This window comes from Sinohyriopsis cumingii, chromosome 16, assembly GCF_028554795.1.
Source record: "Sinohyriopsis cumingii isolate HCF-2022 chromosome 16, ASM2855479v2, whole genome shotgun sequence".
NCBI classification, from domain to species: domain Eukaryota; kingdom Metazoa; phylum Mollusca; class Bivalvia; order Unionida; family Unionidae; genus Sinohyriopsis; species Sinohyriopsis cumingii.
Window position 1 is genome coordinate 89,857,732 of NC_142976.1, and position 144,179 is coordinate 90,001,910.

Sequence of the window (144,179 nt, forward strand, 5' to 3'; positions counted from 1 at the left end):
AATGCGTCCCGCAGTTCTGCAAGATGTTGAGGTTGACAATACCAGCCTCATGCCCCGAGCAATCAGGCAGGCACACTAGTTCATCTTGCATTGTATCTAATTTGAGTTGGGTTGTTTGTTTTTCAGACACCAAATCATCTACGCCTCTGCATAGTATGTTACATGGATATGGATTTACAGTCTAAATGTTGGCCTGATATTAACTCAAAATGTAGATCAGGCTTTGGCAAATAAGCAGGTTTATTCTCTTTGAAATAACAAAATGTGTTTGATAACCTGAATAAAATATATTCCAAGATCGTGTCTACCCAAATGAGCTCAAATGACCTCTCAATGAGTATTGCACCAACTCGGGTATGACCAGACTTTGTACGTTTGTATCACTAATGTCAATTGTTTTGGGCAGTATCTTCTGAGAATTTTTCGCAGAGCTTGCGCTGTCTGTCTTCTGTATCACTGTACATCATTTCATTGAAAGTTAACGTATGTGGATGCAATTGCTATATTAACACCAATGTATTCTGATTTTCTCACGGTCATTGGCACTGTGTATACTTTCTATATTACTAGGTTCGATCACTGGCAACTCGATCAACACCAGCAACATAAACTTTTTTTGTACAATATTATGTAATGGCATTCCAAGTTTTTTGTTGTCTTTTACTAAGTCTGCGTGAATTTGATTCCAACATAATTCCTAACTCGATTAATTTATCAGTATGTTTTGAACATGTATTTGAAAAGTCATATAAAATCTTTTTGGCCTTTATGACAAATCTGTATTATGCATTAAAACAAAACAGTGATTAAAACCTTCCTGTAGCACGCTCCACTAATCTGAGAGATTAATCCCAGAATTGGCATTTCGTATAATTAATAAATATTATAATCTCCTAAATTTATCAAATAAAACCTGCGTAAAATCACATTACAAAAATAAACCAATTCTCGCTTATAGAAGGCCCAAGAATTTGCAAGAGTTTCTAATTAGAACTAAACAGACATAAAATAAAAAAGCCAATTTTCATCATCCAAATGTTACAGACACCGGTGCTCTCAATGTGCAAACATACGAGAAAGTACTTCTTTCAGTAGCGCCAATACAAAAGATGTATTTTCTCTACGTGATAACACTAACTGCATATCAACTGATGTGATTTATTTGATAACCTGTAAAAAATGTAGCATACAATATGCTGGACAAACACTTCAACATGTTTCTAAGAGAATGAATAATCATCGCTTTCATATACAAATTTATAGAGATCCTCAGTTTTCCTTCAATATTTCAACACACTTTAACACCAATAATCACTCTCTACTCGATATTTCCTTCATGCCAATAGATAGTGTGCATGGTAACATGAATAGTCATAAAAGAAACTTATTTGATTCATAAGTTAGATACTTTGTATCCTAAGGGCCTAATGCCAATGCACTACATAATATTGTATAATTAATTTATTTTTCAATTGATACATTGTGTATCCTTTATAACAATATAATTATATGTATGACTGTTTGTCTCTATTTTATTTTATTATAGAATTGTTTCAGAGATTTTTTTTAAACCATGTAACGGAAATGGTCGAGACCTGTTCCGATAGTAATTAAATTTAGCGTAAAGAGTGATCACATGATCTAAAACATGGTGGATGTAGTCTGCGCTTAAAGTGAGGTTTTAATAGGGAGATACAGAAGTCATTAGCGTAGTGAGACATACTCATCGACGCACGTGCATAACGCAGAAAATTAAAAATAGTATGTATTAAGTTTTAAGAGAGACCATGCAAGTGCATTTAAGTTATACATGCATCGAAAAATTGCCTGGCTACGCCCACGTGCTGGCAATCCGAGACTCCACTCACCCTGCCACCTCATGTTTGATTTTTGGACATTTATAAATGTCCAATATATGAATCATGGGGTGGGAAGCGTCAGAGGAAACTCGGATTAACATGCTGGGTGCGTCGTTTTACTCAGCTACATTCAGCTTAGTACTAATATTAGTATCCCTACTTCGCGGACTACATCGAGTCTACCACATCATAGCTATAATATAGGTATACGCAGATAATACCCAAAATTTCAAATGCACAATTTAGAATATTAAATGTATATTTATTGGCCGAGGCTTTCGCACGTGCGCCTTAACTGGGAAAGATACTAGTCCTACATGTAACGCATAGCACATGTTGATTTTGTTTAGGTGCCAGATGCTCAAAACATAAATATAAATGTGAGCGTCAGGTCTTACATGTAGGACTAGGAAAGATACTAAACACTGTTGCCATATATATATATATATATATATATATATATATATATATATATATATATATATATAATTTAAACACCTCTATAATGGATGCAACATACCTTATATTAATTTTTGCAACTGATGTGAAAGGTCGCGGGTTCAAACCCTGGCCGCATCATGCCAAAGACATAAAAATGGTACTAGCAGCTGCCTCACTTGGCGTTCAGCATTAAGAGGTATTTATTAGTACTGGTCAGCCTGGTCTAATTGTTTGTGCACCATATTATAATTATTATGATCCAAACTGCAACAAACACTGGTCGCAGTGTGTATACGAACTTCATATGTTCTGTTGTTTTCCAAAAATGTGCATAATGACAGTAATGCATAATGGTGCAATACTTGTTAGCAAATGCCAGTTGTATAAATCATCTCTCTAAAATGTAGTACACTACCCCCTTATGAAATTGCCACCATAAAAGAATTTCCTGTTTATTTTGTTTTTGTAGTTCATGTGTACTGATGGGCATGTGTTATGATTAGATGAGTTTCCATCATTCTAAATATTTTGTACTTGTCCCAATGCATATTTGACTGGTCAATGTGCAGATATTCTTTTCTATTGTGGGCACACAGCAACTAGACACTTCCAAATTTATATTGTGTTATTGGTGTATTTAACAAAAAAAATATTTTGTGAAATATTATTAATATATATTATAATTGTTACTTTCAGTGTCTTACTGATCCTGTGGCAGACATGTTCATCAACTACTTTAATAGTCATGATTTTTAAAGTATATCAAGTATCAAGTATATGATTTAAGTTGAGAGTTATGATAGTACCAGAGTATGTACATTGCTCAAAGAAATTATTATTAGACACAGGCCCATCTAAACTTGCAAGCCCTGACCTAAATTCCACAAGCCCTGGCTCCAATTTCCACATGCCCAAAATTTCTCCTATTTTAATATTGTCACACAACATTTCAGTTGCTACAGTTTGAATATAAATTCAAAAGGGTTCAAAGGGGTTTGAAGGCAATGCAAGTGTCATTAAGTGTTCATCACTACACTCACTAGGGACTTGATGGTCCTGGTGTTCAAACTTCTCTGCTGGATTTTCTGAGTGAATCCTGTTCAGAACAGTTGATGTATGTCAATGTGTTGTTTGTATAAAGAATTTATACCCCGCCCTCATGTTTTTGCTGTGCTTTATTTTTCCTGGCATGCTTCACTAAGTAAAAGTCCTTCAACCAAGAGTTCTGAAAATGACTTGCACTTGAACACTATTCCGGCAACTGAAATGATAATGCTTTGCATCCTGTATATGCATTAAAATCTGACTTCAAAGAGACAATGCCTTTGTTCACAAACTTGTCAAAAATATAATACATATGGTTTAAAAATTCTCATTTAAGGCAATGATATCTAATAACTTTTGTTCTTGTACACGCATCTAGCATGTCTTTGATTTACCTCTAATGGGTTGTTCCCCTTCCTGATCCTACCTATGCAATTAGCACAATGGTCTAGACCACTGCAGCCTTCAAACATATCCCATTGAAGTGAAAACTTATTATCCCCAGCTTATGCATGTATGTATGCAGAGAAAATCTGTTCTCTATTTCTTTGCCCAGTGTGTGTGTATGTGTATATATATATATATATATATGCAGAGGGCTGCATATTTTGCAACACAAAACTTAAAGTCAGCAGTTAAACTTGAGGGGATTTTTTAAAAACTTTACAGCAAAATGAATAAGGAAAATGGTAGAGGCACTACATAAAATTGAAGAACCCATCATTTTAATTTTTGTTTAATTTACCACTTGGCCTAATACATTTGATTACTAGAGATATTTTAAGAACAAAAAAGCAGTATACAGGCTCAATTATTCGATAAATAATTAATTCTGATAATGAAAACAAATTCTACATTTAGATATTATCCATCGCTATAGCTGTTCTCAGAAAAACTCCATACATGCAGTCATCTATCATAGTATGTATGTAGTTTCACATTACCACACTTGGTGTACATGTATTTATTTTTCTTCAGAATATCGTCAGTTTTATCATGATGAGAGACACGCATCTGCAAAAATCTGCTTTTCCAGGAAATGACAAAGCAGCATCAGAGTTTGCTCATCTCGCAGTTCTTGAGGATAAACTAAATGCACATGACAAAGATCCAAGTATTTCACCAGCAGTAACAACAAAGGTATATTGTGTAATATATGAGGTATAGAGAGACAGAGAGGTATCCTGAAATCACTCTATTACTGGATATATCTGGTGGACCACATTTTACTCTGTCCAACAATACACTGGTCATATGATGTTTCAAATATCATTATATCCAATTGTCTTTGGTTTGTTTGTCCATTAACATGTCAAATAAACACCTTAATGAAATAAAATTCAAATATCATTGAGTTTGGTTTGCAAATTGTTTCTTTTAAAGACAATTAAAGTTTTACCAAGTAAATTTGATTCAAAAGTGACAGATTCTTTGTCAAACAGTCAATATTGTTTTTGCCAACTTGGCTTGTTTTGGTCATTTTTATGTTTTCTGAGCTGTTGAAACACTCCACAGTCTCTGAGCACAAGTCATCTTCTCGACTTATAAAAAAAAAATTCAGTTGAATAATTGCTCCATGATCTGTACTAATTTAGTTTCCACACAACACATTTTGTAACTATATTGTGTTATGGCATGTCAGCAGATCACACCTTTAGAGCAAAATATGTGAGACCTAGGTCCAGATTAAGGAAAAGATACCAACAACAACTAATGTCTTTCATGAACCAAAACTTATTTATGGACCTGATTAAATAAAACTTTACTATTTTTAAAACTGAATTATTAACTGACAATAAACAGACTTAAAAATATATAACACCTAACATGAGCATTTCTGGTGAAATTAGAGGGTAGAGTGCACTAAACTACTGATGCCAGGTGTACTTTTATGTTATAACTTTTTGAAAGAAAAAATAATTTTTATAAATACTTATGCTGAGAGGAAAGTTGTGAATTATGGAAGGACAATGATAATACTAAAACAGCAAATCCAGAAGCAAAGATGAAACATTTTGGGTAAAACTAGGTATATCGATCTTTTTAGGTCACAACTTCTTATGTTATATCCTCTCTGAATGTTTTTATATTAAAATTTAGAAATATATGGCAACTATATTAATTTTTTTGGAAAAAATCCCACAGTTGAAGCTCAACATTAAAGCAAATGGCCATATTTATCAGTAGTATGACATATTGCAAAAATACCTGTATTCATAGTGTATCATAATTTTAACAACACAAACAACACAAATTAATGCTGACTAATATCACACGTAGGACAATTTTTAAGAAAGTATTCACACAAGTAAATGTGGTCTCTACTGCTTCTGCCTCTAGCAGTTCCGCAGCAAATATGCTTAGCTGTACAATTCATCTTTTATATGCGCAATTAATGCTAACCTTAATGCATGCAACTTGTGCATCACAACAGAACTTGTATTGTGCACCTAGAGCAACTTCCACTTACAAAACCAGTTGCAGTATATTATCTATACTGCATAAATAAAGCAAGGTATACGAACAGTTTATCTATACAAATATGTATTCATCTGCCAGCTACACTGTTTTCCAAAGGATATTCTCTTACTATGTCATGGATAAAATCACAGTAATCCTGCACTGTTTTATTTATTTATACTGGTACATTCCCCACCCACTTTTTCTGGAATAATAGGCTATTAATTTATCCAGGCATTCATTTTATGCCTTAAAATTAGGAATGTACAACTGAGATGAAATTCATTGCCTTTTCCTGTATGATTGGACCTGAAATAGGAAGTGATATTACTTGCCAAATGAGACAATGAGCTGACCCAAAATGTGGTGCTGCATCCATTGTTCTCGTTCTCTGTAATACATTCAGATTTTCATTTTAGAATGTCAGAGACTTGATTTCTGACATGGAAAGCTATCCCAAGTTCTTGTTGGGAAGGTTTAGGAACTGCTTCCCACTGCCTTTGTCTTTAAGAGATAATTTAACATGTCACTGCTAGGATGGTGGTTTAGACATGATTTTCAGTCGTTGTTGTTGTAGGGTTTAACGCCATTTTTCAGCACACGATAGGCTATACATGGCAGTCAGTACTAATGGTGGAGGAAGAACCTGGGAAAACCCGGAAAGAACCACTGACCCATGAGAAGCTACTCGCAAGCTTTCTCACATACCCACATTGGCTGAATCTGAGACTCGAACCCGCACAGACAGAGGTGAGATGGCAATGATCCGTAACAGAGAGCGCTTAAAACCACTCGGCCACTTGGGGCCGCATGATTTTCAGTAATTATGCAAACTACAATTTTATTTACTGACCTAATTGCAAATTTCTTTAATATGTTACAAGTGTACAAGAGTTCTTTGCTCAAAATAAATGTTAATTTTGAACGACTGGCTTTGAACAACTTTTTTTGATCCCTGTAAAATGAAAGCAATTGAATTTTTAATAGCAGATCTGTATTTGCTTTGTTTAATACATGTATTGTGAAAGTTTAAATTCATAAAAAAATATATTTTGCAATAAATAAAATAACCTGTATGAAGTACTTTCATCTAACAGATCATTTATGCTCAAATACGTAACCCTTAGCAGTTATGTGACTCCCAGTTTACATTTAATTTGCAAGAATGTTTACACTCATTTCTCTGGTATCTTGAATTTGGACTTTTCCTGTTTTTAGAGGCTCTTGCAAAAAGAAATTTCATAAAAATCCATTCCAAACCAAAATGGTTGGTTTATAGAGAATTCTGGGTTTGAAATGGTCCAGTTTTTAGAACTATCATTATATTTTCTTTTAACTTGGCTTAACCTCTGTAATCGTATATTTTGCTGCCAGTGCTCATCAGAGGTGCAAAACTGACATAAAATGCCCAAATTTTCAGCTTAACAACATCATGGAGGTGGCTGCAGGTGACTTTCTACATGGTGGTTTAAACATGATTTTTGGTAAATACACAAATACAAATTTATTAACTGACCTAATTGCAACTTTCCTTACTTTAATACTGCACAAGTGTACAAGAATTCTTTGCTCAAATGAAATTTTAAAATTTTTGAATAATTTTGATTGATTGGCTTTGACCAGCTTATTTTGATCCCTGTAAAATGAAAACAAATTATTTAATAGGACATCCCTAATTGCTTGTTTAATGTATTGTGGAGGTTTAAATTCATAAATAAAGAATTGGTTTTGAAATAAATAAATTAATCCTGTATTCAGTGGTTTCATTTAACAGATCATGTATACTGAAATACTAAACCATTACAGTCATATTAACATGACACATTGTACATCACTTGTCAGTTGTTGGATTAACATGTTGACATTTCCGATGTGTAGCATGTGATTTTTACAAGTAACAAGAAAATACATCCAGTTTTCAGAGGTAGGTTCACTTGGGTAATGCATGGTAATATTTTTAGGGTCCTGCATAATACAGTAGTAACAGTATTGCTGTGCGCCTCTGCAATATTGTGTTTCACCTCCAGTTGTGGTTGGTCATCGAAGGTGAAAAACTGACACAAGATACTCAAATTTTAAACTTGCACGCAGGTGGCTAACTTTGCATATGTTGTAATCTGGGGACAATCCACTGCATTGGGTGTCTTTTTTAACCCTGTTAGTATATCGGAAAATGTTGTAGAAATAAATTTGATGTGCACAGTTGAGCTCTTATCTTTGACGCTCAGTAAATACCATATATACTCACTTATAAGACACATCCAGCTGCTAACTGCACAGATGTGATATCACATAATGCTCCAGTAGATCTGGGTCTGTGCAGTTTGTTAGAAGTAATTAATAGAACAAACAAAATAGACCCTGGTTGGCAGGAGAATTATGGTAATGTAGATTAGGATCATTGTTGTTTGACTAGACTGATATGTGCGTATAGATAGTAAACAGGTTTATCACAAAGTGTTGTGATGTGATTTGGAATTTTCATGTAGCTTTAGCAATTTTTCAGCCATATCGCTACGATGTCTGCAATGTGGCAGTTTATAGTGATGTCTAGCACTGGGGCATCATGCTGCAGACATGTAGCATGATGTCCCACCCAGTCACATTATCCTGACACCAGGCTGAACAGTCCTAACACTAACCTCTTAATGCTGAGTGCCAAGTGAGGCAGCTGTTAGTACCATTTTTATAAGTCTTTGATATGACTCAGCCGGGGATCGAACCCATGACCTCCTGCATCCAAGGCGGACACTCTAACCACTAGGCCACCAGAGCAGTTTATCACATAGTAGGTATAGTTTTCCTATAGAATGTGCAGTTTCATATTTTTGATATTACCACACATTAAAATATCACTTTATGTGATTCTGATTGGTCCAAATAAGTCCATGAAATTATTGTGCAATATCCTCTTTACTGATTGGCTGGGATCATGAGAAAACATTTTTAAACCCGCCTTCTGGAATGTTTTGTTTTGAATGAACATTTTTAGTGGTCATTTTTTAACTCAACTTGTGAAAGGAAATTGAGGAAAATTTATCTCGGTTATCTGAATATGGATATGTTACACCCACAGGAGTTTGTTATGTCATGTATAACAATATCATCATAAGAAAAATGGTGTTAAACTACAAGACAAGAACAACAATAAGAAGTAGAACTAAGGGTATTGCTTACTTGATAGCAGGTGGGGGGAAGGGGACAGTATATCTGTAACATAGATATAGAATCCACCTTATATACAAGTGTGGTTTAAATGTTAACTTACAGAAGTAAATAAACTGCTTCTGTTCACAGATGAAATTGGACATAAATGGGTCTTCTAACTGACAGACCTTTATCCAACCACAGCATCTTTACGCAGTATATATGGAATGCAAATCAGACTCAGTCTGTTGTTCCAAATCAAATACTGTCACAAATGCATTGCAGCAAATGTGGGAATTTCTGCATCCAGTAATCCTATTTCACATGAAAATTGCAACAATGTAATGTTTAGTTCTAAAAGTGACATTCTGGGGTAAACCTGTACTTTAGGCCTACCGTGTACTGTATCAGTGTGGCATCACATTGCATTGATCATTCTGTTTTGAAAAATGATTTTGTTGCTTTAAAATGTTCTGTTTATTCAGATGGAAGCTTTTTCTTTGATTTATAGTTTGTAAAAAGAGTACAACCTACTTTTACTAGTTCAACTTTGGGACTATATTTTATGCACAACAAATGAAAGGTGCACCGTCTGGCAGAATGAACAAAATTATTTGTTCTTCTTTCTATCTAAATAATTATGTGATTAAAGGAATCTCAAATGGGTAATGATATAATATTAAATATATGAAACTCATTGAATAATGTCCAGCTTTTGCAAGCCAAGGCTCGTAAAAGCTGTATATTATTCAACTTGTTTCATAAATTCAGTATTAAATCATTACCTGTTTGAGATCCTCTATATATTATGCTGAATCGTGTGTTTACTAGCTAGGTATCTGAGGTAAAAAGTTCTGTGGTACATGACTGGGATCTTGGGCCAATATGTTTTATCTTGCTATCTATTTATGTGTTTCAGGTTTATATCAAAAGATGGTATGTTCTGGCTGCCTTTTCCTTGTTTGCATCCATACAAGCTGGAGTGTGGAACACATGGGGGCCAATAGCAAGTGCTAGTGAGGATGCATTTGGCTGGACAGATTCAACTATTGCTCTCCTTACTAACTGGGGAGCTATAGCATATATAATATTTGCTTTTCCTCTCTCATGGTTAATTGTTGTTAAAGGTGAGCCAAGCAAGTTGTTACCTTGAGTTTGTAGGTCCTGTTTTCTCTGGTGGTGCATCATCATGAAGCTTCTTAATCGAATTTACATTAAAAACTTCTCACATGATGGAGGTTGAGACATGAAACAAGAATGTAAATTTTTGCTGCCGGCGGACACTGGCAGGGCATGCATTCTGGTCAAGGTATCAAATAGAAAATGATTTAGTGAAACCTGTGCATTTAAACACCGTAGTTGAAAGTGAAAAGAGCACATGGCTTTTCCTGGATGGGACACCTGTCCATCAAATAGCCCACAGCCAATGTTGGTACCCATTCACTGCTGGGTGGACTAGAGCAGCTGAGATTAACTTTCTAGCTTTTGATGCTTGTGTCTGCCATTTGTGCTGTATCAGGATTTTGGAATAATCTTCTTGCTGTCCTCATTACATTAAAACAGGATTTTGGAATAATCTTCTTGCTGTCCTCATTACATTAAATCAGGATTTTGGAATAATCTTCTTGCTGTCCTCATTACATTAAATCAGGATTTTGGAATAATCTTCTTGCTGTCCTCATTACATTAAATCAGGATTTTGGAATAATCTTCTTGCTGTCCTCGTTACATTAAATCAAGATTTTGGAATAATCTTCTTGCTGTCCTCATTACATTAAATCAGGATTTTGGAATAATCTTGCTGTCCTCGTTACATTAAATCAGGATTTCGGAATAATCTTCTTGCTGTCCTCATTACATTAAATCAGGATTTTGGAATAATCTTCTTGCTGTCCTCGTTACATTAAATCAGGATTTCGGAATAATCTTCTTGCTGTCCTCGTTACATTAAATCATAAATCCTAATACCTTAATCACAATATACTCAGATTTTCTGCAAATTTAGTAAAACTCGTGTGCCAGTAAACATACACACACACACACATTCATTGTTTGGCTTTAATACATGATGATGACATACTCTAGTTTGAATATCCCATAATAGTTATCTCTCTCACTTATAAGATATCACTTTTATGAGCAGTGTTAAAAAGAGGGTATAATGTATTAATTGAAAATTATTAGCAAATTTAGTTGACTGGTTTATTTACAAGGATGTAGTACCGATGAATATGTGTGGTTTGTAACTAATTGTTACAGGTATTAGATGGGCATGTGTATCCATGAGTTTTCTGGTTGCCTTAGGAACAGGTTTACGCTGCATCACTGATAATCCAACAACAGCAACATGGTAAGCTAATGTTTTTCATATTTGCTCGCTTAGTGATTATAGTAAATTTTAGTTTTAGATCTGTTTCTTGGGCACTGTTACATGTACCTTCATTAAACTTACTGAGTGTTAATGAATGTTTCATCAAAAAAAGAATAGGTCAACACAACTCTGTTTTCCTGCATCTAGTGCCTCTGTTAAAATGTCAGACCATACAGCAGTTGAGGTACAAAATTCCTTCAGAATTCTTCATGTACATGTACAAAAGTGAAGAAATGAGTGAAAATGTTTCTTCTCATGCACATAAGATTGATGTCCTAATCTTTGTATATTTGTTTCCAAGGTTAATACATATTGGGCAGTTCCTGAATGCAGTTGGAGGCCCTGTTGCCATGGGAGGTGCACCAGTTGTGTCAGCTGAATGGTTTCCACCCCACCAGAGAACCACAGCAACAGCAATAGGAATCACATTAAATAACCTTGGGGTAGCAGTACCTTTTTTATTAGGTAAATGGGTAAAGAATTCATTGTTGTTTATTGACTTTAACATTAAAGGATTTCAGACCTGTGATCCTGATTTGTTATATAGTCAATGAAATCTGTCATAAATTGCCACTCTTGTGAAATGAGAAAAGTGACCTTGTAAGACAGGTACTTGCTTACTAGGGTTTTATTGTAACGATAATATTCTGTAAGAGATCTTGAAAAAACTGCTGTTGAGGATACATAGATACATGCACCTTATAATAGAGCTGACCTTGATAGCATACTTGACTGTATTCTATTGGTTCAGTCAAACATAATCAATTTAGGCAGTAAACTCCACTTTAAATTGTTCAAAATGTTTCCATCTTTATGACATCATATGGCCCCAGTGACACTTCAGTGGAGCCAGTAAAATGGAAAAATGCAAAGGGAAAGCATTTCAGATCTTCAAAACCTCCAAGACAAAAGTGTTAACCTTTTTAATACACAAAGAATTTGTTACGATGTCCTGGTAGCAATAGCATGATGTCCCAATAGCAATAGCATGATGTCCCATTAGCAATAGCATGATGTCCCATTAGCAATAGCTTGATGCCCAATAGCAATAGCATGATTTCCCATTAACAATAGCATGATGTCCCAATAGCAATAACATGATGTCCCAATAGCAATAGCACAATGGTCCAATAACAATAGCACAATGTCCCATTAGCAATAGCATGATGTCCCAATAACAATATCATAATGTCCCAATAGCAAAAGCATGATGTCCCATTAGCAATAGCATGATGTCCCAATAGCAATATCATGATGGTCCAATAGCAATAGCATGATGGTCCAATAGCAGTAGCTTGATGTCCCAATAGCAAGAACAGTATTTTATTAGTAAATATAGATTTACTGCTAAAAATATTCATGTTTTATAAAAAGGTGTTTCTTTATCTGATGGTGGAATGTTGAATTTTACTGTTTTTCTGTCTAAAGTGTAAAGTGTAAAGATTGAAAAGTTTGCCTCATTATTTTTATTTCATTCATTAGAATGTGATTTACTGGGCAAATAAATAAAATATATATTGCTTTTTCCCCGTTGTATTGAGGGTGTACAGTAATGCAGGTTACACTCCACTGTTGTTCTGCCTTAATTCTTTTTACAGAGAAAATGTCATAACTTATTTCCACCTGGTTGTAGATACACCCATCTGCATCTTTCTTTCAGGTCCATATTTAGTACCAGAGAGGAAGATAATGAATTCCACATATTTTATTGACAGGTAATTTGTCATACACATTACATCAGTAGTTTTTACATACTCACCATAAAAAGTAGCTTCTTGTTTATGATGTTGTCTGTCCATCCAGCCATCTGTCAATCCACTTGTTAACAAGTTGGTTTCTGCTCAGTAACTTTGGTTATCAACATCATCAGTCTTTGTGGATAGCTTGCACCTGAGGTAATGTAGAACCCAACCAATTTTGGACTCAAAAGGTCAAAGATAAATGTAACTCTGAGTGGAAGAATACAAATGGTTTTTGCACAATAACTGGAGTTTTCCATCATCAGTGGTTACCAAGCTGTGTGGATAGCTTGCACTTGTGGCAAGGAAGTACCCAATTGATTCTGGAGTAAGAAGGTCAGCATTCAAGGTAGCTCTAACTGGAAGAAGAAAAATGGTTTTTGCACAAAACTGGAGTTTTCCATCATCAGTGGGTGTGAAAAGCTTGCACTAGTGGTAAGGAAGAACACAATTGATTCTAAAGTCAAAAGGTCAAAGATCAAAGTCACTATAACCAAAAGAATAAAAAGACTGCTTATTATTAGTTATTACAGGACATACCTCACTTGGAGTAGAAAAAAGTAGGCTATTCATTTAAGGATCTAAAGGTCAAGGTCAAGGTCACAGACTCAAAGAAAAAAAATGGTCGTCTAATATTAACATTAGCTTTACATTACAGAGCTGGCCCAAACTTTGTAAATGTCTTATACTCAGGGTAAAGAAAATCATATCAGTTTTAGGGTTAAAATGATGAAGGCCAAGGTCATCCTAACAGAAAGAAAAAGAATGGCATTTGCACCTAAATTCTAGTTTTCTGTATAGAGAACTATTAAAAATGGGGCAGGTGTATAATCTACTTTTCACTATACTCTTATTTAATTGACAACATCATTATGAACAACAACAACAGTTAGTAGAAAAAGCGAAATTGTAGAGTATATTAGGTCTTGTATCATTTTGTTTTGTTCTTGTTATTATTTAGTTATTCTTGTCAGCAGGTATATGCTTAATATATAACAAGACATACCTATTATACTGTAATGACTTTATGTCTTTTAATATGTAACAGATAGAAAGCAAAGCCAACAATTTATGTAAAATCACGAAGCAATTTATTTCCCCACAATACAAAAACAATTAAAAAGACAATAATGTGAATTAAATTCCAAATAATCTTAAATGTCCTATCACAAGTCCCAAATATTGTTCCAAATAAATTCCAGTAGTATTAAATGTCCTGATATAACACAGGGATGCAATCCAGAATGTCTTCAAATGAGTTCACAAAAGTCCAAAGTATACTGTATCATGTGTAACAGATGGGACACCCAATCCAAGAAGACCTTGGTGGGTTTGTGGCATCATTAATTGTTTCCTTGTTTGAAACACAAAGTTCCAATTCATAAAATTTATTCTTTTAACATACGTTATTAAGCATTGATTGCTTGAATGACTCAGATAGTCATAATTTAAACCATTTAACAAAGAAAGTCACTGGCCATCACCACTATGACACACGTGAATCACAACAGTATCTATTGCTTAGGCCGTCTATTGAACAAGTATTGCCACAGAATGTAATAACTACTGCATGCGCTTACAATGAGATAAATGCACTGTTGTAGATTTTTCTGTACAGATAGTACCCAGAAATACAAAAAATGTCTTTAATCCTGGACTATAAAGACCTAGATATACATGAACTCAGTGACCTGGACATCTTCCTTTAGCATTATGAGATAATTGTCATATAATTACATAAAAATGGGGGTCCCCAAGGAGGTGGAGGCTAAGTAGTCTGAAAGCACTTGCCGTTTCTGATCACTGCCATCTCAAATGTCTGTGTGGGTTTGAGCCTGAGGCCCAGCCATTGTGGGTATGTGAGAAAGCTTGCCAGTAGCTTCCTTTGTGTCAGTGGTTCTTATTGGGGGTTTCATCAGCAACCATTAGCAGCAATTGAACCTGTCTCTATGGATTAAGTAGTACAGTCATGGAAAGTTCCAGCTGCAAAGAGCTCTTCGAGATTACTAACAAGCTAATGTCAAGGAACAAATGTACACCACTTCCAACTACCTTCTCTCTAGTGGACCTTATGGACCTGTTTGCAAATTTCTTCCGTGACAAAGTACAAACCATTAGAGATAAGCTTGACAACACAATTTCAGTTGACTCCTCATCACCATACAGTTGGGATACAGAATTTGAGTGGCAACCATTAGCAGCATTTGAACCCATCTCTGTGGATTTAGTATGTATAATCTTGATTCACACAATCAGTACGAAACCTAGGTGCTACTCTGGACAGTACTCTCACATTGCACCAACATGTCATGAACATATGCAAGGCTGCATATCTTTAGCTGAGACGCATCAGCTCCATTTGCAAATATCTTAAAGTTGATGCCACTAAAACAATTGTGTGTTTATTAGCACTTTCAAGACTGGAGTATTGTAACTCAATTCTGTCTGGTTCATCTCAATATCTACCCCAGAAACTACAAAAAGTTCAAAATGCAGCAGCTGGGGTCATCCTTAGAGTATCATGATCAGAGCACACCTCCCCTTGCTCTGTACCCTACACTGGCTATCCATTCAGTCCAGAATCAAACAAAAAAATTGTTCTCTGTGCTGTGTTTCATTGATGGACTCTAGTCCAACATACCTATCCAACCTCACCCGTGTGTACACACCAGCAAGATACTTATGCTTCTCTTCTGACAATCGTATACTCATTATTCCCACTATGAAAACGAAGTCATATGGACAGCATTCTTTTGCATACCAGGGCCCAGCAAGGTGGAACGAATTGCCCACTGAACTTAGACACAAAGACATTGATCTCATTCAAGAGTGCTCTTAAAACTCACCTATTTCGACTGCAAGAACAAATTTAAAGACCTAATAATGTTTCCCACCTTAATTATTTTCAGATTGGTTTGTGTTTTCTAATTTTTGGTGTTTGTTTTTTGTAATCATATCATTATATATGGTTTTTTATGTTATAGATGTTGTCTAATGTTGCAAAGCACTTAGAGCTTCAAAAGATTAGGTGCTATACAAAGTCCTCATTATTATTATTATTATTATTATTATTATCAGGGGCAGATAAATAATATTACAAAACCCAAAACAACAACAACATCTACATGGTAGATCTTTATAATTAACATATAATTACAATATCCAAATGGCAGACCATTATAATTGTCATAATTTGTTCCTTGTGGTAGACCTTTATAATAGTCATATAATTGCATCCACTTTTGGTAGACATTTATAATTGTCATATAATTACATCCACATGGTAAACCTTTATAATTGCCATATAATTACATTCACATGGTAGAACTTTATCATAAGTATATAATTACATCCACATGGTAGACCTTTATAATAAGCATATAATTACATTATCACCTTTATAATAAGCATATAATTACATCCACATGGTAGACCTTTATAATAAGCATATAATTATATCCATGTGGTAGACCTTTATAATTGTCACATAATTACATCCACATGGTAGACCTTTATAATAAGCATACAATTACATTCACATGGTAGACCTTTATAATTGTCATTTAATTACATTCACATGGTAGACCTTTACAATTGTCATATAATTACATCCACATGGTAGACCTTTATAATAAGCATATAATTACATCCACATGGTAGACCATTATAATTGTCACTGAATTACATTCACATGGTAGACCTTTAGAATTGTCAAATAATTACATTCACATGGTATACCTTTATAATTGTCATATAATTACATCCACATGGTAAACCTTTATAATTGTCATATAATTACTTTCACATGGTAGACCTTTATAATTGTCATATAATTACATCCACATGGTAGACCTTTATAATCATCACATAATTACAATATCCAAATGGCAGACCTTTATAATTGTCATAATTTGTTCCATGTGGTGGACCTTTATAATAGTCACATAATTACATCCACTTTTGGTAGACATTTATAATTGTCATATAATTACATCCTCATGGTAAACCTTTATAATTGTCATATAATTACATTCACATGGTAGACCTTTGTAATTGTCATATAATTACATCCACATAGTAAACCTTTATAATTGTCATATAATTACTTTCACATGGTAGACCTTTATAATTGTCATATAATTACATTCACATGGTATACCTTTATAATAAGCATATAATTACATCCACATGGTAGACCTTTATAATAAGCATATAATTACATCCACATGGTAGACCTTTATAATAAGCATATAATTACATCCACATGGTAGACCTTTATAATAAGCATATAATTACATCCACATGGTAGACCATTATAATTGTCACTGAATTACATTCACATGGTAGACATTTATAATTGTCAAATAATTACGTTCACATGGTATACCTTTATGATAAGCATATAATTACATCCACATGGTAGATCTCTATAATAAGCATATAATTACATCCACATGGTAGACCATTATAATTGTCGCTGAATTACATTCACATGGTAGACCTTTATAATTGTCAAATAATTACATTCACATGGTATATCTTTATAATAAGCATATAAAATGACGTCAGAATAAAAAAGGAATTGCTTGCTTGTCCTTTTTAAAGGAATTTTAAACCCTGTACACACAATATCAAGTTTAATAAGAAGAAGCACAAGAAGTTGTAAAGTGAATCATGTTGTACTAGTAAACCTACTAGTAACAATACTACATGGTTAATTCCCAAACATATGCATTAACAATACCCTATTTCCCACCACTGATTTTGTGATCTCCAAAGCCTGATGTAGTAACAACACTACATAGCTCTCCACCATACCCATGTAGTAACAATACCCTATGTCTAGGCACTGATTTTGTGATCTCCAAAGCCTGATGTAACAACAATACTACATAGCTCTCCACCAAACCCATGTAGTAACAATACCCTACTTCTAGGCACTGTTTTTGTGATCTCCAAAGCCTGATGTAGTAACAACACTACATAGCTCTCCACCATACCCATGTAGTAACAATACCCTATTTCTATTGCACTGGTTTTGCGATTTCCAAACCTGATGTAGTAACAATACTACACAGCCATCCACCAAACCCATGTAGTAACAATACCCTATTTCTAGGCACTGATTTTGTGATCTCCAAAGCCTGATGTAGTAACAACACTACATAGCTCTCCACCATACCCATGTAGTAACAATACCCTATTTCTATTGCACTGGTTTTGCGATTTCCAAACCTGATGTAGTAACAATACTACACAGCCATCCACCAAACCCATGTAGTAACAGTACCCTATTTCTAGGCACTGATTTTGTGATCTCTAAAACCTGACGTAGCAACAATACAAGATAGCTCTCTGCCAGACCCATGTAGTAACAATACCCTATTTCTAGGCACTGATTTGTTTTATTCAAAATCTGATGTAGTAACAATACTACATAGCCTTCCACCAAACCCATGTAGTAACAATACCCTATTTCTAGGGAACTGGTTTTGTGATTTCCAAGCCTGATGTAGTAACAATACTACATAGCCTTCCACCAAACCTATGTAGTAACAGTACCCTATTTCTAGGCACTGATTTTGTGATCCCAAAGCCTGATGTAGTAACAACACTACATAGCTCTCCACCAAACCCATCTAGTAATATTACCCTATTTACATGTGACATTGTAAAGCAGAGTCTGTGATCTCCAAAATATGATGTAGTAACATGCTACATTGTCAGTCACCAAATTTGTGTAGTAAGATTACTTTATTTCTAGGTCACATTGTAAAACTGAGATAATACTACATTGTTCATTTAGTTGTATTACCCTTTTTCCATTTAACAGTGTAACACTAACTTATTTGATTTGCAAAACCTGGTGTAGTAAAAATACTACATCGTTAATTCCAAAGCACAAATAGCAACATTACCCTATTTGCATGGTAACAGTATACCATTCATTTGGTTGTTTAAAATATCTGATGTAAGATTACTAGATCTATGCCTCACACTGCCTCCAGAATATAAAAAAATTATGTGTTCTTATTCCTATATGACTTGAACTTTGTGTTTAATATTAGTTGTAAATGCTTATTATATTATTATATTACTCTACTGATTATCAAATGTACTACCCTCCCAAGTGGAGACTGCCCATGGTAGTAATAATAGAATCCATCATATGCCTATGTGTAAATTATGAAAATTCCATCCTTGGCTCAGAATTTAAAGTGGTACACAAGGTTGTGTTGAGTGTTTGATGCAAATCTGTAATCCCAAGGGGAAAATTTCTATCAGTGATCAAAGCACAACGATTATTATTTTCTGACACATTTTAATCAAAATGGGAGTCCATGTCAAAAAGGCATACTGTTAATATTGCAGCAACTTTGAAACTTTCATTACCTAATGATAGAGCTTAAAAAGTTAGATTTACACTGAACTATTCAGTGGAAACTTTCAGTGATGTTCCTTTTAGCTTTCAAAGAACACAAACACAGTAGTTAAATGATACACATATGAAGAAGTCACAAAAATAAGTCCACTTTTATTGATAAGATTAATCAAGATGGACAAAAATAATGACATAGTTCTCATTCAACTTTGAGATACAATTGATTTACCCTTCAGAAAAGATACAATAAGAATGTATATTTTATGAACAAAACAACAATTACAACAGCAGCTTTTTCAGCTTGAAATGCTTGTTTTGACTACTGGGAAAATATGTTCAGGTGATGATGCAAATGAAGACATATTTGATATTTTGTGTGCTCCCAGTAAATGTTGTTGTTGTAGGGTTTAACGCCATTTTTCAGCCCACGAGAGGATATACATGGCGGCCAGTATTAATGGTGGAGGAAGAACCCGGAAAATCCCCGGAAACAACCACTGACCCTCAAAAAGCTACTGGCAAGCTTTCTCACATACCCACATTGGCCGCCCAGTAAATGTGTATATGAATGTGATAATATCATTATATTGCCAAACATACCATATACCTAATTAAATTTAAGGTGATTCCTGAATACATTTACATATCATTTGAAATTTGCTTATACCAAGAGGTGCTAATGTTAAATGTGACTAGTTATAGATTTTATTTTGAAATAATATCTGGATACAAAGAAAGATGTCACCCCTACATCAAGTTTGTCATCCTGAAGATCATGCTAAGCCTTCTTTCCATGATCAATGCATAGATAGATACCTGACAAGTGTGTCACTTTAAATTGAATAATGAACATTTGTTCCAGATAATAAGGGCTGTTCCATTAAAACATATGTGGGACAAAGGGAAGGCACTTTTAAAGTGGGGTACTCACCCATAGATGCTGTTTAGAAATTTCTTATAATTTTAATATGAACTCGAAATCAAAGTACCATGGCATATATTTTTTAAAAACTGCCTTCCCTGGGTACCATGTATGTTTAAATGGAACAGCCCTAATGGTTATAATAGCGCAATCATATCTTTGTAAAGAAGCAACCAGTAACAAGTGTGCATATACTGTCTTCACAAAATAGTACAAAATACTTCCTATAGAGATTGTCATAAGTTTAATATTTTAGCATTAAAGATTGAAAAAGTTTGTAAGTTTTGCTCAAAACAGTGATGGCTTGAAAGAATCAAATCGGTTTCAAAAGGAAAATAAATCACACAGCAATTTACTTTTGTCATATGATTAATATCAATTTTGCAGTTTTGTGCCACAGTGACAAGATTGTCAGACTTATTTTAAATAATTTTTTATTCTAGTTTCCAGCCACTTCTTGTTAATATTTTTCATTGAAATTATATCTTTGGTGACATGTCTAAACAATTTACATGCTAGATAAGCTGTATATATAATATGTTTGCCTTTTTTGTCTAGCTTCATTGATATTTTGCTGTATGCCAATTTCTCTTTTTGCACTTTTGCTATTGGTTCTTTACAAAATATAAAGTGTTTTCATCTGAAAAAATGGCCAGATACAAAAATTTGTGGGTGTATTCAACAAGAGCTAACTCTTGGTCTGTGCTTTCTGATCCTTTTCCTTCCTGCAATCAAAGATAGAAAAAAATTAATTTGTTACTTCTAATCTAAAAACCAACTGCATAAAATCTGTGAAGATGAAATAATTAAGGATATAATCTTGAGCAACATACACTTTAAAGCATATAAATGTTGAATTTTCCGTCACAAATATCCTAAAGACAGAAGGCTCATAGACCCACTACATGAATGAGTAAACCTCTGTAAACTTTACATCGGCATAAAGATACATATCATGGGGATAAATGTTAGGCCTTATTGATTTGTATTGAATTGTACAATGGAATTCAATAAAGTTAGTCAGAATCATGCTGAAAAATCACTAACATTTATTTGCAAAATTATAAGCAAAATAATGTGTGCATTTGGAATTAAGCTAACAAAGTACATCACTCCCTCAATAACTCATGCCCTGATAACTTGCAAACCCGCATATTATTAATTCCAATTAATTAATTCGCAACACGTGATATGTTGTTGAAACCAGTTGGAACGATCTTTCATATGTTGGACATTTTGAAAATAAATGTTATTTAAACAGAATAACGAACAACTTCATTAGAAAAAGCACGTTATAAAAAATTAATATCGACATGATTGTAAAATGAGGAATTGGTCAATAAACAGCACAGTTCCATAACACTGCTCCCCCCCCCCAGTTTTCTTGATATCAAAGGGATTTTTTTCTCAATTTTTGGAGTTCCCTTGGTAACTCACATCCTGCTTAAAGTGTGGTCTATGTTTGTGGACCTCATTGTGAAGTACTTTTATAATCATTTATCCAATATATATAAAATTATGTCTTTTGTATTCTTCCTACCAGTGTCCTATATTCATAGCATATATTGAAGAGGTTCTTTTTTACTTAATTCTCCACAAATGCTTCAAATATGAATAAATATATGGTCGAAGTATTTAACATTACCGGACTTGCAACTGTGTATCTTTCATAATGACCAAATGGAGAATATCTTCCAACTCTTATTACCCAGCCTAATGATGTTATTGTCTTTTAGACTAAAGGTCTGTTTGGGTTATTATTGTGGTACTAGTCACAATACATCAAATTCGTATATAAAATACCTTGAAAGAATATTTACTGATATCTATAAGGCCATTCTTAAGCTTAAACTCAATCTGCAACTCAGTTAAAGCCAACACATTTTACATACATAACTGATATAGCTAATCACATCTACTGTATAAATTGAAAACAGAAAGTATGACTTGGAAAATCTCATATAAAATATTCATCCATCTTTAAAAGAAAGTAATTTACTAGTTTAGAATTAACCAGTTTGATGTCATTTTGTTTATGGAAATTACATTATATAAGATTAAATAAGTCAACTGAAAATATAACTATCAAATTAAAAGAAAATATTAAATCAATTGTCAAATATCATGACATTGAAAACATACCTTTGCATGTTGTCTGACTGCTGTTGCATATATTGGAAGTATCTTCTTTTTTGTCATCAATACATCTTTCAAAACAAAAATATTGTCTTTTATCCCCCACTTATCTTTCTGTGCCATTTGGCTCTGCTGTTTATTGGTGTGATCCCTCTCAGACTTGTATCAAAGAAGGGCCCCCTATGTCACTTCATTAAGGATGGAGTTTCAGAAATGACCAGGCAAAATGATATCAGTTTGCCTTTTATGAGAAACCCAATTACTGGACTGGAGGACATGAAGGCTATCATATTTCAGATTATCAGTGTCAATTTGTTGGAATCCAATTGACTGTAATTGCTCCAAAGAGAAACCTGTTGATATGTGATTATGCAGCTGTTCCCCTGTAGCTGAGCAGGGTCACCTGAATGGGGAGTTTTCAGAATTAGATTTTGAAAATAAAAACATTTTAGCACAATTAAGCAAAAACAATTGGGGAAGATAGATTATATATATATATATATATATATATATATATATATATATATATATATATATATATATAATTGACCCAATTAGATGTTCAGGACATTATAACTTCATTGTATTTTATACTTTCCACACTTTGTAACACTTTGTACTTGAACATGCTGTCTTACAACAATTCCAAGTACAAGAAATTCACATATTCTGTCTATATCATTATTGGCTATGTATGTATTTATGTAAATGTGTTGTAACTGTGCATGGGAAAGACTATATGTATGTATGTATGTATGTATGTATGTATGTATGTATGTATGTATGTGTGCATGTGTGTGTATATGTGTGTGTGTGGATGGATGGATGTGTGTGTGTATGTATGGATGCATGGATAGATGAATGGAAGAATGGATGGATGGATGTATGTATTTGTGTATGTATGTATGGATGGATGGATGGAAGAATGGATGTATATATGTATGTATTTGTGTGTGTATGTATGTGTGTTTGTGTGTAATTTCACCTAGTAAAACAACCTGTGATGGCTCATTTCATAGGGAATCAGACTCATAATCCTAGCATTCAAGCTTTGACAGTCTGCTCAAGCCAGCATTGGGCTAACCGCTTTAGTGTGTCCTTGGGGAAAAGTATTTGGTTATAATGGTGCTGACAAAACCAACAAAAGCAAAACACAAAAAATCCGGCTCTGTCGGTCAACAATATAATAACTAATGAAGCACACTCCAAGAACAAATACTTGCATTAACAAGGAAAACAAAATTAACCTCTGGGTTTTTATCAACTCATTATAGTACCTACCTTGATATATAAAATCAAGTTATTGTATGCCATGCCCTGTCTTATCGCTGTGAACATCATTTCATTGTCAAGATAACTTGTATATGAATTTTTCTACTTCATAATTCTTGTTCCCAATTGCATTTAGAGATTACTTTTCTAAAAGATTTGCAATGGTAGTTATATTGATTATTCTCTGGCTCATGTAAAGTTACAAATGGTTACATTGTTCAAGATCGCTCTCGTGGCCTAGTGGTTAGAGCATCTGCCTTGGATGTGGGAGGTCATGGGTTTGATCCCCGGCCAAGTCATACCAAAGACTTACAAAATTGGTACTAACAGGTGCTTCGCTTGGCACTCAGCATTAAGAGGCTAGTGTTAGGACTGGTTGACCTGGTGTCAGGATAACGTGACTGGGTGGGACATCATGCTACATGTTTGCGTCATGGTGCTGCAGTGCTAGACATCACTATAAACTGCCACACTGCAGACATCATACATCATAGCGATATGACTGAAAAATTGTTAAAGCTACGTTAAAAATTCAAATCACACACACACATAATTTGTCACACCAGCATAAGTTGTCAGCTGAGTGACATACCATACCTTATCTTCATTCTGTATTTAGAGTGATGCTCTTTTCAAATGGAGAGGGTTAACATTAGAGGCAGAATGGTTCAAACACTGACTCTGTTCAACATTGACCCATGGGAATTAGTTAATGAAGATATCCTTGACACACAGGGTGTTAGGCTGAAAATTATTTCAGCTGTTAGTACAAGTATCAACCACAGTTATCTCTAATCTGTGTTACTAAATATATTTGCTGGTCCTGATTGTCCAGTGATACATCAATCTCTGTTAATTATCAGAGCATGGTTTTCAAAGCATCAGTGCTTGTAGTTCCAAGTCAACCTTTGTTTAGAGAAGATGACAATAAAGATCTAAACATAATCAACAATTTCATGTACATGGCTCCCCTACACCTGTATAAAAGTGTACAATAAATAACAGATTGGAACTTGCTGTTTAGTAAAGGCATTCAAGTAAAAGCTATCAGAACCATATTGAATTATTTTCAAGCAAGTATGTCAGGCATAACCACTTACATACAGAACCATGTCTAGTCTAATATGATTGTCATGCCAAAATGAATTTTAAGCCAAAAAACATTCAGCCCTCACAAGTTTTGTGTACCCATTCCTCTCTCTCTCTCTCATTGATTTATGCTCCAGTATAAACAAAATAAGCATTGTACTCAAATTTATAATGCTGTAGCTATTATTTTTTCAAACTGTATGACATTTTCTGCATCAGTGTGCTTCTAGCAAACACGCTTGCAGACAACAATATCTTGCTACAATAAATGATTATGTATAGTAACAATAAAGTAATTTTGATTGGTTCAGTTTTTTTAATGCAATTACATGTAGCAAACAATATCTTTTCCTCTAAACAGTGCTGATGTCATAAATTATCCTAACAAATAGGTTTAAGATTGTGTCTTGTCAGTTTTGCAAACAAATCATAGATCACTTCTCTATCCAAATGTAAAAATTATATGAAAATATATCCAAGATGGTCAGTCCCATGATAGCTTATAACTATATTTAAAAAAGTGTTTTTTTCTGATGCATTTAAAGGTTTGAACCGAAATCTAATCTCAATTTCCTCTAATCTCTCTATCTTGAACCCAAATAACATTCAATTCTAAATGTTTTGGGTTTTGTGATGGCTATTTTATGTCATATGTATTAGTACTGTATTGATTACGTGGAATGACTGCTGATCATTCAGATATTATTGCTAATCATATAAAAAATTGGTAACAGTGAGTTACCCCTCAAACTTACTTCATAACACTAAGCATATTTAGCTAGCTGTACAAATTGTACATGCAGATTGAAAATTTGCATAAAATGTCTCACTCACAGTCTGGATTTCTTCAAAAGCCTGTGATGAAATGAAGCAGTCTAATTAATATATCTGCCATGGATAAAGCCAAATGCATTACATGTCCCATTGTCTGCTATTCTTAGATATAATGCAGATTAATATTAATACTATCTTTGCTCATACTGTATGCAGTGGTAACATTATATCTTATGGTTTGTGTGTCTACTAGTCATTTTAAAACTAGACAGGCACAAGTTTGAAAACTTTGCAGTGATTCTGAAAATCACGGTATCATTGTTACTTATTATTGCATGCAGTGGTGGATAAAACAGCGAACTAATTTTTAGGTATGATACAGAGTAATATTAATAATATTAATAATATATTTGCTCATACTGTATGCAGTAGTATGTAGTAATATGATATCTTAAGGTTTGTGTGTCTACTAGTCATTTTAAAACTAGACATGCATAAGTGTTATAACTTTGCAGTGATTCTGAAAAGCATGGTATCATTGTTACTGATTATTGAATGCAATGGTGGATAAAACGGCGAACTAATTAAAGGTATTATACATGCCTGAACTTCATGCAAACACAAGAGTATATTATATTTGTGTCAGCAGGAGTAACATATATGTTTCACTTGATTTTAGAAATTGAATTTGCTGTAATTCTCACCATTTTACAGTCTGTACATGTTTTGTAGATTGCAATTAACCATTTATTGTTTTCTAATGAATTATGGACTTCCACTTAAGTAATTTACTGCAAGCTGACTGTTACTCTTAGTACAATGTGACTCGCTCTTTACTGCACACTGCTCCGATGGCCTAGTGGTAACATCATCCATCTTGGATGTGGGAGGTCATGGGTTAAATCCCCAGCCGAGTCAAACCAAAGACTTACAAAAATGGTTCTAACAGCTGCCCCACTTGGCTCTCAGCATTAAGAGGTTAGTGATAGGACTAGTTGGCTTGGTGTCAGGATAATGTGACATGATGCCCCAGTGCTAGACATCACTATAAACTGCTACACTACAGACATCGTAGCGGCATGACTGGAAAATTATTAAAGCTACATTAAAAATCCAAATGACACACACACACATACTTTAGTGCAATGTGACTTTCTCTCTTTACTCCAATGTGACTGTCACTCTTTACTTCAAGGAGACTTGCTCTTTACTGCAGTTTGACCATCACTTTTTAATAAGTGTGACTGTCACTTCTGGTGCAATGTGACTGTCACTTTTTACCTCAGTGTGATGCACTCTTGGTGCAGTGTGACTGTCACTCTTTACAGCAATGTGACATACACCCTTGGTGCAATGTAACTGTCACTCCTAAGCTGTAATGTGATTGTCAACACTGGTCAACAGTGAAATCATTACTGACTTGAAAAGGCCCTAATCTGTAGTATTTTGGTGTGCCGAACACGAATATAACCGTGAAAAATTTGTATTGGCTCTCGTTTTGAAGATATTCATATACCTCATTTTCTATGTTTCACTGTGTAAATTTCTCCAGTAGGACTGCAGCAACATCCGGAATAATGATGTAACATTGCATAATACCATCATGCTCACATCATCCACAGTTGATTGCATCATTTTCTGATGCAATGCAATACTAATGCCATGCGGCTGCTGAAGTAAGTTGACGTCAGCAGTGTACTATACATGTGTAGGCCTATTATACTAATGCCAGGCGGCTGCTGAAGCTGACGTAAGCAGTGTACTATATAAAGCCCAATCAGATAGGTTCAGCATTTAAAATATTTTAAACGTTGTGCGAGACAGTTCAAGCTACTGTTACATAAAACTTATTATTTTATCCATTTACGTACAATAAAGAACAGTAATGCCTCGAAAGTGTGTTAATACCGCGGACAATTTTTGCTATATTTGTGGGGAAGTGACATTTGCCAACCAGAAGAAAAGTATCAATTCTCAAGTGAAGAAGGCATATCATCTTTACTTCGGATGCAAGGTTGGTGACCAAGACAAGCCTTGGGCTCCGCATATATGCTGTGCTACATGTACAACACAGCTTTCACAGTGGTTGAATTGCAAAAGGTCATCAATGCCGTTTGCAGTCCCAATGGTGTGGAGAGAGCCAAGCAACCACCTAAATGACTGTTACTTCTGCTTGGTTCCTCCTCTTTCCGGCGGAATAACGAAGCGAAAGAAGTCGAGAATAGTCTACCCAAACATTCCGTCTGCATTGAGACCAGTTCCACATGGTGAGGGACTTCCTATTCCAGAACCTCCAGCAGAATATTCTCTTGATTCATCTGACGAAGACAAAGGTGAGTCGACCTGTTCTTCTCCTGGTCCATCAGCATGCAGTGATCCAGATTTTCACTGTGGTGCATCATCAACCCCACACAGAATAACACAGGAAGAACTAAATGACCTGATTCGTGATTTGGACTTATCAAAGAACAAGGCAGAATTGCTAGGATCAAGACTCCAACAATGGAATCTTCTAGAAGAAGATGTCACAATTACTGCATATCGAAAGCGCCACCAGCAATTGGAGCCTTTCTTCAGAAAGGAAAGTAATCTGATATTCTGTTCCGATATTGAGGGCCTCATGAATGCTTTAAAAATCACTCATGACCCACAAGAATGGAGACTATTTGTGGACTCTTCGAAACTGAGTCTCAAGGCTGTGCTTTTGCACAATGGAAACATTCTTCCATCTATTCCAGTAGCGTATGCTGTCCACATGAAAGAGACATACGATAACTTAAGGCAGCTACTGAATTCCATTGAGTATAACAAGTACAGCTGGTACCTCTGTGGTGATTTGAAGGTGGTTGCCCTTTTAATGGGACTGCAGCAAGGATATACAAAATACATGTGTTTCTTATGCGAGTGGGATAGCCGAGCAAGGGAAATGCACTACATGAGGAAGGAATGGACTCACAGGCAGAATGTAGCCATTGGAGAGAAGAATATCCAACACCCAGCTCTGGTTGAGGCTCAGAAAATCTTGCTACCACCCCTTCACATCAAACTAGGTTTGATGAAGTACTTCGTGAAAGCCATTGACCGGACTTTGCCAGCATTCCGATACCTGCATGAAAAATTCCCTCGACTCAGCGAAGCAAAGATTAAAGAGGGAGTTTTTGTGGGTCCTCAGATTCGAGAGCTTTTCAAAGATGACCGGTTCAACAACTTGCTGGAAGGTGACGCGAAACAAGCATGGAATGCTTTTCGCCTAGTTTCTACAAACTTCCTCGGAAATGTTAGGGCAGAAAACTATAAGGAACTAGTAGAAGACATGTTGATGAAGTATAAGAAACTTGGCTGCAATATGTCTCTAAAGATTCACTTCCTTCATTCCCATTTGGATTTCTTTCCTAGCAACTGTGGTATTGTTAGTGATGAACACGGCGAACGTTTTCATCAAGATATCGCAACAATGGAACAAAGATACCAGGGAAAATGGTCCACTACAATGCTGGCTGACTACTGCTGGACACTCCTCAGAGATGCTCCCGAACAGCTGTACAAGAGACAGGCGAAGAAATCTAAGATGTAGTCAATGACTTGATTTTTTATAGGTAGGCTATTACAGTTGACCTTTTACTATTGGAATGCATTTCGTTATGTAAACATTAATTTCTTGCAGATTACAAAAAAACTAGAGCCAATTTTGCAATTTGACTGTCATATTCGTGTTCAGCACATAAAAATTGATAAGAATTGACTAATTTTATTTCAGTAACATGACTTTTGTAAAAATTTGTTGTCCAGTGCAATCTTTACTGCAATGTGACTGTCACTTTTGGTGAAATGTGCCACTCTTTACTGCAGTGTGACTGTCACTCTTGATGAAATGTGTCACTCTTTACTGCAGTGTGACTGTCACTTTTGGTGAAATGTGTCACTCTTTACTGCAATGTGATTGTCATTCTTGTTGAAATGTGACTGTCACTCTTTACTGCAATGTGACTGTCACTCTTGGTGCAATGAGACTGTCTCTTTTGGCAGATACACATATCTGGTCATACATTTACTTAAAATAGCTATCATTTACTTATGAAAATTACAGAATTCATAGCATGTATGCTCTGTGTTGCATTCTTTAAGGTCAATAAAAACAAAAATAAAAACTGAAACAAGAACATCAGTGGCACTATTACATTCATATCTACTAAGGAATACCATCTTTATTATGCTTTAACTAGATCTGTATATATGTATGTTAACACAAAAATCATTGTGTCCATTAAGTCATTATTAGTCCTAGGTTCAACAAAATGAGACTACAGTTCAGCCAAAACTTGATAAAATATAACCATTGTGTACATTTTTCCAAGGAGAATCAATCTGGTTTGTATTTGAAACTTTCTAATGTTTTAAACTTCCTTGCAGGTTTTGTCAGGAATATATTGAGTATGTGTGTACAATGAGGAATCACTAACAAAGATAACACCCATATGTATACATTAAGTAATTTCTTGCATGTTTGTTTCAGCCATGTATACATATTTGGATAGTCTGAGTACCTTTTGTGATACTGTATTAGATTTAATTCAGTTTTCTTTGAATTAAATGTAGCCAACCAAATTTGGGACCATTCCTATATCCTTACACATTAACTGAGTTTAAGTTTCAAAACAGTGATTTCTTTTATTCAGGAAGGAGAGACTTTTTCAGTTAAAATCTACTGAAATGAAATGATTAAGTTTAGTGGATTGGGCTATCTCTATACTAAATTCAAGTTCCTCCCAAGCAGTTATGTTATAATTAGGTGATCATCATATTCATGCAGCTACTACCTTCTTCCCTGTATTATTTAGTTCTAACCATGTACATTCAAGGTCAGAAATGTCCAAGTCACACTTTAGAACAGTCTGAATGTTGGTTTTTTTTAATGCTTGCATCACACTCAAGTATAACCTTTCCTTCCTGTATTTCATCATTTAGAATAATATGCTTAAGCCACATCTCAGCAAAAATCACTACATTAGGCAAGAAAAAGTAAATATGTGTGTTTCTGGTTGGCTGACCATCTCTGTTTTTGTTGCTGACCCCTATCACTTTTTCCCCCTGGAGTATTTTTTTAAAATCCCAAATATATATATATATATATATATATATATATATATATATATATATATATAATAGTGCAATATTAAATATACTTTTTGGGCCTCAGACATTATTGTCTGTATCATGCTAACCCAGGGTGGCATAGGCCGGTATCCAACCTGCAAACTAAGCTCTGTCTCTGTATCAAATCTATGTTACATCATAGATGGTGTACATTAAAGTACATAATATTACAATAATTTCAGTATGTTTGCGAACTGGGCTTAGGTTATATCAATGTCAACAAAAGTAAGATCCTAATAAAAAAATACATTACCATGACAATAAAAAGAAACATTACTGGTAAAGAATGTCCTATGTAAAAATAAGTTTATGTGCATCAGATCAAATAACCAAACACATGGTAGGTAACATTTGGCATTACAATGTGCTTATCACATTATATAATTTTAAAATATATTAAATAATTAATATGAATAATAATAACAGGATTGTAAATATTGTCCTAAGATAGGGATCCAAATACATGTAGTATCCAAGCTAAAATCTTGCATTACAAAATTTCAAAACTGTTGTATGCATCTGTGAAAGTTGATTTGCACAAATGTCATACAACCTTATGCCAAGAATTCTAACAGAACAATTTGGGAAAACACCACTGCCATAAAAGAAAGGGTCATTTGTTTTTATATATCCCTGAACATAGACTACAGTTGTTCAGGGAACCATCTGACGGACTACATCATAATTCATTGTGGCACATTACTTTCCAGGAAGTATTGGTTAACACTACTATATAACATTATATTCTAAGCCCAATACAGAACTTAATATTGGCTACTGTACAGAAGGAAAAAGAAAGAGGGAGACAAATATGTCAGTCTCTTAAGGAAAGAGGGTGCAAAACAAAAAGAATAGAGTGAGAGTGACAAAAAGAGCATATGTTTATTATAAACATTTTCTACATGTACACATATTTAGCATACAAACATATATCAACACAAACACTTAGACAATATACACACATATACTTATATGGTCATGTACACTTGCATGTTATCACTAGACTAAACATTTGCTTGTTATTACAAGCTTTATAAAGTTGACAATATTTACATTCTGTTACTATTTTAAATAATTATTTTCTCTTATTACTAATCTCATATGAGACAAAGAGCACTTTAACAATTTACTGCATTATTACCTTTGAAATTATTCTACTTTACTGATGTGTATATACAACTGCTAAATGTTTCTTTTCTTTTCTTGTTCTTGTTGTTGTTCTAGGGTTTAACACCATTTTTCAGCACAAGATAGGCTATACATGGCGGCCAGTATAACTGGTGGAGGAAGAACCCTGGAAAACCCAGGGAAGAACCACCGACCCACGAGAAGCTACTGGCAGGTTTTCCCACATACCCATGCTAGCCGAGCCTTGGACTCGAACCCACGCAGACAGAGGTGAGATGGCAGTGATCCGGAACGGTTAGCGCTTTAGACCACTCGGCCACTTGGGGCCCCATGTTTCTTTTCCTTTCAACAAAAGCATTAGGGGCCCTGAGTGGCTGAATGGTCTAAAGTGCTCTCCCTTATGGATCACTGCCATCTCATCTCTGTTTGCGTGGGTTCGAGTCTCGGATTCAGCTAATGTGGGTATGTGAGAAAGCTTGCCAATAGCTTCTCGTGGGTCGGTGGTTCTTTCCAGGGTTTTTCCCGGTCCTTCCTCCACCATTAATCCTGGCCACCATTTATAGCCTACCATGTGTTGAAAAATTTCTTTAAACCCTACAAAAACAACAACAACAACAACAACAAAAGCATCAAGTAAACAAGGCCATACCGACAACTGTAAAAGTAAATATTTAACTTCTCTGAATTTGCTTTCATAATTAAGCTTGACCATATTGTCTAACTCTATAGAGAATGTAATACATGTACCTACATACCTAAAATAAGATGTATTCCAATCTAAATGATATTCTTCACAGTACCTTATTGTACTTTATATAAATACACATTTAATTTTTTTTCCACTATGTATACAGAGTCCAGAAAATTTACAATATTAGTAGATAACATACAGAGTTGACTTAAGGGACTTTGAAAAGTCATCCAGGGTGAGACTGGTGTCATCTGCATACTGTGAAACTATATATTCTTTGTTTATAAGTGTATACCTGTGATTGTTAGCTGAAATATCTAAAACTATCTTGTTGCCATTTACATCTGCTTTTACTCTGTGTATGGAAAACTGAAAGTTATTGTTTAGTAAAAAGAAATGTATTCCCCTTGAGTTGGATGCAAAGGAATTGAAGATAAATTCATAAACCAAACATGATCTAATATGTCTCCCATCATTTTATAATATGCAAAGCTTGCAATAGACATATTAAGTATTGCATTCTTTTTCAGGTTTTTAAAACATCCTTTTTTGACTGGGCTTACCAAACCCATGGAGGCAATTCTCAATAACTCATCCATTGTCCCTCTCTTAAAATTAATGATGTTTGACATTGCTGAGTACTTTATTTCTGTATTTGCATAGACAGTCTTCTCCAAAACTGCAATAGTGAACATTTTATTTGTTATTCTTTGGTTACATATAAAACAAAGTTTCATACTGTCAATAAGATACTGAGAAAAGAGGAAAGACAAGAAGTAAACAAAGTCACAGGTGATACCTAAAACACAAATTGTCCATGTTGTTAAGTGAACTATCTAAATGTTTTTAAAATGGTAAAACCAATGCCCAGTAATTTAATAAGAGTATTTATGACTTGTTTGTCACTTATTTTTTAACTTTGCTTTTTTAAATTTCTTTTTATCTAAAATATCTCAGCAATCCAAATGATGCAACCTGTGTAGTCTGCTTTGTTGCTGTTCATTTAGTATTAGTGAAAAATCTTGCTTTTGGCTTACCAATGGTTACCCTTCAGCGACCCCCACCCCCAATCCCACCCTCAAGGTATTAAACATGCAGCGGACATGGCAAATTTCTTAACTTAAGGCTGTGGTGTGACTTTTAAAAAAAAATATATTTGTTTAATAATTAAAGATATGGATATATTTGTTAATTAGGTCTTTTAGATTGTTGTTTTTTTTTTAAAAAACTGATGTGAGGCATGTACACCTCATATAATCACTGCACAGTAAGTAGCCAATGAAACACCAATAGTCATCTAGGAAGCAGAGCTAGCCAGTTATAGCAGTAGACATGTTGGTTCAAGGCAAGTAGAATATCTCAAAAACTGCTTGGATGACAAAATATTTTGACTTGCATCAAGCTTTTAAGTAGGCGATATTCTTCAGAATTATTAACCAGGGAAAAGGCTGGTGTTTGCACTGTGAGCATTACAAAACATTGCTCTCAAAAATGGCAGGCCTTCGAACATGAAAAATGCATGTAAAAATTTGGGGATAAGGTGCAAAAACATTTTATTCTGTGAATTTCCATTGACTTATCAGGCCAAGTGAGTGATATTCTTATGTTTTGCTTTATTATGCCTATCCAAAATTATGGCCCTCTTTGACCTCACTGATGTATTTTTTAATTTAAAAAATTTATTTGGCAGGTTTATGCAACATTAAATTTTATCATAAAAACTGTCCCTTGCACCTATGACCAGTTTTCGTAATACATGATCAGCATCAAAGAAGTGGATTTTAATTGCTCTCCAGTCTGACAGTAAGCCTTTAGACGATCTGTAGAAACAAAAGCAGACTAGTTTTCTAACTCTGCTTGTAAGTACACAAGCTAGAACTCCAATTATACTAAATAATGATTGCAAAAAATAAGTAATTTGGCGACATCCATTACAGTTTTGCATGGTTAACAATAGGTATCTTCCTTGTCAAGATAGAAAGAAGGCTAAATGTGTGAGTGTGTGTGATTTGGATTTTTAACATAGCTTTTTTTTAAAAATCAGTAATATCACTGTGATGTCTGCAGTGTGGCATTTAATAGGGATGTATATCACTAGGGCATCATACAGTAGACATGAAGCATGATGTCTCACCCAGTCACATTATCCGGACACTTAAGGCCAACCAGTCCTAACACTAACCTGTTAATGCTGAGTGCCTAACAAGGCAGCTGTCAGTACCATTTTTAGAAGTGTTTGGTATGACTTGTCCAGGGTTCAAACCTGCGACTTCCCTCATTCGAGGCAGATGCTCTAACAACTAGTAGTTAAATAGGTAAAAAAGCTATTTTACAAACAATTTAATTTAGTATCAAACGTAAGACAAATATTGTAGGAAAGGAACACTTCCATATATTAAATTTTAACAAGTTATATGATACTAATTTATAAGTTTACTTACATACTTGGTCAGATTGCACTATGCTGTAAGATTTTACTTGGGAATGTGGTCCTTTAGTTTTGACAGGTTTTCTCTCATCTAGAATCTGAGTTTTTATCATTATTCATGTTCCCATTATTCTTCCATAACAAAAATGACAGTTTACAAAGATTCATGTTTTACTTTTACCGTGAAGTCATATGTTGCCTTCAATGTATCTTCCTTAATCACATAGTTCGAGCCCTTAAAAGTCTTCCTTGCGCCTTTTTATTTTGTTTGTGTCCTTCAGGAAATTTCTGTCCTTATATCCATATATCAGTATGCCCATTCCAAATCCACTTTAGTGTGATGGCAAAAAATTGTTCAACTAAGAATGATTAAAATTATATACATTTGAAATTTTCCGACACGCTGACATGATGGAAAATATGCTAATCAGAAGAGTTTCTGGTGTAATTTTACTAGCCACCTTAGAAGGCTTTCCATAGATAAGATGATTTTTCTTATGCAATTTTTTGCTTGAAGGTGGTCTGATGTCCTCTCAGCCAGCACATCCTGAGATGGCTTTTCCAGGGAGATATACTATGTTGTTTTTGTTGTCGTGGGTATCACTGTTTTTATTCTAGGCAAGGTAAAGAAAATTCTGGTTTCAAAAGTTTCATTTGTTCTTATTTCGCCCAAAATTTAAGAATTAGCTTGCAATTAGTGCTCTATTTCTTGGTTATTTTCTGTTAATTCTCCCCTGTGGTATTTTGCATGACTCACTCGTATATGTCCTATTGTTAGATCCTTCTGTGTTTATCGTTCATCATTAGCTTGCGTGTTTATGTGGGCACACTTCTCAGTCTTGTTTGGTAATTTGATTTTGGCTTCACCGCCTGCTGTCTTCCATCTGTCATCAGCTGGCGGGATTTCGGCCCACTTTCTCCTGCACATTGTGTTAGAGGCACTATGTGTCTAAATTAGTTTCTAATGATCTTTTTTTAAGCATACAGTTACATCACAACACACCGCTCCGGTGGCCTAGTGGTTAGAGCATCCGGCTTGGATGCGGGAGGTCATGGGTTCGATCCCCGGCCGAGTCATACCAAGGCCTTACAAAAATGATACTAACAGCTGCCTCGCTTGGCGCTCAGCATTAAGAGGTTAGTGTTAGGACTGGTCAGCCTGGTGTCAGGATAATGTGACTGGGTGGGACATCATGCTACATGTCTGTGGCATGATGCCCCAGTGCTAGACATCACTATAAACTGCCACATTGTAGACATCGTAGTGATATGACTGAACAATTGTTAAAGCTACGTTAAAAATCCAAATCACATAACACATAACATAACATCACAACACACACAAACAGCACCACACCGGACTTTAATGACTATGCAGTTCACTTCAAAATAATAATGATAACAAAATGGGGATGTGAGCGGAAACTTTAACCCTGGACTTTTGCAAAGGAAAAAGGAGTTCGATCCTAAGTTTCATGCATGTTGTTGTTGTTGTTGTTGTAGTGTTTTATGTCATTTTTCAGCACACGATAGGCTTTACATGGCGGCCAGTATTAATAGTGGAGGAAGAACCCGAGACAAAACCCGGAAAGAACCACCAGCCCTCAAGAAGCTACTGGCAAGCTTTCTCACATACCCACATTGGCCGAATCTGAGACTTGAACCCATGCTAACAGAGGTGAGATGGCAGTGATATGTAACAGAGAGCGCTTTAGACCACTTGGCCACTCGGGTACCTTTATGCATGTAAGGTTCAAGGCAAGAAAACGCTCACTAGTGTTTACAAGTATTGACCTTATAATGGAAACGTGCCGGGTGGTAATGGAGTAAATCTCACAACCAGCATGCAGGGACAACTAAAAAAATATGACAAAATGAAACAAAGAACAACCTGACATGAAGGAAAAAAATGCATACATGAAATTCAAAATTGGGAGAACGGGGAATACATAAATTACAAACCATGACCTTTAGAAACGAACAACAGTGTGACACCTCCAACTCTTTACCAGCAAATGCTGGAATGGAGTCATGGGGTGCTAATATAACTTTAGTACATGTGTTTGGGTTTGTTGGGTTTTAAATAGCGAATTTGGGCCACTGCATGTGGTGGGGGGGAGGTGCTTGTGTCCTTATTACTAGCCCATTGAAAATGGCTTTTCACAGGTGGGGGAGGGGTAGTTTCTTAGAGATATTTGGTTTCTTTTTCTGGTGCAGTTTTGCTAGCTGCATATTGGCTTTCCAGAGTATAAATTATAGTTCAGTAATCAAAACCTGCTTCTACTTTCCATAGCATTATAAATAAAGTCTCCATACAAAACTTTGTTTTTTTAATGGGTATAAAGAAGATTTTTGGGCTCAAACACGCTATCACTGTAAACTTCTGATCCATGCACTCTCCTTACTAAGGAATTTGCTAACTGTGAGCTCATAATTGTTTAGCGTGCTGATGATGTTAGCAAAACACAGTTGGATGCACAGCAGGTGTTAACAACCAATGAGGTCTTTATATTAAATATCTGGCCAATCAAATAATGTAGAGAGAGAGAGAGTTTTAAATATTTTTAGTATGATGAGAATAAACTATTATCTGATTTAAAGAAAAAATGGTTGACATTAATATGATAATGCTTTCCACAAATTCATATAGTGAACCAACTTGTTATCCATATGTTTAGAAAAAAGGGCTGGGATTATTTAAAGATTCACATGAAGAGCATACACCAGATTGTTCTTCTCCAAAATAGAAAGTAATATCAACATGGAATTTCCACCAAAAGACTTCTTATGATGTCTTGTTGGTCCTAAATAATAATGATGCCAATATGGATTCTAATATGTCCACCATAGCAGTTAAATTGAAAATGGTGTTATTGTTGAAGAATATCAGAGATGGTTACCACATTCAGCAGTTAAAAAGAAGTAATGAATTTGATTTCAAAACAAAATTTCAGCCTAGAGACTGTGACTGCCTTCATGAGAATATTTGTTCGATGTTTTTTTTACACATTTACCTTTTCAACGTATATTTTATAAGAAAAATATTTTAGCAAGATTATTTGAAAAAGATTAAAATTTATTTTAAAATCATATATTTTTTAATAAATTTGTTGCTTTGCTGGCCTTAGTTCCAGCAGAAGTGTGTGAAAAACCACTAGAGTTGAAATATATTCTTAATGACAGAGAGAGAGAGAGATTTGTTAAGATGTAAGAACAAGAGCACTTTCTGAATGAACAAATATATGTCCAGACTTGGAAAAGTTACTGTTTTCCAAAACAAAAACACAAAGTAAATCTACTGGTTATCTTGAGTATTTTGATGAAAGTTTAGGGATTATGCAATCCTGGGTATTTGGATGAGTTGATTTATTAATAATATTGCACATGTCCTCCAAACATTTCTTGTCTCTAGGCTTTGAAGTTTATGATTGGAGATGTTCTACCTATGTGTATAATAGTTTTAGCATGATGAACCAACCCTGACTATTAGGGCTTGATATTGAGTTTGGAAGTTGTTTCAAATGCAATTTAAATATACATTCAATCAGTCCTAAGAGCACCCACATGAATTTGCTCAAATCTGAGAGTGGATTATCTCATCAGTTACAATTATCAGCAAATTAAACTTAACAAATATTACTACCTAATTAACATGGCTCTGTGTGGTGGCTATGATAGTACAGATGTGCCATTGTTGCTGTTTTTGTTATTGTAGGGTTTAACGCCATTTTTCAGCACATGATAGGCTATACATGGTGGCCAGTATTAATTATTTAATTAATTAATTAATCGACCCACGAGAAGCTACTGGCAGATGTGCCATGCATGCATACATACATACATACATACTCAAAGTTCTTGTCCATATGATGTAATCATTATTCTGTAGGACAGAAATGCAATCCCATTTCTGTCTACATCTGTTGTAAAAATTATTCCATCTTAAATATACTTCTAATCATAAAACATGCAAGGAAATTGAGTGTTTCAAGAATAAAGGAAAGCATATCCCCCTCCCACTTGTATTATGGAGAAAACTCAGGTTTGGTAAAGTTATTTTATAATTACTTCAAATGGAGAGACAAATCCCTTGTGTGTAAAGATCAAAGTTTACAGCTGTTGAGATAGCAGTTACAGAGAATGGCAGAGCAGTTCTTTTGCCTGACATAGCAAGACACATGTGGGTTATGTTGGACTATATTTGTACAGTTAACTAGTGTCTGAGAACTGATGATGGGAGTATCAAACTAAATGTCAGCACCTGTTGGGTAATGAATGGGATCCCAATTGGCTCTCTAGTTGTAAAACAATTTAGAAGGGTGAGGACTGGATAAAATCCAATTATTCACATTAGCTATGCTATATGTGATTCATGCAATGCCCAATGCTTTGTATTTTAACTGCTAATATCTAGCAGTAAATGTAAACATATGGCTTATTAAATGGGTTAGTATTATAAGCTGCCTGAAGTAAATCCTTGAATGTATTGCAATATAACACTGAAATGGTCAGTGAAACAGACCTGGACTTTCATGAAGTAGGCAATTCCATGGAAAACAATTATAAAACTGAAAGTAATAATGCTTTAGGAACCTCATTAATGGAAAATTATGTGTGGCAGGATAATGCTATATCCAAAAGTATTGAAGTTCTTGGCACAGCACTTATTGACAAATTGGGAAGTTCTTTGCAAGAAGGTCTGTCAGAATGTCATGATGCTTCAGATACATCAGTTGCAGAGGAACACAACACTTTTCAAGATGACAACATGACCAAGATGATTTTGATGGATTTGGATCATCAATAACTTCTACAAAACCAGCATATTCAAGAAGTTGCTTCATGGATATCCAGATGGAAAACCCATCATTTACTGAAGGTATCAAGGTATGTAGCATCTTAAATGTTATACCATAAAATATTTATAAACCTTAAAATAAATGCAATGTATTTGAGGATTTTATCTATTCTGCTTGTAATTAATTGTAATATCTACCATTTTTTTCTTCAGATGTAGCAGTTAGCAGTTACATTATTTTATATGATTCTTCAATATCCTACTTCTGATTAAAATTTAGTATAATTTATTGTTTAACCAGGTGGTGTGGAACAATACGTTTTGTAGATGTAGGTATGTGTAGAATTTTTACAGTTCTTTTTGTGCCATTAATATAAGCACATCACAGCAATACAGAAATAAATGTTAGGCTGTTGATGTAGCTTCCAGTTCTAGCATGCAATTTAAGCCTCAAAACGGGGAGAGTGACACAGCTGAATGCACTTATCCACTTAAATGTTCACTTCATCATATAAAGATGTTCATGATCTTAGTTATCCTTAGTTTTCATGTGACATCAAATGTATGCAAGTTGCCGAGTGGTCGTAAGCGCTCTCTGTTACGGATCACTGCCATCTCACCCCTGTCTGTGTGGGTTCAAGTCTTGGATTCGGCTAATGTGGGTATGTGCGAAAGCTTGCCAGTATTGTGGGTCGGTGGTTCTTACCGGGGTTTTTCCGTCTTCTTCCTCCACCATTAATACTGGCCACCATGTATAGCCTTTCATGTGCTGAAAAATGGCATTAAACCCAACAACAAATATATGCACTTTATCCAGAATTGCATTTTAGCAACAGATATGTTTGTTAATTAGTTATGACATTATTTGCAGCTGGAAGATAGGGCATGTGGTGATGCTCAGGGTTTTAGTGTCATTTAAAAAAGCTGAAACAATTCTAATTTTCTTGTATTTTGAAGATAAAATGTTCATTGTTGAATCATTATAGGTATAAAGTGTGTTTTACTGATGTTTATGTTCTTGTACCAAAACATGAAGTAAATTAAAAGAACAAAAAACAAATTTAAACTTATACATTTTATAACACAATTTAACTCTAAAGCCTACGATTTAAGCATATAAGTCTATGATTTAAGCATATATAATTACACCTTTGATGATACATGCAAATCGAATAAGAGCAAACAATTAAGAACTTACAGTAACTCCAAGCTGCTGGGAAAAGCTATGCAAAATGTAACAACATGCTTACAGAAGGCAAAACAATGTGTGAATTACTGTCTAAAAATGATAACAGAAACTGATATCAAACAAGCAAGATATTGATACTGAACAATTGTTTTGAAAGCAGAGTTGAGTGCTTTTTTTGACAAAATAGCTGATGGGAAGGACAAAAAAAGAATGTTTCTTATTTTACTGACGGTGGAAAACGTGTGTGTATGTGTGATTTGGATTTTTAACATAGCTTTAACACTTTTTCAGTCATATCGCTAAGATGTCTGGAGAGTGACAGTTTATAGTGATGTTTAGCACTGGGGCATCATGCCGCAGACATGTTGCATGATGTCCCTACCCAGTCACAGTAACCTGGCATGCAGGCCGACCAGTCGCAACACTAACATCTTTATGCTGATCGCCAAGCAAGGCAGATGTTAGTACTGTACTATATTTGTAAGTCTTTGGTATGACTCAACCGGGGATTGAACCCACGACCTCCCGTATACGAGGCAGATGCTCTAACCACTAGACCACCAGAGCGGTTGATGGAAAGCGTGTTTGTGGATTTGCTTCAGATGTTTGTATAGGATTGACAAACATTTCTATTACAAATACATAAAGAAATCTAAGGGTGGCACAATTTCAGCTGGATACAGAAAAGAGAGTGGTAAAGGACAAGGAAGAGAACATGCAATATCTTGGCTTCAGGATTATGCATACCACCATGCTGACAGAATGACAGTTAATGGTGATATGATGCTGCCTTACAAATCTAAAAAATTAACAATATACGAGCAGAATCTGCATGAAAAAACAAATGATCCATGCAGTTAGTCGGTCAACATTTTTGGACATGTAGAATCAAAGTTTCCATCACCTGAAGTTAAAACAGGTTAGGAAATTTTCTTAGACCATGATTTAATTAACTTGACTTGTTGTATAATTGCCATAGTTCATATGCAGATTATGTGATAAATCATCACTGCCATGACTCTAACTCTCACATGTTCATCATGAGAATATGGACAGTACTGTCCATGTGAAATCTGAAGTCTATTGGCCTTAATATCAAGTGTTGTTTTGCAATTGCATGCAGTTTAATGTTTATCATTACTACAAAGTAGTCAGGAACTTGACACAATCTTTCAACTTCTGGTCTAACAGATACTGAATGTAAACTGGGTAAATCAAATAATTTAATATTAAATCGCTCAAGGACATCTTGAAAATATTCTCACTACTAAATATTACAAAATATTTTAGAAGTTTATATTCAGTTTTCATAATAAATGTATTATTCTGCTTTTTGTAAAGGCAGATATTATATGATCCTGCCAAGACATTAAGAGGTTAGTGTTAAGACTGCTTGATCTGGTGTCAGGATAATGTGACTGGGTGGGACATCATGCCCCAACATCTATATAAACTGCCACACCCTGGGCATTGTAGCGATATGACTGAAAAATGGTTAAAGCTACTTTTAAAATCCAAATCACACACACACATTTACAATCCAGCCTGTCCATCCATCTATATATATGCTGATACATACATACTTAATGTAGGTTCTTAAGAAATCCAGGTGGAGATCTGAAAGATGGCATACGTAATAGGCTTCATAACTACACACTTGGGTCTTCCCATTCTCCAGTGATGCCCTTGGGTAAGCTCCTGGAAGCTGTTGAGAGCACCCTATAACCATATATTGTTTTAAAGGTCATATTTTATGCTGTGTGCATGGTGGATCAAAATAGCATCAACAAAATTTCCATGCTAGTGTCTGCGATGTTTTCAAATAAACTATTTTATCTTTTCAGAAAACTGATGAGGACAAAATTCTTTATTAGTGGAGACAATGACTCTATGCATAGGCTATATGTTGAAAAGAGATCGATGGAAGAGCAGAACAGAATTTATATGAAACTAACAGCCTCCTAAGGAAAGAATTACCCAAATATCTGCCTTCTTTGGAAGAACTACCAGAAATAACAGCATGAGATGCTAGTGACTGTGACATTCTTTCGTATTGGGGTGGGGTTCTCCCAATATAATTTAATTAAATTAAATTGAAAGTTCCACCCTGGCTCGTTAGGTTAGAAAGTTAAATTAGTGATGATGTAGATTTACAGCTCTGAGCCCCCAGTCAGCAATGCCGACGGTTAAATTATAGAGAACACGAAAATGAAATTCAATCAGTAACAATTTAATAAATGTGATAATTTAAAAAACGATAACTTCCAATCACTCGTCTTTCCCTCGACCAAGTGACAGCCTAATTCATCCCGTGATTTACAGTGTGAGTTCGATTTTCCCCCTGTCCTTGCATCTACTCATCGATTTCTTCCCGCTGATTCTTCCTTCTTTCCGTTCCTCTAACTCCTTCTTTGTCTCTGTTTCCTCTCTACTATCTCCTCCAGCTTCGCTCCAGACTTCAACTTCTCCTTTCTTCTCTTTTATTATCTCCTCCTCCAATTCCGCTCCCAGTCTTCAACTTCACCTTCTTCTCCTTTCCTCCGTCTCTCTATCCGAGACTACGGGACCAAACTTTAACTGGTCTGTCCCTCAAAGCTTCCTGTGAAAAACCACAAGGCGATAACAAATGTTTTATCGAACCTCACCTCACACTATAACGACAATTAACCATCAGATAGCTGTCACTGTTTCGGCCACGCATGCATACACATTGAAATTCCCACACACTTCTTGCAGGGTAAACAATGGCGTAATAACACAGTATCAGCGAATTGTTATACAGACATCGATACGTTGCGTCACGTCAGTATATACACATATATATTTAATCTCATCGTACTACAATCTGACAAAATCAGACGCATGTCTGTACATTACAAATATTCAACAATGGCAAAATCTATAATCATATGAACATATGTGTTAGTCTACTATAAAATACCCACATAGTAAATTACAATATTAACTCTTATGACGGCTGGCAAGCTATATAATTCTTTACAAATATCAACTCATTTCTTCAAAATATGCAAACATATTAACAAAACAAAGTAATTCTTCGTACTACGATTCTAGTAATAATAAAGTATACATACGACCTACAATTAAAATGCAGTCGCATTCCACAAAGACCGAACAAATATCTACTGACCTTTTGAAGCTTTCTGTACTTAGAACTTCCCGCTCTAAGATTTTCCCGCCAATAACGAATGGCTATTCGGAGTTACGCTAACCTCTTCTCTGGGTAATTTCTCTCAGCGAACTAACTTTTGCCGGAAAATGCAGGGATATCATTCTACCCAAATCAAGGTCTCCCCCCATCTCGATTCTGATTGGGTGGCGCTGTGCCCCTGTCCAATCGTCTTAGCGGCCAGTTCAACCTGTCTGTCTGTTTGCAGGGGAAAGAAGTTAGGACACTCCCACTTCTTCAGGCAATTTCTTTCGATCTTGGAAACATTTCGACACCTAGGTGATAATTGGCTGTCTGTGACTTCGCAACTCCAATGTCCGGTCCTTCGATTCTAGCCACAACAATCTTACGTAATGGATTAGTGCTAGCCTTCGGCAGTGTTCGACATCAAACAATGACCCGTCAGAATTACCTTGATTATACATGTTTCAAACTGGGCTACTCTGGGTCGGGGTAAACATGACACCCCCCCACACGATTGAGAATAAAATCGGGATTTTATTCCCTCAAAACTACTTCAAATGCAATGGCATTAATACACGAAATAAAGAACAAAATTATCGCGACACTACACACTGAATATGAACATGACTATATATATACATACAGCGATCTATACCATTCCAGCGGTCCTGCTCATGAAATCGGCGCCTACGTTCTCAGTTCCTTTCACGTATCTGATCTGCATCTGGTATTGTTGTAAGAACAGCGACCATCGCATCAATCGTCCATTCGACAATTTCGCCTGCGCGAGATACGCGAGTTTTAACATTTCGCCTCGCTTCTCTTTCGGCATGACGACTTGCTTAAAGTGTTTGCGGCCTTTCCTGGCGTGGCGATACAAGATCCCCTTCTTGTACTCAAACTTCACCGCGCCATTCGGAGTCTCTTTCTCCGTTCCTGCTGCAGCATATTTGTGCAACTGCGCCAGAGTTGCGTCTTCCTGTTGCAGCTTCCTCAGCTCGGCCAGAAGAACGTTACTCACCGGTGTCGATGTAACTTCCATCGGCTTCGCTTTCATCTGTCGACTCTTGGACCTGGTTTCCACAGCACTCACCAGCATCGGTGTGCAGGTTTCTGGGTTCGGTTGTGGCAACACATAACAACATCCCAGTATGACGTCATGCGACAAACCATCCAAGCATGCAGCTTCAATTTTCCCCTTCACGTACGGTGAATCGAGGTCAATGACAGCCACTGGCAATGAGTCACGCGCGCTGTTCGCGTACTGAACTTCGATTACCTCCCCTGTGTAATCCTCGGGCTTAACGTACTTCTTGTCGACAAGGGCTGGGACGCTACACCCAGTGTCATACAAGATGGTGGCACCTTCTCCGTTGACAGTAGCAGATGCGAGGTTGGCTAGGTTACAGCTTGCCTCCGGCTCGCGCTCCTTCCTAGCGACGGCATTCACCCGGGTCTGCCTGCCCTTGGGACAGTCCCTGGCAATATGCCCCGGGCGCTTGCAGTTGTAACACGTCAGCGGCCCTCGCCGACCTGCAAGTCCCGCTTTCGTGGGTGAGGCCTGTCCAGGTCTATGGTTGGCATCCTTACCTGTAGATCCCCCTCCGACCCTCCCGTCGCCCTGATGGTTACGGACAGCCGGCTCTACCTCAACCACACGGCGCGACTCAGTGGGTCGGGGTCGGTCCGCACCCCCGGAACCTCCACTTTTCGAGTGTGCCTGCTCGTATCGCTCCGCCATGCTAGCGATCTCTTCGAGCGTCCGGTGCTCTCTCTCTCTGCTAGAAAGACTATCAACTCACGACGGTAAGTACTCAGGACATATTCCTTGAGTATAACCTCACGTAGCCCGTCGTACGATCGTTCGACTTCGGCCATCTTCATCCACTTCTCAAATAACCCTCGAACACGGGTGTGGAATTGAGAGTGGGTCTCCGTTGCCTTTTTCGCCGAGTCCCGAAAAAGTTTACGATATGTTTCGGCAGTCAGCCGATAATGGCAGAGAAGGGCCTTTTTGAGCGCATTGTAGTCGTCAGCATCGTCTGCAGCTAAGCCGTGGTAGACTTCATGAGCTGCACCTTGCAAAAAAGCTGAGACATTAATCGCCCAATGTTGTTCAGGAATTTTATGAGCGTGAGCGAGTTTCTCAAACTGAACAAGAAAATCGTCGATAGATTGCTCCTTATCGCTGAACCGCGGCATACTTATCTGGACCATTCGGTGGTCGATGAAAGGTCGTCCGGTCCCTCCAGAACTTGTGCTGGCGTCGTCCCTGTCATTGTCCCTAGCCGCTAACCTGACCTTCTCCATTTTGAGAGCGTAAGCAAGTCTGGCCAGCTCAAGCTCTTTCTGTGTTTCTCGGTCCACTGTTGTCTTGGCCAGCTCTCGGTCCGCTGCCATCTTAGCCAGCTCCTTCTCCGCTGCTTTTTCTGCCTTCCATTCCTTGATTCTTTCTTCAATAAATGCTGCCAGGCGATCTCCCTCGTAGCCGAGATCTTCCGAACCCATGGCACGGTACTCCTTGATCATTTGCCTTTCTGTAGCCATATTGTTATACTAATAGGAAGTGATACCTTGTCTCGACCTTACTAACAATGGACAGATATTACAAGTTCCCAGCCAAATACTTACCCGTCGACAACAACTAATTTCATTCAGGTAAGATATTTGCTCGATATTTGCTTCACAATTACTGCAAGTAATTAAAGATCTACCAAACATGCAAATATCAAATATAACAAACACAAGATGAGAAAATCATAAAAATTCAAAATACATAGGATGGAAAATATCTCACACTGTTCACTAATACTTCCTAACAAATAAACTTTTAGGTCGTAAAATAATATTTATGTCTAATTCAAATCCCGGACAAGCCCCCACTGTGACGTTCTGTCGTATTGGGGTGGGGTTCTCCCAATATAATTTAATTAAATTAAATTGAAAGTTCCACCCTGGCTCGTTAGGTTAGAAAGTTAAATTAGTGATGATGTAGATTTACAGCTCTGAGCCCCCAGTCAGCAATGCCGACGGTTAAATTATAGAGAACACGAAAATGAAATTCAATCAGTAACAATTTAATAAATGTGATAATTTAAAAAACGATAACTTCCAATCACTCGTCTTTCCCTCGACCAAGTGACAGCCTAATTCATCCCGTGATTTACAGTGTGAGTTCGATTTTCCCCCTGTCCTTGCATCTACTCATCGATTTCTTCCCGCTGATTCTTCCTTCTTTCCGTTCCTCTAACTCCTTCTTTGTCTCTGTTTCCTCTCTACTATCTCCTCCAGCTTCGCTCCAGACTTCAACTTCTCCTTTCTTCTCTTTTATTATCTCCTCCTCCAATTCCGCTCCCAGTCTTCAACTTCACCTTCTTCTCCTTTCCTCCGTCTCTCTATCCGAGACTACGGGACCAAACTTTAACTGGTCTGTCCCTCAAAGCTTCCTGTGAAAAACCACAAGGCGATAACAAATGTTTTATCGAACCTCACCTCACACTATAACGACAATTAACCATCAGATAGCTGTCACTGTTTCGGCCACGCATGCATACACATCGAAATTCCCACACACTTCTTGCAGGGTAAACAATGGCGTAATAACACAGTATCAGCGAATTGTTATACAGACATCGATACATTGCGTCACGTCAGTATATACACATATATATTTAATCTCATCTTACTACAATCTGACAAAATCAGACGCATGTCTGTACATTACAAATATTCAACAATGGCAAAATCTATAATCATATGAACATATGTGTTAGTCTACTATAAAATACCCACATAGTAAATTACAATATTAACTCTTATGACGGCTGGCAAGCTATATAATTCTTTACAAATATCAACTCATTTCTTCAAATAGGCAAACATATTAACAAAACAAAGTAATTCTTCGTACTACGATTCTAGTAATAATAAAGTATACATACGACCTACAATTAAAATGCAGTCGCATTCCACAAAGACCGAACAAATATCTACTGACCTTTTGAAGCTTTCTGTACTTAGACCTTCCCGCTCTAAGATTTTCCCGCCAATAACGAATGGCTATTCGGAGTTACGCTAACCTCTTCTTTGGGTAATTTCTCTCAGCGAACTAACTTTTGCCGGAAAATGCAGGGATATCATTCTACCCAAATCAAGGTCTCCCCCCATCTCGATTCTAATTGGGTGGCGCTGTGCCCCTGTCCAATCGTCTTAGCGGCCAGTTCAACCTGTCGGTCTGTTTGCAGGGGAAAGAAGTTAGGACACTCCCACTTCTTCAGGCAATTTCTTTCGATCTTGGAAACATTTCGACACCTAGGTGATAATTGGCTGTCTGTGACTTCGCAACTCCAATGTCCGGTCCTTCGATTCTAGCCACAACAATCTTACGTAACGGATTAGTGCTAGCCTTCGGCAATGTTCGACATCAAACAATGACCCGTCAGAATTACCTTGATTATACATGTTTCAAACTGGGCTACTCTGGGTCGGGGTAAACATGACAGTGACATTTTAATTCTATTACATGAGAAAGAAATTGTACATTGCATTACTGTTGAAAATATCTATATTTCATGATGATTAAAATGTTGTGTACAAGTACTTCAATATACTGAATATCTTCTAAGTTCTATAAATAGCACCATCAACAATCTAAACTAGACTGTATTATTACTGGCCATACTATTAAACCAGGCTTGCTGATGACAGCTTCAGAACAATGCAGTCTCCTAGGAACAACATTTTTACAAAAGGATTTCAAGTATAACAATGTAGAAATGCTAAGTAATATTATGTCGTCAGAGAGCAATGTAGTATTGTTACTACATCAGGTTTGGAAATCACAAAACCAGTGCCCTAGAAATAGGGTATTGTTACTACATGGGTTTGCTGAAGAGCTATGTAGTATTGTTACTACATCAGGTTTGGAAATCACAAAATCAGTGCCCTAGAAATAGGGTATTGTTACTACATGTGTTTGTGGGGTAGCTATGTAGTATTGTTACTACATCTGGCTTGGAAATCACAAAACCATTGCCCTAGAAATAGGGTATTGTTACTAAATGGGTTTGAGGGAGAGCTATGTGGTATTGTTACTACATCTGGCTTGGAAATCACAAAACCAGTTCCCTAGAAATAGGGTATTGTTACTACATGGGTTTGGGGGAAGGCTATGTAGTATTGTCACTACATCAGAATTTGAAGAAAACAAATCAATGCCTAGAAATAGGGTATTGTTACTACATGGGTTTGGCAGAGAGCTATGTAGTATTGTTGCTACATCAGGTTTTAGAGATCACAAAATCAGTGGTGGGAAATAGGATATTGTTAATGCATATGTTTGGGAATTAACCATGTAGTATTGTTACTAGTATGTTTACTAGTACAACATGATTCACTTTACAACTTCTTGTGCTTCTTCTTATTAAACTTGATATTGTGTGTACAGGGTTTAAAATTCCTTTAAAAAGGACAAGCAAGCAATTCCTTTTTTTATTCTGACAGCCATTATAATTACATCCACATGATAGTCCATTATAATTGTCATTGAATTACATTCACATGGTAGACCCTTATAATAAGCATATAATTACATTCACATGGTAGATCTCTATAATTTTCACATAATTATATTCACTTGACAGACCTTTCTAGGGGCCCCGAGTGGCCGAGTTGTCTAAAGCGCTGTCCGTTACAGATCATTGCCATCTCACCTCTGTCTGTGTGGGTTTGAGTCTAGGATTTGGCTAATGTGGGTATGTGAGAAAGCTTGCCAGTAGCTTCTCATGGGTCGGTGGTTCTTCCTGGGGTTTTCCCGGGTTCTTCCTCCACCATTAATTCTGGCCACCATGCATAGCCTATTGTGTGCTGAAAAATCACGTTAAACCACACAAGAATAACAACAACAACAACAGACTTTTATAACTGTCATTTAATTACATCCACATGGTAGACCATTAAAATTGTCATATAATTACATCCACATGGTAGACCTTTATAATTGACATATAATTATATTCACATGGTAGACCTTTATAATAAGCATGTAATTATATCCACATGGTAGACCTTTATAACTGTCATTTACTTACGTTCACATGGTAGACCTTTATAAAAAGGATATAATTACATTCACATGGTAGACCTTTATAACTGTCATATAATTACATTCACATGGTAGACCTTTATAATAAGCATGTAATTACATTCACATGATAGACCTTTATAATTGTCATTTGCTTACGTTCACATGGTAGACCTTTATAAAAAGGATATAATTACATTCACATGGTAGACCTTTATAATTGTCATTTAATTACATCCACATGGTAGACCTTGATAATAAGCATATAATTACATTCATATGGTAGACCTTTATAATTGTCATTTAATTACATTCACATGGTAGACCTTTATAATTGTCATTTACTTACGTTCACATGGTAGACCTTTATAAAAAGGATATAATTACATTCACATGGTAGACCTTTATAATTGTCATTTAATTACATCCACATGGTAGACCTTGATAATAAGCATATAATTACATTTATATGGTAGACCTTTATAATTGTCATATAATTACATTCACATGATAGACCTTTATAATAAGCATATACTTACATCTATATGGCAGACCTTTATAATAAGCATATAATTACATCCACATGGTAGACCTTTATAATAAGCATATAATTAAATCCACATGGTAGACCTTTATAATAAGCATATAATTACATCCATGTGATAGACCATTATAATAAGCATATAATTACATTCACATGATAGACCTTTATAATTGTCATATAATTACATTCACATGATAGACCTTTATAATTGTCAAATAATTACATTCATATGGTATACTATTATAATAAGCATATAATTACATTCACATGATAGACCTTTATAATTGTCATATAATTACATTCACATGGTAGACCTTTATAATTGTCATATCATTACATCCACATTGTAGACCATTGTAATTGTCATTGAATTACATCCACTTGGTAGACCTTTATAATAAGCATATAATTACATTCACATGGTAGATCTGTATAATTGTCACATAATTATATTCACATGACAGACCTTTATAGGGGCCCTGAGTGGCCGAGTGGTCTAAAGCGCTCTCCGTTACAGATCACTGCCATCTCACCTCTGTCTGCGTGGGTTCGAGTCTAGGATTTGGCCAATGTGGGTATGTGAGAAAGCTTGCCAGTAGCTTCTCATGGGTCGGTGGTTCTTCCTGGGGGTTTTCCCGGGTTCTTCCTCCACCATTAATATTGGCCACCGTCACCCACCATGCATTTCCTATTGTGTGCTGAAAAATCACATTAAACCACACAAGACCAACAACAACAACAGACCTTTATTACTGTCATATAATTACATCCACATGGTAGACCTTTATAATAAGCATATAATTACATCCACATGGTAGACCTTTATAATAAGAATATAATTACTTCCACATGGTAGACCTACATAGTTGTCATTTAATTACATCCACATGGTAGACCTTTATAATAAGTATATAATTACTTCCACATGGTAGTCCTTTATAATTGTCATTTAATTACATTCACATGGTAGACCTTTATAATTGTCATTTAATTACATCCACATGGTAGACCTTTATAATAAGAATATCATTACATTCACTTGGTAGACCTTTATAAGAAGTGTATAATTTCATTCACATGGAGACCTTTATAATAAGCATATAATTACATCCACATGGTAGACCTTTATAATAAGCATATAATTAGATCCACATGGTAGACCTACATAGTTGTCATTTAATTACATCCACATGGTAGACCTTTATAATAAGCATATAATTACATTCACATGGTAGACCTTTATAATTGTCATTTAATTACATCCACATGGTAGACCTTTATAATAAGCATATAATTACATTCATATGGTAGACCTTTATAATTGTCATTTAATTACATTCACATGGTAGACCTTTATATTTGTCATTTACTTACGTTCACATGGTAGACCTTTATAAAAAGGATATAATTACATTCACATGGTAGACCTTGATAATAAGCATATAATTACATCCATGTGGTAGACCTTATAATAAGCATATAATTACATTCACATGGTAGACCTTGATAGAAGTATATAATTACATCCACATGGTAGACCTTTATAATAAGCATATAATTAGATCCACATGGTAGACCTACATAGTTGTCATTTAATTACATCCACATGGTAGACCTTTATAATAAGCATATAATTACATTCACATGGTAGACCTTTATAATTGTCATTTAATTACATCCACATATTTGACCTTTATAATAAGCATATAATTACATTCACATGGTAGACCTTGATAATAAGCATATAATTACATTCACATGGTAGACCTTGATAATAAATATATAATTACATCCACATGGTAGACCTTTATAATAAGCATATAATTATATTCACATGGTAGACCTTGATAATAAGTATATAATTACATCCACATGGTAGACCTTTATAATAAGCAGATAATTACATCCACATGGTAGACCTACATAGTTGTCATTTAATTACATCCACATGGTAGACCTTTATAATAAGCATATAATTACATTCACATGGTAGACCTTTATAATAAGCATATAATTACAGTCACATGGTAGACCATGATAATAAGTATATAATTACATCCACATGGTAGACCTTTATAATAAGCATATAATTACATCCACATGGTAGACCTACATAGTTGTCATTTAATTACATCCACATGGTAGACCTTTATAATAAGTGGATAATTACATTCACATGGTAGATTTTTATAATTGTCATTTATAATAAGCATGTAATTGCATTCACATTGTAGACCTTGATAATAAGCATATAATTACATCCATGTGGTAGACCTTTATAATAAGCATATAATTACATCCACATGGTAGACCTACATAGTTGTCATTTAATTACATCCACATGGTAGACCTTTATAATAAGCATATTATTACTTTCACATGGTAGACCTTGATAATACACATATAATTACATCCATGTGGTGGACCTTATTAATTGTCATTTACTTACATTCACATGGTAGACCTTTATAAAAAGGATATAATTACATTCACATGGTAGACCTTTATAATTGTCATTTAATTACATTCACATGGTAGACCTTTATAATAAGCATATAATTACATCCACATGGTAGACCTACATAGTTGTCATTTAATTACATCCACATGGTAGACCTTTATAATAAGTGGATAATTACATTCACATGGTAGATTTTTATAATTGTCATTTATAATAAGCATGTAATTGCATTCACATTGTAGACCTTGATAATAAGCATATAATTACATCCATGTGGTAGACCTTTATAATAAGCATATAATTACATCCACATGGTAGACCTACATAGTTGTCATTTAATTACATCCACATGGTAGACCTTTATAATAAGCATATTATTACTTTCACATGGTAGACCTTGATAATACACATATAATTACATCCATGTGGTGGACCTTATTAATTGTCATTTACTTACATTCACATGGTAGACCTTTATAAAAAGGATATAATTACATTCACATGGTAGACCTTTATAATTGTCATTTAATTACATTCACATGGTAGACCTTTATAATAAGCATATAATTACATCCACATGGTAGACCTACATAGTTGTCATTTAATTACATTCACATGGTAGACCTTTATGATAAGCATATAATTACTTTCATGTGGTAGACCTACATAGTTGTCATTTAATTGCATCCACATGGTAGACCTTTATAATAAGCATATGATTACATTTACATGGTAGACCTTTATAATTGTCATTTAATTGCTTTCACATGGTAGATCTTTATAATAAGCATATAATTACATCCACATGGTAAACCTTTATAATTGTCATATAATTACATTCACATGGTAGACCTTTATAATAAGGATATAATTACATTCACCCGGTAAACCTTTATAATTGTGATATAGTTGCATTCACATGGTAGACCTTTATAATTGTCATATAATTACATTCACATGGTAGTCCTTTATAATAAGCATATAATTACATTCACATGGTAAACCTTTATAATAAGCATAAAATTACATTCCCATGGTAGACCTTTATAATTGTCATATAATTACATTCACCCGGTAGACCTTTATAATTGTCATATAATTACATTCACATAGTAGACCTTTATAATAAGCATATAATTACATTCACATGATAGACCTTTATAATAAGCATATAATTACATCCACATGGTAGACCTTTATAATAAGCATATAATTGCATTCATATGGTAGACCTTTATAATTGTCATTTAATTACATTCACATGGTAGACCTTTATATTTGTCATTTACTTATGTTCACATGGTAGACCTTTATAAAAAGGATATAATTACATTCACATGGTAGACCTTGATAATAAGCATATAATTACATCCATGTGGTAGACCTTATAATAAGCATATAATTACATTCACATGGTAGACCTTGATAGAAGTATATAATTACATCCACATGGGAGACCTTTATAATAAGCATATAATTAGATCCACATGGTAGACCTACATAGTTGTCATTGAATTACATCCACATGGTAGACCTTTATAATAAGCATATAATTACATTCACATGGTAGACCTTTATAATTGTCATTTAATTACAACCACATATTTGACCTTTATAATAAGCATATAATTACATTCACATGGTAGACCTTGATAATAAGCATATAATTACATTCACATGGTAGACCTTGATAATAAATATATAATTACACCCACATGGTAGACCTTTATAATAAGCATATAATTATATTCACATGTTAGACCTTGATAATAAGTATATAATTACATCCACATGGTAGACCTTTATAATAAGCATATAATTACATCCACATGGTAGACCTACATAGTTGTCATTTAATTACATCCACATGGTAGACCTTTATAATAAGCATATAATTACATTCACATGGTAGACCTTGATAATAAGCATATAATTACATTCACATGGTAGACCTTTATAATAAGCATATAATTACAGTCACATGGTAGACCATGATAATAAGTATATAATTACATCCACATGGTAGACCTTTATAATAAGCATATAATTACATCCACATGGTAGACCTACATAGTTGTCATTTAATTACATCCACATGGTAGACCTTTATAATAAGTGGATAATTACATTCACATGGTAGATTTTTATAATTGTCATTTATAATAAGCATGTAATTGCATTCACATTGTAGACCTTGATAATAAGCATATAATTACATCCATGTGGTAGACCTTTATAATAAGCATATAATTACATCCACATGGTAGACCTACATAGTTGTCATTTAATTACATCCACATGGTAGACCTTTATAATAAGCATATTATTACTTTCACATGGTAGACCTTGATAATACACATATAATTACATCCATGTGGTGGACCTTATTAATTGTCATTTACTTACATTCACATGGTAGACCTTTATAAAAAGGATATAATTACATTCACATGGTAGACCTTTATAATTGTCATTTAATTACATCCACATGGTAGACCTTTATAATAAGCATATAATTACATCCACATGGTAGACCTACATAGTTGTCATTTAATTACATTCACATGGTAGACCTTTATGATAAGCATATAATTACTTTCATGTGGTAGACCTACATAGTTGTCATTTAATTGCATCCACATGGTAGACCTTTATAATAAGCATATGATTACATTTACATGGTAGACCTTTATAATTGTCATTTAATTGCTTTCACATGGTAGATCTTTATAATAAGCATATAATTACATCCACATGGTAAACCTTTATAATTGTCATATAATTACATTCACATGGTAGACCTTTATAATAAGGATATAATTACATTCACCCGGTAAACCTTTATAATTGTCATATAATTACATTCACATGGTAGACCTTTATAATTGTCATATAATTACATTCACATGGTAGTCCTTTATAATAAGCATATAATTACATTCACATGGTAAACCTTTATAATAAGCATAAAATTACATTCCCATGGTAGACCTTTATAATTGTCATATAATTACATTCACCCGGTAGACCTTTATGATTGTCATATAATTACATTCACATAGTAGACCTTTATAATTGTCATATAATTACATTCACATGATAGACCTTTATAATAAGCATATAATTACATCCACATGGTAGACCTTTATAATAAGCATATAATTGCATTCATATGGTAGACCTTTATAATTGTCATTTAATTACATTCACATGGTAGACCTTTATATTTGTCATTTACTTATGTTCACATGGTAGACCTTTATAAAAAGGATATAATTACATTCACATGGTAGACCTTGATAATAAGCATATAATTACATCCATGTGGTAGACCTTATAATAAGCATATAATTACATTCACATGGTAGACCTTGATAGAAGTATATAATTACATCCACATGGGAGACCTTTATAATAAGCATATAATTAGATCCACATGGTAGACCTACATAGTTGTCATTGAATTACATCCACATGGTAGACCTTTATAATAAGCATATAATTACATTCACATGGTAGACCTTTATAATTGTCATTTAATTACAACCACATATTTGACCTTTATAATAAGCATATAATTACATTCACATGGTAGACCTTGATAATAAGCATATAATTACATTCACATGGTAGACCTTGATAATAAATATATAATTACACCCACATGGTAGACCTTTATAATAAGCATATAATTATATTCACATGTTAGACCTTGATAATAAGTATATAATTACATCCACATGGTAGACCTTTATAATAAGCATATAATTACATCCACATGGTAGACCTACATAGTTGTCATTTAATTACATCCACATGGTAGACCTTTATAATAAGCATATAATTACATTCACATGGTAGACCTTGATAATAAGCATATAATTACATTCACATGGTAGACCTTTATAATAAGCATATAATTACAGTCACATGGTAGACCATGATAATAAGTATATAATTACATCCACATGGTAGACCTTTATAATAAGCATATAATTACATCCACATGGTAGACCTACATAGTTGTCATTTAATTACATCCACATGGTAGACCTTTATAATAAGTGGATAATTACATTCACATGGTAGATTTTTATAATTGTCATTTATAATAAGCATGTAATTGCATTCACATTGTAGACCTTGATAATAAGCATATAATTACATCCATGTGGTAGACCTTTATAATAAGCATATAATTACATCCACATGGTAGACCTACATAGTTGTCATTTAATTACATCCACATGGTAGACCTTTATAATAAGCATATTATTACTTTCACATGGTAGACCTTGATAATACACATATAATTACATCCATGTGGTGGACCTTATTAATTGTCATTTACTTACATTCACATGGTAGACCTTTATAAAAAGGATATAATTACATTCACATGGTAGACCTTTATAATTGTCATTTAATTACATCCACATGGTAGACCTTTATAATAAGCATATAATTACATCCACATGGTAGACCTACATAGTTGTCATTTAATTACATTCACATGGTAGACCTTTATGATAAGCATATAATTACTTTCATGTGGTAGACCTACATAGTTGTCATTTAATTGCATCCACATGGTAGACCTTTATAATAAGCATATGATTACATTTACATGGTAGACCTTTATAATTGTCATTTAATTGCTTTCACATGGTAGATCTTTATAATAAGCATATAATTACATCCACATGGTAAACCTTTATAATTGTCATATAATTACATTCACATGGTAGACCTTTATAATAAGGATATAATTACATTCACCCGGTAAACCTTTATAATTGTCATATAATTACATTCACATGGTAGACCTTTATAATTGTCATATAATTACATTCACATGGTAGTCCTTTATAATAAGCATATAATTACATTCACATGGTAAACCTTTATAATAAGCATAAAATTACATTCCCATGGTAGACCTTTATAATTGTCATATAATTACATTCACCCGGTAGACCTTTATGATTGTCATATAATTACATTCACATAGTAGACCTTTATAATTGTCATATAATTACATTCACATGATAGACCTTTATAATAAGCATATAATTACATTCACATAGTAAACCTTTATAATAAGCATGAAATTACATTCCCATGGTAGACCTTTATAATTGTCATATAATTACATTCACCCGGTAGACCTTTATAATTGTCATTTAATTACTTTCACATGGTAGACCTTTATAATAAGCATATAATTGCATCCACATGAGAGACCTTTATAATTGTCATTTAATTGCATCAACTTAGTAGACTTTTATAATTGTCCTATAATTACATTTCATGGTAGACGTTTATTGAGAAGCAAACAATACAAATCAGAGATTGTTTAAATTGCAATCTTATAATACATCAAACTGATTCACGATGGGTATGTCTTGTTGATTAGTCTCTATTATTCCTGCAACAGGTCAGATGAACCTGACAGTGGAATGAACAGATGGAATTTTCACTTTTCTCTTTTTCTTAAAAAATAAATCATTATTATATGATGTTTCAGTTTACAAGGGTTACAAGGAGCATTAGATAAAGGGGTTACAAAGACCATCAGATAAATGAGTTACAAAGAGCATCATATAAAGGGGTTACAAGGAGCATCAGATAAAGGTGTTACAAGGAGCATTAGATAAAGGGGTTTACAAGGAGCATCAGATAAAGGGGTTACAAAGAGCATCAGATAAAGGGGTTACAAGGAGCATCAGAAAAAGGGGTTACAAGGAGCATCAGATAAAGGGGTTACAAAGAGCATCAGATAAAGGGGTTACAAAGAGCATCATATAAAGGGGTTACAAGGAGCATCAGGTAAAGGTGTTACAAAGAGCATCAGATAAAGGGGTTACAAGGAGCATCAGATAAAGGGGTTACAAAGAGCATCAGATAAATGGGTTACAAAGAGCATCAGATAAAGGGGGTACAAAGAACATCATATAAAGGGGTTACAAAGAGCATCAGTGATAAAGGCATTACAAAGAGCATCAGTGATAAATGGGTTATGAAGAGCATCAGTGAAAAAGGGGTTACAAGGAGCATCAGTCAATTATTTAGGAGATTTGACTGTTCTTGTCAGTTACACATAGCTGATGTTGCTTGTAGGCTTTACTGTATATACTTGTTTGTAAGTTGAATCCAACTGTAAACTGCCTAGACCCAGTTCTGACATTTCATATTGCACTGCACAATCTGGGCTTATGCAGTTTGTTAGAATTTATCAATATACTGTACAACATAGATCCTGAGCTGCCAGTGTATTGTGCAATCACTATGGCAGATCAGGGTTTATGTTGTTTGCAGTTGGTCTTGACTTATAAGCAAGTATATATGGTAGCTAAGAGTTAGACATAGTTGCATATTTGGGATGCAGCACTTCCTCACTATAAGGTCCTTTGCTATAACAGTTCATGTTATAATTCATAGTATGGTGAAGGCTCCCATTACATCAATTGATAGTACAATTGTGTGTATCATGTACTTCATTACAATGCAGTCTCACTATAAGGCAGTATACTCCATGGATCCCAAGATATCATTATAATGAGGTAGTATTTTATGATGTACTTCATTTTAGACAATCTCGCTGTAAGGCAGTATTCTAAATGGTTCCTATAGACAGCACTATAATGAGGGAATGCTGTATCATATACTTCATTTTAAGGTAACATAGTCTGGATCCCATGGACAACATTATAATGAGGTAATACTGTATCATGTACTTCATTTTAAGCCAATCTCACAATAAGGTAGTATAGTCTGGATTTCATGGACAACATTATAATGTGGGACTACTGTATAATGTACTTCATTTTAAGCCAGTCTCACCATAAGGTAGTATAGTCTGAATTCCATGGACAACAATATAATGCAGGAATACTGTATAATGTACTTCATTATAAGACAATCTCACCAGAAGGTGGTACTCCATGCCTCCCATGGACAACATTACAAAGAGGGAATACTGTATCATGTACTTCATTATAAGGTAGTCTCATTATATGGTTAGTATATTCTATGGTTCCCATTGATAGTACTATAGTGATAGAATACTGCACTTGGAGATAAGAGTTTAGTGTCACTAAAATTTGTCCCCAAAAGCTTTGGTCATGCCATCATGATTCAGTCTTTCAATTGATTTCTTAAAAATGTGTCAAACAGTTGACAAATAATTATTACCTGCTAATAACTTTTTGAAAATGTCCAAGATACCATCATTGTTCTTGTTTGTCATTGAATGCTGATTAGTTCTTTCACTTATTAGACTATTAGGGGAAGCATTCGGTTAAAGCTTGTAACCAGTCAGCTTACTGATATAAAAGTGGTGACTTCTTGTATTGGATTTTCGTTTACTAAAATGATTCAGTGGGCAATAAATCAGAAGATACACTTTGTAAAAATATTACAAAAGTCATTTCTTGAAGGTAGTGGTTACTTATTAATGCCTTCATTTTTCTACAGAGTGCTAGAAAAGTAGAATCATAGTGACAGTGGTGACAAAAGGTTTATCATGTCACTAAAAATTAAAGAAGAAATAAAATGGATATCCAATTTGCCCAAGTAAAACACATACCCAGTTTCTTAAATGTAGACCCAGACACCCAATTTGCCCATGTAAAACACATGCCCAGTTTCTAACACTGTAGACCCAGACACCCAATTTGCCCATGTAAAACACATACCCAATTTCTTGCAGTGTAGCCACAGAAATAAAATTTGCCCATGTATAACATGTACTCATTTGCAAGCAATGTTGACTTGGATACTTTATTGCTGCAGTTACTCTATTTGTCTGTGTACAACACATACCCAATCACAGAATAAACCCATGTACTTAGTTGCAGGCCTGTGGCCTAGTGGTTAGCGCATCGACCTTGGATGCAGGTGGTTGTGGGTTTGAACCCCGACTGAGTCATATCAGAGACTTATAAAAATGATACTAACAGTTGCCTTGCTAGGCACTCAGCATTAAGAGGTTAGTGTTAGGACTGGTGTCAGGATAATGTGTCTGGGTGGGATATCATGCCACGTGTCTGTGGCATGATCATGATGCCCCAGTGCTAGACATCACTATCAACTGCCGCACTGCAGACATTGTAGCAATATGACTAAAAACTTTTTAAAGCTATGTTAGAATTCCAAGTCACACACACACACACACACACACACACACACTTAGTTGTAAACAATGCAGACCCAATGCACAATTGCTAATGTGTAACATGTACCAAGTTACAAACAGTATAGACCAGGTATCCAATTTGTACATGCATAACATGTACCCATGAATAACGCATACCTGGTTACAGACATTGTAGACCCAGGTACTCAGTTTCCCAGGTATAACATGTACTGAATTATAGACAGTGTATGACATGTACTGACTTGTAGACAGCATATGACATGTACTGAATTATAGACAGTGTATGACATGTACTGACTTGTAGACAGTGTATGACATGTACTGACTTGTAGACAGCATATGACATGTACTGCATTATAGACAGTGCATAACATGTACTGACTTGTAGACAGTGTATGATATGTACTGACTTGTAGACAGCATATGACATGTACTGAATTATAGACAGTGCATAACATGTACTGACTTGTAGACAGTGTATGATATGTACTGACTTATATATAGTGTATGACATGTACTGACTTGTAGACAGTGTATAACATGTACTGACTTGTAGACAATGTATGATATGTGTGTGTGTGTATGACTTGGATTTTTAACATAGCTTTAATAATTTTTTAGTCATATCGCTACGATGTCTGCAGTGTGGCAGTTTATAGTGATATCTAGCACTGGGGCATTTATGCCGCAGACATGTTGCCTGATGTCCCACCCAGTCACATTATCCTGACACCAGTCCTAACACTAACCTCTTAATGCTGAGCACCAAGTGAGGCAGCTGTTATAACCACTTTTATGTCTTTGGTCTGACTCGGCGGGGGATCGAACCCACAACGTCCTGCATCCGAGGTGGACACTCTAACTACTAAGCCACTGGAGTGGTTGTAGACAGTGTATGACATGTACTGACTTGTAGACAGTGTATAACATGTACTGACTTATAGATAGTGTACAACATGTACTGACTTGTAGACAGTGTATGACATGTACTGACTTGTAGACAGTGTATAACATGTGCTGAACTGTAGACACTGTCGACCCATATCTGTCATTGTAGAATGTGCTGACAGACCCAACATGAAAGTTATAATAAAAACTCTTGCCATTGAACTTGAGCTTGCAATTTTATTTTGACCAATCACAGATGTCATTACTTTTGAAAGGTCATTCTGATTGGCTGATTGGGGAAACTCGATCAAACTGAAGTTTAGAGTTTTGTGATCTCCCAAGGTCAGTTCATTGCTATTCATTGTAATTTTTATTTGCACTGATTCAAACCTTGATTAATCCCAGTCCATTTTGAATTCCATTCATACTGTATGGATAATGGACAGCATAAAAGAGGGGTATGTATTAAAACAAAACCACATGTGAGTTTTGTTCTGAGTCAGGGTAAAGAGCTCATTGGATGTAATGTTTGAATATTTATTAGACTAATATGGTCTCAGCATATCCCTTTGCCATGTCTAAAGCTATTATTTATGTTCAGTTAACAGAAAACTGTATGTAATTTTGTCACAAAAAACACTGTAGTTTTATGCACGTGTCATTTGAAGCAAGCAATTGTTGATACTGGTGCACAGATCTGGGTCTGATCTAGTCTGTTAATAGTTGTGTGCTTATGGTGTAAAGCTATAAATAGTATAAGGCTATAAATAGTATAAGGCTGTAAATAGTATAAGGCTATAAATAGTATAAGGCTGTAGATAGTATAAGGCTGTAAATAGTATAAGGCTATAAATAGTATAAGGTTGTAAATAGTATAAGGCTGTAAATAGTTTAAGGCTATAAATATGGTTACAGTCTTTTGATATAAATACAGCATTTGTTATCTGACTTCTGTATTGATGTGATGCCATTTTGAAAACAGATATATCAATAGTCATTCAGAAATTTATTCCATCTGTCCAACAGTATGGTTTATTCAGTGTTTTATTCAACATTTTGAACAACATGATTTTGATTATGTTAACAGTTCTAGGTTTTATTTACCATTCATTCATTTTGTTTCCATGAAATGTTGTCTGAGAATAAAAATTAATATGCCTTCATCTAGTTTTCAGATTGTCTTAACATATCTAAATGGGATATTTCATGCTTATTGTACGTGTTGCTGATTATAATGTTGCATATGAAAGTTGTATTAAGTTACATTATATGCATATAAAATTAGCACCATTTGTGTTGTAAACAATGTACATGAATGAATGAAACAATAAGGAAGTGCTAGCTAATGAATAATATTCTTGTTTGTTACAGTTCACCAGAGTTAAACTGCTCTACTGAAAGTCCAACATTTTTTAACCTAACAGGTAATGTTTTTTCATTTACAGCTCATCAGGGGTACAAAATTCACTGCCTGGCAGTCTGGCACAATTTAATTTTAGTTTTGTGCAACCATCTGTATCAAAGTCACGACCCAGTCAGTCAACCAGATTTTGATGGCTGTGGTTTATAATGAGTCTGACTACAGTGATGTAAAAGCAGTTTGTATGTGCAGTCTTTGGATCAGCTTGTTGGTATTTATGCCAGGTGTTAATATTTGTGAATGATTTGATACCTACCTAGCAGAGTCAATCATGCACAAAAATCCACCTACCTAAATACCATATGTTAATCTCACAGTAACAGATATGTTTACTTTCTGGCACTGATCAAGTTATTGCAAAATGACAAATACCCAAAGAAGAGACACCAAGAAGAAATCTTCACTCAAATAATTAAGTTTTCTTTAACCACCATTTTCACACATCTACATTTTTAAGATTTGTGATAATTGTTATTGTGCAAATCAAGTACATATGAAATATGTATGTCAGTGAATTGAAAGAGAAAGATAGGGAGGGTTCAGTAAAAGATTTAAAACTGAAAGTTAAATATAACAATTGCACTGTTAGCGAAATCCATGTAACTGAGACAAGTGCCGTTTAATTCCAAACTTAAAAAGTCATGTGACTATAATCTCACGAGCTGTGTCACAAAAGTTATCATCTAATCACCTTGAAATTGATACCTTGTATGAAGCCAGCTTTTGGGAGTTGGCATGCTATAAGCATTTCATTGGGCCAAAAAGTTAGCCAGGCAGTTTCATTGGCTAGAATAATGAATAGGGAGAAGCTGGGGAGTTTCATTGGCCAGAATAATGAATATGGAGGAGCCAAGTAGTTTCATTGGACAAAATTATGAATAGAGAAGAGACAGGCAGTTTCTCTGGTCAGAATAATTAATATGGAGGAGACATGCATTTTCATTGGCTAGAATAATGGATAGGGAGGAGCCTACTGACCCACTGAATATGGCTAGGTTGTGACACCAGAGAGCTTAAAATGTTATGATTAAAATGTAACTGATAACAATTAAAAATTAAAAAATTAAAAATGTATTTTGTATTTGTCAAAACTTGCTTCATATAGTCTGCATTACGTCATCATGTCTGCATGTGAGTATATATGGTGATTTTCCCACAAGGTGTACCTGGTGAACTTTTTACAAGTTTCCAGTAAGACATTCCTAAAAGAAAAGTAAGAGAAATTAAAATTTACATCTAACTGCAGATAAATCATAAAACATGTGTGCAGAAGATTTTAAATTTATTTGATATGATTAACAGCATGTTTGCATCCATCATTGATAATCTCCAAACAACGATATATTTGACATGTATGCAATAGATTTAATTCACAACTTGCTGGTCTGTATTTCTTTTCTAGATTCCTTTCCAGATACTGCAGCTGAAACACGAAAAGACATTATGCTGTACATGTATATATGTAAGATTACTTAATGTCATCCCAGCTCTATTTTACATATTACTGTATCGAAAACACAAATTGCCTTGATATCAGTATTTTATTGTTTAAAAGTTGAATGTTCTGAATCGTACATATTCATTTGGATATGAAGTGCTCATACATGTGATATCTCCTTGATATGCCAATAGCTTTAGGACACTTTGCTAAACTCTGTCTCCTGCAGTTATATCTCCCATTTTACATGAAGTCATTTTGTAAAACTTTGTGACGCATTTGCTTAATTTACCTCAAATGGGACTCACATATTGAACAATAATTTCTTTGGGCAAGAAGTTGTCAGTGAAGACGATGAACATTTTTTCCAAAATTAAAGATGTTTTATAAATCTCTTTCTTTCACCATAGGTCGCCCTATTGATAAAGGTTAGAAACAAATGTACTGTCTACGTTTGCCTGCTTATTAATTAATTTATATATACTCAGGACATCCAGTTTGACAGATACAATGTAGCAAAACAAATGCCATTTCAAAACTTTAATTGAAATTGAGTTTTACATGTGCCAGATGAAATCAAGTTATACCTAAGTTTAAAATTATTTCTAATGGTTGGGGGAGCTAATACAGGATTATTGGTGATGCCCACAGATGCACAAGAACCTCAAACTAACAGTTTATAAGCATTATAACTTTTAATTTTACTGAGCTAGTTATGGAGATCACTTCACAGACACACACAGAGACTTTTTTAAAATTAAATGTTTTGGAAAAATATAACTTTGAAAGGTTAAAAAAATGTGAATTGTAAATCTCACTAAGATGTATGAAAACAGAATTGTAAATCTAAAAAAGATGTCTGAACAAAGAATTTTAAATGGCACCAAGATGTCTGAACACAGAATTGCATATCTCACTAGGACAACTGTACACCAAATTGTAAATCTCACTAAGATGTCGGTACACATAATTGTAAATTGCACAAAGACATCTGTACACAGAATTGTAAATCACACTAAATGTCTGAGCACAGAATTGTAAATCTCACTAAATGTTTGAACACAGAATTGTAAATCTTGCTAAATGTTTGAACATAGAACAGAATGGTAAATCTCACTGAGATATCTGTACAAAGAATTGTAAATCTCATTAAGACGTCTGAGCACAGAATGGTAAATCTCGCTAAATGTTTGAACACAGAATTGTAAATCTCACTAAGACATCTGAGCACAGAATACAGAATTGTAAATCATGCTACTGTAAGACATTTGAACACAGATTTGTAAATCTCACTAAGACATCTGAGCACAGAATGGTAAATCTCATTGAGACATCTGTACAAAGAATTGTAAATCTCACTAAATGTCTCAACACAGAATTGTAAATCTCACAAAGAAGTTTAGAGAAGTTTAAGAAGCATACATAATTTTTCACATATTTTATACTTACAAATTTTGAACTGATTAAAAACTGGAGTTTAGTAGAAGTTGTTAAGGCAATTGTGTCAGCTTGTAAATAAAAAACCCTGCTTTTGACTACAAACCACCTGTATTGAAAGTACAAATGTCCTGATTTTAGCCACATATCTCCTACATTTTAGTACAAATATGCTGCACTTGACCACCAGACTCCTGCTATGGAAGCACAAATCTCCTGCATTTAGCTTCACAACTCATACATTGGAAGCACAGAACTCCTGCAATGGAATTCACAAATCCACACATGTGAGAGAACCAGGACATCCAATTTGTGGATTTTAAACTATGATCTGTATATTGACTTCTGAATTATTTATATTTTTTATTCACATAAAATGTACATGTTTTAAGGAGATAGATATAAGTGCATTTTTTTGGCCATAATATGTATTTTCTTTTCACATAATAGTAAAACAGCAAGTTTGGAACCTGAATCAAATTCCAGTGACAAATACGGCAATAATAATTATGAGTCTGTCTCGGTGATCAGACAGAATGTATGTTGTCCTTGTTTTCAGGCATAGAAATTCCTGGGCTGTATCAGAGTCTGGAAACATTGCTGGAAACTTTAATAAAATGATCTGTAATGAGGAGTGGTAAATTATTACAGCCACAAAATTTGTAAACGAAATCTCTGCAAGAGCCATTTTATCCCCATTTGACTTAGTCTCAAATTAGACTTTCAAAGTGGGCATGTTGTTAAATCATTGTTTCCATGTGATGGCCTTCAAAGTGGGCATGTTGTTAAATCATAGTTTCCATGTGATGGCCTTCAAAGTGGGCATGTTGTTAAATCATTGTTTCCATGTGATGGCCTTCAAAGTGGGCATGTTGTTAAATCATTGTTTCCATGTGATGGCCTTCAAAGTGGGCATGTTGTTAAATCATTGTTTCCATGTGATGGCCTTCAAAGTGGGCATGTTGTTAAATCATTGTTTCCATGTGATGGCCTTCAAAGTGGGCATGTTGTTAAATCATTATTTCCATGTGATGGCCTTCAAAGTGGGTATGTTGTTAAATCATTGTTTCCATGTGATGGCCTTCAGAGTGGGTATGTTGTTAAATCATTGTTTCCATGTGATGGCCTTCAAAGTGGGCATGTTGTTAAATCATTGTTTCCATGTGATGGCCTTCAAAGTGGGCATGTTGTTAAATCATTGTTTCCATGTGATGGTGTCCACATATACGTGGTGATATAAATTATTCACCCATATGCTATCTTAAACTCCACATTGTATCAAACAAAGAGTGCAAACTCGTGACCTTGGCTACATACCCGCTTAAAGTCTGATTTCAAAATATTGTTGAATTTGTAATATGTCTTAGTTGGTGGCTGTTAGCATTGAAGAAAGTGCACATTTTGGCATTTTCATATGAATTGAACCAAAAAAGTAAAAGCTGCCCTTAAATATTATGCTTGAAATACCTTGATAAAAGGTAAAAAAGACAAAAAATCAGATTACTTATGCAGTTGTTTCAGCTGGAATAAATGTTTGGTCAGTTTTTCCTTTTTATCTCTCCTCTGCCAAAAGTTGACCTTTTTTAATCAGAGACGCACAAGCTATCATGAACCATTATTGATACCATTATCGATTATAAATTTGGAATAAATATCCTGCATTTTTGGCCTTAACCTCTCCAAATTCAAACACAAAGTTACTCAATGAATGCAATGCAGTTGCTGACCTGCCAGCTCATTTACAAACAAGCTGACTGAAAAAAATATGTTGATGACCAGGATGTGACCTCAAAAAGTTCTCACTCGACATGGTTGTGCCTTAAAAGTGACAGCTTGATACCATAATGAGGTACTTGGGCAAAATGGCCGCAATAAAAGTGCTGTCTAGGAACTAAGCAAGCAACACCATAACCTTAGCATTGCTCCAAAAGAATCACAGGCTTGGCCACCATATGAGGGAGAAATTAGTATTTAGATATTGCATCAGCACATTAGAAGAATATGTAACCAGTCAAAAATGAGGGAAAGGTCTCCAAGGTTTGTGCTAGCATGACTGGTCCCTTGGGTATGGGTAGAAATAAATTACATGCATAGCAGACACCATAGACCCTCAAGATGAAGTGACAAAATCATTCTACTAACAACCAGGGCAGGATGGATATAACTGTTTTGATGCAGGGACCCTTAAATATATATGTAAACAGGAATAAAATTAATGGGTTTTGCAAATCCTGCTGTGGCTAAAAACATGGCAAACAAAGACTATGTTGGTCAAGACCACAAACTGGGCTGAAGCTAAAAACATGGCAAATAAGGACTAGGTTGATTGTAAGTCCACAAAATGGGCTGAGGTGAAAAACATGGCTAACAGAGACTATGTTGATGGTAAAGTCCACAAACTGGGCTGAGGCTAAAAACATGGCTAACAAAGACTGTGTTGTCGGTAAAGTCCACAAACTGGGCTGAAGTGAAAAACATGGCTAACAAAGACTATGTTGATGGTAAAGTCCACAAACTGGGCTGAGGTGAAAAACATGGCAAAAAAGACTGCTGATGGTAAAGAACTCAAACTGGGCTGAGGCAGAAACCATGACATACAAGGATTATGTTGATGGTGAAGACCACAAACTGGACTGAGGTAGAAACCATGGCATACAAGGATTATGTTGATGGTGAAGACCACAAACTAAGCTTAGGCTAAAAACATGGAAAACAAAGACTATGTTGATGGTAAAGTCCACAAACTGGGCTGAGGCAGAAACCATGACACACAAGGATTATGTTGATGGTGAAGACCACAAACTAAGCTTAGGCTAAAAACATGGCAAACAAAGTCTATGTTGATGGTCAAGTCCACAAACTGGGCTGAGGTGAAAAACATGGCTAACAAAGACTATGTTGATGGTAAAGTCCACAAACTATCTTTCTAGGGCAGACAAAGCTGTGACGCCATGTAGTTTTCCTTAAACATGAGTAAGAACTGATTCATGGATATGAGTGAGCCTTTTGGTCCAAAAGATGCTGCTCCCAATTAAAAGCAGATTGGTACCTCATGCTCCAATAAATATAAATAAATCAAGTAATGCATGTGAAAGAGCCTACCAATCCTCAATACCCAGCCACCGAAGCATATATTCACGTGGCAGTGCAGCAAACCAACTTTGCTATCTTTTTATCTGGTTTGTTATCTTCTTTGCTCAAATAGCCACTTTAAATGGTCCTTACATTTCCACGTGCACAGATAATGAGAGGGGCTGAGCCTTCACTTACCATTTCAGTTTTGGGAATCACCATGGGGATACTGGATGGTAGTGAGTTTGATTTTTACTTTCAAGCATGCCTGGAGGACCTCATCTCAAATTCACCTATTATAACTTTGTGTTTTTCTAAGGTAATGTCTGTTGGTATATGTAACACGATAACCAAGGTTGGGGTTGGATTTATAATAAAACACTAATGATGGTTGATACAAATACAATGTTTATTGATGAGTGACTCAAATGAAAACAGAATTATGGTTAATACTTGAGTGTATAAGGTCCAGTTATTGGACAAATTAATACAATACACACAAACCTAATAATGTAACATAAATGTTAATACAAATAAATGACCTTACACAGTATAAGGACAGAGGTTAATGATTCACAGTAATTTCACACAAAGAAAAGAATGATGTGTTTTAGTCAAATAGTAAAAATGATGTACTTTACTCATGCAGTAAAAATGACATATCACTCAAATAGTGATATGGAATAGTCAAGGAGTGTTACTCTTCGAACAGAATTGCTTCTAAGTAGCAGTTTCTTCCAAGCATGTGCACCATGTACTGTATATTCTTGCATACAAGTCTACAACATGCTCACATGCTACTTTTACCTTGTGGTCCCGGTGAAAAATGTGTAGTATTCTTTCGCTTAAAATTGTTAATTGGCTTGCTTTGCCCTATGACCTTTCAGGTCATGGTCAGAGTCATAGAAAATGTCAATGAAGGTTTTGGTTAAAATTGTTAATTTGTAATATTTATGAAACCTCAAGAGAGATTCTAATCATGCTTAGCATATTCATTAATGTGAAATTAAGACATTTCATTCTTCAACATGCTTGCTTGCCCCTATGACCTTGGGGTTGAGTTCAGTCTTTAAAAGTTCTGTTTAAGGTTTTGGTTATGTTTTTTCATTTGTTTATATTTCCTAAATCCTGTGATGAATTTTCTTTATACTTGTGATAAATCAGTGCGAAACTAAGACAGTTCATTCATGTCATGTATACATTGACCTCAGGATGATAAAGGTCAGGTCAGTCATGCAAACTTTGTTTTTAGGTCTTTGTTGAAGTTTTTCATTTGCTTATATTTCTTAAATTCCTTGATTGGTTTTATTCATATTTGCAATGAATCATTATGAAGCTAAGATGAATGATATCTATGACATGGTCTCTGAAACTTTTGACCCTGGGATCATGATCAGACATGTTACAGCAATGGTTTGACCATAGGATCAGCATGCAGGCCCTGGCCTTGTTGTAATATAATTGTTTTTTCCAAATTGTGAGCAACATTGAAATCAGACACTAAGCTTCTGGAACATCTTTGAAATGAATGCTTTTGATCAATTTTAAATTTCTAAATTGACGCATGAGATGGCATTAGAAATGTGTTTGATAACCAAGAGTATGATAAAGAGATACTCAGGTACCATATTTCTACAGTGATGTTTGAAGAAAATCCCATCCCTATTTTTTAAAACAATTTTAGTAGATGTATCTACTTATATGTAATAATGAACTTAATAACACTTTAGGCTGGCCCCCTGGTCTTATCAGGAAGAAATATACTGTAACCTAGACCCATTGTTTAAAACTTTTTCTGCACAAAAACTCTATATCTAGCTCCAGCTCAGAATCCCAAAGTTTGACATTCTATATATTAAATTATAATGGAATTGAAATTTTAGGAATCTGTAAACATTAATACTAGCTTTCTAATCTTAAATTACGTAAATGTTCATGGGAGGGGAGGGGAGTGGAGTAGTATGAGTTTACACTCATTGGCATAATGAGAGTAAATGGCACCTGGGGCAATGATGTTTGCCCAAAATGGGTTTTGGTGCCCCAGTGCATTTTTTATAATATAGGCTTGAGTGAGTAAATGCTTAGATAATGTTTGCCTAATTGTAAAAACCTGAAAACAATGCTCTACTGGTCATAGACTAGATGGGGTAGTCGATTGCCCATTGTCCATCCATATGTTAGTAGAAGTGTGTTATCACTGCCCCTTCTGAACTACTTGGAGAATTGTTATGAAACATTGCACACATTCAACCCATGGTCTACATGGTCCTAAAATAATTGTGTTGCTCAGACATGCAGTATGGCCACCATAGTGACTAATGTTGTATGTCTTGTTATTGCTCTTGAATGGAAATTATATTGAAAGTGCAATGAATGAATTACAAAATATATAAAAAGTATTTTTAAAAAAGAGTTATTGGCTCATTTTTTACAAGTTACCTTTGAAGTCCAGGAAGTCAAATTGACCAAACAGAGCTCGCAGTTTATTGATAGATACACATATGAAGTAAGGCCAAGCTCTATACTCAATAACCCAAATTACACCCATCAGTCATACACCAAAAGAAAGGGAATTGAAAATTCTTGTAAGAATATCTAAGATCTTAAAAAGTCACGATAACCAGTGAAGGAAACCTGGGAAGTTATTTTTCTTTATAAATCTAACCCTGTGTAAAATACAAAGCTGTAGCATACATGACTAACTGAATGGAAGTTCATATTAACATGGTGGGGGGGGGTACCAGAGGACTTCTTATGTCAGTTAGTCCTAGATAAAAATAATATTGATCTGATGTCCAATATGGCGATGTTGAAAATCTTCTTATCATTATTCCTCTAAATTTATGGTCATTATTAACATGGGGTTTTAACTAAAGACTTCTTATTATGTTGAGATACTCCTGAATGAAAATTATACTTTTAACATGTCCAAAATGGCCACCACAACAGCCATCTTCATAATGAAATGTAATATAGCCATTGGCTTTTCACAAGAATAATTATTTATGTTATCTAATTTGTCCTAAAGGAAACAGCTCCAGTTGCCTAGTGGTTAGAGCGTCTGCATCGGATGCAGGAGGTCATGGGTTCGATCCCCGGCTGAGTCATACCAAAGACTTATGAAAAAATTGTACTAACAGCTGCTTCACTTGGCGCTCAGCATTAAGAGGTTAGTGTTAGGACTGGTTGGCCTGGTGTCGGGAAAATGTAACTGGGTGGGACATCATGCTACATGTCTGCAGCACGATGCCCCAGAGCTAGACATCACTATTAACTGCCACACTGCAGACATCGTAGCGATATGACTAAAAAATTGTTAAAGCTACGTTAAAAATTCAAATCACATACATGCATTTGTCCTAAAGCAAAATGATACTGATATGGCTGCCACAAGAGCTATCTTTAAAAAATGTTTTTATTGCTAATCCTTCTGAATGAAAAGTCATATTGCCATGCGATTCTCACCTGAAGGCATATGATGTAGAATTAATCCAAAATGAAAATGGTATCCATCTGGAAAATATTATCACAACTTCTCCTGATTGGATGGTTGTATCAACATGGACTCAACAACTTCTCCTGATTGGATGGTTGTATCAACATGGACTCAACAACTGATTGGATGGTTGTATCAACATGGACTCAACAACTTCTCCTCATTGGATGGTTGTATCAACATGGACTCAACAACTTCTCCTGAGTGGATGGTTGTATCAATATGGACTCTTTACTAAACAACTTCTTATGATATCTAGTTAGTCATAATAGTGCCAGGCACATATTTGGTATGCCAGCAATGGTGGCCATCCTGAAAATCTTGTTACCACTATTTCTAGATGGCTGGTCACATGAACATTGGGCTTTCACCAAAAGCCTTCTTATGATCATGTAGTTGGTACTAAATAGATCTGATACAGAGAATGGCTACCTTAAAAATCTTGTTATTCCTTCTCCAAAATGAAAAGTTGTATCAACATGGGTTTCCACCAGGTCTTGAATGATAATGGTGCCAAGTTGATCTTCCTGGAAATTCTTTTCAGCCAGCAGAGTATCGGTCCCTTGTTTTACTAGCCTTAGAACTTTCAACTCTCACTGAGTCATTGTCAGAGGTGGAATTAAAAAATAGAGACAATGACGACAAACAATAATCACAAACAAAATGTTGAATTTACAAAATTTACATGATTATGGGTTTAATACAACTATTATTTCAAACTTATCAATATCACACATTATCAGTTTGAAATCTGTTGATAAAATGGCAACCTGGTTGGTATTGAGGTACAAAGGATGAGCAAGACTAAAAGAGAACCATCTGTTTCTTGATATGACGTTATGTAGCCTTAGATAATCTCCTAGATAATTCATTGTCTCCATCATTTTTATTAACTTCCACAACAGCAAAAATAATATAGTACCAACAAGAACTATACAAAAATAGTGTGTCTGTGAGCAGTTACACAAAAATAGCAATCATGGGTAAGTGAATGAAGAATGAAGTAAATGAACCAATTATTTCACTGAAAAAATGTGGACTCAAAACAGGTAATTATTTTATTTGCATGTGGGTGTCATTTTAGAGTCTTCTTGATTTAAACCACTTGCATGTTTGTTTTTGTCCCGTGTATTCTCAATATTTTCCTTATTATTATGTTAGGGAATGAGGAATGTATTTTTCACTATGATGAAATTGTTATGTCGCTATGGTGACAAAGTTGAGTAACAGAAAAAAGCAAAACCAACAAGTTTTATAAACTTAAACAATTTAGTTTTCAAAGTTATAAATGAAATTTGTGAGAGGAACTTACATAATTATGAAGTAAATCCAAACTAGTCCCTATAAAGGTCTATGAAAGTTTCAAAATGAATGAGAAGTTCCTTATAAATTTAAATACTGGAAATGTACTGGTCCTCCAAGAACCATGATGTTGTCAAGATGGCATGGTCCAAAATTCCTTAGAATAATTTATAACAGTTCCAGAATAATATTATAGTCCAAATAATGAGCACTTTCTATTTCAACTGAACAGTCCAAACAAATGTATTTTGTCTTAAAAAATATCTAAGGACAACCTAAAATACATCTGCAGACTTGTAACAGGAACACAATAAGTGTGAATGACTCCAAAAGTCAGTGAATCTGATGGCTTAACTTTCTCTTTTACACCGTATATTGCGACTATACTTAGCAATATGCACAATGTGACATCACACACTATTGATTTTGCATCAATTAAGAATATTCACATGATCACGCACAACCAATTGGAAGCTACAGAATTATTCCTAAAACGTAGAAATCCAAATCAGTCACTAAGAAACTGCGCCATTGGTGCTATTTTAAGTCTTATTGTTACTAATTGTCAACACATACATAAAGATCTATTTATAAATCCTATGTCATACTATACTCGAGTCACGTAGGCCAGACTGAACTAAAGATATTCTGTACACATTACAGCCATGAGTAAGAATTATAAAAATTAGATAAAATCATGCACCAGGAGTTACAAAAATATAGATATACATGACATAGATATACATAACAAAATGTTTTACATCTTTTATCACTACTGCGCCAGTATAATCCTGGGTCCTGATTGGCATTAACTTTGCTCTGCTCTATGTGGCTTTTTGGTCTGCATTAGGCTACTACTGAATTGTTTAGTAGGATCAACATTAGTGGATCACATGATTCCAGTGTTTCTGGATAACTTGATCACTTTTGGGTTGTCAGAATGGTTGATCAGGATAAATGTTATCTGATCAACTTGGTTTTTAATATTAATTTTCATAAGTTATTGTGTTCCTTTGCTGGCCTCCTTTGACTCTGTCAGGCGTATATTGTGGCATAGGTTCATCAGATGTCCAGACAGCTCCTATGACCTTTTCTGGAATGTTTCATTATCAGAGTAAATTCTGTATTCTCATTGCCTAGGATGTTCTAAATGCAGTTTTTTTTTGGGATGACAGATGGATGGAATAAGATTCTAGTGTTTATCATTTGGTTCTGAGTATATATCCATGTGTAATTTTGCAAGTCTGCTTGTTGTGTAAAGAAATACAAGGTTATTAGTTAGAGACTTCTGTCACGTATTTTATTGAAGGATGTGAGTTATTTACTTTTGAGATAAAGTCATCAAAATTTTATTTTCCATGATGCAATTTCAATATCCTCAATACAACATACCCACTGTTATTGTGCAAGTCTCACCAATGCTAAATGTTGCCGCTCCAGTCTTTCATATAAAGATTTTAGAAAATGAAGGAGCCATATTTATAACCATGGAAGCTCCATTAATTTGGAGGAAGCTGTTTTCATTGGACACAAAGTTACCGAGTTTTGAGACCACCTCCAGAAGTTTAAGCAGAAAATGAGTGTGTGGCTATTGTTTCCATTGCTTCTTTACATGCCCCTCTCCCATCACTGTGCATCATATTAGTATACAAAGAAGTGATGTGTAAGGAAACAAGTGTTGATCTTTCATCATGCAATAATAATTCAATTGCTTTGCTTTTCCTGACATTGCTTACTTGTCTATTTGCTTCATTTATAGCATCTTCCCTAGTCATAAACGCTACATTGGAATCATTATATGCAGACTTGATTATGATGATTGTTCTATTATTCAACTAGTTTCAGTTATTGTAGGGCCTGCTCAAGTGTGAATATTAGCTTAAATATATATATATATATATATATATATATATATATACTTCAGTCTTAGGCTTGAATTAATGGATAACAAGAAGGAGAAATCACTTTTCTGTTTGAAACATGTTTGCTATCAATATTGTTGTGAGTTGGTGTTGACAGTTTTAAAAGCTGCTGCAGGTAAATAATTTACATCATGAACATCATGATGCAGTTTGCAGGTGGGATATTGCACTCCAAGGAAATCTCATTTCCTTTGATTTATTTTACATAAACATCTATGTTGGTATTATTAGCATAATCATAATGATGCTTGTTTTCAGCTTTTGGAGCATCCGTGTTTTGCTTCCTTCTGGTTCTGATATATTTTCCCAACAAGCCTCCCTTGCCACCAAGTACATCTGCCTCATTGGAGAGACCAGAATTTTCCTCTGGGTTTAAAAGTCTTGTCAGGTAAATTAGTATGTCATACATGCATTTGACTGCATAACATAATTTTTTTTGCCAACACCTGTCGTGCATGCATTTGACTACATACCATATATTATCAATGCAACACCAGTCATACATGCATTTGACTGCACAAATTATGTTGTCAATGCAACACCTGTCATACATGCACTGGACTACACTGTACATTTTGCCACTGCAACACCTGTCATACAAGTATTGTACTACACAACATAATTGTTTTACCAATGCAACACCTGTCTTACATGCATTTAACTACATGCCATATACTATCAATGTACCACCTGTCATACATGCATTTAACTACACAGCACATTTTATCAATGCAACACTTGTCATGCATGCTTTTGTTTACACCATATATTATCACTGTACCACCTGTCATACATGCATTTGACTACACAGCACATTTTACCAATATGACACAAGTCATGCAAGTATTTTACTACACAACATAATTATTTTACCAATGCAACACCTGTAATACATACATTTGACTGCACCATATATTATCAATGTAACACCTGTCATACATGCATTTGACTACATACCATATATTATCAATGTAACCAAACTTTGTGGAGGCCTTGCACTAAAGCCCTTTTAATTATGGATTTAAAAGGTCACTGATTCAAAAAGACAGAGGCTAAAGTCATTGTGGCTACAGGAATGATGGGTTTTTGCAGAATAACTTTTTTTCTGAAGTAAATTCCTTGATAACACTTTGTTGTTAGTTTGCACTTAGAGTAGTAAAGAAACCTATAGATTCTGGGGTATTGAGGTCAGAGGTCATAGTATGTCAAAATAAAGGTTTCTGCACATTAGGTTTTGTTCAAAATTAAATACTTTGACCAAAGAACCAGAACATTGATAATGTATTGGTCAGTAATCTCAGTATTATGTGTACTGGCAGATCATAGTCTATGCAGTTTGTTTTATCCATGATTCAAAGTAAACATTAATCTGTTGGGACATTATGTGTACTGGCAGATCAGAGTCTGTGCTGTTTGTTTTATCCATGATTCAAAGTAAACATTAATCTGTTGGGACATTATGTGTACTGGCAGATCAGAGTCTGTGCTGTTTGTTTTATCCATGATTCAAAGTAAACATTAATCTGTTGGGACATCATGATTCAAAGTAAACATTAATCTGTTGGGACATTATGTGTACTGGCAGATCAGAGTCTGTGCTGTTTGTTTTATCCATGATTCAAAGTAAACATTAATCTGTTGGGACATCATGTGTACTGGTAGATCAGAGTCTGTGCTGTTTGTTTTATCCATGATTTAAAGTTAACTGAGTTGTATGCTGGGACATTATGTGATGGAAGATTATTAAGCTTGTTTTTTATCCATGAATTTAAAGTAAATGGAGTAGTCTGCTGGGACATGAAATGTCAGATCAGGGTCTATTTTGCTTGTTTTTTATCCATGATTTAATGTAAATGGAGTTGTGTGCTGGGATACATGAAATGTCAGATCAGGGTCTATTTTGCTTGTATTTATCCATGATTTTAATGTAAATGGAGTTGTATGCTGGGACATGAAATGTCAGATCAGGGTCTATTTTGCTTGTATTTATCTTTGATTTAATGTAAATGGAGTTGTATGCTGGGACATGAAATGTCAGATCAGGGTCTATTTTGCTTGTTTTTTATCCATGATTTAATGTAAATGGAGTTGTATGCTGGGATACATGAAATGTCAGATCAGGGTCTATTTTGCTTGTATTTATCCATGATTTTAATGTAAATGGAGTTGTATGCTGGGACATGAAATGTCAGATCAGGGTCTATTTTGCTTGTTTTTTATCCATGATTTAATGTAAATGGAGTTGTATGCTGGGACATGAAATGTCAGATCAGGGTCTATTTTGCTTGTTTTTTATCCATGATTTAATGTAAATGGAGTTGTATGCTGGGATACATGATGGCATATCAGAGTCTATTCTGCTTGTATTTATCTTTTGATTTAATGTAAATGGAGTTGTATGCTGGGATACATGATGGCATATCAGAGTCTATTCTGCTTGTATTTATCTTTTGATTTAATGTAAATGGAGTTGTATGCTGGGATACATGATGGCATATCAGAGTCTATTCTGCTTGTATTTATCTTTTGATTTAATGTAAATGGAGTTGTATGCTGGGATACATGATGGCATATCAGAGTCTATTCTGCTTGTATTTATCTTTTGATTTAATGTAAATGGAGTTGTATGCTGGGATACATGATGGCATATCAGAGTCTAGTCTGCTTGTATTTATCTTTTGATTTAATGTAAATGGAGTTGTATGCTGGGATACATGATGGCATATCAGAGTCTATTCTGCTTGTATTTATCTTTGATTTAATGTAAATGGAGTTGTCTGGTGGGATGTGTGATGACATATCAGTGTTTGTTATACTTGTTTTTATCAATGGTTTAAAGCAAATAGAGTAGAATGCTGAAACATATGATGCCAAGGTCCATACTGTTTGTATACCCATGATTTCAAACAGTCATGTCAGGTCCAGTCTGTGATGTTCACATTCGTGTGGGTATCATACACAAGGCTATACAATAATTCACAAGGAAAATAGTGAATACATGAATAATGTGCCAGGAGTTCTGGATCAGAGCTGTTTGCAACTGAGCCAATGCAAAAGATGGATAAAATGTCATGTGACACAAGGTATGCATTTTTAAAAAGAAAAAAAAAATCTTTGGTTGATGTACATGTTATTGAAGATTTACTTCACCTAATCTTGATAAGTGTGCCATCACTCACCAGATTCATCTACCCAACAAGTACATGTACGTAACTTTGCTGGTCTGGAAATTTAACGAGGATTTTCAGAATTTCCCAACTTTGAACTTGCAAGTGGGTTCACTGACTCTAGCCATAGGAATGGAAACACTTTACAGAAAAAGACGAAACTTCAGGACAGATTTATTAACTACAGAGTTTTTTAAATATCTCTTTATAATTATTTTATCAGGAAGATGAAGAGAAATATTCTTCTTATAATTTGTAAGTTCAGTCTTTAAAATTCACACAGAAATAAAAAAAATTAAATCTGTATTTTTCCCACTATTTCAAGACTTGGTTTCATAAATTCCTATTTCATGTATTGACTCTACCTGCTCATAAGCAGTAATGTGGGTAATATTTTTACTCTAAAATTTTAAATTTGTTATGTTTTATGTCCAACATTAAAAAGAGATATTTTCAGATAAAGTCAACTGCTTATGTAATGAGAAATTGTGATTCAAATTCTTGTTTCGATATTTATAACCATTGAAATTTTATGCATAAAAAATTTGCAGATGAAATTTCCTTTTCAAACTTTTATTTTATCTGTAACATCTCTCATTGTTTTTGGAAAGTTCATATCTCTATGAACTTATCTCTGTGGGTGCAATCTGCTAAGTTACCTAATTCTGACCACCAATACTCAGCTGAAATGTGTAATTTATTCTGGTAAACATAGTGTAGATTGGTGAGCACTCCAATTGATCTGCCCATTAAACACAGCCTTGCTTTGGTAGTGTGAGCCTTCAACTGGAGAATACATCCATCACCATGATAGGATTGCTTCAGTGGCCTAAGTAGTTAGAGTGCCTGCTTCAGATGAAAGAGGTTGCAGGTTTGAGCCCTGGCTGAGTCATACCAACAATTTACAAAAATGGTACTAGCAGCTGCCTCACTTGGCACTCAACATTAAGAGGTTAGTGTTAGGACTGATAAGCCTGGTGTCAAGATAATGTGACTGGGTGGGATATGATGCTATATGTCTGGGGCATGATGCCCTAGTGCAAGACATCACTATAAACTGTCACACTGCAGACATTGTAGCAATATGACTGAAAAATTGTTAAAGCTATGTTATAAAACCAAGTCACACACACACACACACCACCATGATACAATTACATAAATCCATTCAGTGGTATGAGATATCATCTGTAATGATAAACTTACTTGAATATGTGGATTGTTTAGTTAATTTTATTTGACAATTTTGTATTGTTGCACAGTAGATGCAAATGGTTAATGAGCATTTCACCATACAAGGGATCAGCTCAAAATGGGTGTGCACTACAAACAACTTGTTGCAATGAAAATCAGCTTATTGGTGGATGCAGAAAGTATCACACACACACACACAAACACACACACAGTGCTTGTTCATTATAATGCCTATTCAGAGGAGGCATACTGTGATATAGTCAGTGTCACATTATACTAGTATACATTAAACAGAGATAGGGATGTATGCAAGATCAGATTTTATTGGAATACATTACATTATACTGAGTACAGTGGTACCTTACTATAACAATTTTCAGGTGAGCCATACAGGTGTACTGTGATACAGACAATGCCACAACATACTGGAGATCAGTATCATGTAATCTTTAACCACACCAATGCTATATTAGGGATCACACTATACTGAGGGGCAATATAGCGAGGGTCCAGTGTACAAGTTACACACAGCTGCAAACTGTACAGAGTCTCCAATATCTTATCACAATACACAAGCAGGATAGGGTCTAACCTTTTTCATTTAAAATGATAAATGGAATGAAAATGCAATCATGAATGTGCAAATTCTGTAATTTTCATTTTCAGGAATGTCACATTTTGGCAGATAGCAGTTGTGTATGGAGTTTCTGTTGGTATCTATAATGGCTGGCTCAGTGTACTAGATGTCAACCTTAAAGGCCACAATATTTCAGAGGTTTGTATCACCCAAGTTTGATGCATTATATATATATATATATATATATATATATATATAAGGTCACATTGATCTCTCTTAATTTCAACCAGTTCACTTTGCTCCCTTTTCAAACTTTATTGCATGTTCCATGATTAGTCCATGTTAAGGCCTCGTATTCACACAGTTATTTTCTGGTTCACTCATAACAAATCTTTTCTTGGCACTTTGTTAAGAATGTCTTAATCTTGACATTATTAAGTTCTTCAAATCTTTAGGCAAAATATTAATCCGAAGCTTATTGTTTCTGCTGGTTGAAAATCATGGATGGTTATGCTGTGACCAGTTATCTGTCATCTGCCATTCATATGCTATCAAGTCACTGTCCAATAAATGATTATCTCAGCCCCTCCCAATCCAATGTTTTGATGGTTCAGAACATTATATACATATTTACCCTAAGGTGAAACCTCTCTTAAAAGAAAGTTGTGTCCTGTTGACACTAAACATTGCCACTATTCATCCCTATGGCAAATTTTGTGATAATGACTTGGTTGATCATATTGTCATTAACCTTTTACAAAATACTCCTTTAAACACTATGAAAATTATGCCTCATGGACTTTTAAAAATGGCTTCCAAGAAGCCATTTTAACAATTGAATTTCTGATGTACTGATTTAGTGTTATATGCTGAAATGGACATTGTGCCAAAGCAATAACTGTAATATGGAATTTGTGTAGAGAGAATTACACTTGATTTGCATCAATTATAGTTCTTTTTCAAGGTTATTTTGACAGTCTTCCTTCTTGATTCTTCTCCGTCTGTTTGGCTTACTAACATAGGATTTTCATGAAAGCATGCTTCAGTTCAAATACAATGCTTTAGGTTGATAGAAATTGAGGGGCATTTATCCTCCATGTAATCAGTACTCTTGTTTCCTCTTTTCTATTTCTTTCTCCTCCGATCACTAAAATACTTCATTAAAACCTGCTGTTATTTTCCATTAATTTCCTGCATATTTATGTTAAAATTTTATAGAACACAGGTCTGACTGCTTGTGTATATTTATGCAGCTAATTATCATCCTCAGCAGTCGTATGTTTTTTGATCAGTCTTAAAAAAGGTGCTGATCTTTGACTGAATATGGCAGCTATCTTTATAAATGTTTTGCTATTGTCCAAACTATTTATTCATGCTGGAATAATAATAATAATAATAATAATAATAATAACTTTATTTAGATCAGATATCTCAGTTACAGAAACTTATCTACCTTGAGGCTTCCTGTTATTTATCATATATACAGTATATAAATCACAATATGATAAATTCAGCTCAACACTAAAGAATTGAGTTATTCTGAAAATCCAAGTTTAAAGTCAGAACAGATGCACAATTATCAGTGAACATATAAACATAATGAAAAATATCACAACCATTTTTAGAAACTATAAATGTATACATGTAATTGTTTATCAACTGAAAACAGCATCTATCAGTTGCTTTCATAGAATTATTGATAAACACAATTAAATCAATTTATTAACATCACAAGATTTAGTCCCATGTTAAACATGTATTTTTCTAAAGCTGTTTTAAAATTCATGTCTTGCAATAATGTGAATACTAAGGAATATCACCAGTATTCATATTTCTTGGGAAAATGAGGTACATCAATATACAGATGGTTTGCTTCTTTATTAAGGATGAAACTCACATTGTCAAGATAGCTGCACTGTTGTGCTGCACTCAGTTCAGGAAAAAATGCGTACAGCTGCCACTTAATTCAATATTGTGTCAACTCAACTTGGTTTTGTTGGCCTGAAAGGTTGTCCCAAGTTAGTGTGACACAGCCTGTGCATTTGCCAGATAGGCTGTCCCAAGATAGTATGACACAGCTTGTGCATTTGCCAGAAAGGTTGTCCCAAGTTAGCATGACACAGCCTGTGCATTTGCCGGATAGGATGTCTCAAGCTAGTATGACAAAGCTTGTGCATTTGTCTCCAGGTAGCATGATACAGCCTGTGCATTTGCCAGAAAGGTTGTTTCCAACTACTATGACACTTCTAACTGCCCAGTCAGTCTTCATACTTGCCAGTGAAAATAAAGCATTATCTTCTCCAAAATTCTACCACGCATCTAAATTTGTATTTATGAGAAAAAGCCACTATAAATTGTATCAGTGTTAGAATGAGCATAATGATCAAGGGTATCCATATGTTTGTGTGTAAGAGAGAGAAAGTTATAAAAGATGAATTGCTGTATGCCATTTCATGTATCTGCCAACTTATGCAATTTCAACTTATGTAAATTTTGCATTAGCATGATATCATATGACCTTTTTTAATTTAATTTTCTGTAAATGTACTGATAAATTAGGAAATAATAAAATACTTTTTTCTTTCTTATGTATTACAGATCTTACCCCATCTTTTCTATTATTAAATATGAATTGGGGAAGGGCTTATCTAAAGTTGTCAGAACTTGTAGTCCCACCCCTTATGCATAATTTAGCAAATAAAATACCCCACCCTTTTGATTATTAAATATGAATTGGGGAAGGGCTTATCTAAAGTTGTAAGAAATTGTAGTCCCACCCCTTATACATAATTTAGCAAATAAAATACCCCACACTTTCTTTTATTAAATATGAATTGGGGAAGGGCTTATCTAAAGTTGTAAGAACTTGTAGTCCCACCCCTTTTGCATAATTTAGCAAATAAAATACCCCACCCTTTCTTTTATTAAATATGAATTGGGGAAGGGCTTATCTAAAGTTGTAAGAACTTGTAGTTCCACCCCTTATGCATAATTTAGCAAATAAAATATGTTTAGACCATTAAATATTAGCAAATATTGTCACATGATACAGAAATTATTCCTGTTAATCAGCACTTGAAAGACAAATAGGAAACACAATTTGTATATCTCCAGTGAATGTGACAGTTTTCAAATCAAAACTGTTTTAACTGCTTTATCTGTGCTAAGCACTTATCCATATTGTTGATCACTATGTAAATCAGATACAGAATGTAAAATAATAATAATCATAATAATAACACAAGTGGAAAAGATTAGTAAAAATTTCGTTAGTTTTAATAACTTTTATACAGAAGTTCAAACCATGTACTTATTTGTCTATCATTTGGATCATATGGCTGATGTAGCCTAAACAACGGAAGCAAATTTTGGTGTACATGTACTTGTGTCCCAAGCTGTGTGCATGATGGCATACTTTTTCCCAAACTGTGCATGCTGGCATACTTGTGTCCCAAGCTGTGAGCATGCTGGCATACTTGTGTCCCAAACTGTGTAAATGCTGGCATAATTGTCTCCCATGTTGTGTGCATGTTGGTCATACTTTTGTCCCATGCTGTGTGCATTATGGCATACTTTTTCCCAAGCTGTGTGCATGATTGCATACTTTTTCCCAAACTGTGTGCATGCTGGCATACTTGTGTCCCAAGCTGTGAGCATGATGGCATACTTGTGTCCCAAACTGTGTACATGCTGGCCTACTTGTGTCCCATGTTGTGTGCATGTTGGTCATACTTGTGTCTCAAGCTGTGTGCATGGAGGCATACAGTAGCAGAGAGGGTGAACAGACCAGTTTTGGAGCAAGTCTTCTTTTTGAAGAAAAAAAAACTTCATGCGAAAAAAATTAAAATACAAGGTGAATAATGTCAAACCGATGCCTCTAACTGACTGAGATTGACTCTAACTGGGTTAGTTCATTTTGTTACTTTATCTTTGTCGCTCATGTTTTCAATTTTGTATGTGTTTTGTTTTCCTTTTGGGCACTTATTTGTGGTCACACCCTCCCTGCTGATGTTTCTTTAACCAAAGATTTTATCCTTGACTTGTCAAGGGAGATGCATGATATTGTGACCTATGATCATGTAAATTTATTATGATAAATCCATGTGGAGTCCACGTCTAAATTTGAATCTCTTTATTCAGAAAGTATATTTTATAGGCTTCTACAGAAACAGATATGAAAATAATATGCCTAAAAGTACCAAGGAGACAAATTATAGAATTTGAATCCAGAGAAATGGTCAAATAAACTAAATGTGTGGTATAATATCTTTCTTTGTAATTATTTTTATTTGTTGGACAGTTCATTTTGGGTCATTTTTCACAATAATGAAAAGATCGAGGATCAGATGACTGATCCTTTCATTGATGTATTTGATCACGTGGCGAAAAATCTTAAAATATTATTGTAAATACAGCAATTATTTATTCATTATGAGGCCTCCATTGTCGGTGTGGATTTGAGACAATTATTATAATAATAATACTACTATTGTCGCATTTCCACAGTCATGAAATATGTCTGAGTAAGATGTCATGATACAACATTTATTTATTTTGATGCTTCTATCATCGGTGAGGAAAGCATACAGTTATCTATAACAATTATTATTTTTATACTTTCCTCGTCATGAAATGTGTGAAGTTTTATTTGCTCTCACTCTTCTCCAACATATTTTTATCAAGAAACTCTTCAACAGTAAGGGTTTTTTCTTTTGATACATAATATTTCGGTTTTTTTCTTCAAAATAAAGTAACATTATTCTGTATTTATTTCTACCGCACTTTGTATAGATATCTAACTTACCTTGTAAACCCTTTCCACAGCACAGACACTGTCTAGGACTGTAGGTCCTGTAGAACCTTTCTTAATTGATTGATTGTGTATGCCGCAGTATTTTCCATAACAACTCGTATCAGAAGATCTCAATGATCCTTGTAAGAGCCATTTACACTTGTTCATTTCAAAGGAAAATGGCATATATATATATATATAATATACAAACAAGTGTTCAGTTTGTAATTAGATATAAGTTCTGTATAAAATATATGTGTATGATGTCGGCAAATAATCATGTGTGTGATATTACCGGCAAAATTAATCCTGCGGACTGTCCAATACACGCTTTTTTGAAGTCGCTGATATTGACAATTTACAAAGATCACCAATGTTGATAAAATCAGTGTCGATGAAATCAAGGAATTTTTGTGTTTGTGCGGAAAATGATCCTGATTTTATTCATCCTACTAATTTGTTTGAGGAAAATACTGAGGAAGAATTAATAGATATCGCTAAAGATGATTATTTTACTCTCGGAGATTATTATAATTTTTAATGAATGTAAATTCACTAGAGAAATCTGCTTGTGGCAACAGTAAAATGGAAGCAATAAATGCTCTATGAAGTATGTTTATGTGTGAATATCTACTTCAAGGATTAATAATCCAGCATTTTGATAAATTCTACATATTTTCATTGGATGATGATTTGAACAAGTTGCTGATAAATTTGATATTGAGTATTTAGTCAATGAAATTATACCAGAGTTCAGACTTTGATATCCAATTTTTGATATTGATTTGTATTTCAAGTGTATACATACTAACATGAATTATGAGGATAAAATTGGTACATGGATGAGTACCAATGAAAAGATAAATACTGATGATAATATCAATTATTTTATGAGATTATGTGATTGTTTACGGTCACAGGTGTATCTTTTCAAAACAAATAGTGGATATCATATTGTATGTAAATCTACACCTGTATCATTAGAACAACAGAAAGGTCTTACTAAGAAAGCTAAAAATGACAATCCAGAATGGTGCATGGATTTAGAGGCTGGACTTCATAGTATAAAACTAACAAATACGAGATCTTATAAAACAGGTAAAATAACAAAGTGTTAAAAAAATGTATTTCACATAAAAATGTTTCAGCTTCTGAATTACTTGCATGTCCAACTCGCATTCAGCACAAAGAAGTAAAATACACTGAAAAAGAAAATATATCTTATTATTATTCAGATGATATACCAGATGGTGATATGAAAAAATAATTTCTAATGAATTAACCAGAAAAAACTGATCAATTACTGGGTATAGTTTCGTGTAGTAATGCATACAATGTACGACGGAAACCCTGTTATTATTGCAACATTTGAGAACAAAATCATGGAATTACAATGAATGGCTCAGTCGATAGTAACTGTAATAATTGTATTGTGATTGTAAATTTAGATCGTTATATTGTAATTTGTATTAGTTCTGTGCATGGTCGACGCCTAATAATTAATCGTGGTGAAGAATAACTTGATGAAGAAATAAAGAAAATAATCTCCAGAGAAATTAATAATAATTCAGAGATATAAAAAATTGTTTAGAAATTGCCTGAATATCAAAGAAAACCTGATTATCATAAAGTGTTATTAAAATTGAATGTAAACAAAATTATCCAGAGGAATTTAGCACCAAAATGCCAGATTATAAATATGCATCAAGCCCTGTTCATGAAAGCGGCCCTGGATGTCAAGTAATTCATAATTTAGATTATATCGATGGATCTGCATGTGGAATGGGAAAAATAAGAAGCCGCATGGAAATCTATTAAAGAAGATCAATCTGCATTGATTATTAGCTATAGAAAAATATTTACAGAAAAAACAAAAGCAGATTATAAGATTGAATCTTATATGAATATCACTGGTGATATTGTTGTTGCTGCTGCTGTTGTAGGTTTAACGCCATTTTTCAGCACACGATGGCTATACATGGTGGCCAGTATTAATAGTGGAGAAGAACTTGGGAAAACCCCAGAAAGAACCACTGACCGACCAGAAGCTACTGGCAAGCTTTCTCACATATCCACATTGGCTGAATCTGAGACTCGAACCCATGCAGACAGAGGTGAGATGCAGTGATCCGTAATGGAGAGCGCTTTAGGCCACTCAACCACTCGGGCCCACACTGGTGATATACTATTTAAGCTTGGTGATAAACGCAGGATTATCATTCGGGTAGAATCACTTCGCAGAATAAAAGGGGCTCCAGATGTATTAATAATTGATGAATGGCATAAAATAAGACGACAGATATTCAAATATATGCAGTTGTACAAAGGATATTGGAATAAATTTTTCGACATTAGTTAGTGCATCTAGGCGTGTTATTGTTCTTGATGCAGAAGCTAATAAAGATGATTTAGATTTATTTACAGAACAAATATGAAATTTACGATTAATGATTATAAACCCGATCATGATATGAATTTTATTGTTGAAAACTCAGTTATCATCTTTATTATGTAAAGTAAATCAAACATCAGCACGTGGTGAGAAAGTAGCTGTATTTACATATTATAAAACCAGTACATATTATTCAGTAGACGGTTTGGCAAAAATATTACCATGCTGATACAAATTGTGAACAAAAGAAATTAGATTTTGCAGTTGTGACTAATGCATGCAGTGATGTAGATGTCATTATAGACAATCATACACTCGAAGCTGGAGTTAGTGTGTGTGTGTGTGATTTGGATTTTTAACGTAGCTTTAACAATTTTTCAGTCATATCGCTACGATGTCTGCAGTGTGACATTTTATATTGATGTCTAGGACTGGGGCATCATGCCGCAGACATGTAGCATGATGTCCCACCCAGTCACATTATCCTGACACCAGGCCAACCTATCCTAACACTAACCTCTTGATGCTGAGTGCCAAGTGAGGCAGCTGTCAGTACCATTTTTGTAAGTCTTTGGTATGACTCGGCTGGGGATCGAACCCACGACCTTCCACATCCGAGATGGACACTCTAACCATTAGGCCACCAGAGTGGTGAAGCTGAAGTTAGTATAACAGATCTGAGATTTACTGATATGTTTGTGTTTTCATATGAACTATGACCAGTAGAAGCAACAAAATAAGCATTACATAGATTTAGGTGCTCGATGCGAGCTTGATGTTGAGAAAGAAAAAAACAATAATCTGAAGGAAAAAATCATACAGAGTGATAAAACTACCTTAGATTACCCCCATGACTCGTTCTGACATAGGACCCTCGCTATCATAATGTTTGTGTGATTTTTTTTCCTTCAGATTATTGTTTTTGTTTCTCAACATCAAGCTCGCATCGAGCACCTGTGATTCAGCCATGACAAAATTACATCTAAGAAAACTTCAACTGAATTGTTCAGATATTAGAAAATTAATAATTGATCGTGAAAGATTAATTACTAATGAAGTAAAGTTGCACAGAGCTCCAAATTCTGATGAATTAACAACTCAGTGTGGACATGCATATATCATGGATATCGGCAAAGAAAACAAGTCCAGAAATTTTTTCTCCCCGAGATTAATTGCATTGATGAAAGATACGGGATATAAAATCATACAAACATTACCAGTTGCTTATGATACTTGGTTGACCAAAAAAATATGAAAATCGATCATGATAATTCTGGTGTCGATGAATTTTTGAAAACAAGCATAGGTGATCGAATAAAGAATGAACAACTCGATGTTGATAATATTGAAGAAATTAATGATATAAAAATGACAAAATATTATAAGTACAATCCGGATGAGCAATTAGAACCGTATATCACAAAAAGGTCATACCTGAATAATTTATTTCAGTGTAACGTTGGAAAGTTGCCCGCAGATGAAATTGAAGAATTATACAAGAAATTATCACCTAAAATGGGCTCAGCAAGCAATTGATAAATTCAGTAAAGGCCATGTGACAACAAAATGTTTCGATCAAATAAAATAAGCCCACGCGAAACACTTGACATAATAAGAGATTTCCTAACAATGTTGAATCTTCCCGATATAGTTCAGGATAAAGATCTCGGCGAAAATTCAGTTACGAAGGATCTTAAAAATCGTATAGAAGTAATGATTGATGATAAAGATCAGTTGGCTAAATCTGATAATCAAATTTGGTTAAATATATTCCCTGAAACCAGAATTCAGTCGATGAAATTAACAACCACAGATACCACAGAAAAAATTAAGTTGATATATAAAGGATTTGGAGCGACTTTGAAATCCTTGATACAAAAACATTCTGATCGAAGTGATTACGCATTAACATATTCCTGTTAGGTCAAAATCAGATTTTGTCGATGATGAAACATGGAGAAATAAGAAAATCAGTTGTGCTGTATTTGACGGACGAAATGATATCGAGATAACAAATAAGCATTCAGAGATTTAAAGATTTCATATCTGGAGTGTCAACAGATGGTTTAGTATGTTTGATGAAAAAATATGACTTAATATATATAGTTAAACCATTAAAATAATTATGATAGAACAATTGTTTATTTATTCTGAGGCTTCTATTGTTGTTGGGGGAAACTATATATATGTATGTGTATATATATATATATATATATATATATATATATATATATATATATATATATATATATATGATAGAAGTCTCAGAATGAATAAGTAACTGTTGTATCATGATATTTTACTCAGATGTATGTACATATATTTCATGGGGGCCCCAAGTGGCCGAGTGGTCTAAAGCACTCACCGTTATGGATCACTGCCATCTCACCTCTGTCTGTGTGAGTTCGAGTCTCAGGCTCGGCTAATGTGGATATGTGAGAAAGCCTGCCAGTAGCTTCTCTAGGGTCCGTGGTTCTTCCCGGGGTTTTCCAGGGTTCTTCCTCCACCAATTATACTCGCCATGTATAGCCTATCTTGTGTTGAAAAATGGCATTAAACCCTACAATAACAACAACAACAACATATATTTCATGACTGGCAAAATGCGCCAATATTATAATATATTTATAGTTGCTGCATTTCGCCATCAATGATAGAAGCCTCAGAATAAGAAAATAACTGTTGTATCATCGATTGAGGGAAGTATATATATATATATATATATATATATATATATATATAATTATTGATACTTCCGTCAGTGGATGATAGAGATCTCAGAATAGCAAAATAACAGTTCTTTTATGATATTTTACCTGAACATATACTAACTTGTCAGAGAAAAATTGATCAAATTGCAGATTTTCTAAGGGTGGACACCCCTGCAATATTGATAAATTCTCATGAAACACAGTCTGAATCTATGTTTTATGGCAGATTTATGAATGATTTTTAACTGAAAAATTAACAGAATCGATAAATTATTGACAAATCCTAAACTGCATGAGGTTTCACTCTTCGAGAATCTGTAATTTGACTATTTTTTCATTACAAAATGGACTAAAATCAGTGAAAAAATAATGAATTTTGACAAAATTTCATTAAAATCTCAGAAGTTTCTAAGAAAATTATCATCATTAATAAATAATTAAATTTGTGTCAGACAAATGAATGGGAATAATTACAGTCACCTGTTAATTGATCAAATACAGCTAAATCTGTGTCAGACAAATGAATGGGAATAATTACAGCCACCTGTTAATTGATCTAATACAGCTAACTCTGTGTCAGACAAATGAATGGGAATAATTACAGTCACCTGTAAATGATCTAATACAGCTAAATCTGTGTCAGACAAATGAATGGGAATAATTACAGTCACCTATTAATTGATCTAATACAAGTAAATCTGTGTCAGACAAATGAATGGGAATAATTACAGTCACCTGTTAATTGATCTAATACAGCTAAATCTGTGTCAGACAAATGAATGGAAATAATTACAGTCACCTGTTAATTGATCTAATACAGCTAAATCTGTGTCAGACAAATGAATGGGAATAATTACAGCCACCTGTTAATTGATCTAATACAAGTAAATCTGTGTCAGACAAATGAATGGGAATAATTACAGTCACCTGTTAATTGATCTAATACAGCTAAATCTGTGTCAGACAAATGAATGGGAATAATTACAGTCGCCTGTTAATTGATCTAATACAAGTAAATCTGTGTCAGACAAATGAATGGGAATAATTACAGTCACCTGTTAATTGATCTCATACAAGTAAATTTGTGTCAGACAAATGAATGGGAATAATTACAGTCACCTGTTAATTGATCTGATACAGCTAAATCTATGTCAGACAAATGAATGGGAATAATTACAGTCACCTGTTAATTGATCTAATACAAGTAAATCTGTGTCAGACAAATGAATGGGAATAATTACAGTCACCTGTTAATTGATCTAATACAGCTAAATCTGTGTCAGACAAATGAATGGGAATAATTACAGTCACCTGTTAATTGATCTAATACAGCTAAATATGTGTCAGACAAATGAATGGGAATAATTACAGTCACCTGTTAATTGATCTAATACAAGTAAATCTGTGTCAGACAAATGAATGGGAATAATTAGTCACCTGTTAATTGATCTAATACAGCTAAATCTGAGTTGCTTTAAGTCCTTAACGTTGTGTTAATGTCCCATTAGGTTTAATTCTATGCATTTGCAGTGTTATTTGCACAACATCAAACATTTTTATGGAATTTGGCTATGCAAATATATGGGATATACAAAACAAGAAGTTAAAATTAATACAAATAATAAGAAAAGAATTAGTGTAAATAAATAAGAAAAGAATTAGTGTATATAAATTCTATGCATATTGCTGCAATTAATTGGGATGTTTTGCACACATCCATGTATATGTACGCATACATGTTTATACATGTGTGTGGTATATATATATATATATATATATATATATATATATATATATATATTTCAGACTGAGGCAGGATGGTCAGGATTTTATGGTACATTAGCAGGATGTTGTTCTGGATTGTTTGTGGCCAGGTAAAAATGCCGACTCAGATATTCCTTTCATGAAGGCAAATTTTTATTTGTAATAAAATATAAACATCTGATTCTGCAACTAAAACTTTAGGAGCATTGCATTTGTATTTGTAATAAGCTATACACATCTAAATCTGCAACTAAAACTTGAAAGATTTTCTAGAAGTGTTGCATTTTTATTTGTAATATATAAACATCTGATTCTGCAAATAAAACTTGAAAGATTTTCTAGAAGTATTGCATTTTTATTTGTAATATATAAATATCTGATTCTGCAACTAAAACTTGAAAGATTTTCTAGAAGTATTGGATTTTTATTTGTAATAAGATATAAACATCTAAATCTGCAACTAAAACTTGAAAGATTTTCTAGAAGTATTGCATTTTTATTTGTAATATATAAATATCTGATTCTGCAACTAAAACTTGAAAGGTTTTCTAGAAGTATTGCATTTTTATTTGTAATAAGATATAAACATCTAAATCTGCAACTAAAACTTGAAAGATTTTCTAGGATTATTGCATTTTTATTTGTAATATATAAACATCTGATTCTGCAACTAAAACTTGAAAGACTTTCTAGGAGTATTGGATTTGTATTTGTAATAAAATATAAACATCTGAATCTGCAAATAAAACTTGAAAGATTTTCTAGAAGTTTTGCATTTTATTTGTAATAAGATATAAACATTTGAATCTGCAACTAAAACTTGAAAGATTTTCTAGGAGTATTGCATTTTTATTTGTAATATATAAACATCTGATTCTGCAACTAAAACTTGAAAGATTTTCTAGCAGTATTACCATAGTGATAAGAGATCTTCAAATGAGTTAAGTGATCTTAAAAATGTTTTGCAGACAAATTTATAAAATGTGTGAAGATTGTGTAATATGCATCTAAGGGAGGCTTTTATCCATAAACCAGGAAGGAAACAACATCATTAAATTTATTTCTGCCATTTATTAATTTTTTCTTGTAATTAAAATAATTATTTTCATTCTCTCCAGATACTTTCTGACCAAATGAAAATTATACATTTTACAAATGCTTTGTCAGAAAACTGTACACCATAACTCTGCTGCACACTGATAAAAACACCCAATGCATTTAATGCCACTGATAAAAACACCCAGTGCATTTAATACCACTGATAAAAACACCCAGTACATTTAATGCCACTGATAAAAACACCCAATACATTTAATGCCACTGATAAGAATATCCAATGCATTTAATGCCACTGACAAAAACACCCAATGTATTTAATGCCACTTATGAAAACACCCAATGCATTTAATGCCACTTATAAAAACATTCAATGCATTTAATGCCACTGATAAAAACACCCAGTGCATTTAATGCCACTGATAAAAACACCCAATGCATTTAATGCCACTGATAAAAACACCCAATACATTTAATGCCACTGATAAAAATACCCAGTGCATTTAATGCCACTGATAAAAACACTCAGTGCATTTAATGCCACTTTTAAAAACATTCAATGCATTTAATGCCACTTATAAAAACACCCAATGCATTTAATGCTACTGGTAAAAACACCCAACACATTTAATGCCACTGATAAAAATACCCAGTGCATTTAATGCCACTGATAAAAACACTCAGTGCATTTAATGCCACTTTTAAAAACATTCAATGCATTTAATGCCACTTATAAAAACATTCAATGCATTTAATGCCACTTATAAAAACACCCAATGCATTTAATGCTACTGGTAAAAACACCCAACACATTTAATGCCACTGGTAAAAACACCCAATGCATTTAATGCCACTGATAAAAACACCCAATACATTTAATGCCACTGATAAAAATACCCAGTACATTTAATGCCACTGATAAAAACACCCAATGTATTTAATGCCACTTATAAAAACATTCAATGCATTTAATGCCACTTTTAAAAACATTCAATGCATTTAATGCCACTGATAAAAACACCCAATACATTTAATGCCACTGATAAAAACACCCAATGCATTTAATGCCACTGATAAAAACATCCAATGTATTTAATGCCACTTATGAAAACACCCAATGCATTTAATGCCACTTTTAAAAACATTCAATGCATTTAATGCCACTTATAAAAACACCCAATGCATTTAATGCCACTGGTAAAAACACCCAACACATTTAATACCACTGATAGAAACACCCAATGCATTTAATGCCATTTAGAAGTGAACTAGGTAAAATAGATTATATTATGTCCTTGCTTGCAAAAAAGATAATATTTTTGTGCTTTCTGTTATAAGTAAGAATAACACACACCTTTTTGAACATACACCCACTCAGTAAAAGTAATGCCAACAGTAAACAGAAACCGTGGGCCTCAGTCCAGAAAATCATTACCCTCTGCAATGGAAAGGAATAATAGTTGATTCTTAATGTAGTATTTATTAAAATTAAAACTACATAAGTAAACTACATAATTCACTTGCAGATCAGATCTATGTTGTTTGTTCTACTGATTACTCCTGACATAGTACATAGACCCGGATCTGCTGGTACATAAGGCAATGGCAGATCTGGGTCTATGTTGTTTGCAGTTGGACTTTACTTACAAGCAAGTATATACAGTATGTTGTGCGACCAGTGAACATTTTTGCAGATTTCTAAATGTTCATTGTGAAGATTGTTTAATGTCATCAGACCACATGGTATAATTTTCTCTGCTTTTTCATATGTTTTTATAGAGTATACTACTGTATTTAGAAAACAATACACAAAAGTCTTTGACTCACCCATTGCTCTGAGAAACAAAAATGCATTGAGATTTCAACAGCAATCATCCTTAAAAAGAAGACTTACGATTTGATATCATCATCTTCATTAATATTTTTGGGACTTTATATGCCAGAAATTTCAATCCCACAATGCATGTCAATAATTATGGCTGTCATAAAGTTTTATCTTTCATTCATTGTAGGCTTGCAGATATTTTTTCCCGTCACATGAAGAAATACCTGATAACATTATATATTCTGGCGGGGATTTCTTTTGCAGTTTTTGCTCTGGCTTTGTTTGAAATTATTCCATTTTCAACAGGTGAGTCTGTTAAAATCGCTGTAAATCGCTCATCATTAGTAAGCATTAACTTCTTTTTGTTTGCAAATGTATGATGAAGGTTAGATTGCGGCCATATTTATGTTGATGTATGCTTTATTGTACTATAGTGTGCACTCTAAATAGAATTTTAGAAACTGGAATAATTATTGTTAATCTCACAAAATTTGCAAACATTTCAGTCAAGTAAAAGTCTCCCAAATGAGAGTTGCACTTCATCAACATTATGGTAGAGAGGCTTTTGAATTATCAATATGCATCTGTAATTGAGTGTATAATGTGTATTGGAATATTATGTTAATGTAATGGAATATTATATCTATTTAATGTGTATTGAATTATTATGTCTATATCATGTATTGGAATATCATGTCTGTGTAGTGTGTATTGGAATATTATGTCTGTGTAGTGTGTATTGGAATATTATGTCTGTGTAATGTGTATTGGAATATGATGTCTGTATTTTGTATTGGAATAGTATGTCTATATCATGTATTGGGTTATATGTCTATGTAGTGTTTATTGGAATATGTCTGTGTAGTGTGTATTGGAACATTATGCATGTGTAGTGTGTATTGGAATATTATGCTTGTGTAGTGTGTATTGGAATATTATATTTATTTAATGTGTATTGAATTATTATGCCTATATCATGTATTGGATTATTATGTCTATATGTTGTGTATTAGAATGTTATGTCTTTGTACTGTGTACTGAAATAAAAATATAATAAATTTCATATCAAATATATGATCTCAGAAAATCAAATTTTCACACAAATTCTTGATGGAAATATTTTATTGTATGGATGTAATTTGAATTTATCAGAGATTGAAATCTCATATAAAGGACACACAAGAGGGCCAAGTGAAATTGTTCTTTATGGACAGGAGCTCATTATATCAAGGTGTTGGGTAAGGTAGTTTTCACTGCATACATTTTTATTTTTGTATTATGGTTCAACTCTACGGTTACTATGTACTTCTGAATGTGGATAGAGATAAGGTGAAGTTGTTTAAATTTGCAACAGGCACATTGGAGAGAAATGTTGATATACCTCTATGCAACTTTCATGTACTGTGACTGAAAATTTCTTCATATGTGGTATTTGGGAAACAATTCACTGCCTAATTCAGACAGCTAATCAAAATGGCCACTCCCATGTGCTTGAGAAATGAACTTGAACTAGACCAGAATATGCTAAATTCTGAAAGTGCAATAAATCAATTATACAATGGCAAAAACAAACTTATCAGCTAGTTTTTTCAAATTACCTCTGAAATCCAGGAAGTGAGAAAGACCAATCAGAGATAGTAGTCATTTGAAAGAAACACATCTGAAGTAAGACCATGCTGCATACTCTGTAAGTCAATTTATACCCATCAATCATAAACCAAAATGTAGAGAATTAAAACTTTTTTTTAAACAATACCTAAAATAAACACAGTCCATTTTTAAGAAAAATAGACTAACCTGGGCATTTCTTTTTCATTTAAAACCAAACCCTGTGCAGAGTGCAAAACTGTACAGTGGAACTATTACAAATTCAGCATGTACCTTTCAGTTTTATCCTAGTAGTGCTGCTGTCTAGACATGGCTTCATGTTCCAGCATGCAGTACCTCCTTGCATTTATATGATTGAATGGAACCAGATCTGAAAACATTATCAAAATTGCTTTAAATAAAAAGCAAATTGTTAAATATGTTGTCAAAACATTGCATATTTTAAAATCTTTATTTGCAGTTTTGCAGTATGTGGTGCTGGCAGATTTACTGATAATTCCTTCTTGATAGTTTTCTAAATAATGCCTTTTATTCATATTCATTTCAGCAATTCTGTACACAACCCTGATTTTAGGGGGACTACTGCTGGCTGCCTCAACTCCACTTTTTTTTGAGACCTGTTGTGAAGCTACCTATCCAGTTAATGAGGGTATCACGAACTTTGCTCTTACAATGATCAATAATGTTGGAATATTGGTCTTTCTTCTGATTCAGATGATACCTAATATTGGTAAGTATATTATCATCATTAATGTGGGAACCATAATCTTCCTCCTAATGCATATGGTATTTAACATAGTGAATATAGTCATCCATAGTGTTGGTGGTCTGGTGTTTCTACCAATCCATATGATATTTAACACTAGTGAATACAGTCATCCATAATGTTGGAGGTCTGGTGTTTCTACCAATCCAAATGATATTTAACACTAGTGAATACAGTCATTCATAATGTTGGAGGTCTGGTGTTCCTACCAATCCATATGATATTTAGCACTAGCTAGCGAATACAGTCATCCATAATGTTGGAGGTCTGGTGTTCCTACCAATCCATATGATATTTAACACTAGTGAATACAGTCATCCATAGTGTTGGCGGTCTGGTGTTCCTACCAATCCATATGATATTTAGCACTAGCAAATACAGTCATCGATAATGTTGGCAGTCTGGTGTTTCTACCAATCCATATGATATTTAGCACTAGGGAATAGAGTCATCCATAATGTTGGCAGTCTGGTGTTCCTACCAATCCATATGATATTTAGCACTAGCGAATATAGTCATCCATAATGTTGGAGGTCTGGTATTCCTACCAATCCATATGATATTTAACACTAGTGAATACAGTCATCCATAATATTGGAGGTCTGGTGTTCCTACCAATACATATGATATTTAATACTAGCAAATAAAGTCATCCACAATGTTGGGCATATGGGCATTTGTACATATACAGACTAGAATATCAGAGATGTCTACAACATGTACCAACCCACCTTTAAATTCATCCTATATATCCTAACATAAGCTTTCATTCTACTGTACCTGATGCTTTAATTCTTCTTTTGTTAATTTATAGAGCAAAATGCAAAATGATGAAATGTGCTTCTCTTTTTATTTCTGCACCCAATAAATGGAGGATCACAGAGAGAGAGAGAGAGAGAGAGAGAGAGAGAGGGAGAGAGAGAGAGAGACTCAGAGATGGGGGTGGGCATCAGGAAATTAAAGGGGGAACAAACATAATAAAAGTAAATAAAGATTGACTTATCCAGAAAAAAAGGAAGACATTTGGATGAAAACAGAGTATTTATAACAGTATAATATCATCACAAATAATACACAGCTTACAATACTAATTAAACAGTACTGTGAAATATTCATTTTGAAAAAATAAACAATGAATGTGTAAAAATATGTCATAATTTTATTACCCTACAGGAAATATCCTGATCTATATAGACCAGATCAGCATCAGATGATTTAACATCTGAAATTTGCAAGTTAAATTATTTTCCCTACCTATTCCAAAATCTTTATACAATATCATATTCCTAATACTTAAAATGGCAAACTATGCAGGAAGAGGCAATAACTACAACATACATGGAGCAGGGAGAAATTTCCAACCTAAAGATATTGGTCTTGGGCACTTTTAACGCAGTATTGGTTATATAATGCTGAGGAAATGGGAATTAAGTGCATTCCCACTGAGGTAGCTGACCCAAGCTAGCCAGGGCAAGTATCAAACCTGTGACCTTTGGATTGTGAGTCCAGTGCTTTACCAGATCAGCTTCCAAATGAACGGAAGACTAATCTTCTTACTAAATGGCAACTGTAAATTGATACAAAATGGCAACTGTAAATTGATACAAAATGGTAATGAATTTAATTACTAAATGGCAACTGTAAATTGATATAAAATGGCAACGAATTTAATTACTAAATATCAATTATAAATTGATATAAAATGGTAATGAATTTAATTACTAAATGGCAACTGTAAATTGATATAAAATGGTAATGAATTTAATTACTAAATGGCAACTGTAAATTGATACAAAATGGTAATGAATTTAATTACTAAATATCAATTATAAATTGATATAAAATAGTAATGAATTTAATTACTAAATATCAATTATACATTGATACAAAATGGTAATGAATTTAATTACTAAATATCAATTATAAATTGATACAAAATGGTAATGAATTTAATTACTAAATATCAATTATAAATTGATACAAAATGGTAATGAATCATATTGGTAAATATCAACTCTAGATTTATACAAAATGTTAATGAATCTTATTGGTAAATATCAACTCTAGATTTATATAAATGTTAATGAATCTTATTGGTAAATATCAACTCTAGATTTATACAAAATGTTAATGAATCTTATTGGTAAATATCAACTCTAGATTTATACAAGATGTTAATGAATCTTATTGGTAAATATCAAATATAGATTTATACAAAATGTTAATGAATCTTATTGGTAAATATCAGCTCTAGATTTATACAAGATGTTAGTGAATCTTATTGGTAAATATCAACTCTAGATTTATACAAAATGTTAATGAATCTTATTGGTAAATATCAACTCTAGATTTATACAAAATGTTATTGAATCTTATTACTAAATATCAACTATAAATTTACATGAATGTTAATGAGTCTTATTACTAAATGTCAACTATAAATTGATACAAAGGTTAATGAATCTTATTATTAATATCAGTTTAAAATTCATACAAAATGTTAATCATTGTACTAGCTTAGCTTGTTCTACTAGCAAACATATTATAAAAAAATACACAAATTCTGGAAAGGCCTCAGGACTCAAAATTAACAATTCAAAGATAGAAATCTGATTAATTGGCAACTGATGGGGAAATCCCCCTGAACTACCACCTGAATGTGGAATCACTTTGTAATACCATCTGAAAACAACAACCAAGGTTAAAGCTCTGGGAATCATACAGGGGAAATACCCATTAACTACCAAAATGCTGTATACAAAATTAGCTGGAATATAGGTGTATGGAACTCCATAAATATGATGATATGCAAATAGCTAATATGTACACATGCTGTAGCATATATCATGAATTAAACTGGCTTTGAAGACTATCAATAAAAAAAAAGAGAAAACAGTAAACCATATGCAAAAGTAAACTATATAAAAACTGAAGATGGGCATAGAATTGATATGCCAAATTTTGAAATCAGAATTGATACCCCCAATTTAGAAATTAGGACTGATGTGCACAATTTTGAAATTAGGATTGATGTGGTTCAATTTAGAAATTAGAACTGATATACTTGAAATTAGGATTGATATACCCAAAATTAAAGGACAAGCCATACACTTGCATGTGAGACATTTAAACAGTTGAATCCAAAAACAAATCTGGAATAACAGTCACATTAAAGTTGTTAAAGTCATAACAAAAAGATGACAAAAACACAAAGTTTATTGACCGATCATAGAAGTAATCAATAGCAGATGCAGAAGTGACTAAAACCCTTCAAGTTGGAAAACATGTATCCACAGATGAAATATAATTAAATAAATACCAGACTGCTCTTTCTTCTGCAGGTTACTCATAACAAACTGCATAGAACTAGATTTGCCAGCACACTATGCAATAGCAGATCTGGGTCTATACATTTGGATCCAACCTATGTGCAAGTATATATGGTACTGACAAATATGAACACTCCCAAAGTTTTACAGTAACGTATTCTTAATACAAAGTGGGTACAAGATATTAACCAGAATACTTGGAAAGAAGAATTCATAATTTTTTGGCATAAAAGAAATTACTAATGTTTGGCAAAAAAGATCAAAGAAGGTATATTTGTGTATACATGTAAATCAGATACATTCGGTAAGTGTGCATATGTACAAACCAGAAACCATAATGACATCCTTGAAGGTACAAAATATGGTCACTTGGAAGGTTTGGGACCTTTCTATCACTTCCACTAGGGAAGTAGGTATCTATAGTTACAAGTCTCTCAGCCTCACATGCTGGAAATATCTATTCTCTCGAAAGGGATCAAGACATTCAGATCTATAAGCTGTAATAGAAAATGATATATAGCACACAGTCATAAATGTAATGGTACTAATTAGTAATTTAGAACAGAGAAAGTGTAAGTTATAAATGTAATGGTACTAATTAGTAATCTAGGGCAGAGAAAGTATAAGTTATAAATGTAATGGTACTAATTAGTAATCTAGAACAGAAAGTATAAGTTCTAAATGTACTGGTACTAATTAGTAATCTAGAACAGAGAAAGTATAAGCTATAAATGTAATGGTACTAATTAGTAATCTAAGGCACAGAAAGTAAAAGTTATAAATGTAATGGTACTAATTGGTAATCTAGAACAGAGAAAGTATACGTTATAAATGTAATGGTACTAATTAGTAATCTAGAACAGAAAGCATAAGTTATAAATGTAATGGTACATATTAGTAATCTAGAACAGAGAAAGTATAAGTTATAAATGTAATGGTACTAATTAGTAATCTAGGGAAGAGAAAGTATAAGTTATAAATGTAATGGTACTAATTAGTGATCTAGAACAGAGAAAGTGTAAGTTATAAATGTAATGGTACTAATTAGTAATCTAGAACAGAGAAAGTGTAAGTTATAAATGTTGTTGCTGTTGTTGTTGTAGGGTTTAACGCCATTTTTCAGCAGACGATAGGCTATACATGGTGGCCAGTATTAATGGTGGAGGAAGAACCCGGGAAATCCCCGGAAAGAACCATCGACCCTCAGTTATAAATGTAATGGTACTAATCAGTTATAAATGTAATGGTACTAATTAGTAATCTAAAACAGAGAAATTATAAGTTATAAATGTAATGGTACTAATTAGTAATCTAGAACAAAGAAATTATAAGTTATAAATGTAATGGTACTAATTAGTAATCTAGAACAGAGAAAGTGTAAGTTATAAATGTAATGGTACTAATTAGTAATCTAGGGCAGAGAAAGTATAAGTTATAAATGTAATGGAACTAATTAATAATCTAGGGCAGAGAAAGTATACGTTATAAATGTAATGGTACTAATTAGTAATCTAGAACAGAGAATGTATAAGCTATAAATGTAATGTTACTAATTAGTAATCTAGGGCAGAGAAAGTGTAAGTTATAAATGTAATGGTATAATTAGTAATCTAGAACAGAGAAAGTGTAAGTTATAAATGTAATGGTACTAATTAGTAATCTAGAACAGAGAATGTATAAGCTATAAATGTAATGTTACTAATTAGTAATCTAGGGCAGAGAAAGTGTAAGTTATAAATGTAATGTTACTAATTAGTAATCTAGGGCAGAGAAAGTGTAAGTTATAAATGTAATGGTACTAATTAGTAATCTAGGGCAGAGAATGTATAAGCTATAAATGTTACTAATTAGTAATCTAGGGCAGAGAAAGTGTAAGTTATAAATGTAATGGTACAAATTAGTAATCTAGAACAGAGAAAGTATAAGTTATAAATGTAATGTTACTAATTAGTAATCAAGAAGAGAGAAAGTATAAGTTATAAATTTAATGGTACTAATTAGTAATCTAGAACAGAGAAAGTATAAGTTATAAATGTAATGGTACTAATTAGTAATCTAAGGCAGAGAAAGTATAAGCAATAAATGTAATGGTACTAATTAGTAATCTAGAACAGAGAATGTATAAGCTATAAATGTAATGTTACTAATTAGTAATCTAGGGCAGAGAAAGTGTAAGTTATAAATGTAATGTTACTAATTAGTAATCTAGGGCAGAGAAAGTGTAAGTTATAAATGTAATGGTACTAATTAGTAATCTAGGGCAGAGAATGTATAAGCTATAAATGTTACTAATTAGTAATCTAGGGCAGAGAAAGTGTAAGTTATAAATGTAATGGTACAAATTAGTAATCTAGAACAGAGAAAGTATAAGTTATAAATGTAATGGTACTAATTAGTAATCAAGAAGAGAGAAAGTATAAGTTATAAATTTAATGGTACTAATTAGTAATCTAGAACAGAGAAAGTATAAGTTATAAATGTAATGGTACTAATTAGTAATCTAAGGCAGAGAAAGTATAAGCAATAAATGTAATGGTACTAATTAGTAATCTAGAACAGAGAATGTATAAGCTATAAATGTAATGTTACTAATTAGTAATCTAGGGCAGAGAAAGCGTAAGTTATAAATGTAATGGTATAATTAGTAATCTAGAACAGAGAATGTATAAGCTATAAATGTAATGTTACTAATTAGTAATCTAGGGCAGAGAAAGTGTAAGTTATAAATGTAATGGTACAAATTAGTAATCTAGAACAGAGAATGTATAAGTTATAAATGTAATGGTACTAATTAGTAATCTAGGGCAGAGAAAGTGTAAGTTATAAATGTAATGGTACTAATTAGTAATCTAGAACAGAGAAAGTATAAGTTATAAATGTAATGGTACTAATTAGTAATCTAGGGCAGAGAAAGTGCAAGTTATAAATGTAATGGTACTAATTAGTAATCTAGGGCAGAGAAAGTGTAAGTTATAAATGTAATGGTACTAATTAGTAATCTAGAACAGAGAATGTATAAGCTATAAATGTAATGTTACTAATTAGTAATCTAGGGCAGAGAAAGTGTAAGTTATAAATGTAATGGTACTAATTAGTAATCTAGGGCAGAGAAAGTGTAAGTTATAAATGTAATGGTACTAATTAGTAATCTAGGGCAGAGAAAGTGTAAGTTATAAATGTAATGGTACTAATTAGTAATCTAGAACAGAGAATGTATAAGCTATAAATGTAATGTTACTAATTAGTAATCTAGGGCAGAGAAAGTGTAAGTTATAAATGTAATGGTACTAATTAGTAATCTAGGGCAGAGAAAGTGTAAGTTATAAATGTAATGGTATAATTAGTAATCTAGAACAGAGAATGTATAAGCTATAAATGTAATGTTACTAATTAGTAATCTAGGGCAGAGAAAGTGTAAGTTATAAATGTAATGGTACTAATTAGTAATCTAGAACAGAGAAAGTATAAGTTATAAATGTAATGGTACTAATTAGTAATCAAGAAGAGAGAAAGTATAAGTTATAAATGTAATGGTACTAATTAGTAATCTAGAACAGAGAATGTATAAGCTATAAATGTAATGTTACTAATTAGTAATCTAGGGCAGAGAAAGTGTAAGTTATAAATGTAATGGTACTAATTAGTAATCTAGGGCAGAGAAAGTGTATGTTATAAATGTAATGGTATAATTAGTAATCTAGAACAGAGAATGTATAAGCTATAAATGTAATGTTACTAATTAGTAATCTAGGGCAGAGAAAGTGTAAGTTATAAATGTAATGGTACTAATTAGTAATCTAGGGCAGAGAATGTATAAGCTATAAATGTTACTAATTAGTAATCTAGGGCAGAGAAAGTGTAAGTTATAAATGTAATGGTACTAATTAGTAATCTAGAACAGAGAAAGTATAAGTTATAAATGTAATGGTACTAATTAGTAATCTAGAACAGAGAAAGTATAAGTTATAAATGTAATGGTACTAATTAGTAATCTAGAACAGAGAAATTATAAGTTATAAATGTAATGGTACTAATTAGTAATCTAGAACAGAGAAAGTGTAAGTTATAAATGTAATGGTACTAATTAGTAATCTAGGGCAGAGAAAGTATAAGTTATAAATGTAATGGAACTAATTAGTAATCTAGGGCAGAGAAAGTATACGTTATAAATGTAATGGTACTAATTAGTAATCTAGAACAGAGAAAGTGTAAGCTATAAATGTAATGGTACTAATTAGTAATCTAGGGCAGAGAAAGTATAAGCAATAAATGTAATGGTACTAATTAGTAATCTAGAACAGAGAATGTATAAGCTATAAATGTTACTAATTAGTAATCTAGGGCAGAGAAAGTGTAAGTTATAAATGTAATGGTACAAATTAGTAATCTAGAACAGAGAAAGTATAAGTTATAAATTTAATGGTACTAATTAGTAATCTAGAACAGAGAAAGTATAAGTTATAAATGTAATGGTACTAATTAGTAATCTAGGGCAGAGAAAGTATAAGCAATAAATGTAATGGTACTAATTAGTAATCTAGGGCAGAGAAAGTGTAAGTTATAAATGTAATGGTACAAATTAGTAATCTAGGGCAGAGAAAGTGTAAGTTATAAATGTAATGGTACAAATTAGTAATCTAGAACAGAGAAAGTATAAGTTATAAATTTAATGGTACTAATTAGTAATCTAGAACAGAGAAAGTATAAGTTATAAATGTAATGGTACTAATTAGTAATCTAGAACAGAGAAAGTATAAGTTATAAATGTAATGGTACTAATTAGTAATCTAGGGCAGAGAAAGTATAAGCAATAAATGTAATGGTACTAATTAGTAATCTAGGGCAGAGAAAGTGTAAGTTATAAATGTAATGGTACAAATTAGTAATCTAGAACAGAGAAAGTATAAGTTATAAATGTAATGGTACTAATTAGTAATCTAGGGCAGAGAAAGTATAAGCAATAAATGTAATGGTACTAATTAGTAATCTAGGGCAGAGAAAGTGTAAGTTATAAATGTAATGGTACAAATTAGTAATCTAGGGCAGAGAAAGTGTAAGTTATAAATGTAATGGTACAAATTAGTAATCTAGAACAGAGAAAGTATAAGTTATAAATGTAATGGTACTAATTAGTAATCTAGAACAGAGAAAGTATAAGCATTAAATGTAATGGTACTAATTAGTAATCTAGAACAGAGAATGTATAAGCTATAAATGTAATGTTACTAATTAGTAATCTAGGGCAGAGAAAGTGTAAGTTATAAATGTAATGGTACTAATTAGTAATCTAGAACAGAGAATGTATAAGCTATAAATGTAATGTTACTAATTAGTAATCTAGGGCAGAGAAAGTGTAAGTTATAAATGTAATGGTACAAATTAGTAATCTAGAACGGAGAAAGTATAAGTTATAAATGTAATGGTACTAATGAGTAATCAAGAAGAGGGAAAGTATAAGTTATAAATGTAATGGTACTAATTAGTAATCTAGAACAGAGAATGTATAAAGTAAAGTCACTTGAAGGGTGGTAGAGGTTATATCACTCACAATAGGAAGACCCACCTTCTGACCTGCCTTGCTAGAAAAAAGTAACTTATATATATATATATATATATATATATATATATATATATATATATATATATATATATATATATATATATATATATAGGGTTATGGTATATGAACTTTCAATAAAGAGTTTGCTCCAGACCAAGGTGTATCTGTGTCAGCATCTCTATAGAGATATAAGGACCAAAAAGGAGAAAATGCCCAGGAAAAAGTGGACATCCGGCTGTTGCATAATACATGTACGCCGCGACCCCACTATAACATAGTAGTTAGGAACCATAGAACCTGACCGTGTTATAGACTGAACTGTGTTATAAGCAACCAGGTCACATAGTGAAAACAGATAAGGCATATATAACATTTTACTTTATTAAGAGAACCATGCATTGGTACATATACATGTGTATTGTTTATATATACATGTCTAATGTATAGCATGAATATAGTATCAACACCATATACTCACCCATGAATCTAATCACATACAGTGAATCCACAATATAAGTAATTACATCGAAAATGTGCACACACACACACACACACATTTAAAATATTCAGTAATTTTGTCATGGGTCATATAGGTCTGAATTTAGTGGGAAAAAACGCACAGTCACGTAACGAATGATGAAGCACATTTACTTTTCAGTATGTCCCAAGTCGGTAAAAGTTAGTTTGCATTTTAATCCAGCATTGGTAGCGTTTGTAAGCATAGACCTTTTTCCTGCAAAACGGAAACTTTCACGGTACAGTAAACGTTTTCCAGTCATGTTGGAAATTGAAACAATCCATCAGATTCCATTTCTTTTATTTAAGTTTGGTACTGACTTCCTTTAAAGAGAGGTTCATTGTTTTTATTGAAGATTGTAGTCGGCTTTCTTTGATGAAGTGTGTATATGTTATTGAAGTCATCGCTAAAGGACAGCTTTGAAGAACCAAACAAATGCCAGTTTCTTATTGGTAACATCAAATAATTGTATTGCATGACTGAGACTGAATTGTTTCCATTTGCTTAGTACGTTTTCATAACAATCGGTGCTTCAATGGTAATCTTTGAAATTTCATTAAACTATTTTATCCTTTTTTTGGAGGGTGCTCTCTCCTGTTTGATCTTTTTAGACCTACTATTATTGGTACCGTCTTAAGAGCCATGTGTTTTATGGATTATGATTATGTTTTTTTTTCGTTCATTTGGTATAGATATATATATATATATATATATATATATATATATATTACGGTTTTGTTATTATTTTCTGTATATATACATATTATTGTATTCAATATTATATTCTAGGCGTTCATCATCGTCCAGTAAGTAGGTTTCCAATATTCTATGTTTTTCTTGTCTTCTTTTTTCCCTTCTTCTGCTTCTATCTAGTTCCAGTTCTTTTATTTGTCTGTCTGTCAGAGTTATTCGTGCTATTATCCTTGTTGTTTCACTTGATTTTGTCTCTGTTGATGTCGTTGTTTTGGTTTGTGATATATTTTGCTGTTTTTCTCCTAATTCGTCTTTTTGGCCCTGTCTTTGTACTCGCTGTTTTGGTTTTTCCTGTTCTATATTTCCTGTCCATGTAGTCACTGTTTTGGTTTTTCCTGTTATATATTTCCTATCTTTGTACTCGCTATTTTGGTTTTTCCTTTTCTGTATTTCCTGTCTTTGTACTCGCTGTTTTGGTTTTTCCTGTCATGGTGCTCAATTGTACTTGCTTCTTCTTGGTTTCTTCCATTGTTGTTTTTTCCTTTTGTAATTGTTTCTGCTTTCCTAACTCTTTTTGTTTCTGGATTTGCTTCTGGCCCACTTCTTGCTGTTGTTTCTCTCTCTGTTTTTGTTTTGGACATTCTTTGTCTTGTTGTCGTTCTTGTTATTTTTTCTCCTGTCTCGTGTTTTGTTTTTCATGTTGTTGTTGAATTTGCTTTTGTCTTGGTTGATGTTGTTGGTCTGCTTTTTGTTGTTGTTTTGAGCTTAGCTTTTCTTCTTTTTGTTGTTTTTCCCTGATGTAATTGTTGTTGTTTTTTTGTGTGTCTGTTCTTCCGTCGCCACGTGGGTTTGTTTATTTTGTTCTTTGTGGTGCTGTTTTTGTCGTTGATGTTTCATCTGTTCTTCCTGGTGCATTTTTTGGGGGAGATTTCAGCCGTTGCAACGTTGGTTTGTTTGTTTTGGTCTGTACATGTACTTGTTGCCGCTTGAGTCTCTTCTTGGTTTACTCAGACATTTGTGTGGTGTATGTCCTGTTTTTCCGCACATGTTACATGTTCTATAGTGGATGCATCCTTTGTACCACGATTTGGCTAGGAAACCGGGATGGTAAAAGGCCCTCTTTTTTCCTCTGAATTTGCTTTTCTCTATTTCTAAGACTTTTATTTCGTGTTATAGGGTTGTTTGTGGAATGGTTCATTTGGATGTTACTACTTTTTTCAAAACTTTCAACTGTTACTTTTAGGGGTATTTCCAGTGGTAAATTCAATAGATGAAGCTCTCCTGTTTATTTGTCTTTTTATCTTTTTTCGAATTGGTGCTGGCTCTTTTACCATGACCTTTTCTCTCATGATAATTGATTTCGCCATATGGTATTATTGGCATGTTCCCTCTTGGTCATAAAATATATTCTTTGTAGCCATTTCTGTTTATTAAGTAGGTTTGACTCAGATAGTCTGGATTTATGACTTTCAACGCTATCATGACTATAAATGTTGATGGTATTCTACCTCTTGGTGTAGTTGACATGTCCAATTCTTGGGTGCCTTCTTTATAGGAACATTCCAGAAATGATCCATCATCTGTTTCTATTATTTTTATCTTAAAGAATTTTTCCAGTCTTCATATCTCTTTGTGTGTAGCCGCCATGTTTTCTTGCTTTTTTGTCAAAACGTCTTGTGAGTAGAATTCACTCCTTGTGATTCAGTTCTAATTCATATTGTATGTTTTGTCTTGAAAGTTATGTTTTCAATTTTCCATGATTCTGGTCATCTTGTCGAAGTAATATCCATGTCACATATAAAAAATCGGTGAACTTTCTTGCTGCTTGCTTTATACGTGTCATTGCCAATGATAAAACAAAACAGCTCTCCGGTGGCCTAGTGGTTAGAGCATTCACCTTGGATGCAGGAGGTTGTGGGTTCGATCCCTGGTCGAGTCATAATAAAGACTTACAAAAATGGTACTAACAGCTGCCTCACTTGGTACTCAGCATTAAGAGGTTAGTGTTAGGACTGGTCAGCCTGGTGTTAGGATAATGTGACTGGGTGGGACATCATGCTACATGTTTGCAGCATGATACCCCAGTGCTAGACATAACTATAAACTGTTACACTGCATACATTGATGCGATATGACTTAAAATTGTTAAAAACTACGTTAAAAATCCAAACCACACACACGCACCAATGATAAAACAGACTCTACTTCTCAAGAAGAAGTATCAGAAATAATTTTTTCTAGGTACATTTTTAAAAAGGAATTGACCATTGTTTGGTCGATTCTAGTTACTTTTCCTCCCTGCCTATCGAATAGACCAACAATTAATAGCTTGTTTTTTGGTTTTTTTGTTGTTTTTTTATACACTGTGGTAGCGGAATGATGTTGCCTTCCATGCATACGTCCGAAACTTAAAAAGGGTCAACAGTGAGTACTACAGAAAATGTGAGTGTTCTGAAGGATTTAATTCTGAGTGAAAAGAAGAAGAATTTTACTTACCATCCACATACAAATGTCAGTCTATGTAAATATATTAATTACTAGCTAGCTGCTGAAAATCTGACCAAAGATAGATTATGAGATAATGCCTCGTCTGGTTGATCTCCGCTACCAGAAATGTAAAAAAAGCAGATATCTCACAACATACAGTACTCATGCTAGATGTTAACATAAGCAGATTATAACATTTTAACAATGAACTGTTAAGAAGGTTTGTTAATATGGACAAAGAAATTGTTTATGTAACAATAGATAAATTCCAGTGCATTTTATGTCAAATTTGCAGCTTCCTTTCATGGGGCCTTGGAATGTCTCCACTCCAGACCACTGGTTGTATATAAAAGTTTGAACAGCCAACAATGTTACCAATAACAAAATTGCTAGATGGTATATTTTGCTGCCAATAAGGAAACAAATCACAATTTGTGACATTGACAAATCCCCGTGCAATTCCTGAATAACTTTTTACACATTATTTTTTTTACTTTTAAAGAAGAAAAAACTATTTTTCCGTGTACGATAAAATACATTTAAAATTTCAGGAGCCACGCCACGACCAAGTTAGGTCCGAATTCATGTTATAACGGAGCGTGCCATAGCAGGGTCACATTGTATATACAGTTTGTTAAGAATATTCATTAGAACAATCCGTGTAGACCCTGATCTGGCAGAGATGAGTTATGTTGTTTTGACTTGAAGCTTGTATATTCAGTATTATAGGTAGAAGAATAAGAACAGAAGGGATGATATAAAAAATTCAATATTGGATCATTCCACATGTATACATAATCCACTGATCCACATGACTGTTAAAAACAACAATTGCTCACAACACCTTATTGCACAGAGGGTCTCTAAACATACTGAGCCAAACACAAAAACACACACACACAGATATGTAACATATTAACAATGCAATAAGCTAATGCCTCACTGAGGATATATCTGACAAAGTTAGGTATGCATAAGTTTTCTATATAATGGTTAAGAAGCTATCTTAATCTATAAGTAACAGATAGAGATGTTGCAGAGTTTAGATATGTTGTTGTTGTTGTTGTGGGGTTTAATGCCATTTTTCAGCACACGATAGGCTATGCATGGCGGCCAGTATTAATGGTGGAGGAAGAACCCAGGAAAACCCTGGGTAGAACCACCGACCAACAAGAATTGACTGGCAAGCTTTCTCACATACCCACATTTGCCGAATCCTAGACTCGAACCCACGCAGACCGAGGTGAGATGGCAGTGATCCGTAACGGAGAGCGCTTTAGACCACTCTGCCTCTTGAGGCCCCAGCTTAGTTATGATGTGCTGTGGGAAATAATTAGGTTTATAATGGAGTCCCAGAGACAAGGCATTGAACATCAACATTACATAAAAGATCCTTAGAGCACAGGTCACAGAAAACAAAACAAATTAGTTCCTAAGAGCAGTGATGTGGAGGAGGTGAACTGTGTCCACCAGTAGGAGGAAAGAGGGTTACATTATGCCGATAGCTAAAATTACTCAACACTATATATCCATGATGTTGCTGATGTGCCATTAAACTCTGTACATACATGCATATATGCTGTATAGCCATAGTTGTGATGATGTTCCAATAATAATGTGTGTGTGATTTAGAATTTTAACATAGTTTTAACAATTTTTCAGTCATATTGCTTTGATGTCTGCAGTGTAGCAGTAATATAGTGATGTCTAGCACTGGGGCATCATGACACAGACATGTGGCATGATGTCCCACCCAGTCACCAAGCCGACCAGTCCTAATACTAACCTCTTAATGCTGAGCATCTAGTGATGCAGTTGTTAGTACCATTTTTATAAGTCTTTGGTATGGCCCAGCCAGGTTTTGACCCACGACCTCCTGCATCTGAGACAGATGCTCTAACCACTAGGCCACCAGAGCGGTGTTCCAATAATAAACCTTTTCATATGTACATGTATGATATTTTGGAGACGCCTATTGTTATGACTTTTTTGTAAAACTTGATGAAATAATTTAATTCTCTAAGTTATAAAATGAAAATTAAGAGGAACTTAAAATATTAAATCCAAAACGATCATAAATGTTCTATCACAAGTCCAAAAGAATAGAGTATTCCAAATGAATACCAGGTCCTGAATGTATTGATGTATCAACAGCCTTGAATGTGAGTCTTAATGTATCACAATGATATTGTCCTGAACTCCTTTCAATGAATTCACAATTATTCCAAAAATATTACTCAAGTCCAAACAGTCATATGAGCACAATGTAATTCCAATAAATAATCAAAAACAAAGGATTCCTCTCAAACTAAATATAACCACAGCATTCAATACATCTGGAGACTGATATTAAGACAAGAACAATACTTGGAAATAGGAATGAATAAATTAACTCTTTATACAGATCTCCACAACTCAGTTATGACTCTGTTGCAATATTTCCCACATTGCTTGTTGCAACACAGCCCACCTGACTTTAATTGACCAGTGTGAAATTATCCCAAACTGTATAAAGTTTAATTTTTTATCATGCATTCATGCATACATCCATCCATCCACTCACACACACATCACTATGGAATGAATGTTTATGAAGCACACACACACAAACTACATATAAACATACATACATACCACTGTGGAATGAATATTTGTGAAGCACACACATACATACATACATACATACATACATACATACATACATACACACACACACACATACATACATACATACATACATACATACATACATACATACATACATACATACATACATGCATGCATGCATGCATGCATGCATGCATGCATACATACATACATACATACATATCACAATGGAATGAAGGTTTATGAAGCATACTGTGAATTGTTTTATTGTTGTTGGGATCAGTTTTCAAAGTTTGACAAAAAGTACTCCTTGATCAGTAGTCTTGCTGAAATTCCTGATTAGTGAAGATAGTTCTATTCTCTTTACACATGCACAATTGTTAATTTGGCCTTTAAATTGAACCATAAATATACAAAAATTGGTACCCCACAAATCAATCTGAATTAACATCAAATTTGTTTTCTGTATACATGCAGCATAGCTGAATCATTCACATTATTAGTAACACATTAGGAAAACAAAACAGTGTGTGTAATATGGCAGATAGAATGGATTTTCCTAATAACTCATCTTGCAATTGTCATTGTTAAAACTCTTTTAAAAGCTCAATGCCTAACTATTGTGCTTGCCCAAGTCCAGCATTAATGTCATTCTGTTTTAACTGATTGAATATGCTCCTGTATTTCTGCAGGAACCATGTGGCAAAACTGGTGCTTGCTGGGGTCAATTGTATTCTGCCTACCAGTGCTGTTCTTTCTGAGGGACCGCTTCAACCGACTTGAAGTAGATGAGGGAAGGACTAAAACAACAGCAGATCCCCTCCCTTAATAAACTTTTAAATCTTGAAATACATGAGACAAAGACTACAACAACAGATATTTACCAGTACTGTTGTTTTTTGCATCTACACCAAGCCATACTAACAGGTTTAATCGTATAGCTGCATGTAGAAATTGATTAATCATGAATTGACCGGGTACAAGCGCAATATATTTGACAGTGTAATTGTGATAATTGTTCTCAAATCATATAATGCAGTGAAATCCTGCTTTAGTATAATTTGTTATAGCACAAATTTGGATATAACACAATTGTGGCATGGTTCCCCAAAATTTGTATACTTGTGAATCCTTACAAAATTAAATATTTATTCAAAGGACAAGGACAAAAACTAATTAGTAAAAAGTTAATTATTATTATGGGGAAAGATCAATTCGGATATAACGCAATCATAGCATGGTTTCTAAAATTTTCAAATGATTTCACCAATTATATGAAGAAGTGAAAAGTTTTATGCCAAGAGTTTGATTTAATAATTTGGCTTGATGCAGAGAAACAAACATTGTCTTATTAGTGCATCTTTCTTGATATGAATAAAGTTGTTCAAGGTTTCTATTTGTGAAAATTCATTTCCAATTTGTCAGTAGTTAATCACTACCTCATCATCTTAGCTTAGTTTTTGAAAAGGTCAGCTCATTAAAATGCTGATTGGTGTTAATCTTATTATTACTGAACTATGAACATTAAAGTCAGTAAATCTTCCGTTTTTACATTCTGTGTAAAATTGTTGCTGAAAGGATAAAAAAGTTTCTTATATGAATTTATAAATCAGTTGATTTTAGTAATTGCTAATCATCAAAGTTGATCTCAAAACTAAAAATTGTTCAAATTATGGGACAATGATTTATTAGGAGAAAAAAACAAAGAAAAAATACAAGAAAGCCACCAATACACAAACATGGTTTTGTGTTGTTATCAATCATTAATAGTGATCAGTAGTGAATACTATTCTCCATTTCCTGTAGAAATGACCTCATTGATCCATAACACTTATTCTTGCTGTAGTCATTCAAACTAATAGGGGTCAAAGTTTTAATTAGTGGGTATTTACAACTGATAATGGGATACACAAATGTAAAGCTTTTACTGTTCAAGAGAAGCTTGAAGCCTGCGGAAAGATTATGTCCAGAGTCAAACTAATGCAATTAGCTTTGAGATTTAGTGGTTACAAGTCAAATCATATAATGTGGTGGTCTAAAAATGATTCTTACCCAGATTTATAAATCATTTAATTTACCTACCATTTAAAGGAAAAACAATAGCTTATTGATTCTTTTCAATCAACAGCTATAAGTACTGGCTGAAACAAGTTTATGGATCAAATTGTCTGCAGCATTGGTCATTGCCGCACTCATGTAAAACAATCCCTACCCTCTTTCCTCTTAACCCTTTTTATTTTGCAGCTTCAGGTCATTCACATATACACAGGGAACTGTCCATCCAGTGTCAATACTGGTTGGAACAAAACCATTAAAGCTATAGGAGATTTTTGCTCTGCAGTCATGCAAAGTCATAGGTAAAGAATAAATGTGAATACTGTTTTTTTTTTTAAATAATTTTTTCCCCCTGTCCTTTAGAGAATAGCTTAACGTTTTTTAAGGAACTTGCTCAGATCCCACACAATTGAATGGTTTACTCCCAAATTGGGTTCAGGCAAAACTGCCTGAAAACACACCTCTTGAATTCTCATTGCAATAGCACTACTAGGTCAATACCTTTTACCTTTATCAGCTTTTCAGATACACACACCTGCTGAATTCTTTTAGCAAGAGTATTGGAAGGTCAATACCTTTGACCTTCTGTATGAATTTTCAGCTCAAGTACATGTATCATTGAAGCCTTTGTAGAAGCTCCCAATGCATTTTATTGTCAGTCAGAAATCAAATCCTTGGACCACATTTAGCAAATAAAAATTGTACAGAAAAGCCACCTATGTGAATGTACTTACAAGAAGTGAAATGTCAGAATTTGAATGGACCAAGCAAATTTTTTTATTAAAGAAATCATGCATCTTTATGGACATTTTTGATGCAATAACTATTATGGATAAAAATAGATTTGACTGGTGAGCATCATGCTCAACTATTTTTGTGCTTATGTTGCATATTATATATATATATATATATATATATATATATATATATATATATATATATATATATATATATATATATATATATATATATATAAAATAATAAATAAGTAATAACTGTTCTAAGTTCTTCTTGTTTAATATGGAGCAAGTTGATAGCCAAGTCAATGAAGTCCATTGTATTTGAACCACTTATACACTTCTATTCTCCCCCCTCTTTTAAGGGGGTATGCACCATTTTCTACAGCTGATTTTTTCAGCTATAGCATGACATGGTACACAACACAATATCATTTTGTGGACCCCAAACATCATGCTATATTGGGGTTCCACTGTAGCATGGTGCAGTTTTTTGTCTCAGTATCACACATGGTAAAAACCTTTGAACCCAATCAATTCAGAGAGTAGTTTTTCCATCCAATTTGTTTCATTCTTGATGTTGAGCCATTATTGTTAATCCTTCGATCTGAAAGATGATCATGGCATTACAGACTGGTTTGGTTTCTGTGAGTACTTGAATGGCAAAACAGGCCAATTTGTGATGTGAACTCTCTGTACCACACTTTACAGGATATGCAATTTGGGTTTGCTGTGAACTGTCTGTACCACACTTTACAGGATATGCAATTTGGGTTTGCTTGATCAATAAAGGATATGCTGAAGTTCTGGGATTCCCGCTGCTGACATTTCCGCACTGTCTCTGCAATTATCATCCATTCAAAGCCTGTAGCTCCAGTATGAATGAGATGCCACCAGATGGAGCAGTCCTGTGAGCAATTATCCCAAGACTCAAGGTTAGTGTTAGGTGTTTCAGGGATGACTTTAGGGAATCTTTGAAGTGTTTATTCTGACCACGCTGATATCACCATCTCTCCTTTAGTAGACCTTTTTCACTTGTCTGACATCCTGGTGACATGACCTGACCATCTCAACTGTGATGTCATAAGTCGATGATAGAAATGCCTGCCCATGTCAAAAACTCAGTGTCTGGGACCCTATCATGAAATCTTATTGTTGCCAGTTTCCATAGGCAGCCCATGGAGCAGCAGAGAGGGCGAACAGACCAATAGTCAAAAATGGTCGAAAAACTAAAAATAACCCTTCCTACAAACGAAGAAAAAAAAAAAGCATCGACACAAATTTAACCAAAAGCATCGACACAGATTAAAACAAAAATAAATCTTCCAAAAGATTTCTCAAATTGGTGTTACTTTACCGTCATTGTCTTTTTTGTTCGTAGGAAGGGTTATTTTACTGCAATAAACACTTTACTGAGGTCACGCCCTCTCTGCTGCTATTAATTTATCCAAATATTTTATCAAGACCCACATGATATCTTGTTCTTGGATCATGTAAATTTATCGTTATAAATCCGTGTGCAACTTGAGCTCGTGAAAAGAAATTTCTGAATTTATTATAATCCATGTCACCACCACACCAAGTTTGATGAATATTTCACAACGTATGCGTGTCTACACCATTAAACACAACTAAAATATTACAGTTATCTCCGATCACTTTTGGAATTTGTGTATATTGCTGACTAACATAGATCACATCTGTATTTTTATGTCTTCCTCGAGAAAATATCCTGGCTGGATTTGATTGTTTGTCTAGCATCACATCATCATACACAACTAAATTATTAATAAACCCATCAAGATCATCTACGGACGGTGCTTCATCAATATCTGTTATAAAATCAATAATATCATTTTTTTCTTCATTTATTAATCTTGCATTTTCGTTAAAGTCTTTTAATACTTCATAACATCTCTGATCATCAACGGATGGTGCTACCAGATATAATTTATCCCATTTCAACCATCTCATTATCAAACTGAGTAATAGTTGCGTCTTACCCAATCCAGATAGTCCTATGATAATCATTCTGATGGAATTTGGTAACGCAGGGTGGTGGTTAACTGGCTCTCATCGCCGAGTTGCTGAGAAATCAATTATATCCATATATTTTATAACATGAATCTATATTGTTTACGCTGTAGAGTTAAAACTCCAACTACTGATTTAGCTATGGTTACAACAAAAAATAAAAAATAGCGTATGGTGGAAAGTGTACTGTATGCAGTAGAAAGAAATTTTCGTTTTTACCTAATAAGCGCGGTGGTGATATTGCTGAATTGATGTCAAAGTTTCTGGGTACTCCATGGGCTAAATACCCAGGAGAAAAACATCTACCAGGATATAATTATTGTGGTCCCGGAACTCGACTTGATATCAGACTTGATAATCAGGATCAACCAAAACCAGGTGAGTATCCTATAAACGATATTGGTCGAGCTTGTCATGTTCATGATGTAGTGTATAAAAGTGAAAATCTACAAGACAGGCATATCGCAGATGTGAAATTAATTCATGCGTTAAATTCTATAAAAAATAAAAATATAAGAGAAAAATTAGCTAACTGGTTAGTAAGATCTGCGATGAAAGGTAAATTAGCGCTAGGTGCTGGTAATATATAAATGGAGTCTATTTATTATAGTCCAAGGGGATACTAGAGAGGCAGAGCAGCAATTATCAAACTCGCTGACGCAGCAAATGTTACGCATTCTACTGCTGAAGCGTGGTTATCCATATCCAGGCAAGCGATATGGCAAATTTACCTACCACCACCGAAATGAATTCAGTACGCGTATTTTGATGTTAGTGTTCCTAATGAAGTGCATCAAGCAGATATTTTATTTTTACCACATGGTGCTGTACGTAGAAAAACATACAAGTACGTGCTAACTGTCGTTGATGTTGCAAGTAGATATAAAGCAGCAGAGGGGGCGAATCCGACAACTTTTTAGACAAAATTTGATTGAGGCTTTAAAACGACAAATAGAGCCTTCCTTCGAAATCTCACTTTTCGAACAAAAAAAAAATAAAGTCTCCGTTTGGCAAATGGAGCCTTAGCGTTTTTTACTCGAAAACGCTATATTTCGCCACAACATCTCGTTGGTGTTTTCCCGTGGTAATCATCGGGCGTCCCGCGTCGATGTCATCGCCCCCTCTGCTGCTATGATCTTACAAACAGAGTGATCACTAACTCCTCCTCTTGCAGATCAATTAGGTTATTTGACTGATCGGTAAGTCTGAAATTAATTCTCGTTAAAAGCCGATTATGGCATCGCATATAGACCGGATTAATCGGACTCTCAATGATCAAAAATCCCGGAGGGGCTGTTGGTGAAAACGAATAAAGGATATACCCCTGTTGAGCTTGATTTGATTGCTTGGTATCCACCTGGTAACTCCCTTCGATAACATCACACACCAGATTGATTGCTATCACCGATGCAATATTTACGTTGTATGGAGCAATATGCCTACCACCATCTCCGTTATCGTATCTGAGGATAGTTGATGGGGGGGCGTCCGCGGGTGGATTCTTAGGCCATCCTAGTGTGGTTCTTATTGAACTGTTATAAATATCAACCATATACCCCGGTGTGCTTATTTCAATCGTCGACGATAACGTCGGTTCATGAACCGTAATAGCGATTTTTGATTCTTTTCCTGTGATCGATTTTATTCTGCGTTGAAATTCCTTATTGATTTGTTCTATTTGGTATGACCCAGTTGGTATTGTAACCTCCTTCCAGTCTGGGGTTCCATCGGGTTTATTTGTCCATGCAAAAACCAGCGAGTTATTAGGTTGTTGTCCGTTAAATGCGTCCGCTCGGATATTAGGCCAACTGTGATATATTCGCAATTTTGCCAGCGCTATTTCCTTCACTGGAACCGGTGATGGAAAGTTCACACTGAATTCGGGTTTCGTTGATGTCACTGATATCATACTTGTTTGTACCGGAGTGGTGTTCTCCGCGATCCGTTGAAGCAACTGAAACCCTTCGGGGTTCAGCGACATTATTATTATTCGTTGTCTTTAGTGTCTAATTTCAGCAACCAGGTGGTTCCGGCTTCCAGTTAAAAATCCTCGATTTTTGACATCGCGGAGCTATACAACTGGACCATCGTGGAGAATTCAACATCGGATACGAACAAATTATCAATCGATAATGAGATCAACCCGGATAATTTCGAGTATGCGTCGGATACTATTTGATGTTTTACTGTATACTCATTGAGTTTTTTCTGAAAACACGATGATATCTTTCTAGTGATTGCGTTGGCGACTCCAGCAACTGTTGTCATCGCGGAGACAGCGATTGGAACAGCGATCGGGGCTATCGTGGTCACCGTGGATAAAATAACACCGGTGCCAGCTACTATACCCGACACCGAGTACACGACCGCGTCGATGGCGGTTATTTTACGACGGTATTTTTTTATTTTTGCACGGTATTGTTCGGAAAGCGTTTTTAAGTTCGCGGAGAATTCTTTTGCGGTATCGAATCGATATTGATGTGACGTCGGTGATACCTCTGATTCAATTACCCTGGTGGTCATTTTATTCTAAAAGAGCTAGTGTTTTTAATTACTTAGATTCGCTACAAATTCCACATACCATGTGATGTTTGCCCGGGCTAAATTTCCATCAACGGCATAAATTGTAAACTGTTCAGTTGCGTTCTTGTCTATAATTGTTGATATTGTATTGTTAAACCCGGATGAACTCGACGATAATATATTAAACTGCATCATTGAAACCAGTGTCAATCGGTAAATGCCCTTAACAGTTGCGGTAGTATTTACTGTATTCTGTGTAGGAGTCCAATCGAATGATCCATGCCGAATTGTGTATACTGTGTTGATGATGTTCTCATGAGGGATTTTTATTTTTTCGAATTGCTCTGCTACTCTCGGTAGTCCGTCTTTAATCGCTTCAACATCAGTTCCGATTATCTCTATTCTCCGCAAATTCGCGTCTATATTATTCTTGTTCGCTGCAACCCTAGTAATGAGTATATCTATTTCCTGTATATGCGCGTCCACATTTTTTTTGTTCGCTGCAACCTTAGTAATGAGTGTATCTATTTCCCGTGTATGCGCGTCCACATCTTTTTTGTTCGCTGCAACCTTAGTAATGAGTGTATCTATTTCCCGTGTATGCGCGTCCACATCTTTTTTGTTCGCTGCAACCTTAGTAATGAGTGTATCTATTTCCCGTGTATGCGCGTCCACATCTTTTTTGTTCGCTGCAACATCAGTTTTGACTGTTTCTATTCTCCATTCATGCGCGTCTATATTATTCTTGTTCGCCACAATATCAGTTTTGATCGTTCCTATTCTCTGTTCATGCACGTCTATACTTTTTTTATTCGCTACAATATCAGTTTTGATCGTTTCTATTTCCCCTGTATGCGCGTCTATATTTCTTTTGTTCGCTGCAACATCAAGTTCGATTGTTTCTATTTCCCCTGTATGCGCGTCTATATTCCTTTTGTTCGATGCAACATCAGTTTTGATTGTTTTTATTTCCTGTCCATACACGTCTATATTTCTTTTGCTCGTTGCAACATCAGTTTTGATCGTTCCTATTTCCCCTCTATACACGTCTACACTCTTTTTGTTCGCTTCAATATCAGCTCTGATTGTCATTATGTCCTGTGTATGCGCGTCTATATTCCTTTTGTTCGCTACAATATCAGTTTTGATTGTTTCTATTTTCCGTCCATGCGAGTCTACATTATTTATGATCGTTGCAACATTAGCGCCGATTATTTCTATTTCCCGTTCATGCGCGTCTACACTCCTTTTGTTTGTTGCAACATCAGTTTTGATTGTTTTTATTTCCTGTCCATACGCAGTGATATCATTTATAGTTGTTGTAATCTCATCCAGCTTGGTATTTTTTTTACCAAAGAATTTATCAAAGTTGTCATCGATCCTGTTAACATTTTTTCGCAACGTGTAAAATTGGCCCGACAGCGTTGCAAAATCCAAAATAGTATTCCTTATTGTTGTAATATTCGGTTCGGTTACCGTCGGGGTCCCGAAAAAACTAGCGGTAGTGAGCTGTATATCGGTGATAGATTTTTTCACCTCGGTGGCAGATTTTTTCACCTGCGCGTCGAGTTCGGTCACCGATCTATCCAACCTTATAAAACCGTCTTTGACTAATGTTACCGCCGATATATGTTCACCCGGTTTGAGTCGTCCGTCGCCGGTATACAACGCGATAGTGTCCTCGGCGGCATCACGCTGTCGTGTTAAAACATCATCCAGGGACACATTACTGGATTTCAATTTACCCTGGCGGTCTTGAAATACGACTATTTCACCTGGGTCAACACTGGTTAAATTCAACGTATCGGCGATTTCATCCTCGATTAGTTTTTTTATGTCATCGGTGGCGAGCGTTTCCGTGGATTCCTTTAGCGCCGAAACCGGTCGTCCCCAAATATCAATCATCGTTATTGTAAAAAAAAACGGCGTTTCTAATTAACCCGCCGGGCCTCTACGACCCCACTAGTGTATTCGTTTACAACTACATGAGGTGGTTTTCGCGATGATGAAATCGCCTCGAGTACGTTCAATGCCTCACGGCCACATATCGGCGGGTCGCTTAATCGCTGTGTTGGCAACGTGGAATAAAACGCCCGGGCTGAACACGCCCGGATATACCGCATGAACTCGTTTGGCGGGGCTAACCCGTATGAATCAAAATAGACGATTGCACGCGGATCAATCGCGTATGCAACCCAATGAGTTCCCGCTCCGGAGGACCCATCGAGGTTAATTATGCCTGTTTCAATATTCCTTGGTGCCGCCGGTAATTGATCCCTCATAAAAACACCTCTGAAGTTTTTTATCGCTAGCGCGTTTGCGGCGTCTATTAAATCAAAATTAGACATTGGAGTCATTGACTCAGGAGTCATTGACTCCCGAGTCAATAAACGGTCCCCGGTAGTCTTAGACCCTTTCCCGAGTACCATGAATACGGGGTTCCCGGTAGTCTTAGACCCTTTCCGGCCACGGATCGTTTTTTTTTATAGCCTTTCCCGGTTGCCTTCTTCAATGCCATCCCCGCCGCGGTACCAACGGCTCCTAACGCCGCCGCCTTCGCCACTGCTGGTGCGGCCGCGGCAATCAACGCTGGAATCGCAGCTAACAACGGAAATATCCCGCCGGTCTTTTCCATGTTTTTAATCGCTGCGGCCGAGAAATCTACCTGAACACCCTTTTTATTCTTCATCGCATTATTGAAATGTTTTATTTGACGCGCCGTCAACGATATCTTATGATTACCACCCGCCATCTGTGACGGCTTCAGCGTTATTGTGGTCCCGCACTGTTTAGCCGACTTTGATCGTAATTTCTTGACTTGACCATCAGTCAACTCTACACTGACGACACTATACGACATTTTATTGTAAACGTGTTTGTGCTTTCAATTACATGTTTTCCACTGGCGCATCAACGATTCTCATTCGTCCACCAACACCTTCTAGCAGCATTGATTTATCGCTGAGGATGACAGCAACCGCTCTGTAATTAACACCACCCGGGGCTATACGAGCTCGGAAGTGTATATCAACGACGGACTGTCTCGTTAAATCAAGATGTTCCAACGAAAAGTAATAAATCGGATACAGGTTTTTAAAATCAAGTTGTGATATTTGCAAACCAGTGTCGACGTTTTGATCACGACCCATGTATGACAGCAATCGATGATACACACGTGCGACATGGTTGTCGCCGTAATTAAGCTGTATATCCTCGGATGGTTCCTGTTGTCCGTTTATTCTCAGCGAAACATCCCTGACTCCTAATTTATCAAATATCATATGGCTGCGTTCTTGACTGCCCAATCGTTCCCTATTCTGTAGCGCTATAAAAATATGACGCGGGGCTGAAACACCCTGTTTTGATGCCAGGTGCCATGTAAACGTATCGGCGACGTTATCCTCTTTAGCATCAGTTGTTACCGCTAGCCAACTCAACAACGATTTTCCTCCCTGTTCCATAAATGCTAACAATCGTGCTTCCGTGGTAACTGATGGAGTCAGCACCGGCATCCACAATGCCATTTTAGTTAAAATGACTTTACCGGCAGCGACGCCAGCAGCATGCCATATTGCATTGTTATCATCGCCCCTTCGCGTCAGCGCGATTGTATGCTTAGCCCCATAGATAACCCTCCTGACATTTCTGCAGAATCCAAATATGTGATGGAGTGGAATCGCGCATGAAAACTGTCGGCGTGGTTTTTGCAACATTGTTACTCGTGCTGCGAATCCCATATTGTAATTATCGTTAAGACTTTTTATAACAGTGAAATTAGCGTCTGGTCTTGCTCTGCGGTCTGGGTTATTTGCTTCAACCTGGTCAACTGCGGTATCTCTTTCCACCAGCACGTTAACGTATTGAAAATGGTCGGCGTTATCGGTGGTGTCCTTCGCAAACATCATAGATGGGCCCGTCGATCTCGTATAATCGTCCGAGTATCTCGCTAACCCAATTATCGTCGTTGCAACATCAACCTCGCGTTCTATTGATTCAATTTCTCGCCCGTCAATAAGATATCTGGCGCTCTCAAATAACGCCATGATACCGTTGTTAACGAAGCCAACTCGAACACGATCGTTATCTGCGTATGGTGCATTATCGGCGGCATTTGTCACGAGTTCTCCCTCAATTTCGATAAACGCTTCACATGGCAGAAAGTATCTACTGGTATCTTGGACTTGAAGTTCAATTCGCGATCGTAGGTCGGGTTGCGCTGCATAATAAGAATAATATTGATAATCACGGACAGAATCATCCCTGCGCACTGGGGCATCCATATCAAACGCGGGATCAGCGGTTCGCGCAAACATTCTATTATTTATCATGTTGATGTTTTCAATTGCGATTTTCTTTGAATTCTGTTTAAGACCACTCCCCCGCTATTGTGTTCATGGGCGCGTTGGTGGATGACTGAGCCGCCAACGACTCTAGTTTTTCTTCCACGGCGTTATTTATTACTTTACTGACATTTGCAGGCATCACCGTCGTTGATGGCATCACCGGTGGTTTCTGTTTTTTTCTCCTGGATTTCACCAACGACATTAGTTTGTCCTTTGCTGCAGAAAGCGCCTTTCCGGCAACATCTCCAATGGCACTAATACCCTTATCACGAATAACATCAATAGCCTTCATTCCTAATTGTTTGGCTAACGGCGCTACTTTTGGAGCCATTCTTGTAAATAACCCCGCAATGGTGCTACCAAGACCATCTCCATAGTACGCGCGGTAAACAGGCAATCGCGAGTTTACCACGTAGACGAGTACTGGTTTATCATGGTTGTAGTGTATGATCATCCTTATTAAAAACACCAGTTTTCCAATTAATCATCCACGAGTTCGTCTATGAGCGTTCGATATGAATTAATGTCTATGATACCACCTGCAAATAACCGCTTGCAAATATCAGCGGCCTCATTGATTATTTCCGTAGAGTTATTTCCGGCTCGTTTTCCTCCGATTAGTACCTCTAGCCGTGATATATCACTGAGAACACTACCAGGACAGGTAACACTAGCGTTTTCAACTAGACCACTACCACTTGGATACCCCTCTCCGCTTGTTTTTTTAGAACCAGCTTTTTTTTGACGTTTTTCTTGGACTTCTCCTTTTTGTTGTTGTAGTAGTATATCATAATCATCAATTCCCCTTCTAAATTCTTTATATCCCAATTCTTTTGTATCCAAGCGATCAACCCCTTTATTCGTTTTATACAACCAATTAACCCAGTCATCTCGTTTTATATTACTGTTTTTATACTCGTCTTTTAAAAAGTCTTTTCTTGAATGATAGCTTTGAGCGGCAAAATTACCAAAAAACCTATACTCGTCGATTTTCAGTAATTGAGGTTGTTTTATTTGTGCTATAGCCCCTTCAGTGAGTTTATCTATAAAGGGGACTCCTTTTTGAGTGGAAATTTTTTGAAGTTCACCAACATCACCCTGTTCAGAATCATCAATATCAGCTAATCGTTCATACTCTCGTTGGGTTTTTATATCACTGGAAAGTTGTTTTATCCGTTGCTGTGTTTGTTCTGTCTCTGCTGCTATCTTTTCAAGCACAGGAAGAAGAGGTGCCTCTTTCCGTTCGCCCTCCTTAGGAATATCCCCGTATATTGCTCGTTCTGTTGCAGCTGTAACATCCTTAGTCGCTTTAGTTACCGGGGCAAACAGTTGTTCGCTTCCAACAGTAAAATCGGTTTGTAGTTGCTGCCGCGTTTGAAGTTGTTCTCGGACCCTGTCTCGTAACGGTATGAACTTTTTAAGCGCCGCTAGCCGCTCTCTGGCTAGCCGAGTAGTGAGTGATTCGCCTACCATTATTGCAATTGCGAAGCAATTTCTAATTTCTCGCCGAGTGTACCATCGGGGGCTCCACGGAGTTTTCGTCTATAATCCTTCTAATGTTTTTGATCTTACTAGAAATCTCCCGGCGTCGTTCATAAACACGTCCGAGTTTTTTTCGTATTATTTCAACGGCAGTAAATAGTCCAATGAATGCATTTGCGTCATTGTGGTACAAGTTTTCATTAATCGTATGTTGTAATCGTTTTACAAAAAAATACTCGCGGGCCAGGGTAAAACGCCCCCGTTTCGATTGTTCGTTAATAATCTCATAATCGGATAATATTTTTTCACTGTCGAGACCATCAGATAATTCAATTCCTTGATTTTTTAATTTTGAAATCTCGGCTAATATATTATTGATGTCTTCGATATTCATTATTCTTATAGAACATCTTGTTTTTAAATAAAAAAAAAATGAAACCCCGTGTATCAATCCCGAGGTGTTTAATAATTCGTTTTCTTCCGGAATGGACAATTTATTGTCATGGCGACTTCGTCAGCGCCATAGGCGCCGGTGACTTCGTATCTACATATGAAAATCGAATTATATGCCCGGTCTTTTTTGAGATTGCTGTTTGATATACTCGTTCTGCTACTTTTCGTATTGAGGCGATACAAATGTCAAAGTATCTACTGGCTTCATTCATCGACTGAAATATTTTTTCCTCGTGAGTTGTTGTATCAAATGACTTTACGGGTTTTGCTTTCTTTGGGTATTTACCGGTTTGGCCTTTTTTGGTATTTTGACTCTGAGAGATGGCTTGCAAGTTTATAAGAGAATTATCAGTCTTATTATTATTAATATGATCAATCACAAGTCCATTTTCGATTAATCCGTTAAATGCTTCAAATACCACCCTGTGAACATGGTACTTCTTCTTTCCGGCACCAAACATCAGATACCCCTGATTACTTACGGTACCAACCGGCTTCTTCAGTTTGCGGTTTCTAACAATGCCGTCGCGAGATGCCTCGTAATTGACGAGCACAGGATGCGGCTGAAATTCTTGGTCCATTTGTATAATAATACTACTTGTCTAATTTATTATTTGGTTTAATTATGAATCTTTCAACGTAGTCCTGGGGGGTTTTGATGACGAAGTCTGCGGTGGGGTCAATGACGGCGTTTTTAATTCGCTTGTCATAATAGCGTTTTAGTTCCCTGTATCGCTTTCCGCCACAATTGATACACAACTGCGATTTTCCTCTTACACCGACGTGACAAACCAAGCACGGGAGGGGGCCAAGAGAACCATTACGAACGCTTTGTAAATGATACCCGCAGAATTCACCTCTACATGATTTATTGCACGGGGTTGTCGACCCAATCATCAACCATTTGCAGTGATTCATTATACTATATTCTTTCATTTAAATACTTGTTTTAATTATATGGATGAGTTCGAGAGATTAGCAGCAATTAAGCCCTGGAAAAATATTAAGTTCAATCTTGATAGAGTCCTCAAGGACACACCAAAAGCGTTAATAAACGATAAAACCCTGTTGAGTAAAATACGCGATTGTATCAATGAATTCAAGCGTGATGGTGCATCTCATAGTTGGTCAACATTTCGAATTGATGGTGTTGTTGATGCTACCATGAACGACAACCGCGCAGCAACGATAATATCACAACTTGACGGTAAAAGGTATTTCTTCAGAGTAAAATTCATTGTCCGGGTGGAATCAGGTAATTGGATCATACGTGATAAATTTGAACCAGTTCTCAGCGACATGAAAACAGTCATTGTTAGCCGCGACTCCAAGCCGGGGCTGTTAACCGGAATTGACAGACCATACTATGAACGAGCGTATCCTGAAACAGCAGTTGTTTATGGAATATACCCGTTAAATAAGAAACCTGATATCGGAAAACTGAAACCGATGAAACAGTCAACTGGGATAAATTGTGTAGCAGAACGAATAATAGAGCATTTTACAAATGCGTGTCAAGGAAACAAATTGACTGATTTACGACGTAGCAAAATCAACCAGTGGGAACTAACCGTAAAAGAGCGTGGAGCAACCATCAGCGACATAGCGAGATTAGAAACATCGCTGAGATTTCCAATAACCGTTACAACGATAACCGGTGAAGTATTATACGAATCAAAGTACAAATCAAATGGGGCCCCAATCAAAATTATTGATCATAACGAACACGCATGGACGCCCGCGATCACAATATTTCCACGGGATAGAACAGTAAAGTATATACCCGAAGAATTCCTGGGAGAACAATTCTCCAAGGATGGTTTTCTCGCGGAGAGGAAACTATTTGATGCTATTGCCTACTTGTGTAAAAACGACCCTGTATCAGTGTGGTTACTTCGCAGCGCTGAAAACGATGCGGATACCTTTGATCAGTTTGTAAGACCAAACGGTGAATTATATCGCACTGAAGCGTTTCACAACAAGATGAAACAAACCGCCATGGAATTTGAGGAGCATGATGAACAACTGCTAACAAATTGTTTTACGATTTCATCGGTTGTAGCTCATGTTGCAGCAAGGAAAAATGCGTGGAGACCAACGCGCAAGGAATTTCTGCCGGATGTACAATCCAGTTGTTTGGAATACTATCACGGTGGACTATGGAACACTGAATACAACCGCGACGCTATGATCTCGGTTGATATGGTTGCCTGTTATCCAGCGAGTTTTCTCGGGTATGGATCCGCCGCTAAGTACTTTAGACGATTTGGACACCCCAGACATGAAATGACTCGTGTTGCTATTAATGGACCACTGCCTGATTTTGATTTAACCGGATTCGCTCGCATAGTATCATTTGAATTCGCGGCAGGACTCCATCGCTGTTGTTATATTTGGATCGGTAGACACATGGCTGAAAAGAAGTGGCTGCCAATAGCGCTGCTACGGTATATGATTGATTGTAAAATGCTAATTTCGTTGATTGTCAGTGACGCGATTATATCATACCGGGCGCAGACTGAAGTCTGGTTACCAGAACCGGAGCGTCTAGATAGCATAATTGACGAATCCAGAAAACACATCGATGCCGACGAGGAATATATCATCGAATGGTCCAGGAGGATATTCAACCAACGAAACCGCGAGGCAAAAGATCTCGGTAGAAGAATAATTGGTAAGTTCACACAAGGTGGAAAAAACCACGACTACAAACGATATTGCTCACGGCTGATTATAGATGACGCAGAATATGATTTCGTAATCAAGGACGCAGTGGCCAAAAATAGATACGTGAACTGCAAAACAGCTTTCTTGTCCAATGGAACAAGGTTGGGCACAGTTGTTACTTACAGCGATGGAGACAGCCCGGCATATCCACATTTGAGGGCGTCTATGCTGGGTTACGCCGCTATCAATTTATTCTCGATGATAAATAGATTTCCCGACACCGCGGTTAGAGTAGCCGTTGATTCGTTTTATATAGACGTAGCGTATAAGGGAAACTTAGCCGAGTTTACTAGTCCGGACGAGAGTTGGGGTACATGGAGAATTAAAAATGAAATACGACGCGATTATTTCCCGTCAGCAGATGTCACCGTTGAAAACAATTACTTACGCTGTGATAAATTATCAGAATGGTCTAATGCACCACCGTGTTCTGATCCAATTTGTAGATATAAAACAGTTTATTTAAGCGGCTGTGGCGGGTCAGGAAAGACGACTCGGGCAATTGAATTATTTCGAACGCGGGCAAGTATAATCGTGCTTACACCGACCCATAGACTAGCGCGAGAAATAAAACAACGAAATGTTGACGCCGTTACTTATCACAGCTTTTTTCGATACAGCGGTGGTGAGTGGACTCCTGATCGAATGGGTGAAAAATTTATTCCTGGGGTTATCATTTGGGATGAGATATGTACTGTTTCGTTAGATGTTTTACAAATGTTTCTTGATTGGTTGCTGCTCGCGAATACAGCGGTGATCATGTGTGGCGACCATGGTCAACCACCACCATTTGTCGGCGAGGGTCCACATGATTGGTTAAAGGGTTTTGTGGACTATTATGAAGAAACCGATACTGATTACCGAGCACTTGATGAACAACTGCGCGGGGTTAAAAAATTAATCAGATTACAGCCGGATAGAATTCAGTGTGAAATAATCCGCGAGGTGATTCCGGAAACGCCGTTAAATGAATTCTGGGAAACATGGAGACCAAACGATTTGATTGTAGCGAGTAGAAAGATAGTCAGAGACACACTTCAGCGGAAGTTGTTTACGTTGCATAAGGAAAAGTTTCCAACGCGTCCAGTGCCATTATGTTATAGACCCGCGGACACACGGCGGCAGAACATTGAAGTTGAAATTCCAGCCCCGACAGCGTCGGGGACAAAAAAACAAATTCTCGTGCTGAATGATATTGTGCTCGTTGATATCAGCGTCGTCGAGGACGCGCTACGTGCTGATAAATCCCCGTGGACGCTAGGATACGCAACAACAATACATTCCTCGCAGGGACTAACCATCACGGACACAATTGTTTGGATGGTTGATAATCGCATCGAATGGTCAAATCTAGTCTATCTTGCAGTGTCCAGAGTACGAAGGATAAATCAGCTTCGAAGAATTGTTATTGACGGAGTCACTGACGAAGCCGGCGACAAAGTCACCATCGATGCAAGCGTCATTGATAGAAAACTCTCGGGTTACCGCCAACAGGATAAAAAAAAACAGCGGCGTTTTGATATTGATGCCGAATTAATAATCTCGCTACGACAACAACAGAATAATCACTGCGCGAGTTGCAATTGTATAATGAGTTGGCGTTATTCGGATAAAGACACTCGCCAATTTACCGTGGATAGGATCGATAACAGTCTCGGTCATGTCAAAAACAATGTGAGGTTGACCTGTCTTGAGTGCAATAGACGCAACGGCGCTAGTTAAGACCACGCGGGGGTAATTGAGTATCGTCAGGTATCACTTGTAGTTGCTCGCGTGTAAATCCACGCTGAGGAGCAGTTGAATCCAGTCTATAGATCGGTGGTCTACCAGTTGATCGTGTTATCGTTGATATGTTATGTGTGGTAACACTCCAAATAGGATCAGTAGCTCTTTTTTTACCGCCTTCAAGCTCTCCTGGTTCATACAGATATCTAACAGTGACATCGCCGAGAATCGGCTTGGAAACGCTATCTATTTTTGATCTTCCGGGTATATACTTTTCTTTAATCGCGTCGCTGGGCTTCATGTTGATTGCTCGGGTAATCTCATTATTTAACGCGGCAATTACACCTGGCAACCTTTTAACCCATTCACGAGATCGTTTTTCTTGGATGAATTCCTTCGCGTATTGATATCCAAATAACCGTTCAGCAAGAGTCCGATTGAATCGTTCAACAATTGCCTGATCACGATGTAGCGCAGTATGACCTCGTCGTATCGCGACGCTATGATGTTTCAGCGTTGATAAAACAGCGCCGCGAAATTCACTACCGGGATCAACTTGTAATAGATTTGGCCAGCGCAGAGGGCCTCTTCGATAAATTCTTTCAAACGCAGCGGCTACTTCAGTTGCCGACTTTGTTTTTAACGGCTCCGCTTGTTTGTATCGACTCGCAACATCAACTACGGTTAGCGCGTATTTGTAACCGTTGTCATGCGGCAGAAATAGTATATCAGCCTGATGAACTTCATTAGGTACGCTGACATCAAAGCGCGAGAAGTTGATTTGTTTAGGCGGTGGTAGATAGATTTGCCATATAGCCTGTTTGGATAACCAATTAGCCGCAGTGGTCTTTGTTACCTTTGCAGCGCTTGCAAGCTTACCAATTGCGGCCTTCCCCTTCCAGTATCCTCTCGGAGAATAATAGATGGAATCCATGTTGTTATTATAAACGCTATCGTTTTCAATTACCAGCGCGAGAAGCTCCGCTTCCAATCATTAATTTACCTTTCATAGCCGATTTTACCATCCATGAGGCCAATTTTTCTTTGAAGGATTTATCAGGAATAGCATTTAGCGCGTGAATTAATTTTACATCCGCGATATGACGCTGTTGCAGATCGCTACTTTTGTAGTAAGCAACATCATGAGCATGACACGCCTTATCGATAGCGTTTATTGGATACTCACCGGGTTTGGGCTGATTTTGATCATCGAGTCTAATATCTAATCGTGTTCCGGGGCCACAGTAGTTATATCCTGGGAGGTGCTTTTCTCCTGGATACTTTGCCCACGGTGTTCCGGGGAGTTTTGCCAATTTGGCTGCGATGTCACCTCCTCGCTTTTTTTTAAAACATCTCCGGGTCTAATAGAAATAAATCTAAATTTCTTTGTACCGCATTGTACACACTTACCAGTAAGCGCCGATCTGTTATTTCTTGTTGTAGCGGTTGTCATATCATTTGTGCCAGTACGCACTCTACACTTCACACAATATAGATCCATAATTTATGTATAGAGATATGAATATAATTGATTTTTCGGCGACTAAAACAAGAGAACCAGTTAAGCATGTTGCAGCGTTACCAAACTCGATCCGGATGATTATCATCGGACCATCTGGATCCGGCAAGACGCAATTGTTACTCAATTTAATAATGAGATGGATGAAGTGGGATAAGTTGTATTTGGTTGCTCCTAGCGTGGATGATCAACGATGCTACGAGGTGTTGAAAGATTTCAACGAGAATGCATCAGCGATCGCTAAAAAAAATGTTATTGAGTTTATTACGGATATCAATGATGCACCGGGTATTGATGATATTGATGGCGACGTTAACAATCTAGTCGTGTACGATGATGTTATGTTAGACAATCAAAAAAACCCAGCTAGGATATTTTCCAGAGGCAGGCATAAAAACACTGACGTGATATATGTCACTCAACGATACACTCAGATTCCAAAAGTAATTAGAGACAACTGTAATATTCTTGCTGTGTTCAACGGCGTTGATACACACACGCTACGAAATATTTGGCAGACATGGTGCGGCGGTGACATGGACTTTAATGTTTTTCGAAACTTTTTTAGTCATGCTCAGTCGACCCCACATGGATTCGTAACGATAAATTTACATGATCCTCGGACACGATATCGTATCGGACTTGACCAAATATTCGGTTAGTTGTAAATAATTTTCATTGTAAATAACCACTTAGCAGCAGAGGGGGCGATGACATCGACGCGGGACGCCCGATGATTACCACGGGAAAACACCAACGAGATGTTGTGGCGAAATATAGCGTTTTCGAGTAAAAAACGCTAAGGCTCCATTTGCCAAACGGAGACTTTATTTTTTTTTTGTTCGAAAAGTGAGATTTCGAAGGAAGGCTCTATTTGTCGTTTTAAAGCCTCAATCAAATTTTGTCTAAAAAGTTGTCGGATTCGCCCCTCTGCTGCTTATAAAGAGGCAGAGCCGCAATCAACTAAAACATCTTCTGAAGTAGCTGATGCATTTGAACGAATTTATCAACGAGGTGGTCTGCGATGGCCACAACTATTACAGGTTGATCCTGGTAAGGAATTTCTTGGTCCGGTATCATCGTTGATGAAACGACATGATGCAAAAATATGACGAGGGCATACTGCAATTCACCGTGATCAGGCAATTGTTGAACGATTTAATCGAACACTTGCTGAGCGGTTATTTGGATATCAATACGCAAAGGAATTTATTCAAGATAAAAGATCTCGCGAATGGGTCGCAAGATTACCAAGCGTGATAACTGCATTAAATAATGAGATTATACGAACAACCAACATGAAACCCATTAATGCAATTACAAAAAAATATATATCAATACAACGAAAGGATATTGAAAAACAAAAAATACTGGGTGATGTTACAGTTAGATATTTATATGAACCGGGTGAACTTGAATTTGGTAAAGCGAGAGCAACTGATCCTATTTGGAGTGTTACCACACACAAAATATCCAACGTGACAAGATCCTCAGGTAGACCTGCAATCTACAGATTAGATTTAACTGCTCCTCAACGTGGATTTACACGTGAACAACTACAGGTGATTCGCGAGGATACACAACTACCACCGCGATCACTTAACTAGCACCCCGACGCCGATTACACTCGAGACAGGTCAACATAACATTTTCTCGTGTATGACCGCTACTACTATCTTTTCTGTCTACGGTAAATTGTCTTGAATTATTATTCGAATACCTCCACAGCATTATACAATTACAACTTGCGCAATGATTATTCTGTTGCTGTTTTAACTCGATAATAAATTCAACATCAAGATCAAAGTCGCGTTTATTTTTTTTTATCAGATTGTTTATATCCGGTTAATTTTTTTCTTATTATATCACCATCCGTGATGATGCTGGTTTTATTAACGATTTCAGGAATTATAATTCTTCGTAACTGAGATATTTTTCTAACCCTTGATACCGCTAAATAAACTAAATTTGACCATTCGATACGGTCATCCACGATCCAGACTCGTGTATCAGAAATAGTTAATAGTCATAGCGTATCCCAACACCCATGGAGATTTATCCGCGCGTAATGCATCTTCGACAACACTGATATCAACAGCGACAATATCATTTAATACCAGATTTTGTTTCTCAGTCTGCCCTGGAATATCAACATCAGTATTCTGTTTTCGTGTATCTGATGGCCTATAACATAACGGTACCGGTAATTCCGAATATTTTTCTTTATGTAGCTGAAATAACTGCCGTTGTAGAGTGTCTCTGATTATTTTTCTGCTTGCCACTATCAAATCGTCGGGTCTCCATAAATTTAAAAAATCGTTCATTGAGGTCTCTGAAATTACTCCGCGTATTATTTCACACTGAGTTTTGTTTGATTGTAGTCTGATTAATTTTTTGAACTCTTTTAAATTTGCATCAAGAGCTCTATGATCATCAACTATTTCTTCGTAATAATCAACGAAATTCTTTAACCAATCATGTGGAGATGATCCAAGAAAAGGTGGCGGTTGACCATGATCGCCGCACATTATTATAGCCGTAATTTTCGTTGACAACGAGTTGAGAAACGTTTTTAATGTATCCACTGACACCGTGCAGATTTCATCCCAAATTATTATTTTAGGTATATATTTTTCTCCCATTCGTTCAGGAGTCCATGTATCCCCGCGCCACCGAAAGAAACTATGATACGTGCACGATTGTACTTGCCGTTGTTTCATCTCGCGTGCAAGTATATGTGTGGGTGTCAGTACGATCATATCTGAATTTCTGAAAACATTGATTGCTCGAGTCGTCTTGCTGCATCATCCACGTCCATTGAGATATACTGTCTTATATCTAGTTATTGGGTCACTCACCGACGGCGCTTTCGACATTTCTGATAATTTATTACATTTACGATAAAAATCTCTCATCGGAACATCTGCTGATTCTGTATAATTGTGTAATATTTCCTTTTTTATTCTCCACGAACTCCATCGTTCATCACTACTTATAAATTCCATAACAGATTCTAAATATTTACACGAAATATAAAACGAATCCGTTGCGACTCTGACTGCGGTCTCAGGAAATCTATTAATCATCGATAAAAGATTTATAGAAACATAAGCCAACATAGAAGATCTTAAATGAGTATATTGCGGAGAAACATCATTTATGTAACTAACGATCGTGCCTAATTTTGTTCCGTCGGATAAATAAACACTTTCTCGATTTACAAATATATCTCTCGCTGTTGTATCAGCGATTATGAAATCGTATTCGGCATCATCTACAATTAATCGTGCGTAATGTCTTTTATGATCATATGCCCCACCCTGAGTAAATTTACCTATAATTCTTCTACCGAGATCTTTTGCGGTTTTTTCGTTGTTTTAAGTTTATAATTTCGAGAATATTAGGAGCTTCTTTGATGATATCATCTTCGGAAACACCAGGACATTTTCCTTAAACTCGCTAATGACTGATAAAATCTGGCATGAGCAACCAAACTTCGGTCTGCGCGTGATACGATATAATTGCCTCACTGACAACCAACGATGTCAGTACCGCACAATTTAGCATATATCGTAATAAAACTATAGGTGCCCAACGTTTTTCACAAAGATGTCTATCAAACCAAACATAACAAATTTGGTGGAGATTTTCGTTAAACTCGAATGATTCAACACAAGCGAATACAGTCAGATCAAAATCAGGTAATGGTCCATTAATTGCTACTCGCGTCATCTCGTTTGTAGGGTGACCAAATCTAGCAAAATATCCGGAACAATCTCCGTATCCTAGAAAACTTCCCGGATAACATGCAGCCGTATAAACTGAAATAACATCATTGTAATTATACTTGGTATTCCATAAGCCACCGTGTCCGTATTCGACGCAACTTGCGCGTACGTCCTCGAGTAAATCATATCGTGTTGGTTTCCATGAATTTTTTCTCTAGCAAAATGAGCCGCAACAGATGGAACGGTAAAACAATTAGTAATTCGTCAGTATTTTCCTCGTGCTTGTACTTCGAAAACTTCTCCGCGAGATTTTTCATCTCGTCGTGGAGAGATTCTGTTCGGTATATTTCGTCGTTTGGTTTAACAAACTGATCAAATCCACTTCCTCATCACTTTTAAATAACCATACCGATACAGGATCGTTTTTACTTATTTCGTTAATAAAATCAAACATGTCTCCGCGGTAAAATCTAACAGTTCGATCACGTGGAAATATTGTTACTGCGCTGGTCCATGCGTGCGCGTTATGATCAATGATATTTATTGAAGCTCCTTTCGATTTATATTTTGATTCGTATAACATTTCTCTGGTTATCGTTGATACTGTTATTGGAAATTTTAATATTTTTCCTAATTCAGCAACATCTTTTATTGTAGCACCGGTATTTTTAACTGAATCAGCCCACGAGTTTATTTTTTCACGTCTTAAATCGGTTAATCCGTTTCCACGCATCGCGTTTGTAAAGTGTTCTATTACTCGTTCGGCCACACAATTCAGTCTTGAAAATTTCAGGGGCGCCAGTTTATCAACGCTGGGGTTTTTATTTATCTCATAGATTCCATAAATAACTGCTGTTACAGGGTACGCTCGCTCATAGTACGGCTTATCGATACCAGTCAATAGACCCGGTCTGGAATTTCTACTTAATATGGCAATTTTGTTATTACCAAGGACAGGATCATATTTGTCATGGTTAATCCAACTATCTGTTTCTGTTAACACAATAAATTTTACTCTGAAGAAATATTTTTGATCGCCCTCGTACTAAGCGATGTAATTATTGATAGTTGCCGCTCGTTTGTCATTCATTGTAGCATCAACAACTTTGTCCTTGACAGAGTCGACACTGACTTCGTCAGCGTTGCGTATAATCGTGAACGTTGACCATACATGAGATGCGCCATCCGTGTGAAATTCTTTCTTGGCGTCATGAATTTTCGAGATCAAACTTTTATTTTTCGGATCAACCAGATCTCGTACTGGTAAGTCAGGAGATAATCTGTCGAGATTAAATTTATATTGAGAAGGCCTAGTTTGGGATAATCTCTCGAATTCGTTCATATAATTAAAACAGATATTTAAATAAAAAATATTATATATATGATGAATCAGTGCAGTTGGCTCATGATCGGCTCAGTAACTCGCTGCAACAAATCCTGTAGAGGTGAATTTTGTTGGATGCCTTTACAAAGTATACGGCGGGGGAGTCTAGGACCAATACCGTGTCTGCGATGTGGTGCTGGAGTACGAGGAAAAACAGGATATGTGCAAAAGCGGTGGAAAACGGTTCAGAGAACTTAAGAGATATTATGACAAAAAAAAAAAATAACAGTGAAAACGCTATAAAATCCGTCGAGGATTATATATAAAGATTTCAGACAAACAATGATTTAAACGAATAATTATTATATAATGGAGCAAGAATTTGTGAGACATCCTATCATAACAAACTACGAGGCGAATCGTGATGGTGTCATTAGACACTGTAGGTTAAAAAGACCAGTTGGTCATGTCATTAACACTGGTTATCTAGCGTTCACATACGAAGGGAAGAAGAAAAGTTATCTCTGTCATCGTTTCATCTACGAATGTTTCTTTGGAATGATCAAAGATGGTCTTGTGATCGATCACGTTGACGGTATAAAAACCAATAATAATTTATCCAATTTGCAAGCTATCTCACAGAGTGAGAATAATATACGTGGTAATACTGGTAAATACTTAAAAATTGCAAGATCAGTTAAGTCTACAAATACAGAGACTGGTGAAGAAATAATATTTCGTTCGATGAATAATGCTGCCAGATATTTTGATATCTGCATGGCTTCAGTACAAAAAGTCGCAGAAAATATATATAAAACTGCTTTCTCAAAAAAATATAAACAGAAAATCACCTTCCGATATCAATAACTATCATCACTAGCAAGTATTATATTATTTATTTATTTATTTATTTATTTTTTTGTCAGAAATTCTCATTTTTATACTGCTTATTTTTCGACTTGAGCGAAGGGAGGTAATTTTATGATAATATTGCTTTTCCCGGTAGATCATGATTTTTTATGGTCATAATTAGTTCGTTAATCATCTACATAGTAATTAATAATATAACTGTACCCGTAGAAAGATATTTATAGTTTCTAACTTACAAAATATACGGTTATATGTAATACAGTATTTTAGATCTGCTACGGTATATCCGTGTGTTTTCTGCTCTATTCGTGAAACATCAATTTTTTTTTAACAGCGCACATTTATATATAAATACTGAAGACAGCGCATAAAATTGCATGTATATTTCAATTAAAATACAGAAAACCGAGTGCAATATGACATGTATATTTCAGCTTACCTTGCAGAAACCAGCGTGTAACTACATGTACTCACTGTCTACTCTGTATCGATCGTGGCGGGTTAATTTTAGATCCACAGTGCAGGGATCCTGCATATAATTTTTTATTGACTCGATTACAGAAATACGAGCATAACAGTGTTTGGAATTAAAAATCAGTTGCATTTTCCTTGTTCAGTGCAGAAATATATATAATATGTGTTTGTGTACGTATGCGTGGTTATTTATTTTCCTTTTTTATCGAGTAATATTCACAACTAAATATTCCCTTTGACTATATTTGTCATGTGTTTTTCACGGATACAGATTTGTGTTTGTATTTACGAGTGGGAAATCTCGTAATTTCCTATAATATATATTTCTGATACTTTCTCCATCCATGATATAAGTCTCAGATTGTTCTATCATGGATGGCGAATCTCGTAATTTGCGAGTTTCGCTATTGTTCTGAATCATAAGCGGCATAGTAAACAGGCAATTCCCTAATTATTTTTATTATCCAGAAAAATATTAGCTTTATAAATCTAAGTTGTTTGGTGAAAATATATTGTATAAACGTATTTCTTGAGTTCAGAATTGTATTTTGAGCAAAAATACTTGAAATCAGTTCCTTTTCAATGATTATTACTATATATTAATTTCTAAAACATATGTTTGTAAGAAGGTTCGATAGCTCCGTTAGTAACGTATTGGACTGTGACGTTCGCGGCCCTGGATCGAACCCCACGACTGACAAATATTTCGGTGGATTACGCATAATTGCGGTTTTTTTATATAAAACTGGGGCCCAGCCAGACCTCGAAACTTAACAGAACACCCCCTACCATGTCAAACGTGGTAGATACATGTTTTTGTATTTCCCATGGGTGATTATTGTGGGTGGGTGTGTTTCTGTTGAGCGTAGAGAATGGCCCCGTATATGTTTGTACTGTCCTTAATTAAGATTATTATTCATTATGCATATAATCTGAGCTCGCTAAAACACTCGATTAAGGGTTCGTCATTCATTCATAATATATGTTGTGCTGTCCTTGAAACATTCCTCCGAACTCGCTAAAACACTCGATTAGGGGTTCCATAGGGATATATTTTTTATTTTAAAGATTTATATATTATATAATGAACCATGAAAATATCAAAGACATTATTTCTGTTATTAAAAAACTAGAAGAAAACGGAATTAATGTATCTGATGAACTGAATCCTGAAAAAATAATATTTGATTTTGAATCGTTAGAGGAACTTAAAAATGAAAATAAATATGTTCTATCATCTCAATATAAGTTCATAAAGCGGATTCAGACAGCTATGTTTCAGCCACTAGCTAAGGTGAATGATGATCAAGTAAATAAATTTGTTCCTCTTTCTGTTGCAGTAGAAAAAGTTAGACCGGAATCATCTAACGAGTACGAGACGAAGAAAATAATTAATACCCGCATAAGTTACTTAAGAAAAATTATGTCAGCAGGTAACGAAGTTACAAATTACCAAAGCAACCCTGACTAACAATATTCTGAAATATTATTTTATTATTCTGAAATATTATTTTTTTTTGTATTTCTGAAATATTATTTTTATCATGAAATTTGATTGATTGGCATAATTATGAGTACCAATCACCCTATCAGAGACACAATCTAATTGATTGGCATAATTTTGAGTACCAGTCACCCTATCAATAATAAAAAATAAAATATTTCTGAATAAATAAAATATTTCTGAATAAATAAAATATTTCTAAATAAAAAAATATTTCAGAATAATGATAAGATATTTTTTGTAGTATTTTTTGCAAAGCTGATCAATTTGAGTACCATACTACAAATCAGAGACACGATCTGATTGATCTGAGTACCAAACTACAAATCAGAGACACAATCTGATTGATTTACATGATTTTGAGGTACCAATCACCATATCAATAATAAAAAATATTTTATTTATTCTGAAATATTTTATTTATTTTGAAATATTTTATTTATTTTGAAATATTTTATTTATTCTGAAATATTATTTTTTAAGTTGATCGAGTTTAATACAGGAGTCTGCATAATTTAGAATCTGATCTCTGTTATAAATGATCGCGACAATATGTTCTTGACGTAGCTCATCTAACTGTTCTTGTGTTAATAAGAAATCCTCGTTACCGTGTTCATCGATAACTAAATCAACGTTAAATTGCTCTGTGTTTGGAGGTTGTGAAAACGCTGTTATGATGGCGTTTTCAAATACTTCTTTGTCATGTATAAAAACCCTCACGTGCTGGTACATTATATAATATTTACTTGATTAATTCATGGATCTTTAAGATCAAAGATCTACGATACAAGTCCTTAGGACAGAAATCCTTAAGATTTCACATACAGATTCATTACAAGCTCTTCTCCACGTAAGTCAATTAAACGATTAAGGTAGTCTGTGAGCTTAAAATTTATTTGTGTTAACATATTATTGTGACACCGCAGATACACAGGATTAGTTGGTTCTTGCACGATTAAACTTCCAGGGGATACTTGTGGTGTAAATGTATATAAAATATATCCCTGTTGAGCCTGATTTGATTTTCCAAGATTTATTTGATAGCTGCCATGGATTACGTCACAAACGAGATTGACCGCGATCGTACCGGTTATATTAACGATTCCAGGTGATACATGTATACCGCCTCCGTGTGGATCGTTACTGTATCTGAGAACAGTTGTTGACAATATAACACCTGTTTCAGCAACAACAGAGGATACTGAATAAACAATCACGTCGACGATAATTAATCGTTGTCGATATTTCTTTACTTTTATTGTCTACTGCTCGACTCGATCTTTTAAGTTTGTTTGCCATTCACGTGAGTGATTGTACCTGTATTGTGCACCGTCCATATATTTTATGCAGTAAATAATTGAGGTGTTTCAGCTACAAATTCCAAACACCACCAGTAAGATGTTGCGTTTAATGTCTTATCAGCTGCTTCCAGCATAAATTCTTCTTCGGTTCCGCTATTCAATACAACAGACACAACGCCGGAAAACCTATCAGTGGAATGCCGCCGTAGATACTTTGTAAATATCTCAAATCGCGCAGCACTAAACACAGATAGCCTGTACACGCCAGTAATTGTTGCGGTATATTTAATAGTTTTATTTTTCTGTGACCATGTTGCGAATCCAGATGATACTGTATGCACGATGTTGGTAATATGCCCTGGAGTTACTCCGGCTGAAATTTTAATCAGCCTAATTTTATTAACGATCTCAGGAATCCCCGCTACGACGTCTTCGAGTGTTTTTTTGATCGTGTCTAATGTTTTTTCGGTATCAGAAAATTTCACGTTAATCGTATCAAAGTTCGTCCTGATATCAGACAGTTTTGCGTCAACGGTCAACAGATCACCAAAGAACTGATCTGCAATTTCGTTAAGTTTTCTAAAACTTCTACGGAGATTTGCAAACGCGTTTACGTGAACATCATACTCCGCGCGCAACGTAGATAATTTACCATCAACGACGTCAACATATTTTTTCGTTGCGGCATCTTCGTCGGATGTTGGATCTCTAAGTACTACTATCTTATTCCCGTTCATGCTGAGTTCGCCTGTCATTGTATCTCCGGTGTTTTTCAAGCGTCCTGCGATGCTTCTTGCAATTTCATCTCAGATGGTTGCAGACGAATCAGCAACTCTTCTTGCAATTTCATTTATGATGGTTGCAATCGATATACTCGAGTCTCTGATTATACCGCTGTCAGTAAATACTGGAATGTTGTCCAGGACCGCACCGAGTACTCGTCGAATTATATCATTCCATCTGATGTTGTTCGTTTTTAGTCTTCCGTATCGATCCTGAAAAATAACAACCTCATCTGGGTCAACTCCAGCAAGATTCATGATATCAGCAAGTTCATCTTTACTAGCGTACTTTGACAGATCAATATCGTCGGATTTTTTCTTAGTTCTGGTGGAAGATCTTCCGTAAATATCAACCAATATATTTTTCCTTTGGATATAAAATCTGTTTAAAACGTTTTACGTAACGAAGCGGTTACTTGTATAATCAAGCACGACTTTATGTGACGCCGCGGGGCCCCGAGTGGCCGAGTGGTCTAAAGCGCTCTCCGTTACAGATCACTGCCATCTCACCTCTGTCTGCGTGGGTTCGAGTCTCGGATTCAGCCTATGTGGGTATGTGAGAAAGCTTGCCAGTAGCTTCTCGTGGGTTGGTGGTTCTTTCCGGGGTTTTCCCGGGTTCTTCCTCCACCATTAATACTGGCCGCCATGTATAGCCTATCGTGTGCTGAAAAATGGCGTTAAACCCTAAAACAACAACAACAACAACATGTGGCGCCTCGGAAGACTTTGATATATCGTGGAGTACATTATTTGCTTCACGACCGCATATTGGCGGATCTGTCATTGTTTGTGTTGGTAGCGTTGAATACCAAACATTTGATCAAGTGGCGCGACATACTTGATAAATTCAACGGGTGGAGCTAACCCGTACGAATCAAAATAAACTATTCCTCGTGGGTCAATCGCGTATGATACCCAATGAGTGCCTGGTCCTGAATTTGAATCAAGATTGATAATACCGGTTTCTACGTTATTTGGTTGTTTTGGTAATTGATCTGGCATAAAAATACCTCTAAAGGCTTTTATTTTTAATTTTTTAGCAGCTTTTATCAAATCAAAATTTGATGCTAGAGCGTCTAACGAAGTGATCCTGGCAGCCTCAGACCTCTTCCCCAACGAGATCCTGGTAATCTTAGGCCGCGTCCTTTTTTCGTA

General features: G+C 35.1%; 1 protein-coding gene and 1 long non-coding RNA gene across 3 annotated transcripts; one reads left to right on the top strand and one right to left on the bottom strand.

The window, feature by feature from the left end:
- The first annotated feature begins 1,641 nt into the window (after window positions 1–1,641).
- Window positions 1,642–114,839, top strand: LOC149780973 (solute carrier family 49 member 4 homolog). 2 transcript variants are annotated; one of them, XM_089938087.1, is made up of 14 exons: window positions 1,642–1,761; window positions 4,323–4,484; window positions 9,871–10,078; window positions 11,211–11,301; window positions 11,624–11,787; window positions 12,983–13,037; window positions 63,683–63,735; window positions 65,134–65,193; window positions 76,657–76,786; window positions 81,426–81,534; window positions 93,038–93,105; window positions 96,064–96,182; window positions 98,032–98,214; window positions 114,136–114,839. In XM_089938087.1, exons 2-14 carry the CDS (start codon window positions 4,341–4,343, stop codon window positions 114,270–114,272), a joined length of 1,521 nt encoding a protein of 506 aa, XP_089794213.1. In that variant the 5' UTR covers window positions 1,642–1,761; window positions 4,323–4,340; the 3' UTR covers window positions 114,273–114,839. The 2 variants fall into 2 exon arrangements, with proteins under 2 accessions (XP_089794213.1, XP_089794214.1); XM_089938088.1 differs by lacking the exon at window positions 65,134–65,193.
- LOC149780974 (uncharacterized) lies at window positions 20,929–22,776 on the bottom strand. Its single transcript, XR_016415188.1, has 2 exons — window positions 22,508–22,776; window positions 20,929–21,090 (listed from the first exon to the last, which is right to left on the bottom strand). It is a non-coding gene; the product is annotated as an uncharacterized LOC149780974 (long non-coding RNA).
- Window positions 114,840–144,179: the final 29,340 nt, after the last annotated feature.

Bases quoted from the DNA above. Each gene is read 5' to 3' on its own strand.
- LOC149780973 (XM_089938087.1), top strand. From the start codon at position 4,341: ATGATGAGAGACACGCATCTGCAAAAATCTGCTTTTCCAGGAAATGAC. The intron at 11,302-11,623 runs GTAAGCTAATGT...TTTGTTTCCAAG, and splicing joins AATCCAACAACAGCAACATG to GTTAATACATATTGGGCAGT. The intron at 63,736-65,133 runs GTAATGTTTTTT...TTTCTTTTCTAG, and splicing joins AACATTTTTTAACCTAACAG to ATTCCTTTCCAGATACTGCA.